Raw genomic sequence first — 144179 nt, 5'->3', positions numbered from 1 at the left:
GAAAACCTTGGGTTTCAGACGATATATTGCAGCTGATGGATGAACGTAGAAAATATAAGAATGCTAGTGATGAAGAAAGTAAAAGGAACTATCGGCAATTAAGAAATGCTATAAACAGGAAGTGGAAACTGGTGAAAGAAGAGTGGATTAAAGAAAAGTGTTCAGAAGTGGAAAGAGAAATGAACATTGGTAAAATAGACGGAGCATACAGGAAAGTTAAGGAAAATTTTGGGGTACATAAATTAAAATGTAATAATGTGTTAAACAAAGATGGTACACCAATATATAATACGAAAGGTAAAGTCGATAGATGGGTGGAATATATTGAAGAGTTATACGGAGGAAATGAATTAGAAAATGGTGTTAAAGAGGAAGAAGAGGAAGTTGAGAAGGATGAAATGGAAGAAACAATACTGAGATCTGAATTTAAGAGAGCATTAAAAGATTTAAATGGCAGAAAGACTCCTGGAATAGACGGAATACCTGTAGAATTACTGCGCAGTGCAGGTGAGGAAGCGATTGATAGATTATACAAACTGGTGTGTAATATTTATGAAAATGGGGAATTTCCATCAGACTTCAAAAAAAGTGTTATAGTTATGATACCAAAGAAAGCAGGGGCAGATAAATGTGAAGAATACAGAACAATTAGTTTAACTAGTCATGCATCAAAAATCTTAACTAGAATTTTATACAGAAGAATTGAGAGGAGAGTGAAAGAAGTGTTAGGAGAAGACCAATTTGGTTTCAGGAAAAGTATAGGGACAAGGGAAGCAATTTTAGGCCTCAGATTAATAGTAGAAGGAAGATTAAAGAAAAACAAACCAACATACTTGGCGTTTATAGACCTAGAAAAGGCTTTCGATAACGTAGACTGGAATAAAATGTTCAACATTTTAAAAAAATTAGGGTTCAAATACAGAGATAGAAGAACAATTGCTAACATGTACAGGAACCAAACAGCAACAATAACAATTGAAGAACATAAGAAAGAAGCCCTAATAAGAAAGGGAGTCCGACAAGGATGTACCCTATCGCCGTTTACTTTTTAATCTTTACATGGAACTAGCAGTTAATGATTTTAAAGAACAATTTAGATTCGGAGTAACAGTACAAGGTGAAAAGATAAAGATGCTACGATTTGCTGATGATATAGTAATTCTAGCCGAGAGTAAAAAGGATTTAGAAGAAACAATGAACGGCATAGATGAAGTCCTACGCAAAAACTATCGCATGAAAATAAACAAGAACAAAACAAAAGTAATGAAATGTAGTAGAAATAACAAAGATGGACCACTGAATGTGAAAATAGGAGGAGAAAAGATTATGGAGGTAGAAGAATTTTGTTATTTGGGAAGTAGAATTACTAAAGATGGACGAAGCAGGAGCGATATAAAATGCCGAATAGCACAAGCTAAACGAGCCTTCAGTAAGAAATATAAGTTGTTTACATCAAAAATTAATTTAAATGTCAGGAAAAGATTTTTGAAAGTGTATTTTTGGAGTGTCGCTTTATATGGAAGTGAAACTTGGACAATCGGAGTATCTGAGAAGAAAAGATTAGAAGCTTTTGAAATGTGGTGCTATAGGAGAATGTTAAAAATTAGATGGGTGGATAAAGTGACAAATGAAGAGGTATTGCGGCAAATAGATGAAGAAAGTAGCATTTGGAAAAATATAGTTAAAAGAAGAGACAGACTTATAGGCCACATACTAAGGCATCCTGGATTAGTCGCTTTAATATTGGAAGGACAGGTAGAAGGGAAAAATTGTGTAGGCAGGCCACGTTTGGAGTATGTAAAACAAATTGTTGGGGATGTAGGATGTAGAGGGTATACTGAAATGAAACGACTAGCGCTAGATAGGGAATCTTGGAGAGCTGCATCAAACCAGTCAAATGACTGAAGACAAAAAAAAAAAAAACATTCTTTTAGGTGATGTTAAAATTAATACCTTGATGTATTTATTTCATATGATTATGATTCGTAAGCCTTGTTTTGGCAACTTTAATTAAATAGAAGTTTTAAATATGAAATTATTAACTTTAGTCTCTGATTTTTGACTTACCAAAATACATGACAATATTTTGGCGACCAAAATTGATTAACTATCTAAATTTCTAGAATCTGTGGACCTTTTTTTTGAATTTTAATGATGGATTTTTTTTATCTTGGTTAATATAATCTTCTATTAGTGGGGTTCCTTTTTAAGCCTTATTGTTTTCATTTGTTGTGTACCTAATTTCAAGAATTTGTTTTGGTATCAATCTCTGTCCAAGCTTTTAAAAAGCAAAGAAAATTTTGTTACTTTCAGAAAGTAGATTTTTATTTGCTTTCCATAGTTGCCCATAGTATAGTATTTCATTGCAGTTGTTTTTTGGTGTGATAAAAAAAACCTGATTCTAAAATATTATCATTTATACTGCTATTTGCGTGTTTAAGATTATCCATTTTTCTTTAAGTTAACATTTTCACTTTGCAAGTGCTTAATCCCATCTTTGATTCCACAAGCATGCAGTGGTTGTGTTTTTTAGTTTTTGATAATGATTCTTATGAATTTTTTAGCACTGAATCCAAAAATAACTATCTTTTTTTCTGTCATGTCAGGATTTTATGCAAATTGCAAATTTCAAAATTTGTAAAAAGTTGAAAAATTGCAAAAGTTTGATACAATAAAATAGATAAAAACTTTTCTTTAATAATAAATTAATATAATATATTCTTGTTTTTGGCTTATACTATGCATTCTTATAGTTAAAGGTCAGTTGAGTAGTCTGAAGAGGAGGGTGAGGATCATTGACCCCTTAATTTCTAATGAAAATTTCCACAAAATAAGCCTAATTTCTATTATAGTGCATTCTGAAATTAGTTTATTTTTATTTATTTATTTCATTTTTGTGAGGTGCGTCATGTCTTTGGAACACTCCCCCTCTTCACCAACCCTTAATGATGAAGTATGTAAAATACTTACAATTTTATTCCATGTGTCGACGTTTATTTGGACAGCTTATACTCAGCTTTGTACTTTTTTGCTATGTTCTCTATAGGTTCCATCTCATTGTAACATACAGCAATAGTCTTTCAACATCGTTGTAGTCCATTCTCATTGATACCTACTTTCCATTTCTTTCATGTCCTGATGAAATCTCTCACCCAGATTTTCAGGAAATGTGAATTTAGGAAGTGAACCTTCAAACTCATAGAATAGCTTAAAGTTTTGTACTTCTGCAGCATGTTCCCAACATTTGATTTGAAGTTTGGATCCTTCTTATTGCCCAGAAACTTGGTTACTATATCTTTAAAGGCTTTCCAGGTTTATTTTTCTGCAACTTCCATTTGTTTCTCAAAATTACTATTTTTGAGAAGTTTTCTAATGTCAGGACCAATAAAGATACTCTCATTTAGTTTGGCAATTGATAAGACTAGAAATTTGTCGCAGATGTATTTAAAACATTTACCTTTTTTGGTAAGGCTTTGACAAATTGCTTCATCAGGCCTAACTTTATATGCAGAGGTGGATGCAGAACTTTATTCAGATCTATGAAAACGTTTTGGTTCCAGGTTCTAATGAAGCTCTTTGTGGCCAATCTTTCCTTATCCAGCGATTTTCTCTGTCTCTAATTCACACAAAAATCAAGGAAACTTTGTGTATCCTCCTTGATGCCCTAGAGGCATCAATATTATTTTGAGATCACTGCATGAAATCCTCTTATGATTGTCATATTTTATCGAAAATGCATTCCAAATTATCATAACCCTCTTTTAAATGGACAGAATGTCCAATGGGTATTGATTGACAGGTACGTCCCATTGTGCAGGACAACTTTGAGGCTTCTTGTGGCTGAATCTATGAACACTCTCCAATTGATACTTTCATACAGAATGTTAAATTGAGTCAAAAGTCCATATATGTCAGTACAGAAGACTAATTCTCTTCTTCTGAAAAATATGGAAGAAAATCCTTTTCTTTGTACCTGAATTAGAAAAATGAGGCGCCAGCTGCTAGCAAGTTCTTCTCTTTAAGCCTTTAACCAAGCAGTTCTGAATTTTCTTTGATCAGATGTAAGTCTCATACCAAATCGTTTAGTTCAGACTGTGAATAAAGCTCTGGTGCACAGCTATCAACGAGTTTGTACTACTTGATGTTATCTTTATTTAAATCTCTTGTGGGACCATCTATTTCAGGTAAATTTTCTGATGGAATTGACACTTATACGTCTAGACCATGAGGAACCAGGTGTAAAACAAATGACATGTTTGGTTAGACGTTTCTTTTATTTATTCTTCTAATTGAAACCATGAACACCAGTTGGAACAAAAGTAACAATCATTGGTGTGATTTCGTGGTTCTTGCCACACCATTGGAACTCCAAATCTGAACAATTCTTGTTCTGTGTTTGACCACTGTTTAAATCCTTCCAACACATGTGTAGCAAACATAGTGGAGTGCCCAAGTTTTGTCTTGATCTCCTATTTTCACTCTGAAATATGTGAGGTACACTTGTCAAATGAAACTTGTTATATATCTTTTTTGCTTTTCCATCATTAACTCACCACAAATGTAACAAAAAGAATCTACAGAATTTTTGCGATCTCTTGAAGCCATTTTAAAAATAGAAAGTTTGCTTTATGGCCTGAAAATATATTTTCCACTGACAAAAATGCATTAAGTCTTTTCACAATCAGTTGGCCAAGCTCTCCCACTGTCTATTCATCTTCAACCCTCCCCCGCCCCCCTCTTCAGACCACTCACCCAATAATATTTATTCGCAACTCCTTTCACAGTACAGTGATGAGACTCTTAGTTGCAGTAAAACATTTGAATAGTGCAAAATTTTTAAAGAAAGCTGTACATCAGTAAATGATGATCCTAGTTGAGGTTGTTCAGAGCCACCAAAGTTATGACCTCAGTTTTTTGGGATAAAAATGGCATCATTCACATCGATTTTCTTACTCCGTGGAGTCCAATGTTAACAGTGAATACTACTGCAAAGTTCTCCAAGATGTGCACAATACTCTCAAGAAAAAACGGCCTGGTGCAATCGCTAGAAGTATTCTGCTTTGCAAGACAATGCTTAACTGTATAGAGCCCACCGCATGACATTCATGCTACAAGATCGTGGCTGGGCCCTCACTCCGTACAGAATGGACCTTGCTCACTGTGATTTTCACCTGTTCAGGCCCTTGAAATTGTTCCTGGGAGGCCAACATTTCAACAGCAACGTTGAGTTTAAAGCAATCAGCGCTATCTTGGTTTCTAAGTAACAACAAATCTTTCTACATTGCGAGTATCCAGGCACTAGTAAAACAGTGGGATAAATGTTGCAGGGGATTACATCAAGAAATAAAAGTATTTTTTACTATCATAAGTCCATTCTACATTTACTAAAAATTAATAGTCCCAGATTGACCTGAACACCCCTCATACGTTCATAATATCTCATCCTGAATTAATCCTGTATTCATAATCTCATCCTGTATTAATTCTAGCTTAGTTGTTATAACTTTTATCTTATAGAAATAATCTACAAAAGTCTCTTAGCATTATGTAATTACATAATTGTTAATGTTGATATGTTTGAAATTTAGCCATTTAAAGTATTCTTTAATTTCTTAATTTTTACCCTCTCAGTGTAGGTTTTATTTTCATTTTTTTTTTTGTACAGTTTAACCAGAAATTGTATTTCTAACATTAAACAAATATTTTTTTTAGTTAAATCTATATATATATATTTTTTCAGTTTATACTTTCTATGCAGTATGCAATACAAAAGAGAAGTATTTAACAGAGCAGTTGCATACAAAGATTATGCATGTTTGATTAGTGTTTATATGAAACAAATTCTATGCGACAAAATTAACAAAAATTATTGCATAGAACTTATTTCAAATCTTATAAAAAGCATTTAAGCAAAAATATTAAAAACACTATGTTGAAAATTGTAGAGGAAAGTGCTTAACCAAAAAACAGAGCTGAAAATAAACAAAGAAACAATGATAAAACCATACTGAAACGTCAAAGCATCCATTTCTAGTAAAAATTTATTTGTTGTTAAGTAGAAAAACCCTTCATTACATTATAGCATATAGCCTGGTTCATTTTAGTCAATACTATTGAGTGAGACAGCATATGAGGACATTTAATAAAATAATACATGCAGAATATAACAAAACATATTTTGGTTGTGATTTATGGATTCAGTACAATAAACATTAAAGAATTAACATTAAATAGTTGATGTACTAATTAATTAAAATAAAATATAATGATAATGAATTAAGATACTTTAATAATAGTTTTAAATACCTTCTTTTACAACTTCAACGAATTTATTTCACAATTACTATTCTCTGTCAATTTTCTCATATCCTACAGTCAGCAAAAACTAGTACATAAATAAAATGTAGGTAATAGTAAACAATAAATTGTTGTTAAAATTATATGAATTTTTATGAAGTCTATCTTTGAATTTTAATCCTAGAAATTTATCTGTGGTATTTTTGCTGATAAAAAGGAAAGGGGTATCAGAGCAATTCTTATCCAAGACAGAAAAAACATACATGCAAGCAATTGTGCTGCTGTGCTTGGGAATACTTACGCTTCAGTATATAAAAAATTATAGTTGTTCTGACTACAATGATTGTAAGAGTGCTTTTCTTTCTTTTTTTTTACATTTTTTTTCACATTCTTCAGTAGAGTCATGTCTTGTTTTGATGCTAAGTGTTTTAGGTTTTTTGTACATAACAGAAAATATATAACATTAACAGATCAAAATTACACCACACTTTTAAAAAATTAAAAATATTACACTTTTAAAAATTATATGCGCTGACCTGTATAGATGGTACAAAAAGATGGTGAATGAAGTTAGGCAAGCAAAAAAAAGTCTGCCAGCATGCTCGAGATGTTAGTTTCACCGAGAGTGATAGAAGAATTATAGAGAACCAATAAAAAAGAAATCTGTTCTGAAATATTTTACTAAGGTAAGCATTCAGTTTTGTGGATATTATAATAGACAAATAAATTAGTGATATAGTGTAGTCATGGTATAGAATGGAAACTGATTGCCTAAATGTCAGTGGAAAGTAATGACAATATGAATAAAATCATAATTGACATTTATTTCCAATAAGGTAAATGGCATCATATAAATGTGATGTGTGGTGCTTTGTGAATGTGTTTTTTTTGTGAAATATATTTTTAAAATATTTTTTGTGTAATTTTATAAACATAAATTCTCCTTTCTTAAAAATTGAAAATATGTGTAAAAGATGGAATAATTCTAGGCTAAAGTTATGCTTATTTTTAGTTTTAAAATGTAAGCAATTAGTCATTGACAAGCATGTATTATGATTTACTGATATGTTTATTTTATATAGCTACTAACTAATTTTCACATGCACACCAATATTTAAACTACCTGTAAAGTAATAAATATGATTAACAGATTGGCACTGTTGTGGTACTCTGGTGTTCAGAAGGATCAGTTTTCCTCCTAAACAGTTTAATACACTTACATACTGCCTATGATTGTTGTAGGATCTTGTGGCACACTGCTGTGCTGAATGACTAAAGCTACTCCATTATGGCCTGGTTTTGCTGTAATCAGTTTAGAATGATATGTGTTGAATATATTCGACTAGTGGAAATATCAGTAAACCATACCTGCACTCATTTGGACTTTTGTACCATTCAGAAAGTGCTTCTTTACTACAACGTACAATAACAAGACAAATAGCTCGGACTACTTTTATTTACTTCTAATCTAATTATAAAAAGCAAAAATAATAAAAAAATTGATAATAAGCGATTACCTTAAGTCTGTTTTAGATGGTAAAAAAAGAATTGTAAATTTTAAAATAATGGAAAATTTAAAGATAAACTATTAAATATTGAAAAACTTGTAAACAAATAAAAATTGTTAGATGTTATAAGCATTTGTCTTTTATCCTGACCCCGAAGAGGAAGATTCCACCATGTGACGATTCTAGTCGTCATGCCACCTCCTTCGTACCTAGCCATGGTGGACTTTACCAGAGGTCATTTTCTGAACCCACAGACTATATAAAATCTCAGTTTACAGCTTGGCCTCCATCAAGATGCCAGCGATATAAATGCCACGAATGACATTTCCATCGATGCAAAAATGCATCCACTTTGTTACTTTTATTCCATATTTGCTGATGCTATCAACTTCTCCTTTTTCTGTTTTTTAATAAAATTTACAGGGAGCCCATTTCTATTTGACTGAAGAGTTTCACAATAAAATGATTTTTTTCCCCAATAATTCTTTAACAAGTGGTAAACTAGTACAGATACTATCTCCATACAGCATTCTTCCTTCATCCATCAAACCTTCCATTATTAAATTAATTACAATTTTGTGAGCATGTCCGATATTTTTACTTGAATTTGCTGATTTACCAGAATAAATAATATAATAATTGTATAATCTCGTGGTAAATATATAGCATTTTATTTTGTATTTATGTGACTTGAGTGGAATAAGAGGCGTGGCTATTAAATAACGAGACTAATGCTGCTACAGAAGAACTGCACATGCAGCAAATTCATACAATCAACAGCTGTGTAGCATAAAGCCTTCTCTTTCGATTGTTGCCACTCCAGTTTCTGTAAACGTATTAGTCTTGGTGCAAGTGGTAGCCTCTCAGCCTTTCATCCAGAGGTCCCACGTTTGAATTCCGGTCAGACATGGCATTTTCATATGCTATAAATTATTCTTCTTATCCTCTGAAGCAATACCTAAAGGTGGTCCTGGAGGTTAAAAAAAAAGAAGACAGTCTGGTCATAGTCTTCCTTTGGATAACATCTGTATTTTTTGTTTTACTGAAAAAATGATTTTATTAGAGCAAAGAATTGTCGTTTAATTTCATATGAAATTTGGAAAAACCGCTATTGAAACTTCTCTTTTATAAAAAAAAGTATATGGCAATGAATGTTTATCATGTGTACAGGTTTTTGAGTGGTTTAAGTGTTTCCAAGATGGCCAAGAAGGCGTTAAAGATAATGTTGCATGGGTGGTCACTCTTCCGCATCAAAAATGGAAAAAAAAATATTGAAAAAATTGTTAATCTGATCGATCTGACTGTCGGTTAACTATGCTTGTCTTTATTCAAGGTCCTTGCTCAGCTTCATGAAAAAATTAGAAAAATGACCAGAATTGTGGAAGAGCAAGTCACGGGTTCTTCATCAGAACAATGCACAAACTCACACTGCATTGTCTGTCAAGACATTTCTAGCCAAGTATAACATCCCAGTGTTAGACCATTCGCCTGACCTGGCACCATGTGACTTATCTGTTCCTTAAGTTCAGACATTTATCTGTTCCTTAAGTTCAAATTTGCATTAAAAGGAACAAGAGTTCAGATCGTTGAAGCTGTGAAAGAAAAAGCAGCATGTGCATCATGAAAGAGCTCACAGAAGAAGACTTCCAGCACAGTTTCTAACAATGGAAAATCTGCATGGAGCATTTTAAGGATAGAAGAGGAGTGTATATTGAAGAGAGTAATAACTAAATATGTATAAATTTAAAATAAAATATCTTGCAGCATTAGTCTCATTATTTAATTAATAGCCACACCTCATATATTGATGGAAAATAAGCCACCCCTTCCAAGGGATCATGCTTTTGTCAACCGATAGCTCTATACCAGGTTGTATTGCTGTTTTGTCCCCCCTTTACTGTCATCCAGTATGGACTACTGGTGAGCTGAAGTGATGATAATATTGGGTGGTGTGGTACTCTCAAATTCCGGTAACTAGCAGCAGTACACAGATGAGCCACAGCATTGATAATATCAGTCAGAGCGGTAAAACTGTGTGCCAAAAACTGTCAGTCATTTTTGTTTTTATGATGATATTCCATAAAATAATGTTAATATGATTATTAGAATTGCACTTGAATGTCTATTATAAAAAAAAGGAAACCGTTCGATGGAAGAATTTTCAAAATGATAGATGTTCTATAATCATTAGGCGATATCGACACCATTTTACTGAACAGTGGCAATATGTTAACTGAAAAAACAGTTATTAATAATTTTATACCTTTCTAGTAGTAATTACATACAAGTATATAAAACCAGTCATAATGTCACCACCAGCAAGATGCAATTTAAAACAAACAGTTTAAAGAATTATTTAAAAAAGGTGATATTAACATCATAATCAATATTCTTTCTTAATTTTAAGATTTTATTAAAACAATTGTTAAATGCATTCTTATTTTTATACATAGAATACATTTTTTTGATAGAATAAACTAAGAAAATGAGTTACAAATTTTTGTAAACAATTTAATGAGATGATTCTTGTTTTACCTGTGATCAAAACATAACACCAGTCTCTTGGAAAATGATGCAGATGTATTTAAAAAATCTTCAACATTATTTTCAAGATTCTACTTTCATTATATACAAATATTTCTACTTGAAACAGAATTACACTTTCTTTCAAACCTCTTTATTTTTGGGTAATATATTTATTGTGTTGAGCAGAATATAACTTCTCATCATATCAAAATAATTTGCCACTTTAATTCATTTCAATGCCTGTTTTACATTTTTTCTTGAACAGAGAGCATTCTATAATAATTGATTCATCTTCATTTAATTGTGATTTTCTTTTCAACAATTTTAAAACTTGATGTAAAGATCTATTTACCATCATTACAGCCACTTTATCCTCTTGTTTGGTTGATTTTTTTAAGTGTGTTCTTGGCGCTTGCCATAAATTCTATTCATTTTTTATCTTCAGATCAACTTTCATTTAGCAGTGTTTTTATTTGATCAACCTTCGTTTCTGTTTGACTGGCTAGATACATTTCACTTTGTTGATCAGTTCATCTTTACGTTGTTATTATTTACTTATGATTATTTTGCAGCTACATTCAACAATGAATGTAGCTGCTTGTCTATTGGTCACGTTAGGCATAATGTAAGTCCCATTTCTAACTCGTTGTTAGTAGCATGTCTTCAAACAACCGGTCCTGAAATCTTTTGGCCAAAGGTAATTTTCACACGGTCAACAATTTCCCTAGTGTTGTCACTGTTTCCACCATTATTGTTATTCCATTATCACTGTTTCCTTTTGCAATTTTGAACATGTTAAAGTGGAAAACTGATAATGCCTTTCTATATGGTTTATACTCTTATAATACAAAAAATAAAAAATAAATGTTTATTTTTTAATGATTTACTTGCTTATAAAATATTCAGTGTTTAATGTATTAAACTCACAGGTGTTTCAATTGTAGATATATGACTAGTATACTAATTGAACACATGACTGAGAATACCAAATAGTCTGTGAAACTTGATTAAAGTATAACAAATTGATGTGAAATCAGTATGATCAGATATCTTTGATATCTAATATTTTTACACTTTATTTCCATAGCATCTTGTATGTCTATCAAACCGTGGTTGTTCAAATGTATGATTTTAGTCTCTTAATAAAAGCTGAGTGAGCTACTCACTCAAACCTCAAGCATTATTTTCTGCAGCTTTAAAAATTAAATTCCGTCTGTCATGATCAAATATAAGTCCATTATCATCAGCAAAGGAGATTATTTTACTAAACCATTCATTTATATAAACTTCAGGAAAAGTACGAGTGATTGAATTTAAAAGAAATACTGTAAGAGAACATTAACAAAAATGATATTGGAAAGTATTGGACAGATTTGTAGGTTATGTTTTGCTTTCTGTGTGATAAATCCTAAGAACTATATAGTTATAATTTATCATATTTATTTTTGTATATCAAACAAAATACTGTGTTTGTGTTTCAGGTTGTTTCCACATCTTAAAAGTCATTTTCTAACCTGATAAAGTTGTACCTTCTACCACAACCTTTTCAGAGAGTACTGAGAAAAAATGAGAATTGGTCAAGTCTGAAGTTGAAGAAAATCTTGATTCATCAGAAAAATTCATACACGTGAAACTGCACACAGAAGGCTTTGCAGAAAAAATCTTCATTCTTCAGAAAATTTTAAATCTGGTGTTTAATGCAAATGACACTTTGCCAAGCAGTGAGGTTGAGAAACAAACTGTAAAAACCCTGATAAAAAAATTTCATTCAGGAAATCACTGGGTCATAACAATATAGTACAGAATCTACCCTTGTTATTAAAACTATTGTAAACATACTATTTTTAGAAGTGCACAGATGCTTGAAATAAAATTGGATTCGATATCAGCCATTGCATAACCTATCTACAATTACTCCCAAGAAACTACTACTGTGGAGGGTCTAAGACACATTTCATCTGTCTCTGTTAAAACTATTCCAGCCACTGGCAGATGAATGCTATAATCATACTGACAGCCAGTTTGCTACAACATCTACACATTACCTGGAAAGTCTTGTCTCAAACCTTAGACCGCACAAGTACTTATTCTTTGTCAAGATGACAAAGAACAGGTTCCTATATGCCTCACAGTGGCAAACAAACGTCCTTCCTTAAGTATGTTAAATATCACATATATGCCGTAGCATATTGAATACCATGTTTCATTAACTGAAACATTGCAAATATGAATTTGTGATGTTCTCTTTATGATGGTATTGAAATAGATATGATGACTTCTGGAATTCCACCTGTTGTGATTGTAAACTGTAGATGGAGAGCCGAATGAAAGTCTATGATATTATAATGATATCTTTTTTAATGCAGAGCTTCAAAAATATGATTTGGTTGGTTTATCCATCACTTCAAATGCTCCAGGACAAAGTTTGTTTAACAAAATGCATAAGAATGGCACAATTAAGCCAAGAGCTAGCTGGATTTATTCTGCTTCTTGAACACTTTGGCCACCTGGATGACCAAGGGTGCACCATAAATGATGATTGGAGAAATCTAACTGAGCTTGCTGGGTATATATATATATATATATACATATAGAGAGAGAGAGAGAGAGAAATATGGAATACCATAACAGTTGACAGGCATCCTGTTCCTGTTCATACCATTACTGTTAAACTTGATGAATCAAATTTCCAGGTGATGCAGAAATAATGTGTATTTGGATCAAGCTCTGAAGAATCAATATTTATAACAAGTTGTCAAATTCAAAGATGCAAATGTTCTGTACACCACTAAGAAGTGGTGTATTTTGAATCCTCACAGTATGCTCTCCCCCCAGCAACTAGTGAAAACGAAGTATGTTACCTTGTAGGTGATGAGGGTGAATTTCTTAATAGCCTGCTCCTTCTCCAGGTAGTAAATATAAACTTTGTTGCTAAAGGATTTTACAAATTTCATTTGATTATTTTTGTCTTAAATTGAAGCCAAAGATCTCAAAATAGATTGCAGAAATATAATTTTTACCACACTTTTTTCTAGTCGTGTTATCATCAAATGAAATGCATTCATGGAGACAATGCTAAAAAAACATAGAACCAAAAAGTTTGTATACCTGTTTGACATGTCAATTAACTGATGTGTATTCTTCAAACTGTGTGTAGATGATGTAGTTGAAGAGGTTCAAGATGAGTTGAGAGAAGCCAGTCATAATTCAAGCCAACCCAGTACAAATGAAAATTTTGAAGTGTGGCTTAAAGGGACTTTGTTGACAGATTAAATGTCAGTAATAGATTCTTCCTCAATATTGTGTCTGTATTTATGTTTACTTACTTTTGTATTATATAATTTACTTTCAAAGAATTAATAAAACTTTTAAAAGTGTTATTATAACTGTTGACTATTTTTATTTATTGTTCCATATATTTACTATTGATTATTTGATGTTCTCTGCAATTTTACTCAGAAATACACAATGGATTTAATTGTTGAAAAAATTGTTTGGTTTATAGAACAGCAACAAGAAATTCTCCAAATTGTACATAAGCAAATAGGGAGGGAAGACTTGGAAATTGCTTTTATTATTTAAAAGGGAGAAAAGTAGGGTTTAAAATCTGAAAAAATGTTCTTACATAATACTTGGATGGGTCCTTTGTAGAATATTAAAATTTGATTCTGTTCAAGTATATTAATAAAATTAATCTAAACTAAAAAAAAATGTTCAGCATAAGAATTAATGGTCTTTTCATCTTTAGAACTGCATTTTTTCATATGGAAAACAAAAATATAAACTAACAAAAGTGTAAAAAAGATAGAAATTAATGAAACCATTAGAACAATTCAAAAATAAATTTTAAGCCTTTGATGCATGGAGAGGAAAATAAAGACATTGGCAAATGATATAAACTGGTTACTTGACAGCAAAGTTATCACAATAAATATGCTAATTTGTCTCAATTATGTATGTATATAATCGGTTATATATTACTAAAAATACATATATACTGTTTTGGAAAATTATTTTTTTTAAATAAAAAGATCCATGGTTAAATAACAATTACTGAAATGACAGTTTAGTCAGAATTTCAAATTGATAGCTGTAAGTATTATTAATTGTATCTAGGAAAAAAAGACTTGTCATTTAATAGCTAATGTTTACGAATAAGAATTATTAAATGAATAGCATAATAATTAATCACTTGGTATAATTTTCACTACCAACATTATGTTACAAATGTTAAAATTTTTTTGTTTGATTAATTTTAAACATTGCAATTAAAACATTACTACAATTTAAACATTAACAATAATGCTAATGAGAGTTGATTATGTGATTTATTTAATTCTGAAAATCTTCTTTAATTTCCTCTGATAACTGAATGTTTTATTAAGGTATTCAAAATAACTATAAAAAAGCTAGTATCCCACATGAGAATAATTACAAAGGTTTTTAAAATCATATAAATATTTCCCAATAAAAGTGTGTTTAAAATTTTATGTATAAGTTACTCAGCAAAATCACACTGAAAGTCATAAAAGCACTGTTTATACTACTCATATTATTAAATTTAAAATAATAGGATTTCATAATAAAGACATTTCAAGCAGTAATAACTTATTTCATGCAAGTTTTATGGTAAATACTGACAATTAAGTTCTTTGATCATACATTGATTTATAAATTATACAGGGCGTTTCATAATGCTCTTAGGGGTTGCTAAAATTCAGTACAAAAAAAGTATTTCACTTACCTTAATGAAAGTTGTACGAGGTGATGCAGGGACTCAAACAGTTTTTGTTAAAATCTATAAATGTTCAATATGTGCTCCTCTTGTGACACGGCACACATCAACACGAAAGTCTAGCTCTTGCTAAACTTGTTCTAACATGTCATTTTCGATAGAGTTGATTGCATTGATTATGCTATCCTTTAGCTCAGCGATATTGTGTGGCATTGGTGGGATAAACACCTTATCTTTCACGTAACCCCAGAGAAAGAAATCACATGGTGTGAGGTCTGGTGATCTTGGTGGCCACAGCATAATGTGTTGGTTTCTTTCAGACACACGTCCTATCCAGCGCCGAGGTAATGTTGTGTTAAGGTACTGTCGAACCTCGTTATGAAAATGGGCAGGACAACCATCTTGCTGGAAAATGAAGTCGTTGAGTAGCTAAGGCGTAAGCCATAATTGTAACATATACAGGTATATCATACCAGTTACTGTCGTTTCCATAAAAAAGAACTGCCTCATGAGAGATCGCACAAAAACATTTACTTTTGGAGAATCCCGAATGTATTCCACGTAAGCGTGTGGGTTTTCAGTTCCCCAAACTCGCACGTTATGACGGTTTACTTTGCCACTAATATGGAAAGTAGCTTTATTGCTGAAAATTATCATGTTTACAAAACCTTCATCTAACAACATCTTTTCCTGTTACTGTAAACAAAAATCGAGCCTACGTGTTTTATCTCCATGAGAAACACGCTGGATTAATTGAGGATGGTACGGTTTGCATAATAAACATTTACGGAGAACTCTCCACACTGTTGTTATCGGAATTCCTAATTCTCTGCCTGCAGCCGCAGTCGATTTTGACGGTCTGCGAATGAAACTTGCACGCATACGTTCGACATTAACTTCTGAGGTTGATGGACGACCAGTTGATTTTCACTTGCACAAGCAACCAGTTTCACTGAATTGCTATTAAATTTCCACCGAAATGCACGTTACACAGAAATTACTGACTTTGACAAGTGAAATTCTAACACACAAAACGACTTCTCGCTTCCCGTGGCAGCCATTTTCTCTAATGTCGATGCCTAGCGAGCAAATGGTTTACTAAGTGCCTAGTATATGTGGAAAAAAACTATTTGAAGTACTCTTTCGTGCAGTACCTGTTTTAATCTTATGAGTGAAATAGTTTTTTGTTAATGAATTTTGAAACTTTGAAGAACATTATGAAACGCTCTGTATTTACAAAATCTGTTATGGAGAATACATTCATACCCTTACCATAGTAGCATTTTAAGTTAGTAAAGAAATAATTTGCTGAAAACATTTTTGATTCTTATATTTAATTTATTGTTAAGATACAATGAACATTCAATAATTAATGTAGAGCAAAAACAATTTATTCAGTGACAGTAAAATTTAACTACGTTTCAACATAGTCTCCAGCAACATTTAGACACTTGTCCCACCATTCTGTGAGCTTTCTGATTTCTGCAGTGTAGAAGTCTTCACCTTGCTGTTTGAACCATTCGTGTACCACTTTTTTGTTCACCTCATTGTTGTTGAACTTCTTGCTGCATAAAAAATCTGAGCAGGCTGAACAAATGAAAATTGGACACGGGCGAGGTTTGGGCTGTAAGAATGATGTGGCAACACCTCCTAACCCAATTTCTCAAGCATTTCTCCCATTCTCTGAGCGCTGTGGGTGCGCGTGTTTTTATGCAAGAGAATCAAACCTTTTGAGAGAGCATCCTGATGTTTTCACCTTATCGCAGGTCTCACTTTCTGTTGGAGCATGTTAGAATAATACTAACGTTTCCTTTCAAGATTGCTGTTGGGATTCGAGCTCGAAATGGTGTATCCAAATTTCATCACAGGTTATTATATGATCTAGAAAGTCATTTACCTTCTGCTTCAAACTGTTCTTTTAAATCAGTGCAAATGTGAATCCGGGTATCTTTATGGTCAACTGTCTTTGAACCCATCTCGAATGCATTTTGCAATAATTCAGCAAGTCACGATTGATTGAATATGCGGTTCCAACAATAATATTACACAAACTATCAATTTGGGAAATTTTAATTCACCTGTCTTTGCAAATAAGATTATTTATGTGTTTTGCAGCATGGTAATGGAAACTTCAACTGGACTTCCAGAGCAATGAAATCAGTCACCCTTCTTTTGCCTGAATTAAACTGTTCTACTCACTTGTACACGTTACTACAGTTTAAACACTTTTCACCGTACTGTTTCAACATTCTTGAGTAAATTTCCACTGGTTTCACACCTTCTGATAGCAAAAATCTTACCACAGAATGTTGCTCTTCTGGGATACACATTTCAAGCAGAGCTGACACTCTGAAATCAACAAAAGAGGTTATGTTTAAATGAATTATGATCGAATAGCTAATTAAAGGTCAAGTGTATGAGGATTATTTTTAAAAACTACAATTTTTAAATGCTCCCAAAGGAAAAGGTCTGCTGGTGTAAAATCTGGGGATGTTGGAGGCTACAATCCTTTTGATATCAAACAATGGCCAAAAAATTCCCGTAACATATCCACCATTTCATTACATTACCCATATGAAACATTCCATTATCCTGCTGGAACCAACATTCTCATTCATGTAAATCTAACATGGCAATAAACTGTTCAATTAAGTTGTGATAAACCACAGATTTGTTAAAAAATAAAGGTCCTATTACATGATGCCAGAAGATTGCAGACCAAACACCAATTTTACGTATGTATAAAGATTGTTAATGAAATGCGTGAGGATTTTCAGCGCTTCATATTTGGCGGTTTTTTCTGTTAATGTAGCCATCCAAGAGAACAATGCCTTGTTGCTGAAATAAACACGATCCAAAATTTCAATACCATTGTCATCAACAAGAGAACGAAACCAATGACAATACTGTAAATGTTTTCTTTGGTCTACTTCTTTGAGTTCTTGAACGAAACCAATGCGATAAGCATGCAATTATAATCTTTTAGTAGCCTTGAAAGCTGTAGATAGTGAAAGCCGAGCCTGTGAAGATAAACTTTCTGGGTGGCGAGTCAAACGATCTTTCACATCCTCCAGAACTTCTACTGTTAACAGTGATGGTCAATCTGTGCTTTTCCTATCATGTACATTCCCAGTCTCACAAAATTTATTAATCAAACACAATATTGTTGACTTATAACAAACTGAAGAATTGGGAAATTTTATTCAAAACATCTTTCACTCATTTGTAAGATTTATACTTATAATAAGTCATAATAATAAACACATGTTCGTCATTGGAAAGTGATATAGTTAACACAAAGACGAATATACTGATATAGTACTAGTGCATAAGAAAAACATTTCAACTGTTACAAGCTGCTAACCTTGAGTACAGTATTGCCAACTGAAATGTAGGGAGAAATAAAATTAACCTATGTGTGACTTCTACCTTCTTAATCTTAAGGTTGCGTCCTTTTTGAAACACCCATTTTTATTTTAATCACATTTTAAATTTAAAAAGCTTTTATTTTGTGTGAGTCACAAAACATAAAGAAAATTATTTATCTACAGTTTTCATGCTTCGCAATTTTTATCAGCTAAAATCTGATAAGAATTGCTACAAAAAATATAGGTTGTAGTGGTCAACTGACTCTTCTGTGAACTGAACACATTGAATACACTCATGCCAATCTTACCAAAATGCTAGTCTTTTTTTGTTGATGAGTAATACCTTTTTTCTGTTTACCGCTAGATCCAGTGGTATATAATCTCGACACTGATTGGTAGCTGTTTTACTTTAGATAATTAATATGCATCAGCCATAAGAAAGGGTGTAACTTATGAAGTTGAGCGGTAAATTTACATACTCCTCTCTGTCAAGAAGCTATACAATATGTCCACTGCCTCATTCAGTAAGGGATTATTATAGCGTATATGAGCTGAAATACTTTGTTAATTTCTAGATATGAGATGTTTGCTCAATATGCTGTTTCATCAAACTGTACCTCTTAAGTAAGTTGTCTCGTCGTCCACTCATTTGTCTACTACCTCATTGTTGGCCCAAAAACCATAATTTGCAATAAAAAAACAAGCAACATGGCTTGATTGTATTCAAAGCGTTTTATACAGTAATAATATAGTTTTACAGCACTGTTTGTTATTTCTGAGTTAAATAATTTAATCTTGTAGTAATAAATTGATGTTTTATTTATAGTTGAAAAATCAGAACACCTTTTTAAGCTTTTAATGATAGGAAAGAGATCAGTTTGTTATAGTATGAGTTGAGATAAGTTTTACGAAAAATCTTTAAAAATGTATATTGTTTTCAATTTATTTTGTAAACAAAACTTTTACTTTTACATTTTGAAATGTAAATTTAATTTGTATTTTTAATATCTGTCTATCTTTAATTAATCCATTTGTTATAGGTATTGTACAGTGATACATGTTTCACAGCGCAAGCTTTGGTTAGACTTTTTGTTGATCTAAATGAGAAAGTCCTTGAAGATAATATTGCACGTCCTGAAGATAAACCAAGGTTTTCTGATGTTTTAGCCACTTTTAATCTTCTTGCTGATAAGCTGTCTTATTGTCGTCAACTTCTTGATGTATGTGTATTTTTTATAATTAACTAATCATAATTTTTTTTTTCAGAGATTAATCAGATTAATATTTTTTATACAAAGCTACCTGTTATTGCTGTTGATACTTTTTTTTTTCATATTGTAGTGAAAGTCCTATACAATAAGTATGTCTTACAGTGCCATAATAAGCTAACAAAAATAAACAGATAACAATTTTCTAAATTAATAAATGCAGCTGGTAATTTAATATAATACAATTAGGTTATAACTTGCAGAGTTTAGAACCAATACATTTTTAATCATTATGTCTTCCAGTAATTCTAGACTGCTGTAATTAGCAAGGTAACATTTATTGAATTTTTAAAATTATTGATAACTTATTTATTTGTATTTCCATATTGCATACCCTTGTTTTCTTTACAGGAAGTGCTGTATCACAAAATTGTAGTTTATAACCATATGCAGGAAGTAATATTGTAAATATGAGGTCTTAAAAGTGGTTATTTTTTGAGTGCAAGAGTAGTGAGTGTATTAATATGAAATTTTGTTAGCGTAGGTAAAATGTTTACCAAAATGTATCATTATAAGAGTTTTGATCTTAAAAACTGTTGTTTTTAGTAAAATTGTATAAAGATAATTTAAAAGTGTTTACCATTATTATTATTATTATTATAAAATTAGAATAAATGGTTTATGTCTGTTAATGCAGGACTATGTTCAAATATGTCTCCTTTAAGATTATTAGTACTTTTAGAACACTTTTAAATGAACTGCACAGAGTAAGAAAAATTTTTAATTGGAAAAGAAAAAAATTTCAACTTTAAATTATTCTGTTTTGTAACTTGAAAATTTGTTTGCATCAACTATGTTTTCTTCAACTGCTTTCTTCATGTTAATCATAGGAAGTGCAGTAGTTTGGACCCTTAGCAAATGTGATAATGATCCACTTAACAAAAGAAATGAGATTCTAAAGTTAGGTGGCTGTGTATGATAACAGTTTTCTCACAGTCATATATATATATATATATATATATATATATATATTCTTTTTCTTAGGGAGAAGTAAGTTTTTAAACTATGATGAGATTTTCCACTGTGGTTCAATAGTTCCTCAAATTACTTCAAATGCACAAATTCTGCATCTTTACGTAACCAATAAATTATTAAATAATATCCTTCAGCTTGCACACAATCACACTAATATTTATGTATAAAATAAAAAAATAAAATATATATATTTGTGTGAAATAAGTTTCTGCATAGAAGCAGTTTCGTTTATTATTTTCCAATTAATGTTACAAATAGGAATTAGTAAATTACTAATTAAAATTAATAATTTTTTTAATTTTGTTGTTTTATCATGGTTTCTTCAATCTTAAGATTGTGTACGGAAAAAAAATATTGAATTCATTTAGAAACAATAAATCAGATACATGAAAATGATAATTACATCAAGTATTTCTTCATTTTCTAATCCATAATCAAATTCATTAAAAATAAATAAGTTTACTGAACTCTGTACCTGTAAATAATGCTTACAGACATGATTTACAAAATCATATAAAATTTAGATGTTTTCCTATTGTTAATTGTTAAACGTTGTATTCAGTTGCTTGCATTCCCCCGCTGGCATATTCAAAATAAATTTGCCAGATTTCTTTGCAAATTTGTCCACTTGGACAAACTAAAGACCATGGTAGGTATTAATTTTGCTATCTCCTCATAATCCATTTAAATTATTTACAAAGAATTCGTATTTACCCTGCCAGTGATTGAATTTGGCATGGCCTGTTAACATATTTAAACAAATTGTTCATTACTAGTGATATTATTAGTTTAAAGTAACTGCTTTTTAAATCAAAAATACATATTTTAGTCCATTTTTTCCTTCACCACTGGTATTTATTGTAGGTACAGTTGGTTTAAATAAAAAATCTTTTATCATTCTTAAAATGATAGTACAATCAAAGTCACATCTCACATTCCAGCAGTCAGGATCTTTTCCCTTGGCAATGACAGTTTTTCTGGGTGATTTTTTATTTCTTTTCTCTTATTTCCTTATTGTACTCTGAAATTTTCTAGTAAGATACAGTAGTCACTGTTTTGTTTATCTACAGAAAAAGTTAAATTCTTATCCTTAGCTTTTTAATCATTGAACTGTAAATCTTCTAATTCCTTCCCTTTTTACATTTTGTATTAATTTACCCAGTTTACTTCCAATGCCAGTTGTATGTCTTAATGCAAATATTATTTTTTAAAGAAAATACCAGTAATAATATTAAGAAGGAATACAAAAAACACCGTAAAGTAATTTATTTGGACCAAATCATACACTTTAAAACCATTCACTAAAGACAACTCCTGCTGCACACTTTTAAATAACACACTTAAGTACATATCATAAAACTAAAATTTAATTATATTCTTATCTATCTTTATGATTTAAAACTGCTACTAAACATGATTTACTTGTTCATTCAAGTCAACAATATTATCAATTACATTAAATTTTGAATGTCAGTATAAAACTTGCCACTTATGTTGTTTAAATTAAAAGTGACAGTAACAGATGCCACAATAATTTGTTTTATTAAATTATTATAGTTATGTAGCATTTTATACTCACATGGAATGTACAGTTTCTCAGCCTAGTTATGCTATTGCATAAGTGTAGCTCAATCAAGCAAGTAAGGTCAGGACTACTGTGAAAGTAGCCTTGACCTTACAAATTTTGTATTTGGGAATCCAAACAACTGAATACAATCATCCAAAACATTCTTCATACAGTCAACTGAAAGCATTCATCCATGTGGATGAAGAACACTCATCCATATGGATTCATTAATGTGGATGAGGTTCCTCATTCACATTATACCATAAAACAAAAGATAAAGATAACAGAAAGTAAAAGTTAAAGTATTAAAAGTTAGTTATTTCTTCAAATTAATAAGTTTTGGATTCTAGATCTTTGGATTTGGAATACTTTTCACATTTTTATTTTTGTTTTGATAGATAAGACCAGTTTATAAGCGTCAGCAAGAGAGTTTTGATCGTATTTTGAAGTGTATTACACATTTAATATACCTTCTTGCTGTAACAATGCGTACTCCCGAAGAAAAACAGCTTGTGCATTCAAGCGTTAAATCACTAATTCAACAAAATCCTCGTTCTGCATGTACTGGAGATACTCTTCTACATTTATGCGTATCTCGACTTAATACTATAAAAAGTAGTTACTTTGCTGATGACAATCAGGTATGTATTCAAATTTTTTTCATTGTTATTACTTAAATTTGGTGTAATGATCTGTATTTTGAGTAATGGGCTGTCTACATGAGCATTTTTGTTTGAATTCTCAAACTTTAAAAAATACTTTTGGACGGCAAAGCCTTTTTTTAATATTTTATTCATCTAATTTTTTTATATTTTCTTTTCATTGTGCATTGCATGCAGCAGGTTGGCCAAACGCAATTTACTAATGGTAATGTTAACACTTTCTTTTGTAATGCTAAGTCAGTCGTTGGCTTTGCAGTTTATGTTTTCTATCCTACAATTTAAATTCACCAATGACTACAAAATTACTGTATATTTATACAAAAAAAAATTTGCTAGCTTTGCTAAACCTCAAGTATTTATCTTAACCTTTCAACTAATATGTTTTGAGAATGAAAAATGAGCTGATGTTTGTGTTTTCTAGTAATTTCATCCACATATTGTTAAGTTTTATATTTCTAAGTTTGAATACAAACAAATTTTGTGAATTTTATTTTTGTTTTATGAAAATATTAAAATTAATTCATGAAAAGTACGTTTCTTTTTCTTTTTTTTAAATTAACCCTCAGTATTTTTAAACTCTACTGTTTTATATTACAACTTCTTCTGTAGTGAACTGTGTTATTTTACGTATATGTGGGAGCATTGAATTGCAGTAGAATGCAGTAATAATTACTCAGCAAGATAATGACAAAAACCTTACCATTCACCCTGCCATTGATGATTCCTTTATATGAAGCTCAAAAAAAATATATCATTAACTTTAAACAATCAGTAGTGCATACCTTAGAGACTGATTTTATAAATGTTTCAGTATATTTAGTATTCAGTACATGAGAATGCTGAAAATGTTCACTTAAAAACACATCAGTTTTAATCTTCAATATCTAAAACATATCAATATTTTTTCCATGTTGGCCATTAAATACTTGGACAGAGCATTTCTTTTCATCCTACAAGTTCTTTTATGATAAATTAGGTTTAAGTAAGATTTATTAAATTGTAGACAGGTACTTCACAATAGATAGGCTACCTACTAACACAGAACATGTAGCATGAGCATAGGCACCTTGCCACCAAATTAATATTAAGTTAAATAAAAGTCTTTTATAATGAAAGATGAAAATGTTGACAAAACTTTTTTTATGAAATTTTTTTTTTCTTAACAGCTTCATGCCCATCAGACCCTTGCCATAAGTAATGTACATTAATTAATTAGGTGGTAAAAAAGTTAATGATCAATTAGATAATCCAAGTAGGAGCATGAGAGGAAAAGGCTCTGTAGATTTAAGCTTCATCACAACAACTCTGCATATTTGAAAGTTAGATAGTAGAATACATAAATTTAGTTTTAATAGGACTGCTCATTATCTGAATCACGTAAGTTGTCATCCAAGCAGATACTTTTCAACTCAAAAAGTCATGTTAATGATTTTTTAATAGTAAAAAGGTATACTCTTTATTTAGTTTATGATAAAGAAGACACAATACATACAGAATTATAATATGAAACACTAAAGTAATTGCAAAAACAGTTCAGAAATCTTGATTTAGTTGTTCACTAGCTCCACCTGAAGTCATTTTATTCTGTACCGCTGATTGGTGTTTATTTCCGGACATAACAACCATACACTAAGTACACTTTGATTTGTGCTGATCAATCTTCGTCTATGGAGCTTGCTTCTTATAGAGGGGATCAAGCATATTAACAACCAATAAAAAATGATTGACAGTTGATCTGTTGATTAGTGATTTTCAAACTGATGCTACTGTATGTGCTTCTCTTACTGTAGTTCCCTTGAACAAGATAGCTATCAACCAGAAATTTAGTTTTATGCAGTGTTTCATTCAAAACAGTGCAAGACCTTTAGGCAGCATTATTGGTATTTTCAGATCACCATGATGTGAAAGAAAAATTACTGCCAACCACCCAAAGAATAAAAGAATAATTTTAAGTTGAACCTAAATATGTAATTAAATTTCTTATTAAGATGTTCTGTAGTTTTTTTAAAATTATGTATAGCAAACAATGTTTTTTTTCATAAGATAATGCTCAAATAGCTGGCTTCAATAAAAATACTAGTTAATGATAATGCTATTTGACCTGGCTTCAGATCAACTGAACTCAAATTAAATTCCTGGCAGGGCCATAAAATCTTTCCCCTATTATTTCACCCTAGTTATCTTGTTAAAAGTTTATGTAAATTGTTGTCTGAGGTTGTAACAACAAAAATTAAAATGAAATTTTATATGAGACATAAATAAATATGAGGCAAAAAGAAACCACAAGGTTTAATTTTTCCTGATATTCTGTACATAGCTCAGATTTTTTTTAACTATTCCAGTTGTAAAATAGTTTTCTCTTCAGAGTTTGCTAGAAAGGGGCAACATTACAAATTTCCCCGCTTGAAAGGAAGATCAATTAAACGAGATAGAAAGTAAGAAAAATAAGAACAACGTGCATCCTGCTTAAATACATGTGCGTTGAGTTCAGAGCCTTTTATGATTCTGACCTTGATTAAAATCATTACATGTAAACTAACACTTGTTACTTTTATATTCACAAATTACATTTTTATTTACTAAATTTTTTGATTAGTTTTAATTATTATCCTGTAATCACTGAGGTTTGAAAAATATTTTGATGATTTTCAGCTTATATTTCCTAATATGGCAGTTATTCAGCTTCTTCTTAATTGTGGTGCTCCCGTTAATGCTCGTAATGAATCTCGTTCTACACCTTTACATGTTGCTGCTAATCCATACAACTTCTATGGACCTGTAAGTTGAAAACATTTATATTTTATTGTTATGAGAATGGTCGGAATGAGTGACAACTAATTTATAAATGTATTTTTATTTATTTTTTACAAACTTAATTTGGTATGAATTTAGCAGTAAATAAAAAAGGTTTGCCAATAAGATTGTTCTGCTAAAGCTGTATGTTAAAATCTATTGAAGACTTCAATCATTTGGCTATGAAGTGCAAATATTTACGTAGATTTCATAAGAAAGCTACCTATTGTAATGGGTACCATGATTCGACTTCCAGAAAATTTTTGACATAGCTTCGCGTTTCACATCCCCCAGACCCAAAACCACCGTCAGTTCAAAAGTTTATATATATATATATATAAATGTATATATTTCACTTTTTGTGGACACAATAACTGCCATAATTTTGGCCCGATCACTTTCAAATTGATATATAAAATGTTATGACCAAAAATCTCAGTCTAGTTCGTTAATGGGGAAAATCAGACCATCGGGGTGGAAATGGGGGGGGCTTTTTGAAAAAAACAAAATATTGCTATAACTTTCATATTAAGCAGAATATCGAATTTGTTTAAAGGTCGTACTACCAACCATTGGCCCAGGGAGTGAAAAAATGGGATTTCAAAGAAAAAAAATTCATACCTCCCTTAATAGGCACAGTATCAAATCGGTTGAAAGTGTTCCTCTAAACATTACCTAAAACTTTTATCTTAAACAATTTTTGGTATGACCAACCTTTATGGCAAGGGATAACCAAAATGTTGCTGGAATTGTAAGAAGATGGGGCTTGTCGTTTGCTAAACATGTGAAACTTTTTTTCACATGCAACCAGTGTCGTTTTGAGTAAATTTGAAGTTTTTCTTGACTTTAATGTAATTCTTTTTTATCTCCTACTTAGCACTGATGAAATTTACCTCTGCCATCTGGTGTGATGAAGAGGATTTTTTTTTTTAATAATGTTTTAAAGATAGACTACATTTTGGGTATTATTATTTTGCCTATTCTCTTAATTTATTTCGTTAATTAAAATGATAAATAAAATAACCAGCTTAACAATAAATAAATTAAAAGTTTGTATTCCAATTGCTAGAAGTTTATTGTTACTGAAAGGCATTAATGTTGTTTGAAGATTGGAAATCCTACATAACCAAGAATATAAAAGTAACCTTTGACAAATTTAAGCTGTTGTACTTCATATCAGAAAATAATTCTTGACACGGATTTACAATACATATATATCATTCCTTTACTTCAATTACACTAGTCAACAAAATTAAATTTTTTATTAGTTAAATGAGAGTGAATGGGTGATTCTTATAACATTTTTTATGCTGATTTCATACATGTTAGATTGTTTTCTATCAGGCTCAGTTTTTTGTAATTGAAATTTCTTTTGAAACAAAAAATGTATGGTGAACATAATATGGCAACAAATTACATGCATTTTGTACTCACCTAAAATCTATTTCTTTTAGATTTTCTGCTGTAATTTGCTGTTTGTAGATGATCCCTCTTTAGATTCCAAGAGTAGTCAGCAATGAACCCATTGTTGGGTTCCATTTTCCCTGGTATCATGTTTCCATTGTAGATATCTCCTGGTGAAAGCGTTCTTCATGCTCATCTCTGATACCATCGAGATTGTTAGGGAAAAAATACAAATGTGAATGTAAGAAATGGATTTTGAGTGACATGGTACACCTAAGTTCTTTGTAGTTTTGAAGGAGTTCACTCACAAGTCCTCTGTAGTTATTGGCCGTATGGTTTCCAAGGAAGTGGTTCACCACATTTTGAAATTATTTCCATGCAGCAACCTCAAGTCATTCAAACATTCTTTAAACACTGGATCACTCATTAGTTTTCTTATTAGTTATAAGAAGGTATAACAAATATACGGTCCTTTATTTTAGCATTGCTTATTTTAAGGAATTTGTTTTTATTAGAACCTGAAACCCTGCACCATTATGATCCATTGCTTTAACAAAATTTTTGAATAAACTTAGCTTAATATTTAGTGGCAGAAGATAAATTTTTTCTGGTTTTACTAACACCTGACTAACAACATTCTTCTCTCCTACACTCACTACTTCTTTGGGCACTATTCTTTTATATAATGGTTTTTCCTATTCCTGCTGATCTACTTGCACAAAAAAGCAACAGAACTTAGTGTATCTAAGTTGCAGTCCAAGTAAAAGCGCTATTACTTTCAGATGTCCGCAAATATGCCATAAATATTTCTCATACTGAATCCGGCTCAATACAAGATCCATATTTTCATAAGACTCCTTCATGTGAAAAATGTATGCTAATGGTATTGATGGGTATTTATTTCCAAAGTGAAGTAGAACAACTTTCAAACTAAGCTTTGACAAGTCGATAAAAAGTCACCATTCATCAGGATGGTGCATATGTCCCAAAGCTTCCAGTAAAGAGTCCACATTATTACAGTATACTAAGTTTTCGTACTGAGAGAAGAAATGTTCAATTTCTGACTGTCTGTCATGGAAAGCACTTATTTTAGTGTTTGGCCATAAAAGATGCCATCCTTTCAGTCTTCATACCTGTATTTCTGCTTGATTCTTTGATAAATTTAGATCACAAACCAGATCATTTAATTCTGACTGAATAATTAAATGGAGTTTACTACATCTATTTTCTAAAAATTTTGTATCTCTTTCTTCATCACTTAAGTCAGCATGAGATTTAACATTTTCATCTTCATCTAAGTTCCATGTACTGGAATTGGAATCTCTTTGCCATGTAGCTGTTTTGCATGGCAGAGGGAATATCAGGGTATTTAACAGTATGTCTAGTTTTAACTGTTATCACAGATATCTTTATTACGCAAAAATAACAGCCCGTGGTGTGATCCTTCGGTTCTCTCCAAACTATTGTAATTGCAAATGACATATGACAAGATCCATTTAGCCAACCAGTCAACAATGTTACAGAAGAAGCACAGCAAATATGAGGAGCCCAAGATTTGTCCTGATCAGCTAATTTACATCCAGGGTGTAGTTCATATGCTTTTTTTATTAGTGGAGTTATATTTCTTATCTGAGACTTCATTACCTCACCACAGATGTAGCAGAAATTGTTTGGATGATTAATGCAACTGCGAGGCATTGTTAATATATTACAATAACTAATGTTGTTTAAAAAGAAACACTTCATAAACACACTGATTTAATAAACATACATTCACTTTACTGAACAACATATAATCGCAAATACGATAGCCAGCCAGAAAACTGAATGTTATACACATAAATGAGAATAAAATTATTTCTCTAGTCTGCACGACAGTTTATTAGTAAATATAATGACAGAAATAACTAATGAGTGAGTGATACGTTTATAGTAAGATGAAAATAGGGTCATTCCATGTCAAGTGGCCTAAGGGTCCCCACTTGAACCTCTCCAATTTTGATGTAATTTTTGCAGGATGTTCATATGGGTCTTACATGAAGCCTTGCCAAATTACAGCTGTATAAGTAGTATGGTTGGGCCGCTAGCCATATTTTTGTGAATGTTACTTTTTGATATTGTGACTTTCAAATTTGTTTTCATTGCTCATGAACTAAGGGACCTGTCATGCTGAAATTAGTGATCCTGTTCAACTTTTGGGTTTAATAGCTTAGTTGCAGAACAAAATCAATTTATGGAAGATTTATCACAATGTGCTATCAAAGTGGCTCATAAATCTTGTCATACCAAATTTGGACTAAATATGATCATCTGTATCTACTGAAAGAATAACTTTCTGAAGCTGATTCTTTAGATATTTTCAGCATGTCATAAAGCTATGCAAGTGGCATCTTGATTGCTCAAATAATATCTGAATTATCTAAATTCAAGTCTACTCAAAAATTTTATTAGTCAATTTTGGCTCATTTTCAAAAAGCTATATCTCAAAAGGAATCACTCAAATTTGATTTTTCTTGGCACCATTGAAAAGAGCTTACTTTGTTTGATCAGGAAAAGTTGTTTTTAATTTTGAGACACTGCATTTAGGAGCAAATAAACTTATGTTTTCATCATCTTAAAAACATACACATTTGCACAATTTTGTGTTGCTCTATAGTGCCTTTGCCACTACCATTCTTAAAGACTAGTATCCCCATCACCAACGGCCATGCTCGATAGTCAGGCTAGTCCAGCTACGAGTGGGTCTCTTTACCATAGGTTCCCAAGTCTGAATGTGGGTATCTAACAGGTTACCAAGCCTCTTTATGGTTCCAAGCCATAATGTTTAATTTCCCATTGATTCAGGTGCTGGAATGTATTGATGATAGCAATTACAGTTGCTTCTGGCAACCTATATTATCGACCCTTCTTGGCACTGATAGAGCTGGAATGACAGAAATAATGTTTTGGTCCAGAATCAAAAAAATGTCCTACCTGGCTGGTCAGTAGAATGAACGTGCAGGTCCATTGGGATGCATGAAACTGACAAGACATCATTTCTTCATTTGAAACTTCAGAGAAATTACCAATCAACCATTTTCCATCATAAATACAGGCAATGTTGCAAGCCTGGAATATTGCAGCCTGGTTGTAAGGCTGCAATATTTACATAAGAAACAGCTGTTCTTTGACTATGGTCAACATTTACCACAAAGCAATTTATATCATTGGATACTCTTCTAATGCAAACTTGCCTTTCATTAGTGGCACAAAGTAATGATTCTCTCTTGTTCCTGATACTGTGCAGCCATTTTTGTAGTTTTCTTCTTGCTCAGTTTTTAGTGCTTCAATTTCTTCTTTTTTTCAGTTAAATTCTTCATTTTGAAAAACATTACTACTCTTTCTTTTACAGCATCTGGAAACTTCTTGCCACATTCGTTTTTTGGCAGTGCCAGTACATTTTCTATTTTTTAGTTTCTATCTGCTTTTACCATCCTTTCTAAAACACCAATAGCAGTTAGACTTGTATTGAGTGATTTTGCTGGATATGCTAATTCTGGTTCATCTTCTGACTGGGATAAGTTGACTGAGGCTGTACTGCTTTCGTTACTGCAAATTGTTTTCAATATATTGGACAAAGCTAATGACAAGGTTTGACATTGCTCTTTATCACAGCTTTCAATTGATCTGCTGTTTTCATATTAACAACCCATAAGCCCTTTTCGCAGAATGGTTTTTTACACCAAAAGGATTACAACAGGATTTCTGTAGAAATTCATACTTATCTAAAAGTACTGCTTTGTGATGAAAGCATATTTGGGCATTTTCAGCAAGACAAACTTCACTTCTTTGGTTAAGTAATTCTCGTTGTTCTACTGAAAATTCTTTGATTTGTTTGAAGCCTTGAGGTGTATATGTTTTCAGGTGACATGCAGAACTATCTGCAAAATTAATGCTACGTGGCACTGAAACATTACCTTCGATATCCGTGAAACTACAATTCAATTTTAACTTCCAACTACCTTTGCTTTCAATATATGATATGTAAAAGTGCTGAATATTTCCACCTGAAACAATGGTCTCTTGAAAATGAGCCAAAATGGACTAATAAAATTTTTTAGTAGACTTGAACTTAGATAATTCAGATATTATTTGAGCAATCAAGATGCCAATTGCATAGCTTTATGACATGCTGAAAATATCTAAAGAATCAGCTTCAGAAAGTTATTCTTTCAGTAGATACAGCTGATAAAAATTTTGTCCAAATCTGGTATGACAAGATTTACGAGCTACTTTGATAGCACATTGTGATAAATCTTCCATAAATTGAGCTTTTGTTTTGTAACTAAGCTATTAAACCCCAAAAATTGAACAGGATCACTAATTTCAGCATGATAGGTCCCTTAGATCATGAGCACTGAAAGCAAACTTGACAATTTATTCATTTAAGTCAAGATGTCAAAAAAGTTGCATTCACAAAAATATGGCTAGCAGCACAACCACACTACTTATAGAGCTGTAATTTGGCAAAGCTTCATGTAAGACCCATATGTACATCCTGTAAAAAATTCATTAAAATTGGAGAGGGTCGAGTGGGGACCTTATCCAAAGTTAGGCCACTTGACATGGAATGACCCAATGGGAAGAATTAGTCACATTCTTTTTCATTTTAATTAGTGTGTAAATAATAAGCATGATGACTAATGTCTAAAAAATTTATGTGACAACAATTAAGGGACTGTAATAACTAAACAAAAACTATTTAGTTTATAAATACAAGGGTCGTTCAATAAGTCCTTAGAAAAAGATAGAAAAACAAATTATTGTGTGTAGATTTTTATTTCAACATAATCTCCTTTTAACTCTATACACTTTTCCAAGCGTTTCTCCAACTTTTTTAAGCCGTCCAAAAAGTAGGATTTCAGAAGGTCCTCAAAATAGCATCTGTTTGGGTGATGACCTCCTCATTCGACGTGAATCGTTGCCTGCCGAGCCATTTTTTCAAGTTTGGAAGTGAAAAAAAATCACTGGGGCCAAATATGGTGGATGTTGTAATAATTTGAACTTTAATTCCATAATTTTGGCCATCAAAATTTTGCAGGTGTGCACCCGTGCATTGTCTTGATGGAAGATAATCCTTTTCTTTTTCAAATTATGTTTTTTCTTAATTTTTTTTGCTGAACCAGTGTAATAATAACGCATAATACTCTCCAGTTATTGTTTGTCCTTTTTCCATGTAATCAGTGTAGATGATACCGCGTGCATTCCAAAAAACCGTGGTCATCACCTTGCAGACCAATTTAACAGTCTTCACCTTCTTCGAAGCCTGTTCACCTTCAAAAACCCACTGTTTTGATTGTTTCTTTGTCTCTGGAGTGTAGTAGTGTATCAATGTTTCGTCCAAAGTTATGTATCGATGCAGAAACTCATCAGGATTGCGACAGAAAAGCGTCAAAACAGCCTCAGAATCGACTACACGATTGCGTTTATTCGCCACTGAGAGCAAACACGGCACCCATCTTGGCGAAATTTTTTTCACATCCAATTTTTCGTGCAAAATTGAAAACACTGTACTTTGCAATATGTTGTGGCCTCAACTATTTCGTTCACTTTGATTTGTCAATCACTCAAAACCATATCGTGAATTTTGTCAATCATTTTGGGGATGGTCACTTTCACTGGACGTCTTGAACTATGTTCATTTTTTGTGGATGTACGGCCACATTTAAACTCATTTGCCCAATTGTAAACAGTTGCAAACACAGGAGCAGATGTGCCATGTACTTCATCCAACTCATCTTTGATCTCTTTCAGTGTTAAGCCTTTTAAATATAAGTGTGTAATTGCCATTCGAAACTTACTTTTTTCCATTTTTCTAAATAAACAATAGCTTGTTACTTCAATTGACTATGACAATAAAACCACTTGATGGATACAGCTGAAACTGGAATCTAGCGACAAATGATGCTTAGTAAAAGCAAACCATTTTCGATACTATGAGCACTATCGCTTGGATTTTCTAAGGACTTATTGAACAACCCTTAATAAAATACGTTGTGCTTATGAAGTTCATGACTGATAATATCTAAAAATAAGAATGGTAGTTACAAAACAACTAAGCGTGATAGAAGAATTCTGATTTCATATTTGAAATCAGCAAGAAAAAAAGTAGAGTAAGAATCAGTTACTCACTCTCATTTCACAAAAATCATTGTTGATCAATGTTGTAGTACTACTATAATCAAGGTGTGATAAAAAATAGTGAGAATTTTAATTTTTATCAAAAAGTATTTACTTATTCTTATATATTGATTTTTACTCCCTTCTAATAGTCCTCCAGAGATCCAAAAGATTTATGCCAGTATTTGTTTTGTGAAAAGCATTTTTTGGTATATCCTTAAGTTTTTTTTAATTTCATCTGTCATTGTCAATCATCTTTTTAATATTCTTTTAGTCAATAAAAAAAAGCCATAGGTCCAAAAATTGTTAGCCCAGATTTGTGGCCATTTTCTTTGATTGCCTCATGTAAACTTCATAAAATTGCTAAATAATATGTTGACCGTATAACCGTGTGGTAAGAATTCATAATAGATAATGCCATTGTTAAAAAAAAAAAAAAAAAAACAATAAGGAGAATTAAGACTTATACCTTATATAGAGTATTCGTGGGTCTTTCTGCCCCATGAAAGATTTGATTTCATGATGACCTTTTCCAAAAGTGGGTGTTAGTCCTACAACTCAGGGAACTAGATGTTTGTGATCAAGGCTTTCTCCTTGTACTTTTTTCAATTAACTAACCTGAAATAAAAGTTAACAGCTGTTAGTTATGGTCCAATTGTCTGCTACCACATCTAGTGAGCATCCTGTTCCACCACCCAGGATGACACAAGTGGGATACTAGGAATTCTACATGGGATATATAAATAATTATATCAGTAACAATAATATTAAATGAATAGAACTTCAATTGAAAGGCATTCTTCACATAAAAGGCATAGAACTTCAGTATGTAAAAAGGTAAAGAGACCTTAGGACTCTTAAAAAAAAATTACATCAATTTTTAGACATTCTCAAATGTTTAAACTAAAGTTAAAAAAAAAGTGCATCTTAAATTTGAAAAGCACAATTTATTTTAACAATTATCTATTTTTCCAGTAGTTCCACTGTCCAATATAATTAGAACATTTTTAATAATTTACTATGAAGTATCTTTGATTATAAGACAAGTAACTTTTTTTACTGCGTCTCATGGTAAAGTTTGATTTGATAAGTAAAATAGTAAAATGGAGTGTGAGAAGAGAAAATCCTCAGATGAAAAATTCTATTTCTTACTTCTGATGTACAGTTTCTGACTGATAATGTATTATTTATTTAATTTTGTCTTCAGTGAAGATGTAAGAAGAATGTGCTTAATAAAATTTTTATAATCTTCCGTTCACCTACTAAAAGAAAAAATAAATTCTCTGTTGAACTCATATTGTCTGTTTTAATAAAAAGGGTGAGACATGATGAACGCCTTGTGAAGGGAAGAGCCATTGTCAAAGTAAAAGAATTGTTGATATACAGATTATTCTAATGATAAACCAAAAACCTGTGTGCATAAAAAATATAAATAAATAAAACTGATTAGTTTTCTTTTTCTTCCGTAAATCTGTTTAGTAAAAATATTAAGTCATCCTCAATTTTCCAAAGTTCTGAAAAACAATCTTTATTTCTTTTCCTCTTTTAATTTTTCTTAGTATTCTAATTCCAAACCTTCATCCTCCTCCTTTTTTCTTTCATTTAACTAACATGAATCTTTACTGTAGACACTACTACACATTGTGTGTATTTTTTTCTTTTTCTTATTGTCCTTTGGTTCCTCTACTCTTAATAAGTCCTCATTCACTATCTTGTGTATTCAATTAATTTTTTTCACCAACCAAATCTCAAGGTTTTTAAGCAATCCTCTCTACTTCTCTAATTGTTCATGATATCTGATTTATGTTCATATGTTTGTACATAATACTCAAAATGAGAAACTTTGCTGTCTTATTTTTAATACCATCAAGATGCATTTAAAATGAATGACATCTTTCTTCCTAGTTTTTTAGTTTAATTTCAATTAAATAGTAAATTATAAATTAATTTACAATTATATAGTAAATTGTATCCAAGCAGAACACCGATTTAATATAACTTCTTAAAATTTATAGTCTAAAAAAAATTCTTAATTCATCTTTGTGAAAAAAATACTAGGTAACATTTTTACTTGCCAGTTCTTGTCATTATAATTTAAATTAACCTGATTTTTTACTAAGACAACCTCCTGGAAAAATATGTATTCTTCTAAAACTTTTCTGCTTAGATATTTCTGACTTCCATAATGGAGTAATAATATATCCCTCCCTTTCATTCAGAACATCCTGGGGTTGACACCCATACTGACTTTGTTTTCTTGCACATGTTATAAAATTCATTTATCATTAAAAAAAATGACTTATGTATAGGCCTGACTTACCAGTATATTTTTTAAGTAAATTTTGTTTTGAATTTTCTGTCTATACATGCAATGTAAATAGATGGCACTTGCGGATATCAGTAATTTCAATCAATAGTTCAGTGATTTTACTACGAAAATGTGTTGAAGTTATGTGTATATATATATATATATATTATACGCCAAAGACAAAAGTATAAAAACAGTTTACCACTAAGAGTACAGAATTCAATAATGCTTCTTACCTTACGCTTATTGTTTTTTCGTAATATTGCTTTCAAGGGTTTCCCTCATCATCAGTTAAACTTTCTTTTAAAAAATCACACATTAAAAATTATAAAATTAAATAAATTTAAAAAAATGTTTGTTATGTGGTAACAACATTTTATATGTTTGTTTATATGTTTATGTGACTACACATATTTTTATATGTTTATAATTTTAATGTGTGAATTTTTAAAAGAAAAAGTTTAACTGATGATAAGGAAAATCCTCAAAAGACTATTATGAGAAACAATAAGCAAAAAGTAAGAAGCATTATCGAATTCTGTACGCTTGATAGTAAACTGTTTTTATATTTTTGTTTTTGGCATAAATAGTACAGAGGGGAATATGAACAAATACAATAACAAAAGAATACAATAACACACACACATTATTTATAAAAGATTAGTCTAATATATGTTTTTCTTTATGCTCACATGAAGTAGCAGGAATAATTTGGGTAGTAACTGTTATCTCTAACATGGTTAATTAAATTTCATCTACAAAGCATTGCTTCAACTTAAAAAATTGTACCAGAGCAATATTCTCTGCTTATCCTAACTGGCTCTTGGTTTTTATATTATCTAACACTGATTCAGATGTTATAATTTTTGGTTAAAGGTTTATAAAAATACTTTATTACCATATAAATATTAAAAGTACTTTACTAGATAATTCTAATTTTGTTCATTTCAGCTTGTTCGGCTGCTGCTAGATCATGGGGCTCATCTTGATCAGCCAAATCGTGCTGGAGACTGCCCTACTCAGCTTATTGCTATGAATCCAGTGAGTACTATTCCGCTTGTTAACTATATATCTTTACGTTGTCTTGCTGCCACTGCCATAGTAAAAAATCAGATTCCATACATCGGTGAAATACCTGCTACTTTACAAGTATTTGTTGGCTTCCACGAGGAATAAAATGTTACTAAAAATGTTCTGATTATTTTGAAAATGTATATTGTAGAATTGAGTTTTGATGAGCTTCAATTAAATTGTTAATTCGATGAACATCAACAGAAAAAAATAAAAATGATTATTTTAAACATTAATTATTGAGATTGTTTTATAGTTATATATATTGTAAATATACTGATATTGTAAATGTAATGTAATAGAGCTGGGATGACTTCTCTAGTTTAAAAAATGTTTAATGATCCTATGTAATTTAATCTATTGGATTTTAAATTAAGTATGCCTATTTTATTTATCATTTATTATTTTTTGTTTATCATTTATGTAATATTTATTTTTTTCTTTCAGAACTTTGTTTTAAAATTAATCAATTCAACAGATTTTATTCAGAAATTAGAATCTCATGTTTTATAATTTATCTCAAAAAGTATGTTAAATAGCACTGTATATACAATAACACTATGAAATTTGAGTTTAAATTATTTTATGTTCTTCCTGTTACAGTTTCATGCAATTGAAGGGTCTTCTCTTAAAAAACATAATAGTAGTAGGTATTATCAACAAATACTGTTAATTCAGAGTGGTGAAACTGTACAATTTACAGGATAAATAAAAATTTCAAACAGAATTTTACTTTATGGTAGATTGTGTAATACTGGTAATTCTGAAGATTGCTTGAAAAAATAAAACAAGAAAGTAAGATTTAACATTCGAATTTAGCTGTTTCTCTGCTTCAGAATATATCGTTAGCCTGTCAAAAAACCACCATCATCACCTTTCTGGTGAAACCAGTTCAACAGGAAAGGTGAAATCATGTGTACATTATATATTTGTTTGTGTGTATGCAGAGGGAGTGAGAAAGAGTGAACAATTTTTAATTTAATTCCAGTGAAAATACATCATATAAGTTGAGTAATAAATGTTTTTCCCTTGCAACTTCAGTGAATTTCAATCCAGAACTGTCCCACAAGCAATTCCAAGGATAAATATGCAAAACTACTTAGAACCCCGTATGAAAAAACCAAACAACATGAAATTGTATTACTTAGTGAAGGCAGAATTTTCTGGACAGTAATTGAACCTTTTTTTAAATAAATAAAATTACTCCAGCATTCATCTGTATCAGTTATTAATGAATAATTTTACTATATGTGATGTCTACTGCTAGTATACATCTTATTTTGATAATCTATTGAAAAATATTATTTTAAGCATTATTAGTAATTTAAGCATTATTAATTTTAACATCCAAGCTAGCAGATGTCTAATCATTATAGAGATGCATTTCCTGATGTTCAATGTATAATGCTAATAGTGTATTAGATCATTTCATATATAAATTTTGGTGTATATATACTAAAATTTCCCTCTTTATAATTCGTCTAGTAGACGATGTTACTTCAATTATCATATTTTATCATTATAATTCTATTTTAAGAATTCCCCTTGTTAAATTTCTTATTATGAGGTTATTTTGAACTCCAAAGGATGCCTAACAGAGAAACTGTGAAAGCTGATAAGTCATTTTTATTAAAAAAAAACAAAAAACAAAAAGAATTGTTTTTTTTGTAATAATTAAAATTTTTTCTTTTGTTTACACTATTCTCCCTTTTTCAAGATTATAGTTAATAAGATTTATGCATTGTGAAAATTACTAAGAATAATTCCTGTACAGAAAACAATTAAAAAAATATAAAATTTTCAGCATAATATTGCTTCAAAAAATGTTCTTTTGATAATGTTTCAATTTATAATATATCCTGTTCATACTAAATATCTAATATTAACGATCAACAAAAATCATACAAAAGATTACAAAAATTTTCAGAAAAAATCCTACTATATTGCTTTCATTGCTAAAAACAAAATACATAAAATCTTTATGGAAAAACTAATGTTGACAATGTAATCCATGAGCACATAAATAGACTGTAGTGGCTTCATTAAATACTGCTTAGGCTCCATGTACAATATTTTACTGGATGATTCTGTCATAAAATAAATTTAAAATGTATTGGTATACTACAGCTTCACATATCATGTATAAATCGTTCTGAAAATGCTACAATCTGACTCCTTGTATATATATTCTGAACCGTTCAGATTTGCGGACAGTGGTCTTTTGATTAGCACATGTCAATAATAAAAGTAGTGTTATTTGTACGCTATCATGGTGAAATTGAATTTCAATTCTGTAGTTGCTTTGTCATTGTTACTTGAACACCAATATTGGCAACAGCATCAGACAAATAAGAAAAACTAGTAGATACATTCAATTATAACAAACAGGAGGTTTCCAATGAAAAGCTGAAATAGCGCATCCAAATAAAGTTTTTGACCACCACAGAATGTAGAGATTCTTTAATTTTATAAAAATTCAATATTGTAAATTATAGAACACTTACCAGAAATACAATACAGTTAAATTAAATACAACAAAGAATTGAAAGAAAGGAAAAAATGAAAACAAAATACAACATGATAACTAGCCATCAGTCATGAATAACGTACATGGAACTGGGTGATTCAAAAATTTATCAAATTGCAAATGGAACAACTATGTCCAAGTATGTTATGACCTTGAAGATATAGTCTTAATACAGTATATTATCTAATGGGAAGCTCATTTAAACTTATGCTGTGCATTTTTCCCCACCAATTTAACATTGCTTCATTTAGTAAAATATTGTTCATCTAGTAGTCATTGCTTCATCTAGTAAAATATTCAGAAATAAAGAACATATATGACCACTGTATACACAGAATCAAGCTTTGTTGATCATCTCACACAGGATGCATACTGATATTTTGCTAAATTTCCTAAATACATGCTCTATCCTGTTTCTAAATTTACAAATACTAGACTGGACGAAAGCAAAACACTAAATGAACTTAGAGCATAAAAGCTACAATCTCAACACATTTTACTCTATGGAATTTTTATGTCTATTGATTATGACAAAAATATCTAAATGAACAAATTTAATATATAATTTGACCTTATTGGAAACTGTTATTTTAAAACAACCATGACTCTCTTATAAATGTAAATGCATAAATCCTACATAGATGTAAAAGCAGACCTTTGCAAAGAATTGCATTTGAGAGGAACTGATTAAGAAATCAATGTATATAAACTGCCCAGCCACTTCAAGAGTGGCACCAGTTCATTATTAATTAAAGAGCTATAGAGTTATCACAGAAAAGATCAGGAAGCAAAATTTTCATGTTGTTAAATGTTTAATTAGAAGAATATTTTATTATTTCCATCCTTTTTTTTATAAATGTTCAGCTCCTTATCAAATACCCATATAAATTTGTTATTAATTATGAGTGTCTGTATAAGAAATCATATGTAATGCTCGCTTTATTTTTATTTATAAAGCACTTTAATTTTTGATATTAACCTTTCTGCAGTTGTGCAATTCAAGTTTTTTTTTAATTAAAAGTTTTTAAGATTTAATTTTTTATTATTCATTGACTTCTTCCCTATTTAGCAGTGGGCCATTCTCCTGCAACTAATGCATTTATAAACATTGTTTTACAAACACTCAGTCTATAGAATTACAGAAAAAGATATATAACTTTCCTGAGAGGGAGGAGGGACTAGCATCAGTTATTTATTTGACTGAAACATGATTAAAAAATTGTTAAATGTAAACATTTCTTTCACTCAGTCATGTCCAAAATTGTAACAGTGTTCTCTTGGATCTTCATCAGATTCATTATAGCTGTATTACTTGACCTCTGCCACATAAGACATGAGCAAAGAGACTTAATTTCTTGTTTCTCTTTATTATCAAACAATTTTTCATTTTATTTATTTCTCCTACCACAGCAGTCTTCTCCTTCCATTGTTTTAAATATATTATTCTCCTAATTCAGTACTGTCTTTACTTCCTAGCTTTTTTAGTATTTACATGTCCAGAATTACTTGTGAGTGATGTTCTTGACCAATTTTCTCAGATTGATTCACATTCTTCTGATTATTTGTACTATTATTCAGAGCATCATTTTTATAAGTGATGAAACACATCATTTGATGGAAAATATGAAAATCAGTTGTTTGTTGTATAAATTAAATTTCCACTTGCCAATAATTTAAAAGTGTACATCCTAGTACTTTCAGAGCTGTTACTCCATCTTCAGGAATTTTCTAAAAGATGTTAATTTAAATTCAAATCAATAATCATTTTTAAATTAAACTCTTGCATTATAATAGTCGATCATCAAGAATAAAATTAATTTGTGCATCAATAAGACAGTAACGTCATGTTTTTAAGATGTTTGCGACTATTATTTTTGTCCATTTGTTATTATTTTGTCCATTTGTTTGTCAGTTGATCATCTGAAATACTTTTTCATAAGTATTATGTCACTGCTTGAGTCGTAAAAAATTTCTAATAACCTATTAATTGTTACTATTTATTCTGCCAAATGAATTCTCTTCAAAATCAATATATTTCTGTTTCCATAGTTAATTTTGGATTATGCACGATTTCTTATCATGTATGAATTCAGGTTCCTCTGTATCACTATTTTGATTAAAACATAATAGTTTGACTAGGTGAATGTTATCAAAGCAAAATTGTTCCACCACGTTTAATTCATTTAGTTGACAGATATTTGGACACTTAGTTTGATCAAAAAATTAATATTCTTTTTAAAAAAATTTCTTAAATTAATCTAAAAATAGGGGATTCAATTCTTTGGTAAAATATGCTAGTAAGTCATCAGAGTAAGAAATTTTATTTATCTGGTAGATTTATTTTCCTAATTTATTTACAGTGCTTATTATCCTTTCACCAGTAGTAAGCTGTCATTCCTCATCAGTAAATCCAGTCAACTATATGTATTTCTTATACTAGTTTAGCAAGGAACTTTTGACTGACTTCCATGATTTCTTTTGACTGACTTCAGTTTATGATGATATTATGTCATTCAGAGCCTTATGAGTTTATTAATAACTCTTAGTTATTTTAAGCATAAAAGTGATTTTCCTCAAATAGATGTATCAGTCTTGCACATATCTTGCAAAAATTTCTTCACATCTTCAATTACATAGTCAGAGAAATTGTCAATAATATAATCATTCCTTGGCATTTAAACAGTTCATATGGTCACAAGATTAAGCACTAGCATAATCTCCAACTATTCTCATGTACAAACTTATATAATCAAAACTGGTGGGAAGTCTTCATCTTTTAGAAAATTTACATTTGAAGATTTTCATTCCATCAGATAATAAATACAGTTCATAACCGTTTCTTACAACATACTGTTGAAATTTAAAATTTTGGTTATTAATAGTGAGCAGGTAAGTTTGAACGAAATTGTTAACACCTATCATCATAAACTTCCATTAGTGTATTTATTGAAATGCATCCTAGCAGTAGAATATATATTTAATATAATTATTTTCTTCTTGACTGCTGTTGCAATTATCACTATTTCATCAGAATTAAGGGAAGAGAATGGGGGGTAATGATAGTACTGTTTCAAAATGAATATCATGGTTTTAAAGTTATGTAATATATCTTAAGTTTTACTTACATTGATAAATTATACGTAAAATAAAAGAGCAACTCAAACAGTTTTTCCTATAAATGTTCAATGTGAGCACCATTCATCACATGGCACAGCTCCAGCCCAAAGGTGAGTTCATCCCATACTTTTATCAGTAAGTCTGGAGTAATTAATGCGGCAGCTGCGTGTCTCAAGTCTGGTAACAGTGGCACATACACTTGATTCTTTATAAGCCCCCAAAGAAAAAAATTGCACTGAGTCAGATCAGAGAAATGTGGCAGCCACAGCAAACAAGCCCTGTCATCTGGTCCCTGGCAACTAATCCAGCGGTCAGGGAGAATTTCATTCAACCAGTCATGTACAGCATTATGCTAGTGAGGAGGTTCACCATCTTATTGCGAAATGAAGTTCTGTGGATCAAACTGCAGTTGAGGAAGGAGCCATAGTTATAGCATAGCTTAGAATTTACTAGGTCTACACAAAAAAAACTTACACATTCAACATTGTCTTGGGACATACTTGACCATCTTGTCTGTCTTCCCTTTACAAATACTTTAGAGGTTTCAAATTGTTTATATAATTTACAAATATTATTATCACTTGGGGAATCACAATGGAACCTCAAATGGAATGCACGTTGAATGGTAATTACAGCACTTTCAAGCAGAAAGTACAGGAAACTATTCATGAGCTTGCGCACACAGCTAAAACTGTTTGAGTTCCTCTTTCATTTTATATATAATTAATCTAATGTACATGAAACTTGAGAAATATTTTATAACTTTAAAACCCCTATATTCATTTTGAAATGCAAGGTATTTGTTGTCCATAGAGTGAAATTTTTAGTATCTGCTTAAATAATAAGTTCTTGTGTGTGGTGATCAGATTTCATCTACAAAAAAAAAATTGTAACCATTATTTTGCTTTGAAACATCTTAATAAAACATTTCTAAGCTTGTCATAATTTTTAAATAATATCTATTATAACTGAAATATCTAATCTAATCTAATCTAAATATTAGAAATATCTAATCTCTTCGGCTCTTAAAAAAAGTCAGAACAAGTTTTCAATTATTGTTTGATGCTCGTAAATATAAATTATGTCAACCAATATTTAATAGATGAAAACTATGCATTAACACTTAAGAGATGCTGCTACCTTATCTAAAAAAAAATTAAATTAAATATACTTATTTCAGAAAAATAACAATATCCACCTCTGTCAAACCAAATAAATGTCATATAAAAATAGTTTTTTATACAAGATAGCACAACATTTGAAAAATGGTCATACCCTCCTGTTTTCAATTTTAATAAGTTACAAACAATTAAAAGATATTCCCACAAACATATTGAAAATAGATTGTTTTATAAAACCAACAAGGTAAGTTTTAATAATACAGATGGAAAAAGAATTTTCTGCATCAGTTTATTTTGTATAAATAATGTGCCCAGTTAAATTTTATCGTGTAATTTATTTATTTTTTTTATACTGTTTTCTTTATAAGTATTAATATGGACTTGTCTGTGTTTTGTTCTTACACTAATCATTTGAGTAATTTTTGTGACATTGCTTTCATCAAAGTTTTACAACAGTTTCCCCTTATCAGCTCCGCCAAATGGTAGGAGGGTTCCTTTCTTTATCTGTGGAGTATCCCATCTACCCATTCCCTACATAATCTATATCATATCTCTAAAACACAAAACATATCTCTAAAACAGCAATTTTGATGTGGTTATTTATTTTTTTAATGAATGCTTCAAACCCACAAAGAGTAAATTAAACAAATTTAATATCACCTTGTTATAATAAAGCAGTAAGGTTTGGGCCAGGAGCAAAGAGTATGTGTATTCACTGCTGTCAGATATTGAAATTTATTTACTCCACATTTCTAATTTAAATTATCCATTTATAATGATCCAAAAACTAAAATAAAATTCAGATTTTTATACTGATTTGGCTAGAGGCTTAAAATATTACATCAAAATTAAATACTGAAATATATTTATTTCTTTGAAGGACTTAACAAAGAAATATTTCTTTGAAAGTCTGTTTGTTATCTAGAGACTAAATATTAATGCATATAATAGTCATAGACAATTGCATGTAGCTTTGTTGTAGGTGCATTCCTTTCAAGGAATTTTAAAGTAAAAATAGAACCATCAGGTAGTTCCACTTTAAAGTTATGTAAAAACTCGTTTGAAGGAACCAGTATCAATTTTTTTAATAATATATTTTCAGTCATGAAATATGTGAATTTATTCACATGAATGCACTTTTCTTTTTTTTGTCTTCAGTCATTTGACTGGTTTGATGCAGCTCTCCAAGATTCCCTATCTGGTGCGAGTCGTTTCATTTCGGTTTACCCCCTACATCCTACATCCCTAATAATTTCTTTTACATATTCCAAACGTTGCCTGCCTGCACAATTTTTTCCTTCTACCTGACCCTCTAATATTAAAGCGACTATTCCAGGATGCCTTAATCCTGTAAGTCTTTCTCTTCTTTTAACTATAGTTTTCCAAATGCGTGTTTCTTTATCGATTTTCCGCAACACCTCTTCATTTGTCACTTTATCCACCCATTGGATTTTTAACAATGAATGCACTAGTAATATTTTATTTATCACAATGAAATATTTATTGCAACATGTAAGTTATGAAGGTATTAATTTATTTATAATAGAAGTAAATAATCTCTTTATTTCTCACCTGCATTTTAGTAATATTGATTATCTTTGTTATATTGTGGCAGGATAAGTGCTACTAATGTAAAGTATGGTTGAATATAAAATTTATTTTAAATGAGTTAGTTGACCATGGTAGAATGGTAGCATCTGTACCACTTGGAGGATTCGAGGCTTAAGTCCATAAGCCTTGGCATTTTTTCCACTGCAAAATTTATCTGTTAATCATCATCAGTTATTGTAACTATGTGTAATATGTATAATGTTTTTTGAAGAATTAAAGTAAATTATGTAATTAATTCAACTGTGATAATCCTCTAGAAGGATATATTGGATGTATATAATTATCCTATTGTTGAGGATCTTGCTGGATGATAATTCATATTTATGAAATCTCTCCACCATCTTTTGTTCTTCCCCACTTACATTCACAACTATTCTAATATGGATATTATTTTTAACACTGCCTGTCCAAATTTTTCATTAATCAAATTTATGTCATTTTTTTACTTCCTTTATGTTCAAAATTTGTTTATTTACGTTCACTTTGGTTCCCTTCCCCCCTCGACTCTCTTTACAAGTCCATACCCCCTTTTTCTTTCTGTATCTCATTTTTGGTTGATTTAGCATTTTTCATATTTTGTTTTTATTTTACTCTTATTGTTTTTTTATGTTTTCTTTTAAGGATATTTTCTTTCCTATTGGACTTTGACCCTTTCACATATGAATCTGTCTGTTACTTTCTTATTTTTCATAGATGTTTTAGCCTCTAGTAAAATTTATTTCTGCTAATTTCTGCCTCTAGGTATGTTAAAACTGGAATTTGGTGTTTCTGCTGTCTTATTTCCTAGCTCATTTTCTTTAATTGTGCTGATATAATACATATTAAATTTAGTTAAAAGATTATGTTATTTAAAAAAATGTATTATGAAATGTAATCTCTCTTTTTATTAGTTTATAATTTTGTGTTTGTATGCATGCTGTCATTAATAGTTACTAAACTAGTACTTTTATTGAAAGTTATGAAACAGTCCTTACAATAGATATGCGAGTTGTATTATTAATATAAACATAACAGAATGATACTTATTTGTTGATCATCCTATCTCTATTCAAACATTAAAAATATATTGTTACATATATTATAATATTGTTATTGCTTGCATTATTAGCCTACTTATAAAAGGTATACTATACTGGTTAATTATTAGTTCAGTAAAGTAATATCAAATAAATACAATGTAGTTAAGCAAATAAAATTTTCATAATGTTTTGTTTTTATTATGTAGTGTAATATAAAAATTGTGATACCTCCTTTTTTACTCATACATGTAAGAGTTTATTTTAATTTTAGAATATTTTATTATTGATCAATGTTTTTGTTGAATTATACTTTATAGGATATAATTTTCTATAGCCTTAATGACGTTTAGTTTTTGTTATAACAGTTTGAATTAAAAAAAATATTTATTTTATTTGAAATCAATGAATGAATTGAGAATGTAAATTTTTTATGTGATATTTAACTGATGTACAATGATTAGAATGCATGAATCAAATAATTGATAATGTAGAATAATAAATACTATGGATATTCAGCACAGAACAGACAGAATTATAGAACAGCACCAAACCAGAAAAGTGATTACAGGTAAAAGAAAGGCAAGAAAACAGTGAATAGTTTTTAATCTTTGTATAAAATGAGTTTACAACTTGAATTTGTTTATTATTTTAAGCAATTTTTTGTCATATAGTTATATTTCTAAATCGGTTAAAACTTGTTAAAAAAAATTTTAATGTATTTATAATGCATTTTTTTATAAGTAATAATTTTAATCCAGTATTTAATTTTAACAAAACTGTAAATTTTACAATGCACCAAGCTTTAATATATAAAATTAAATGATTGCACTACATTTGATGCACTTTGCTTTGATTATATGAAATTTAATTTTTTGTAATAAACAAACCTTAACTGACACTTTTCTACTTATTTTGAAATATCTTCATTCACTGTTGTGATTATTTTTTGAATCACTAGTGTTACTTCTTTTTTATTGCGATTCCAGCTGAAGTTATTGCTGATGGGCTTTTCCAGAGAGATTAATCAAGACTTAATTAATCAAGAGATTAATTATGAGCAAATTCAGTTCATTTTAATTTTAAGTTGCATGGCTAGCTTAGTGTTAGCTTTGAGCTGTCTGATTATTTAGTTATGAATTAAATAAAATCTAGTTGGAAATATTTTTATATTTATATTATAATGTTTCAGTATTTAAAGATGTGGACCTTTCTAAGAGTAAGTAGTGTATATTTTTTAATGAGATAATTTTTAATGATGGCTACACATAAATAATTATTTTTTAACTTATAATGAAAGAGAGTTAATTGTTATAAACAGAAAATAAATCACAAAATGAGATTCTGATCATATCATAACATTATACAGATCAAAGCAACACAATCCAGTATTAACAAATGGTATCACAGATATATTAAATAGCTGAATGTGAATACAATAAAGAAAGAAATTTTCTTGGCTTTAATCATGACAAAAGGAAAATAATAAAAGCATAGTTTCGAAGTACACAGACAACCAATGATAGGCACACTTTCATAATTACTCAAACCATCCAGTAAACTCAGCTTTTTTAACCATAATTCACAATGTTCTAAGCACAAATGTTTAATCTGAAGACATACAAGAACTAAGTGTAATGAAAGCCACACAGATTACATAGAATTCAAACCTGCTTATCAAATTGCTCATAAAATACATATGCAGATCAAGTTAAGAATTGCAACCTCTTTATAATTTTGAAACTGTTTCAGAAGGAAATTAGAAATGTTCAGGAGAGTTTATGGATCAATTGCTTTACCTTTGGTAAAAATGAAAATTTTCCCATTTTGTGGGAGTGAGTGGGGGTGAAACCCAAAATTTATAAACACCATCACCAATCATGTGGGAACTTAATACTTACTTTTCTTTTTTTTGTTATATTCAATCAATTTTACAAATATATGCTTTCAACTTCCCAACAGGTTTAAATTAGGAATTTTATTTTATTTTTGATTAATTAAGTCAGTTCAAATTTAAATCTAGTTAGTATTAAAAAACTGTTTCATATAATCTTCAGTGGTATCTTGTCACGGACCACAATACATAAATTAAATTATTCAGCATTATATAGTATTCATTATGCTATATTATAAAATCATTTTTTGTAAAATGTTAATGAAATTGTTTATTCTATAATTACTACAGAAATTAGCCTTGTATAATATCATACAAGTAAGCATACAAAAGAAAGGAAAGTAAGTAAAATTCTTATAATTTGAATTTGAAGTTATGTTTTTCTAGTAGATCATAATGTGATCTGTAAGTTATGTTATCATAAATCTGACCTTTCAATATTATTATTGAACGGTATTTAGATCTAAATTTATATTTTCATGTATTCTCCATTTGTTATGTTGCTAGATCCTTAAAGAACCAGCAACAGAGTTAATTATTTCATTAAATTTGTATTAAAATCATATGATTTATCTTACTGAACACTCTTAAAAAATTACATTGTAATTAATAAATGTGTAAAAATCATAAAACAAACTCAAATTTAGCCTTATCTCTGAGGAGAGATTTCATTAAATGAGTAGACTATTTAAAGTTTGTGGAGTCTATTTGTGCACCTTGAAGAGAGTGAAATTTATTTCTGTTTTTGGTGTTTTTACTTTTAAAAGCAGATGTATGTTTGGTTGCTGACATCTCTGTCTTAACATAACAAAAAATATTAATTCATTAGTCATGAATTTTTTTTCTTAATGTTTAAAAGACACAGCTTTAGAATACTCTAAAATCTTAATGAAATCATTGCATTGACCTGATCAAACCATACTCAACACAATCAGTTAATATAAGCCAAGAAAATTTTACCTCTACCAAAAATTTGGTCAAAACATCATACTACTTGGCACTACCATTGTATGAGTAATTGCTATCATGTAATGTGCTCTCTTAAAAAGAGATTAACAGCATTGCAAGTTACAAGAATTTGCAGGATAAAGGTAGATTTAGAAAAAAGATTTCCTTAGCTCATAATTCACTTTCAAAGAGTAAATGCAATGATCTCAAGTATAATCACACAATCCCATCTAAGTAATATATTCAAAATGACTAGTAATATTTGTCTAAGAAAAGGGTATTCACAGGTTGGCGCACATCTATATTACAACTTTAAGTTATCTTAAAATGTGTATCTGTTTTTCTCCAATAAAATTTCAGTGTAAATCAACCTGCTAAAGAATAACTGTTTAAGTTTACTGCTGTTATTTGTAACCATGATTACAGCCATCAGATTTTAAGTTTAAGAAAAAGTAATTTAATTTCTATGTACAAGTAAAATAAAATGTAAAAAGATAAAGTTTATTTTCTCGAAAGTTTTTGAAACTTGAAACCTGTTCACAAACAAGGTTAGAAATGCTGTTATTATTGAGTGAGGACCAAATAGGATGTTGTGTATCATCAACATACATTCTATGTAGTGTTATCTAGAAATTTTGCTGAAAGTGATTTTGAAACCAAGTATTATATTTTGCCTAAATGTAGTGTGGAAGTTTTTTAATAAATCAAATTACATGAAGAGCACAATTAATTAAGAAACACATTCACTATTTGGGTCTTATTTTTTAATAATTGTTTTTAAATTTAAGAATAAAAGAATTTATTTTATAAAAAAAAGGATTTTTATAAAATCTAAAACTGTCATTTCAGTTATTAAATCGTCATTTGTAGATACTAGTTAGTATTAAACGAAAAACCCAAACTTAAATGAATAAAAAAATGGCAGTGGTAAAGTAATTATTAAATAGTCAAAGACTGTTTATTACTTTTATATAAAGTATAATTTCATAATTTATGAAATAACAATAATGATAAAAATTATCTATAAATATACCAAATAAAATAGAATGATGTAACCCAGAATATAATTCAATGTACAAGTTTTAATTATATATTAAATTAATATTTTGTCTTCACAATCCACAATTTGGTGTCATCATGATGGATATAAGCATTTTCGTATTTTTATGAATGATTCTTTGTATTTATTTTTTTCTTCTAGAAGATTTATGAAATAAAAAAGATAATAAGCTTGTTTAATAATGAATAATTTTTTTTTGTCTTCAGTCATTTGACTGGTTTGATGCAGCTCTCAGAGATTCCCTATCTAGTGCTAGTAGTTTCATTTTGGTATACCCCCTACATCCTATATCCTTAACAATTTGTTTTACATATTCCAAACGTGGCCTGCCTACACAATTTTTTCCTTCTACCTGTCCTTCCAATATTACAGGATGCCTTAGTATGTGGTCTATAAGTCTTTCTCTTCTTTTAACTATATTTTTCCAAATGCTTCTTTCTTCATCTATTTTCGGCAAAACATCTCTTCATTTGTCACTTTATCGACCATCTGATTTTTAACATTCTCCTATAGTACCACATTTCAAAAGCTTCTAATTGTTTCTTCTCAGATACTCTGATTGTCCAAGTTTCACTTCCATATAAAGCGACACTCCAAAACTTTCAAAAATCTTTTCCTGACATTTAAATTAATTTTTGATGTAAACAAATTATATTTCTGATTGAAGGCTCGTTTTGATTGTGCTATTTGGCATTTTATATGGCTCCTGCTTCGTCCATCTTTAGTAATTCTACTTCCCAAATAACAAAATTCTTCTACCTCCATAATCTTTTCTCCTCCTATTTTCAAATTCAATAGTCCATCTTCATTACTTCTACTACATTTCATTACTTTCGTTTTGTTCTTGTTTATTTTCATGCGGTAGTTCTTGCGTAGGACTTCATCTATGCCATTCATTGTTTCTTCTAAATCCTTTTTGCTCTCAGCTAGAATTACTATATAATCAGCAAATAAATAATTATTTTTATTATTATTACCTCAGGTACGCTTAGGTGATTTTAAGAATGAAATGATGGGTAAAAAATACTAAACCGTTGCCAAGGATTAAACCCAATATAAGCTAATCACCATACTGATCACCCAGTTAATAATTCCTGTTCATTTTTACAGTTAACTTCTTTTTATAAAAACTACCACGGTTGAAGTAACCATCTATACTTTTCTGATTCTGCATTAACTAAGAGATTGCCAGATTTGAAAAATCTTATGTAGAAAATAAATTTGATCCTCATACTACATTTGATCTATAGCATGTATGTAGAAATGAATTTAAAAAATGTTCCTTATTTCCATTTACGAAAGAATTTACTTTTGAAGGTTGATATTTAACAAAATTTAAATGTATGAATTCTTTTAAATACAGTCAGTCCTCAACTTACGTTTCGGACTTAACTAAAATTTTGTTAAATTTTAGTATAAAATGTTTTTTTTTTCTTGTCTTCAGTCATTTGACTGGTTTGATGCAGCTCTCCAAGATTCCCTATCTAGTGCTAGTCGTTTCATTTCAGTATACCCTCTACATCCTACATCCCCAACAATTTGTTTTACATACTCCAAACATGGCCTGCCTACACAATTTTTCCCTTCTACCTGTCCTTCCAATATTAAAGCGACTATTCCAGGATGCCTTAGTATGTGGCCTATAAGTCTGTCCCTTCTTTTAACTATATTTTTCCAAATGCTTCTTTCTTCATCTATTTGCCGCAATACCTCTTCATTTGTCACTTTATCCACCCATCTGATTTTTAACATTCTCCTATAGCACCACATTTCAAAAGCTTCTAATCTTTTCTTCTCAGATACTCCGATTGTCCAAGTTTCACTTCCATATAAAGCGACACTCCAAACATACACTTTCAAAAATCTTTTCCTGACATTTAAATTAATTTTTGATGTAAACAAATTATATTTCTTACTGAAGGCTCGTTTAGCCTGTGCTATTCGGCATTTTATATCGCTCCTGCTTCGTCCATCTTTAGTAATTTTACTTCCCAAATAACAAAATTCTTCTACCTCCATAATCTTTTCTCCTCCTATTTTCACATTCAGCGGTCCATCTTTGTTATTTCTACTACATTTCATTACTTTTGTTTTGTTCTTGTTTATTTTCATGCGATAGTTCTTGCGTAGGACCTCATCCACGCCGTTCATTGTTTCTTCTAAATCCTTTTTACTCTCGGCTAGAATTACTATATCATCAGCAAATCGTAGCATCTTTATCTTTTCACCTTGTACTGTTACTCCGAATCTAAATTGTTCTTTAACATCATTAACTGCTAGTTCCATGTAAAGATTAAAAAGTAACGGAGATAGGGAACATCCTTGTCGGACTCCCTTTCTTATTAGGGCTTCTTTCTTAAGTTCTTCAATTGTTATTGTTGCTGTTTGGTTCCTGTACATGTTAGCAATTGTTCTTCTATCTCTGTATTTGAACCCTAATTTTTTTAAAATGCTGAACATTTTATTCCAGTCTACGTTATCGAAAGCCTTTTCTAGGTCTATAAACGCCAAGTATGTTGGTTTTTCTTTAATCTTCCTTCTACTATTAATCTGAGGCCTAAAATTGCTTCCCTTGTCCCTATACTTTTCCTGAAACCAAATTGGTCTTCCCCTAACACTTCTTCCACTCTCCTCTCAATTCTTCTGTATAAAATTCTAGTTAAGATTTTTGATGCATGACTAAAACTAATTGTTCTATATTCTTCACATTTATCTGCCCCTGCTTTCTTTGGTATCATAACTATAACACTTTTTTTGAAGTCTGACGGAAATTCCCCTTTTTCATAAATATTACACACCAGTTTGTATAATCTATCAATCGCTTCCTCACCTGCACTGCGCAGTAATTCTACAGGTATTCCGTCTGTTCCAGGAGCCTGTTGTATTTTGATACAAAATACAAAATGTTGTATTTTGTTAAAATACAATAAAATAAAAATAAAAATTAAATTTTAGTTGTTTAGTTTACACAAGGCAAGGCATGGTTCACTACTACACTGGGGCACGTGCAAGTGCACAACTAAGTTACCCCCACCACCACACTGGTGGTGGTTGTGTGCTTGCACGTGCCCCAACTCCACTTTGTTCTTTAGTCTAAAAATAAATTTCTTTCTTGGTAGTCATGCTATGTATCATGTTTATGTCAAACAATAAATGTGATTTGCAAATTAATAATAAAAAAAGACTTACCTTACTATGGAGACCAAAAGTTGAAATTATAAAACAATTTGAGAAAGGTGATAAGGTGGCAAACATTGTTGTATTTTTTTAAAATTAGTGATATTCTACAATTAGTCTTTAGAACAATTATAATCGATAGAGTTGAATAATAAATCACGTGATAAAACTCAGTACCTGTGCAGTATATAATAATTACAAAGAAAAGAGGAACGTTAATAGCAAAAAGCTTAGTACATGTATTGAAGATGTGCAGCAACAAAAAGTTCCAATAAGTCTTATGCTCTTACAGGAGAAAGCCTTAAGTCTTTTTCAGGATCTTAAGCGTTAAAATGGTGATAGTGCTGATAATTATACATTTACTACAGGCCTTGGATGGTTTGAAAAGTTTAGGCTATTCTAAACTACATAACATCAAAACAATGGGAGAAGCTGCCAGTGCAGTCATGAGGAAGCTAAAAAAATTATCAAGTCTTAACAGAAATAATAAAGAGTGAGTTTTACCTACCACAACAAGTTTTTTGCGTGTGTAATCTTTGCTGGTGGAAAAGATAACACTTTTACTTGGTGGAAATGCTTCTGGAGATTGCAAAATCAAACCACTTCTTAACAGTGAAACCCCAAGAGCCCTAAAGAATGTTCCTAAATTATCATTACCTGTTATCTGAAAATCTAACCGAAGAGCATGGATGACTCAAGAAATTTTTGAGGACTATTTTTTTCAAGAGGGGAAAAAATATAGCTTTGAAAATAATAAAGAGTTTGCTGTCAGTTGACAATGCACCAGGACATCTGCCTTGTGGTAATGAAAATTTAAAAATAATGTTTCTTCCTCCAAATACCACCCCTATTATTCAACCAATGGCTCAAGGCATAATACATACATTTAAAAAGTATTACCTACAAAATACATGCATACAGAGCTGTTGATGGACAGAATGGAAAATCGTTAACCCAATTTTGGAAAGAGTACAATATTTATAAAGCTGTTCAAAATATTGGTGATGCTTGGAGTGAAGTTACAATATCTACCATGAGTAATATATGGAATAAGCTCATCCTTTGGTTGAGGAGAGTAGTTTACACCAACTGAAGAAGTTGACATAATTATTCATGGTCTTGTTGAAATGACCAAAGAACTAAATTTAAATCTAGAGGAAGAAGATTTCATTAGTTTTAACAGTCATTCAGAGGACAAGTGAAAAGAAGATTTTTTTTTTTTATTAGAAGAGGAATTAATTGAACCACCCAAGCAATTTAAAACTGCAAAGATGGGTGAATATTTAAATATGATCTGGGATGGATTAAATGGTCTTAGAGCTCAAGACCCTGATCGTGAACGATCTGTAAAGTTACAAAAGCAGTGATATGCAATAATATTTTCTTGAGTGTTTTTATATATAGATCTATTTTACTTCACCTATGCTTTGAAACATATTTTTTGCCAAAAATGCTAAATTTTGTGCTTTCCTCACTTGCACAATCTTTTGTCTTAATTTGAGGACTTGCTGTACTTTTATATTGTTTCTGACCTGGAAATATACAATAAGAATTAAGAGGCTGTTTATTGCTATTTAGGGAAAGATTTTTGTTTGTGAATGTGCAGATAAGTCATTTCACATATCTTATGACATCATTAGATTTTAAATAGATTATTGTTAGCAAATTAAGATTTATGATAATATAAACAATTTTTTTTCTATCAACTGCTTTCCTGTGTGTATTGCATTGTTTTAGTATATGCTTGCATGAATGTAATCATTTTCACATGATAGTAGTAGAATATATACATGGATAGAAAATTATTTCTTCGATATAAACATTGTGCAAGTGAATTAATAAATAACTTTTTAATTTGAGCATAATTTACAATCTCTTTAAAAGTTAATGTACAGTTATCTTTTATGTTAACATATTAATATTATTTTAGTATAGTAAAAATATATTACTATATACTGTGGTACTACATCTTGCATCTCAGAACTTGCAATAAATTATATTCTTAAAAGTATTTAATTTGTTTTCGTTAGTTGGGTGTATCGATCCATGACGATATCATTACCTCATCTTAGTAAAAGTATAGTGAAACCACTCTTTAGAAGTTTGTTCTACAGAGGGTTAATTTTAAGAATCATACTTTATTACATTGTATTTGATTTCTGTAGGTACACTTTAATCTGGATACTAAAATTCAAGTGGTTTTGTATTTCCTTTCACCAGACAATAAATTGCTAACACAACATGCTGCTTTGTGGTAAATTAGTTAAAAGTTTACGTAAACGCAATAAAATGTGTTTATTTTACTTGAAATAATGTGAATGAGTTAATCATGTATTACTTACCTTTACTGCATAAAAAAAAATAGAAAAAGACTATACAGAAAGTCTCCACAACAAAAGATTTGCAATACTGCCCTCTCAGATGTTTTTACATATTGGAAATTATGAAAGATTTTGTAGTATTTTTTTCACTTTGCCTTTTGAAAAACACTTGTTGCACAGAATTTTCATTTGATCATCAAATTCTATTATAAAATAGTTCCTCTAACTATCCTCTTATTTTGTGACATTACTAAATTTATTTATTTATTAATGAAAATAGACTGGATTGGTTGCCAGGATCTTCAGAAATAAAAAATTTATTTTTAACCAAATAAAATAAATTTCAAACAAGTTTAAATTAAAAAACCCTTTTCAATAAAATAACAAAAATTACTTCAATAAATCAAATATTCCCATCATACTATACGAGGGTAGGATGAAATTGTGGATACTGCTCTTTGGTGGTGGGTTTCAATTAACCACACATCTCAGGAATGGTCGACCTGAGACTGTACAAGACTACATTTATGTTCATACATATCATCCTCTGAAATAATACCTTACAGTGAGTTCCAGAGCATAAACATAAAAAAAAAAGAATGAAAGGTTCCAGGCCTGGATTAGAAAACACTTTTCTAGATCAATTTTGATTTATTTTTTTAACATAGTCACCATTAACATCTATACACTTGGCCCAATGATCCACAAGAGCACTTATGCCAGCTCAATATGTCAATTTATCCAACTCCTTAAAATAACCATCTACAGTGGCAATATAAATTCATTATTAGCTGAAAATCTATTCTCTGAAAGCCATATTTCTAGGTTAGGAAACAAGTATTAGTCACTGGAAGCCAGATCAGGTGAGCATTTTAAATTCATAGATTTTTGCCATTGCAATGATTGAAATGTGAGCTGGAGCATTGTCTTGATGGTAAACCTTTTTTTGCCAAATGCAGTCGTTTTTTCTTAATTTCCTTTCTGAGATGTTGCAATAAGGTCACATAATATTCACAATTTATTGTTTCACATTGCATCCCAAAACACAGTTGCCATTACATTTTTGCAAGTCATTGTCACGTTTTTGGAGCAGGTTGACCTTTCTCAACACATTTTTCTCAGAAGTGTAATAATGAACCCAAGTCTCATCAACTGTCACAAATCGATGTAAAAATTCCTTTGGATTATGCTGTAAAAGTCAGAGAATCACTAGAAATGTCTTTTCAGCATTGTTTTAGTCAGACATGAGCAAACATGGTATCCATCTAACGCACAGCTTGTTCATACCCAAATGTTCAGTTTTTGCATTTTCCAAAAAAACCGGCCATAATTCTCCACTTTGACACTGTAAATGCTATACTAAGTGAGGCAGGAACTTTAAACTCTTGGTTAACTATTGAAGAATGAATCGTGCAATGCCATCAGGAAATTAAGCATATTTACATAATCTCTGTGCAAGGCCTAGAACTTTTCACCACACCTGTCTATGTAGACCTCATTGACATTGCTTTAAATAATAAGTGTAAGTTATTACTTGTAAATTATTATTGTTTTCTTCTCTGTAGTAAAGAGTTTCAAAAGATATTTTAATCCATATCTCATGGTAAAATATATGTACACCACTGATAACTAGAAATAATGATATTTTCATATTTTTTAACCTTGCGGCTGGTAAATAATGTTATTCACAGTTTTCAAATCCTCATTTGCCAAAGGAACCTCTCAGGGTATTTTTCTGAAAAAAATAATCTGCTGGAATGTAAACCTGTGGCAAAATGTGACAAAAGTAGTATAAGCCTGTTAAAATGATTCATTTCCCCTCATCCTTTTTGTTTTTCAACCCTCAAATTCATATGATTTATTTAAATGAACCATAAAACCACCCTTTTCTTTTTTTGACATGTGGCATCAACATTAATTGTAATCAAAAATTTCACCTGGTTTAATTCCTTTTTTTTTCTGTTTAGCCTTCGGAATAATCTAAGGTATTACACTTCTGAGGATGATATGTATCAATGTAAATGAAGTGTAGTCTTGTACAGTCTCAGGTCGACCATTCCTGAGTCTGGTTTAATCTTGGGTGCATGCTTCTGCACGTATAGTCATACAATCCATTGTTGAAAAGTTGTTGTGCACTATCCAGTTGTTGAACACTATGCCGGGTTAAATTTTACAGGCATACTTTAATTCAACACTATTTCATATATTAGGACTACCAAAGAGATATAGAAAATCCACATGAAGAGTACAGGGCTTCTCAAAGCCTAATTTGTCTACCATTTACCCTGGACTAGCAGGATTTTCAGTCATGAACTAGACAGTTAGTTCCAAGGGTGGTTGCTTGACCAATTCAAAAAAAAAATCAATTCAAATTCAAAATATCTCCGGACTTAAAACTATTTTTTTTAAATCTTTTATTTAAGCAGTTTACCTGTGGTGGCCATTTTTGTTATGGTGTGCACACCTATATATTCTAATATATACATATTAATATTGTTAATAAATTAACAATAGTTTCTTAAGTAACTGTGGGGAAAATAAGATACAAGTATTGATTCTCTTTAAAAAAAAAAAAATCTGGCTAAGTATTGTGTGTTGGTTATTAATAATAAAAATTAGAAGAGTTACAGCTAAAATACATTTATATATATATATATATATATATATATATATATATATATACATACATTTTGTAGAGGTGGGGAATAAATTATAAAAAACTTTTCTAAAAAAAATGATTATGGCTGTCATCCCCTTATACATTAGCTCTTGTTCTTTAGCCCTGTGCTATGGGAATTGGGTTATCTTATATAGTCTGTGACATCATTCTGGCATTTTGCAGTGCCCTTTCTAACTGCTTCTTGTTTAGAACACAGCAAGGAACAATCTCTGTGCCTGCAGAACTATGCATGGGCCAAACCTCGTACCTGGGGGTTGCCGAATTAATGGCTGAGGTTGCCTATGGAGTAAAGTCAAGCTTTCTATTTTCAAACAATCATGGTTTTGTCTAAGGTTGTTGGGAATGAAAATAATTTATATATAAAATTTTGGATAACTAACTGAATTTCATCAAGTTGCCAAATGGGAGAGCTTTTAACAAAGACTCGAACATTTGAAAAATCAGTGCAGTAATTAGAATTTGCCTACCATCTCAACACAGAAATTCACCAGAATTGACTACATTACAATTTTGAAAAGATCTTCAGAAAGTGTAATTCTAAATTAAGTCATTTTTAATGTAATATTTATACTGGACAGGCAATGGTTATCTTAAGTTACAACTGTTATCAAGGTGCATATCACTGTACAAATGACGTTTTTACCATGGGAGCATTGGGTATCAAAAATGCATAGCCTAATGTTCATAAAGTTATTTACTAAGCAAGGCTCTAAAAAATACACACACAGTTCAAGAAGCATTAATGTTACCTGCTTTGGTATAGATCTAGTTGGTTGTAACTGTTGTTAAGTGGCTCCAGTTTTAGCAAAGCTGTGTCTAGGGATGTATTTCTAGATTGATTAACAGTAGAGGATATTTATAAAACAAAATACATTTTTTTATGGTTGCAGAAATCTTTTATTTAGTTTAATATTTTGGATTGTACAGTATATATCTTACCATGATGTAGACACACAATAATCAAGCAATTCAAATTAAATAAGTACAGTAAAAAAAAATGTAATCTGTGCTATTTTTTGTTTTAGTTTTGCCTACAGCAAATTTGTTTAATTGAAGATGAAAAAAAGAATGGGATGTTTATTCCACATTTCTGAGCTGAACTGAGGAATTTCAGAAACTGATCAGCAATTGTAATTAGAAAATTTGTCATGTCAATGCAGGATATGGTTTCCACATTTTCAACACTGGTCATAAAGAAGTATGAAGTTATTAGAACTGGTCTCGCATAAACTTTTATCATGATGTTTCATTTAATTTAAACTTTTTTGTCTCTAATTTCTTGCATTGTAGCATAACTGCACTGACCAGATTCAACTTCCTTCAAATACCTGTAAAAAGTCATTATGTGCAATAATAAGTGATGTTTCATGATTTAACAGTTTTAACATTTATTTATACTTTTGTTATGAATTATTTGGACTCTTAGACTGGCATACATAATTAAGAAAATATCCATATTCCTAACTTATTTTAATAATTAAAAAATTAGACAATTTCTAAACTTGCATGTATGCTTTTGCTACTTTCTGTTAATCATTTTGAGAAAAATGTTGCTCTGTTATAGCAGGTATCTGAAAAAGAACTCTCCAATAAATAGTAAATTAAATTTACTATATTTAGAATATGTGTTTTATTATACCAAAGTACAAAGTCTTTATCTCTTAATGTAACTCAATATGAGGATAGTTTACAGCCCTGCAGGTACCAGATGAATAATCTACCGCTTTCTACATTCTGGCAAGCATGTCTGCAGGAATCTCTCATTCAGTCTCTTCTTTCAACTCCAAAAGAACAGTATTGTGTCAAATCAGAACTTTGCAGTAGCTAAATGATTGGATCTTGTCTATCTAGTCTTCTGGGAATTTGCTGAGCGCAGTCTACACAATCCTCTACATGATGTGGAGGGGCTCCATCCTGTTCATGTTTTCAATTTGTGGAAACCCAAGTTCTCTAACAAGTCTGAGGGAATAATGTCCATTTTTTTTTTTTAACGCTCAGAACAATTTTCAATTTATTTTAATAATTTTACACAGCAGTTATATTTTTGAATCTAATTGGAAACCCATCATACTCAAGAGAGATTGTTTAAAATTTTGGCTTCTGTATTTGAAAACTGGGACATTTTAAATATTTTTATTTCCATTAAAAATTACCTTAATTCAGATTCATCTTCTGTGTCCAAAAGCTGTTTGTCAATATTACAAACTACAAAAAAATAGTAGTGTTTACAAATTGCAAATACAAGGATATATTATTTAATCAAATATAAACGGGGATTTTATTTATAAACAAAATTTATTTATTGAAAAATAAAGGCAAGTATAGTTTATTTTTCTACATAGTTTGCAGCTTTAAAAATACATTTTTCCCAGCGAGAAAGAAGGTTTTTATCGTAGAAGGAAGCTGGTTGCGTCAGGAGCCAATTGCGCTCAAATTCCTCCACGCCTTCATCATCTTCTAATCGTTGCCCTGCTAGAGCTTCTTTAAGCGGCCCAAACAAATGAAAATCGCAGGGCGATAAGTCCAGTCTGTAGAGAGGATGATCAAGTTGAGTCCAGTGCATTTCTTCTAGTTTTGAGACCATTAGAGCTGCAGTATGGGGCTTTGCGTTGTCATACAGGAAGATGGCCTCTCGTATCGGTTGTTCTCGTCTTTTGCAGCCCTCGCCTCGTTCAACAGCTCGCAGTAGTAAGCAGCATTGATTGTGCGTCGCTCATGCAAAAATTCAATAAGCAAAATGCCTCACCAGTTGAAAGAACCTTGCCAGCTGACAGTCGAGTCTTGGCTTTCACTGGCGCTGCCTCCCCTTTCCTCCGCCATCCATATTGACTTCTTTCGATTGGAGAGTGTAGTGGTAGACCCACATTTCGTCGCAGGTGATGATCCGACTCAAAAAAGCATCACATTCTTTCGTAAACCTCTGACAGATCTCGAAACGTCTCAACTTCTGATCTGCAGTCAAAAGGCGAGGGACCCATCTGGCACCACTTTATGGAACTGAGGTCGTTTGTGATGATCGCGTGACAGCTCTCATTACTTATTCCGCCCTGTTCTGTAATTTCGGATGCTCTCACCCGTCGATCGTCTTCAAGAATGTCTCGAACCACGTGAATATTTTCGTTTGTAATGCTGGTCCGAGAACGGCTATCGTGTTCCTGATTTTCCACTCGTTCTTTTCCTTCCTTGAACTCTTTATGCCAGGCAAACTCATGAATCCTTGACAGTGTTTGGTCCCCGAACTGTGCAGTCAATCTCCGGAAAATTTCTGTCGCTTGAACTCCTTCACGAGCTAGAAATTTTATAATTATGGGTTGTCAAGTAGAAGGGTGCACCTGTTGCTCTGACATCGTGAGCATCATTGACGAATTTGTTGGGAGTGTGGAATGGCCGGATCTCCCCACTCCTAATGACCCCACCCAAGCATACTAGAAGCGTGGGCCCAGTTCTACCAACAGTAGATCCTCAGGAACATAAGATCCGTTTATATAAGATTTACCCTTGTACACAGGGATGAAACTATGCGTTTAACCATTTAAGAGAAAATTAATTACATCATGTATTTGAAAGTTTATGACAGTTTTGCTTAATATTTATTCGTTCCTGTCAACTAGTTTCTCTGTTGATGGAGGTTTTTCGTACCCAAAAAGATTTGAAGCATATTTAAGTAATACCATTTCTCAACAAAGGCATTTATCATTAATCAGTTTCACTGAAGGAATTTCTTAACCAAGTGAAACCCAGTATCCCACTGTACGATGATATCGTTGATCATTCTGTCACTGAAAATAAATTGATCTGTGACTGATAAAATATAAATGAACAAAGCAGAATATTTTTTTCTCTTTAATAAACAAAAACGATAATGCATGAATATACAACAGTGTGTGTGTGTATCATACCTCTTAAATTACTCAAACAATATTCCTATCAGCAGCATAAAAGTTTAATTTGTCATATTTTCTCTTCAAATCGTTAACGAGTACCGCGGCGTGGGAAATATCTTCCCACCCACGTATTGGCAAAATTCCTCAATTGAATAACCTGTATTCTCTCTATCAGTCTCGTTGACGACCCGCATCAAATACCATCCTGCATCTATACTTACAAAATGCAGTCCTAAAAGGATGGCGAGATGCGGGCCTTGGTACGCTATTCAGTGTTTTCCCGACATAGACGTTTAAGAGCGTTAAATCGACTACGTTCGGTTAATAGTCATCTGCATCCATTGATTAGGCATCTGCAATGCCCTCTATAAAACTTGGTTTTGAATTTTTTTGAGTCAATCAAATATTCTCTACTTTTCTGTAACAACTTCTTACATCTACAGAGCTAGTTTCTTAATATATCCACATATATTAAGATATATTATTGAGGTGGAACCGATCTTATCACTTCCACCGAAAGCTAATGATTGCTTTCATAAAAAAAGAACCATTCTAATTAACAATTCCCGAACACTTTAAATTTCTCAACGAATAATCTAGGTGGCATTTGTATCCATCGTGTTTAAATTGAATAATACAGTTCAAATGTAATCTTGAATCTGTGTTTACACAGTTGTCGGGATGCTTCTGCTAAATCGTCAAAACGGGTACTGTTCAAAGGCATTTTCGTATCACCAGCAAGTAAACAGGGCCAACTATTTAAATTAAAACTATAGAGTATTTTGAAAATGAAGATTGCAGTACAACTTACACAGGTAATATTTTCAAAAACCCAGCAGGCGAAGCCCAGTAAACTTTTTGTTCTTTGAAAAGGTTTCTATTAGACAGCCAACTATAGATTTGCTATTATAGGTTGTTTAAATGGATGTTCCAAATAATTATAAAATTCACTTAGAATGTATTATAAAAACAATACATAAACGTAAAGCTATTACAAACTGTAATAAACGCATTAACCCGGAAAAAAATTGACCCGGTGAACGATAATGATAATGATTAAGCCGCAATTTTCTATAACATAAGTGATTAATTATTAATAAATTTAAACTTGGTTCTCCAAAATATTGACACATGTTATTAAAAACTACACAAATGGTAAAGTAAAACTATTGATATGGAAAATTAAAAATTAGTTTGGCCTAAATATTACTTTGGTGTTGAAATTTAATTTATTAAACATCACTGCTAGAAGAGACTTTTACAATTGATAATTGCAACTAAAAAGTTGTTAAGCAAAACCATTTTTTTATGTTTAACCAAATATTCTTCTTTATCCCTTTAAGATAACTTTTTTTCATGTAAAATAAATTTGAAGCTATCATTGATAACTTGCTACTGTTTATTACTATTATTATTATTATTACTATCTATTTCAGGATAGATTAAGAAGAGAATCTTTCTTCTCTTTAATTTATGCTCTTCTTAATATAATATGTTTTTTCTTAATCTATTTTTCTTAATCTAATTTCAGCTGCAGTTTTATCTAAGCTATCTGCATGCATTATTTTCCATCATATAAATTTTGCCTATTTTTTTCTTATGTAAAACAACTAATAACCAAAGTAACTAATTTATCATACTAATTAACAAATATGTGTTAATTGTAATAAAAATTAATACTCACTCATTAATCTTTTCCAGTTGTTTTAATTCTATGCTAATACGATCAGTTTGTTCTTTACGTAAAGAATTCAAGAATTTCAGCATGTCAGCACGTCGTGCTCCCTCTGAAATCAACAAAAAATGTTCTATGTAATTTCTAAAAAACATTACTAACCAATGATTTTCCAAATCAACAAAAAATTATATTTAAGAGTATCCAAGCAGCAAAATGTATTCATTTTAATTAAAATATTGATTTTTTTTATTACTTATCAGCGTAGCTTTTTAATTTGTTGTAAAGATTTATCACTTTTATCAGAACCATTTTTTATTGAAACGATTAAAAAGATTTTATGATTAAAGTTTAAAAATATACCTTTTTTCGAAAAGCATGTGTATTTTTTGATAAAAAGAATACACACAACACCGGAAGTAAAAAAAATTTTAATGGGAAAGTAAATTATTACATTTTACTACATTTACACACTTTACTACATTTCATCATACAGTAGGTAAATTAGGATCTTTTTATTATCAAAAAAGATTTAAAACAAATCTGTAAAATTAACATTGCAAATGTGTGTGTGTGTGTGTGTGTGTGTGTGTGTGTGTGTGTGTGTGTGTGTGTGTGTGTGTGTGTGTGTATGTATGTGTGTGTGTGTGTGTATATATGTGTGTGTGTATATGTGTGTGTCTGTGTGTGTGTGTGTGTATATGTGTGTGTGTGTGTGTGTGTGTGTGTGTGTGTATGTGTATGTGTGTATGTGTATGTGTATGTGTATGTGTATGTGTATGTGTATGTGTATGTGTATATGTGTGTATGTGTGTATGTGTATGTGTGTATGTGTATGTGTATGTGTGTGTGTGTGTGTGTGTGTGTGTGTGTGTGTATGTGTGTATGTGTGTATGTGTGTGTGTGTATGTGTGTATATGTGTGTGTGTGTGTGTGTGTGTATGTATGTGTGTGTGTGTGTGTGTGTGTGTGTGTGTGTGTGTGTGCGCGCGCATGCATGCTCACACATTTGACTCATTTTAAGGTGGCAGAAAGATTTTTTATATATTTTTAAAAATGTTAAAATCTGCAATGAATTTCAGTTGAATTTAAACTGACAATACACACCGCTTTAAAATATTTTACACACACACACACATTTGTGTATATTATGAACAACAAATTAATAGGCAATATATTTTTACCCTTAGGTATCACTGTAATATAAAATAGAATTTAAAAAATTATTTTCATGTGCTAAACGAAAACTATAATTACCTATTTTAGTTCCACTGTGAGATGCTTTCACTTGACTATCATAAGATTGCTTGCCGGTTACTGAAGCACCAGAACAAGTTTTCTGGGCAAACAATGTCTGTAGTTCTGGATCCTGTTAAGCAATTTTTTTAAACAATCAGCATTAGTATGGTACATTAAGACTATTTTACATCAGCATGGGCCTGAACTAACAATGACCACAAAAATAGAAATAATTTACTGTCTATCTGTATTCTTGTAAATTAGGAAAAAGTCCACAAGCAGACTTCAATATGGCAGCATCATTTTATTAGCATCCATGAATGCTTAAAAAAAGTCCACGTCTATCAAACTAATATAACTATTTTTACACAACACAATCTCTGGCCTTAAGTTTATTATACACAGAAAGAGCTTAATGCTTTCTTGAAATTTTTAATGTTATCTCATGTAAGAGATCTTTCTCCAGTTTATTTCAAAATAATTTTTTTTTAGAAAAATGCTACTAATTTGTAAATGGCATAATTTTTTTTAAATAATAAAAACAGATTTCTCTGGACATTTGTTTGACATGTTCAAACAATTTATATTCAAATAATTTCAATTGTATCTTTCAGATTTGTTTAAACTGAACAGATTTTATATTTTTATTTTTTAATATTTATTTCAACCTCTATTACTTTTATCTGTTAATATGCAGTTAACTGGTAATGAACCTACCAGGATAGGTAGGTTGTTCACCTATCTCATTACGCTATGATAAAATCTTAAGTAATACATCTACCCAATCAAGAGACATGTGTAATATTATAATTAATCCCTGATCTGAATAAATATTTATTCATATTCTGGCACATCTAGGTTTAATATTGTTAGTGCAGAGGTAGAATTGTCCAAGTTATACCACTAAGCAACCCACTTGGATTGGTCTAGTGGTGAACGCATTTTTGCAAATCAGCTGATTTCAAAGTCGAGAGTTCAAATGTTCAAATCCTAGTTAAGGTAGTTACTTTTATGTGGATTTGAATACTAGATCTTTGATACCGGTGTTCTTTGGTGGTTGAGTTCCAATATACCACACATCTCAGAAATGGTTGATCTGAGACTATGCAAGACTACACTTCACTTACAATCATACATATTATCCTCATTCATCCTCTGAAGTAATACCTGACTGATTCCCAGAGGCTGAACAGGAAAAAAAGTTATACCAAGAAGGATAGATGGTGAGAAAGGATGATGTACTCATAGAGAGTCACAGAATAGGACAAATAATCCCACTGAGAAGTTAGCTCAAAGAGTTTGCAGACAGGAGATGTCATCGGGAAACTAAGAGCAGTTCATGATTGATCAATATACTGAATACAACTGTATGTTGACCAGCATAAATACAATTTGTGGCAAAAACTACTATCTTCCAAAAATTAAAGACTCACCTAAGAATGAGTACAGGATTGCTATACCTGTATGGTATGTACGTCCACAGCTTATTATGTTCGGCCAGATCCTTGGAGATAACTAAAAAAATTATTATCAGATTCTCAGAGTTTAGTTTAATTGATGGAAGGAAAGATACAAAAGCAGGCACACAAGCACAACTATCTTTTCTGCAATTGTTTGTACTAGTAACCAAAAATTGTCATTTTCTTTGTTCTTCAAATTTTTTCTGTTGCATGCATGAAATAACTTAGTATGAACAGGATTTTTTTTTTAGTTATGTTCTTTGAGGTAAGATTATTGGTAGAACAGAAGCCTGTCTTTAGTTAAGCCTACATGTATCTTCTGGTAGGGAGAGAGTTTAGTTGAACAGTTTATAATCAGTTGGAAACTTCCTCATCACACAACTTAAGGAATGGAATAATTGTTAGAAACTAGGTGGCTATTTATTACTGAAACAAAAACAATTTTTGTAGAAGTCAATATTTAATCCATGATTTCTATAAAAAAAAATAATGCTTTGTTTTATAATAAAAATTTTTTTTAAATTTCAAATGTCAGAAATAAAAAAAGCCGTTCTGATAAAAATCAGATAATACATATAGTGTAACAAAATAAAGTGTACCCAGTTATTAATTATTGAATTCTACAGAACAAAATTGATTTTTTATTGAACAGAAAATCCTTGAAGAAAGAATGACAATTTCCCCTTTGTTTTGTAGACAATTTTTTTGTTTTTTAAAGAAATATGTATAACTCAAGATTGGAAGGAGGAATCATTCTAATATTTGGTTTCAACTTTTCTAATAAAATTTTGCATGGTAACATGTTGAACAAATTTTAAATAATGGCCACAACAATTTTGTTATCATTTATATCTCTGTAATCGTTAATCTTATCAAAAATGTTTATTAATTAAAATGTTAAGGTTTTGATTATAACAAATGACAATACATATTTATCATTCTGAAAACCTGTTTACAAACAGTGTTATATGCAGAAAACTTATGACCATTTTCAGCCCAGATTTCATCTCTACCACTAATAAAAAACTATTAAACTGAAATAATTAAAAATGAGTTATTAATGGTAATATTAAAATTATTTAATACGTAATATTTATGTAATTATTTGTTTGATAATAAATTAAACTAAATTTGGCAATAATCATAGCAAAGTTGTATTCTATTATAGTTAAATTGAACAAGGTATTGTATATTACTGTTTTAAGTTATTTTTTTCTGTTAATTTATTTTCTTTATTATTCTATTTTTTTTTTTTTTTGTTTTTGAGGATCGAATATTGCTTACATTTGTTTTGATACCATTTTTCTTTACTTGTGTTTTACTTTTTTAAGATGGAAGTTTATTCTCTTACTGAAATGGCAGAAATGCATCTTGTACAGGCTGGCAGACTGCAGTTGAGCTGAAGTGCACTGTCTGTATATAAATGTTTGTCTATTTGCAATTTGCCAAATGATTTTGGTTTTGTATTTCTGTATGAAGGGTTAAGAGAAACCATAGACTTAATCTCCCAAAACTCATGATCAGCAAATACTGTTAACCATGAGATCACTGGACTTGAAAGAACTGTCCTGGAATATGTTGAGGAAAATTCAGAGTTCAGTAAAAGAAGGGATCAGACTATTAAGTGAATAAGTTGGTTATGACTGAGAATTGTGCAAAGCCAACAGTTGTATCTGTATAATGTACAAAGAGTGCACGCAGTTAAGAGAAAAAGTGGATCTTACCAAAACTACCATTTTGTTGAGTAATTTTACAAAAATTGACAAATAATCCTCAATTTCTCACCACAATAATGTTCATTATTTCAGTTGGAATCATTAATTTTCACAAGGAGAACAAGAACATCCTTATGCAATATACCATTAAGGTTTTTTCAATAAATGTTTGGGTTTGTGATGAAGTTTCAGACTGGTTCATGTTTCCTGTCAGCACAATGGAACAATGAGAAGTATTGTTATTTCCTTACAGAATCATTTGGATGAAGTTCCTCTGATAACTAGGAATGACGTGTGACTCATATATGATAGTGCCTCATCACAATTTAATGTCAATGTCCATCAGTACTTCAATATCTACTTCCCTGAGAGGTGAATTGATTATACAGAACCAGTAGCTTGTCCCACAGATCATCTGACCTAAAACAGATTTATACCTTTGTGGTACCTAAAGAGTATGCTTAACAATACACCGGTGCTCATTGTTGATCTTCAGCAAAGTTTCCAGAATATCAAAAAGCTACACCATTGTATATTTTTTAAAAAATTAGTTAATTATATTAAATTGTCCAGTTTTCAAAAATTAACTGTCACTTTGTACACAATGAAAGGTGTTTGGGTTAATAAAATGTATATGACTAATAATTACAGAGATATAAATTATTAAAAATTATGTGGTAACCATTTTGAAATTTATGAAATGTTTTACCATAATTTTTTATTTATTAGAAAAATTTAGTGTAAATATGTGTAGCAGATATAATTCCTTGATCCCTATCTAGAGTACAAATTTTTTTTGACAAAATAGTACACAGAAGGAAAATTAGAGGGAAATTGTTATTCTTTCATTGAGAATTTTCTGTTCTAGAAAAAATCATTTTTTGTTCAGTTTGATAGTCTGAAAATGAATAACCAGGTACACTTTTTTATTACACTGTATATACTCATATCTTTTCTGTACATATTTTTACTTATATGGATTTTCTTCTACCTAATCTAGTCATTAATAAGGTACTGTTCAGTATCTTCAGAGATTAGGAACTGATAAGCTGGGCTAGATTATTTACGTATATGTAGCAAGACTCATTGTTGAAACCCAACTAGATGAGTTTAAATGAATCCATACTTCAAAACAAGGACAAAAATTCTCCAATAGTTTTTTTTTTAATGAATCAAAAGTTATTTCTGGAACATAGAGATTTCTGTCAAAGACAAATATATACCCTCTGTTAACAAAACTTTAAATATTGCAGCATTCAAACTTTTTTTTTTATTGTTCTACCATTAAAACATAATGGTGTCAAACTGGTGTTGATGCTCTTTTCCCGCAATACCTGTTACCCAACAGGACTCTTAACAAAAAAAAAAGAATATTGTTTTCAATTGTTCTTTTTTAATATCTGTTACAAGTTCAAAAAAAAATGTTTAATATGATGCAGGATAAGAAGTTCAGTTCTCCTTAACCATCAACAGCTACTAGCTCCTAATAGTAATTCATAACTGCAAGCTTGGTATATTCAATATTTTCTCTTTTTCAGTTTTGTGAAGGCCAGTGAAATCTTTAATGAAACTTCAAGCAATGTTTCACACTCGTGTACTTAACTTTCTTAATTCAAACTGTACTACCTTCATTAGTAACCCACATCATTTTCTGAGGACGAATAAAAACCTTAATGATGTCTAATAGGTCAAGAATCCCTTGCCACTTAAAGCCTTCTGTTAAGATTTAAATTATTTCCTGCCTTTAAATTATGAAAAAAAATAATATAAATACAAATATTGCAATATTTCAATTTTTACTTGTTTAACTGTAAGGGGATTCCACAGGGTTACATATTTATTTTTGGCCCCTCAAATGAATCTCAAAACTTTCATGAATTTGTGTTGAATTGTTTTCTCATCATATTTTATTATTCACTTTTATATTATAAAGTAATAGTATTTATTACATTCTACCATGAAAGATTATTTTATTACTTTTTAATAATAATAACTATGCCTTTAAATTATGAACAATATTTTGATGTTTTACCCATTTTTTTCAAAACTTTATTTTTGGAATGAATAAACTCAAGTTGAGTCATTCAAGTGTGGGCCCTCCTTGCCTTCTCACCTGCACCCTTAAAACTATTAAAGATGTGATGATTGTCATAATTAGCATTAAATCAGTAATTGAAAATTATATAAAATTAAACTTTTATGGCTATATTCCAACAGTATGGTTATAGTATTTAAAAAATATATGAAGCAAAGCAAGCCCCATTAGAATTTTTTACTATTTTCTATTAATTAATTTCTTCATCATCATGTAACAGTAACATTTTCTGGAAACAATGTCTACCACCACTTACATAACCACCCCCCTCTTACTTGCACTACTATATGAAAACACATCAGTTGGTTTGGAGTAATCTCAATTTACGAAACTGATCTGAAAATTTCCTTTTCTGGAAACATTACTTTTTCCTAAGTGTCAGAAGGTAGAGGTGGACATCAATCCATCTTCCCCAAGATTACCTTCTTGAAGTTCTTTCATGGTAGAATGTAATAAATACTATTATTTTGTGATATACAAGTGAATAATAAAATATGATGAGAAAACAATTTATCACAAATTCATGAAAGTTTTGAGATTCATTTTAGGAGCCAAAAATAAATCACTAGTTTGGTAGGGACCAAATTATGTAACCTTCTGGAATCCCCTTACAGTTAAACAAGGAAAATTGAAACATTGGAATATTTGAACTGTTCTTGTTCAATATTTGAACAGAGTATTTGACACTCTTTTGAAAAGGGGTCTGAATGGTGTCAAATACTTGGTTTTCCTTGCTCCTCAGACCCACTCTTACCTCTCAATCCCCTCTATACAGAAACAATTTTTAAATTCACAATACTTCCAAAAATCTTCTAATTCTAGAGGACCAAAGAAACTAAGTGAATTTCTGAGCTAGGGTGCTACAATACCTCCAGATGCTTTAAACTCACTTGACCTCAAATTAAAAATGAAAGTATTGTTGATATTTGAACTATCCTTTTTAAAAATGTGTCCTACTTCCAGGAATAAGAATATAACTTAAGTCTGGAAGTATGTGGTTCTTGGCCTCTGCCACATTATTTCTTTAGCCTCAGAATATATTAAAAGGAAATATAATATTCCACTGTTCTTTTACAAAACTCTTTACACATATAGACAAGCAAGAAATATAATAATGTTCAACAGGTTTAGAGTTTTTTGCCTTCATATTCTGTAGGCCCCTTCTCAATCTTTGATCACCTCAATAACAAAGATTAAAATATACTAGATTCATTTTCTACTAGATACACGAGATATGTTATGTAATCAATGTCAATACCATGTAGCAGAAGGATAGAAACTTTTTTATCTTGGCCATATCTATCTCTTTGCATTTGGCCAAGATGAAGTGCTAGATTGGCGTAGAGATATGCCCAACTAGCACTTAATTTTCTTAGTCCCTTCATTATTAAAAAACAAATTCTTATATATCCAAACTTTAATTTTTTAACAAACATTATAGTGTTATAAAATTTAACTTTTTTTTTGAGAATTCATACTTATAAAATTTCAGAAAACAATTATATACCATTAATTATAATTAATTACGGATTCACTTAATTAAATATTTATTTAGCCACTTAATTTTGACTAAGATGCTCCTCCTAAAAGTTAATAAATACGCTACTTTATATGCATTTATAAAGAATGGAAAAAAGAAAACCATTTAGACCATCAAAAATTCTGTTACATCTAATGATTAATTTCTTTGTGTAATTTAAAGGAACAGATTCATCTTTGACTGTCAAATTCTTGAGAGTACTATGAAATTGCTCATCTAATAACTATAAAGAAATAAAATTAAATACATCGATAATTTCAGTAGAAAACCTTGCTTAAAATATAGGCCTCTGCACTCTTTGTCAGAGACAATATTGCAATCTTCTTACTTTTTTTTGTCCCCTTCAGTCAGAGCTATATTTTCTCCCTAAGGCAGCAGTTCATAAATTTCCTTTTTTCTAGCAAATTTCTATTTGCAAGAAAGTGGTAGTATAATTCTCAGATCAATTAATAAAAATTACAGTTTTATGGTTACAATAGATTATTAAAAAAAAAAAATTGTAATGAGTTAATTATTATAATCTTAATTTAATTTTAATCTTAAATAAGTACACCATTTTTATTTATACATGTGATTTTTAAATAATTCACACAATCATGGATAGCTTTTTCTTTTTTCCTGTTTAGCCTCTGAGAATTAATCTGTTCAGGTATTACTTTAGAGTAATACCTGAACATCAACCATTCCTGATATGTGTGGTTAATTGAAACCCAACCACCAAAGAACACCAGTATCTGTGATCTAGTATTCAAATCCGTCTAAAAGTAACTGCCTTTACTAGGACTTGAATGCTGAAACTCTTGACTTCCAAATCAGCAGACTTGGGAACGTGTTCACCACTATACCAACCCAATGGGTTCAATCATGGATAGCTGAATTACACTATTTGCACTCTTCATTCAAAGTGTTGAATGAACTCATTCTACCCAATTTGGTTTAGGATATTCTAATATAATATATTTATAATTTTACCAATCACAGTAACATAATATTTTTAAATAATAAACGTGATAGAAAAAAATTAGTAAAAATTTACCTTTGGTGGTTTCTTAGGAGCTTTTGTCATAATATCCTTCAGTGTTGGTGAACTCTGCATGTCTCTTGCCGAATCAGGCATTACAGAACTTTTTCGAGACATTCGTCTTTGCATAGATTCAGAAGGTCTATCAATCATACCATCAGTAACAACAATTGATCCAGGTTTAGGTGGTTCATCTTCTTCATCCTCATCATCATCACCACCACCACCACCACCACCCTCTTCTAAAATTCAAAATATTTTCATTCAATGATTACAATTTGAGCAGATAAATGGAAATTGATGAATTATCTCAGTAAATTAGAAATAATTATAAAATTTACTGTTTTCCACGAGGTAAAATTTGATCGATATTCAAGACTTATCACTACAAACTTTGTTGATAAAAAAAACATACTACATTTTAAAGAACAAACAAAACAAACAAAAAGTGTATTTTAAATTAATTGTTGCTTTAGTAGAAAACTGAAATAGTTTCATGTCATCATTTTAAAAATGTTTTTCAAAGCATCTACATACAAATGTCTAAGGTAGGTATTGAATTTATAATTCTGAAAATTAAATTTGGAGTTTCATGACTTCTGAAGCAAAGAAGAATTATGATAACTATTAATCAGTAGATATGAAGTATCCACTGAAGATGAAGAAAAACTGATCTTGGTTCTGCAATCAATAGAATGTGGAATCAAGATAAAAAAAATAAAAAAAAACAATTTGTCATTAAGAATTACTGAAAAATCTAGTCGCAATTAGAAAAAAATAATAGATGAATTAAAATGAGAGATTTGCATGAGAGAATTCCAAACGGCTTCTGGAAGATAAATCAAAGTTACTGCAACAAAAAGATTGAAAAAATTAAGAATGTAAAAATAAAGACATCAAAAGTACCTCTGTATATAGTAAGGAATAGTAGTGGTGAGAAAGGAGGATATTCATTCTAGATAAGTAAAAACAAGATGTTTTGAAAGAACTTTTTATTTGAAAAGTGTAATTTTTAGTTTTTTGTAGCAATATTATTTTACATATTGCTATTTTTTTTAATGACATGTGCATAAGAATATAATTCAGTTTCATAATAAAATTAGTTTCATAAACTATACTTGATAAAACAGAATAACATTCCTGTTTGATCAGTTTATAACTTTTCTTAATTCATTAATAACATGGCCTAACATCATTTAGTTATGGATTTACAAAGAAATGATTATGCATATATTTTAGTTTTTGATTAGAAAACACCTTTTCATTTCAAATTAAAGAAGAAACAGCTAATACATTAAAAGATGCTAAAAGCTAATAAGAGATAATTTAATTTTAGTTGATATTAATTTACATCATATTTTTATCTCAAACTGTAATGAAGTGTTATCTTTTTTAGTTATTTCATTATCATTTTATATTATTAGCATAGTGTAATGTAATTATATTGTAGTTACTTTGTGTCATCTTATAACAGGGTGACATTACGAGATTAGAACTCCACAAAAAGCCTCGGAGATTTTTACAGGTCTTTGTGAACAAATATCAAAAAGTAATGATATTTCTGTTTCTGAAAATGATGGTACTGTTTTAATTTAGCATAGAAACAATTGATGCCATAAATAATCATATATTTATAAATATTTAAAATTAAAACTGACAAAAAATTCAAATTTGGAATGAATAGCTCTAAGTGTTTATCCTTACAGTTACAAATTAGACCTTCCTTGCAAAATGAAGCAATGTATTTCTTATTCATAATTTTGTAACAAAGGGGGTACTACCCATAGTAATTTCCTATATAGTGTACGAGGTAAGTCAAGAGTTGCTTTCTCTGATAATAAATAATGATGTTTGTTATACAGCTGGTCCACAGGGACTCCCAGGTTAAGTGTTATCCTGATATGTAACTATATATTTGAATCAATGAAGAAGGTAATGAGAAATTCACTTCACTCCTCATTTTCCATAGTAAGCTTGGCATAAGATGCTTGTAGTTCTTGAAAACTAATGGCATTTTCTGGAATGACTTATAACTAACTGCATTAGGTTGCTTACACGACCTTTATTGAACATTTACGGCAGTTAAATATTCATAATTATATTCATTGTTTTATTCTGGATTCTGAAATTTATCAATTAATGATCAGTTAAGCATACATAAATCATCAGGTGATGAAAGAATTAATGAAAAGATTTTACAGATTATTAGTCATTGTATATAAAACCTCTTTCTTTTTTACATTTGTTAGACTTTTCAAACCATTTATTTTTTTGATTCTCTGAAATTAGCTTTTAATCTATTAGAGGAAAAAACTTCTGATGGTCATTATTGCCCTATCTCATTTTAGATAAAATTAAAGAATAAAATAAAATTTTATTAGTGTTTATATGATTGAAAATTGTGTCAAAGCAAGACTGATATCTTTTCTAAAATGTTAGTTTTTTCTGAAAGTTATTATTGCTTTTGGGATAGGAGCACTGAAGATGTAGAATTAAAATTCACATTTTTTTTCTCCTGAAAGTTGAATGTATTCATAGAACAAAATTTTTTAATACTGTGGACTATAAAATTTTATTTTATCAGCTATGTAAAGGGATATTTAAAGGTATTCCTTACTTCTTAGTTCAAGTGTTGTTTAAGGATCAGATAACAGAAATTGTGATTAGGGTCTAAATTTAGCACATTCTGTTTCCATTACAAGTAGAATTACACAAGGATTAATACTGAAGACAAGCTTATCTTTTATAATAGTTTAAGTAGATTAGAGGCTTCTTTATAGAATTTTCTGATATGCGCCTCTTATGATAAAAGGGCAATTATCCAATTTCATGGATAGCTAGAAAATTATTAAGATAATAATAAAATTCTATTTTTATGATATTTAAGACATACATACATAATACAAGTTATAGATTGTGTGTGTGTGCACATGTCTATTCTTATTCTTTTTTTTTCCTTATGTATTTATTATAACACATTGACTGGTGCATGTAACATTTATGAGACAAAGTTGACTTCATGTGGGTTGTGAGAAGCAAAAATAGGTAGCATATCAGCATTTAAAAATTCAAGTTTTGCAATATATTATATTATTCAAAAGTTTAGATCTCAGAATAACAGTTTCTTTAGACTGTTTTCATCAATGCTCTCTCAATTCCTTAAATTGGCCATTTTATGAAGTAAAAAAAAGCATGTAGTTTCTTGTTAATTTCATAAATTTTCGTTTATTATGACAGCAAATTTACAGATTAAAATAATATTTTTTCATAAATTAGAACTTCTATTGCATATTTCATTGTTATTAATTTTGTTATTAAGTGTAGTTAATTATTATCAACCAAATCCACTTTTCCATCAGACAAAATGGTGTTTATGTTTACACATTGTGTAAACATAAACACACATTGGTGTTTTAAATTCATTATTTGAATAACAGTCACATGGTCTACAAAAAAGAAATCATTTCTGTTATCCATTTTACACTGAAATTTTCCTCTCCATGCACATTAAAATTATTTTAAAATTGTTATGAAATAAGTAAGGAAAAAGACACTTAAAAAATTTATATTTAAATTTTAAACATCTGGTAACCTGAATAGAAGTGCTTTGTTTTTTTGTTAATTTATTGTTATATTTTTTTTTAATTTACGTAATTTAGATCTGTTAAAAAATACTTTGTAGTATATGTTTATCATTTATGAAACTAAATCTGTTTCTATACTTAAAATTTTATTTTTATTATTTCCCAAAAGATTTATTCTGCTATTTTCTTAAGAGCCATATTTTAAAGAAAATTATTATTAAATTTTATTTTACGTGTAGAATTTCAATGTTGTGCAAAGTATTTCTAGAGATTCCTATCTTACAACCAAATTCTTGTAATAAAAATAATGAAAGTTAGTATAATTGTGAAATCTCTTGTATTTTTTAGTTATAACTGATCATAGATTTCTACTCCAATACAAAAGCGTGAATATTATATTTATTTGAAAGCAATTTAAAAAATAAATAAAATTATTGTAGTTAATTTTATCCCAAGAACTAAAAAAAAAAAAAAAATTGTTTTCAGAAGTACTAACATTTATGTTTTTTTTAAATGAATGTGTGAAAATATAACTTTTCGGTGCATTCATAACTTTACAAAGGATTTTCTCAAAAAACTACTGTTTATTGATATTAGGACAACTTTTATTTTTCTTCATTCTTTTTTTTTAGTTCTTTATGAAAAATTACATCTAATATTATGAGCATTAATTTAAGTACTGACTTAATTCATAATATTTGTGCTAATTAATGTGCAAATCTCAAATTAAAAGAGATCAGTTTCTTTTTGTTTGAAGAAATTTGTTAGTGAAGAAATTAATTTGAAGCATAGCATTTAGTAGTTTCTTATGGTAAAAATTAGTTAACATTATTACTTAATATCAAAGTGAGATTACTAAAATTTCCTTATTACCTTCTTCACCACCTTCACCTTCATCGTCAGTTCTTGGTTCTCCCTCTTCTTCATCCCCTCCTCCTTCTTCAGCTTCTCCTGATTTACGTTTGGGCTGTTGTTCATCTTCTTCCTCTTCCTCTTCGTCTTCACCAAGAAATTTAGGAACAGAAGCATAGAGCTCAAGCAGTCTATCTTCTAGACCGCAAATAGCTGCATTGACATACTCAGGATACTCACCAGTATCATCTCTAATGTTTCTTAGAAACTCTAGAGACCACTGCAACTGTGATATACCTGCGCATACAGATATAATAATAATACAAATAACACCTTTTTGAGGTTTGTAGTTTTATTACCTAATAAAATATATCCTTTTCAAGAGTTTGCTTACAAAAGAATATTAAAAAAATGGAAGAATAAAAAATACAATTAAAAAAAAATTAGATGAAATTTTAATTTAATGCAATACATTATTTTTTTACAAAAATACAAATTTTTTGAAAAAATACAATTTTCTTTTACAGTAGAAACATTATTTAAAAACTATTGGAATTTGGCTTCAATAGTTCAGAGTGAGATACCTCATTTCATAGTAAATTGATGATATAATTTATTCATGGGTCTGAACTTCAATTACAATTGATTATAGTTATGTTTAAACTGAAATATTGCTTTCTTTAAAAAAGTGGCAGAATGAAATTTGTTTTGATGTTTATAAAGGAAAAGTAATGAGAATTCCTTTTGTGAACTAAATCCTAAGTATCAAAGAAATATAAGAGGAATAAGAATTATAAAACTCAAATATAATTAAGAAAATATTTACTTTTATTACATTTCAAGTTCTTTGAAGAAACGAAGTTTCATCTCCATGCTAGTGTGGCCAACAAAGTTATATAATACCTTTCCTATTATGTTAAGAAGTAAAAAGATTTTTTTTTTAAGTATTCCAACATTATAATAAGCAGCATAGACTTAAAATCTCTCAGATTTAACAAATTATGCAGTATATTTTTCATGTGACAAAACATTAAACAGCAAAATTTCATAAAACTATTTAGTCAAAGTGAACCATAGTAAATTTATGTTCTCTGAAACATGCCAAAACAATTTTAACTGGTCCTGGAATTAAAAAATGTATTAGTACTTAGTAGTTATTTTACTAATGTCTGCGAAGTTATGTCTCAGCCACTAGGAATTAATTAGTACATTGTAATACATAGCAAAGTATTACTTGCAAAGTTTCTAGATTGCATACAACTTACAGAAATACATCCCTGCAAATACAACACACAAGTTGTTTTATATATTCACAAAAAAAAGACCATACATTCACTGATCCTTTATATATCCTAAGGTGACACACTGCATATCCAAATTTTTAACAAACTTTATTTAAAGAGTGATTTTTTCTTTTAGCATTCGTACTTTTTCACACATATTCATTAAAATTATGTTAAAAGTTTTTCTTTTATCTTGTTCTGAGTGGTAAATTAGAATACTGATAAGATAGAATACTTATTCTACTACCTTTTTTGTACTAATATGGTTATTAAATTTAGCTATTATAACACTGGTAGATAAAAAAAAAATCTTTTTTTAATGTTTCTCTAAGTGTAATACAATTTTTTGAACTGCTTTTTTGCGTACATTACAGGATCTGTTAATACAATTTTTCTATCACCTTTAGTTTTAAATAAATAATGCTTAAAAAAAATTAAAGGAAAAAATAGTTAAAATCTGTAAAATTTGTAATTTTGCTGGTCATACCTGTGTTAAGAATGATTTCGCTGATGCTTTTCTTTTATAAATAGCCTCAGGCACATCCAAAATTAATGCCAAACTGTAATTGATAGCATGTTAGTATTCAATTTCCCTTTATAGCACCTTTCCATCACCGAAATGTCTTGATGGAAACATTCACAATATTCATCACTTATGTCTCTGAGGTAGTCTGGGAAAAAATCCAGATGCGAGTGGAGGAAATGTATTTTCAAAGACATATTACATCCCATAACTGTGTATGAAGTAAGAAGTTGATTAACAATATAGTGGTAATAGTCAGATTTTTGTTTGCAGAGAAAATTTTTGCAAAGTCTAAATGAAATCCAAGCTGCACTTTCTACATAACAATGAGTTAAATATATTATCTTTGACAAACTCTCTTATTTGAGGACCAGCAAATATTCCTTCTTTAATTATTCCTTCAGTTACATTCGGAAATTTCTGCCTGATGTACAAAAATTCAGGACTATCCTTCTTCATTGCTTTTACAAAATTTTTCATTAATCCTAGCTTGATATGGAGAGGGGGTAAAAATATTTTTTTGGGTTCAACTAAGGGCTCAAGAATAATTTTTACCATTTGGAGTTATCTCGTTTCTTCCACTCTTTGGTAAAATAATGTTTATCCCTAGCTTGGCTGTCCCATTCGCAAAGAAAACACATGTACTTAGTATATCCTAACTGCATACCTAACAAAATAACTATAACGTTCAAATCACCACATATGTTCCAGCTATGTTTTCTATAATTTATTTTCTTCAAGAATGTCTTTCATAACATCATATGTCTCTTTCAAATTAATATCTTAAGCGATTGGTATTGAAGGATACTTGTTACCATTGTGCCGTAGAACCGCTTTTAAACTACACTTGGATGAATCTATGAAAAGGTGTGCAACATAAGCTCATCAATATTTGTGCAATAAACCAAATTATTTTTCTCAATGACGTATTGAGAAAGTTTTTTTTGTTTGCTTTGAAAGCCCAAAATTTTTGTATTTTTTTAAAAGTAAATTCCAACCTTGCAGTCTTGATTCTAACAGTTCAGCTTGATTTTTTTATAAATTTAAATCCCTAACAAAGTCATTTAATTCACGTTGTGATATAAGATGTGGCTTATTGGAAGATAATTCAAAATGTTGTCTTCTTCATTACTGCCTGATTCTTCATCAGCTTTTTTGTATGGTTTTGAAACATACATTCACAGGTGGCTCAGGAACTGAAATAATTTCACTGTGAGGTACAAGCCTGATTGCAGATTGCAATGAAGGATGTTACTGATTACAGTATGTTTAGATTTTTTAGAAATTCCAGACACTTTTTAAACAAAAGTAACAACAATCCATTAATGATCCTTTGGTTCACACAAAATCACCTTTGGGTACACCAAATGACAAAGCCCTTCTGTGTACCTTTTAGCCATCCTCTTAAATATACAGAACAATTAGTGCCTACTATATGAGAAGCCCATGTCTTATCCTGATCAGCAATTTCACACTGAAAGTACAAATGATGCTTTTTAAATTAAAGGTGTAATGTTTTTTTCTATTTGAATTTAAGGTAAACTAACCACACACATAACAAAAGGCATCCACATCATTAACATAATTTTGAGGCATTATGACACTGCACTGTTAAACTTAAGACTGAACAATAGTAATTCATTCCTAAATCCAGTGCTTAATACAAACAACACAGCTGTGTTTTCAGCTACATGTTTTGACTTGCACAGACATGATAATCTTGTCCATGAAGTCTTGCTCTTCAGTATTAAATATGTCATATATGTGACTATGGTATGACTTAATTCTTTGTCTAGTATTGCTTATAGCTAGCTTACAAATTATGTTAACAAAGTTAAACGATAAAAAATGAGCTAAAAAAAAAAAATACAATATAGGAGCTTAAAATGCTAACTATTCATTGAAAAATGAAAAAATCCTTTAAAATTAAATGTTTTTCAAAAATGTTGGTGATAGAAATATTCTGAGTTCATATTCATTTTCAGCATCAAAAAAGAGATTAAAATCATGTATTGCATGTTAGGAAACAAACTTATGTTTATCAGTGTAATTAATGATTTTAAGTAGACATGTAATCTCAATGTTATTAATTCATTACCAATTGGCTCATCACTAGGAGGATTCTTGAATAAATGCCAAATGACTGCAATGAGGTGGTCGGCTAAAACCCAGAATGGAGGTCCTCTAGCTACATTCTTCGAATCTGTTCGTCTGAATGTATAAAACTGTGGTCTGAATTTAGAGGAATCTTCTTCTAAAACAAGAGTAACATGCTTCTTTTCTTTTGGTGGTTTTTCTCTATAAAGAAAAAGAAATCAAACAATGAAAATGTAAGTTTAATCAGTAACTAATGTTGTCAACAGAACAGAATAAGTATTTCTTAAGCGTATAAAATTGTACTCAAAATAAAATTATCTTATAACAATCATTTCAAACTAATTGCTATACTTATTACTGTAAAATAATATATATTCTGCAATGAAGGTCATGTTTTGTTAAAGGTCTTTATCAAATCTTGCCAGTCACCCTTTGGGACTGATATTCTTCCTACAGTGTTAGCTCTTATGACAGTGACAAATTACAAATATTATAACAATATATAAATTCATAAAAATTACAAAAGAAGACTTTTTTAGCTAAACATATCTCCATTCTTAAGAGGATAAAATTTTTATCTCATTTCTGAGAAAATTTACTGTAACTGTCCTGAACCAAACAGCTCAAATTTGGTCTTTACTTGATAGCATGAAAATGGGTGCTTTTATTTAGCACATTCCAAACTCATCCAAAAAGCAATTAATATTTTTAAATTTTATTGTAAATTCAATATAAAATCATGTTTTTTTTTCAAAGCTGCAATAATAATGGACCAAACAAGAGAAATTTGATCGATTATCATACATTATCTACGTTTGAAAAATATTATTTATCAGGAATTATATTTTTAAGAATTTTTATTATTATTAATGCTTCAGAAAAAAATGTACATGTGTATATACACTCCTGTATATATTATTAATGGAAAGCCCTAACTCACTTGTCTAGTGTTCAACTTTCTAAATACTTAGGTAATTGATATTTGGCAGAGTTTTTCCTTAGGGATTCTGTAAAAAATATAAGCAAAAAGTATTTTGATTAACAACCCCCAATAATTTAAATGGGATACAGAGACTGAAATATACTTTATATTTGTCCAGGATTTTGCTTTTTATTACCTTTGAAAAGGAATTTTTTTCTCAATCACTTTTCTACAGGCAAAAGTTATTCAAGCATTTTCAATTTTCACTAAAATAAAATTTGTCAGGAATATTCACTATAATAATATTTTCTCCAAATTTAGGAATTCTCCTTAAGAGGATTAAATGGAATTAAGTTTTCTTTAGGAATTTCTATTTCTTTTCCTTCAGAAACTACTTTGTGATAATTATTGCTGTTAACTGAACATAGTTTTAATAAAATTCCTAACATTAACTTAGTGGATGCAAAGATAGGTAAGTAAAAAAAGGAAAAAATAAGTACAAAAAAAAAAGGACTTGCTCTTACTATTAAGGTTTCTGGTTAAACAGTTAATATCATGGTTAATGATACAATCAAGATACTGCAAAGTCAAATTGAGGAACTGAAGAAGAACGCACTCTACAAGAAAATGGGTCAATTCCAAATAAAAAAAAAAAAAAATAGGCTGTTTAAAGAGAACAATTAATGAAGAAGCTGAAGAAGCCATATAAAATAACAGCGCACAAAAATGTTTAATAAGTAACAGTAAAAATTAGACATTCCATCAAGTTAACAAAATGTTTTCCCCATGACAACTACATGTTCATGTTCAAGATTGTAATAATAGAAATAATATAATATAATTGAAGATTCAATCCCACATGTACTCTGCAGGTCGAAATGAACTACCAGGTTCTGTTAAAAAAAATTGCTGTGGTTTTGCCCGTAGTCAGTGATGACAATTTTTTAAAACTATAAACTTTTGTATTATTAAAATGTTCAGTTATAAATAATTTGGTTTGTCATTTCAATAGTTTACTTTTAAATTAAAAAAAGTTAAACCCAGTTTTAACATTCTCTTCAAACAAGCATTTTACAAACCTATTATAAAGATGGTCAATTTTTCTCTCTGTAAAAAGTAAATAAATACGATGTACTCACAATAACTACTAACCATTCTTCTTAGTGCCATAAGTAGGATTTTAGAAAGCTAGTTTATAATAATCTGTTTTCTTATTAAACAAGACCTATCAGTACAGATTTTTTATTACAAAATTAGTGCTTCTGTTAATTAAAGGTTTACAATGCTTAGATCTGGGAGTGGAGCTTTAGGCTTCTGGTTAGATCTTTCTCGAGATCAAAGGCATTTGATCATGACAGACATGATATTCTTTGCCAAAGAATTATCCAGGGTTTCTTTCTTTAATTTTTAATAACGACTTAAATGCAAATCCCATTCATTCCTATAACAATAAGATTTACTGATAATGTAAACATTTTACTTCATGTAGTTGCCTGCATGCTATAAAGCTTTTAATTAATTTTTAAAAATTCATCTGTAAGCATTAATTTAGCTTAAATTCTACAAATCAAATATTCCAACAGCATAATCTGTTCAGTTGTTTTCTAACTAATTACACAATTTTTTTTTTTTTTATTAATTCGACTCACATTTATGGTATATCTCAACTTATTTAATTATTATTAATATAAAAACATAAAATGAATAATTGTATTTGGTATTAAAATAGTATATTAAAAATGTATAGCTGTTATTCGTAAGTAATTTTATATTGCTTTTATCTTGTTCTGCTTGTATTTTGTTCATTTACGTTACTGCGTGTAGTAAAATTGTAGCATTATATATATATATATATATATATACTCTTAGTTCACTTTCAGGAGAAAAGAAATGATCATTGACTATTACATATTTTCTTACCATTTTTCAGTTTTTTCATGCCTTTCATAAATTTACTTTGAAAAAACAGAAGTCAGAATCAACCACTGTACTGTGCATACTAGTTAAATAATTCTTAGTTAGTGTGCTGCGCACTAGTTAAAATAAATAATCCTTATGAAAAAATATCTAAAATGAACATTTTGAAATTTTAGGGGTATTAAACCTATACTATGTGGAATAAGAAATATGGTATAACCCCTTTAATTGGACCTCATTCAACTGGATGTTCGGATTACCCGGACCGATATTGAAAAAAAAAATGTACTATTGTACAGTAGTATGTAGTAAATTAACATTTTTAAAATAAATTAAAGAAACATAGTAGTAGACCTACTGTATAATATGTCCATTTTATTGGCAGTTAATGTTTTTGCCTGTTTAGGCTGTGGGAATCAGTCAGGTATTACTTCAAGAGGATGAATGAGATGATATGTATGATTTAGTGAAGTGTAATCATGTATAGTCTCAGGTTGACATTTCTGAGATGTGTGGTTAATTGAAACCCAACCACCATAGAACACCGGTATTCATTATCTAGTATTCAAATTCGTATAAAAGTAATTGCCTTTACTAGAATTTGAATGTTGGAACTCTCGACTTCAAAATCAGCTGATTTGCGAAGGTGCGTTCACCACTAGACCAACCCGATGAGTTGGCAGTTAGTCTCTATCACAGTTTTTACATCTTGTATTTATTAAAAGTACATACGTATTCGGTTTTAGGTAACTCATGTACTGTGCTTACTGTATTTACTTTTTCTGAGAACAGAGTTGTGCAATATTTTTGTACAGTAATTATAATGACTTGTGCACCGAAAATGTTTGTTTACAAACATCCTGCCGTTGCTTTATTGCTCATTCTAATAGGGTGATAATGTTGATGTGTAGAGCGGATGTGTAGGCCTATACACTCTGTCATGCTCTATTTTAGTAAGCTTTTATTCAGAATAGCAGTACAGTACCAGTATTCATTAAACATTGTAATCGTAAGGTGCAGTTTGCTACAGTAGTGATCGTGATTGAAATTTTGTGTTCAGTGTAATTTAGTGGAATGGCCAACTAAAAGAAAGAAGGTAATCATTTCTATGGAAGAAAAATTGAATGTGCTATTTTGTATAGAAAAGGGGAACCTGTAATAAAAGATTTGTGATAATTAGGTGTAGGAAAACAAACTGTTTCAGATTGGAAAAAAACAGAAAAGAGATTGAAGATTTCTGTTCGAAAATGGTGGCAAAATATTATTTAGGCAACAGAACGGCAAAAAATAGTCAGCTAGACAAAGCTTTATTTATGTGGTTTACCCAAGAGAGGAAGAATCAGGTTCCTATATCAGATGCTATTTCAAATCCAAGGCTTTAATTTTAAATGACAAATTAGGTGGTGATCAGTTATTCACAGCAAGTTCAGGTTGGTTAGATAGGTGGAAGGCTCACCACAGAATACGACAGTTCAGTGTAATAGGGGACAGTTTATCGGGAATCATGCTGCAATGACATTTTCAAAATTTATAAAAGAACACAATTTATCACAATATCAGATTTTCAACGATGTTGAGACAGGATTATTTTTTAAAATGCTACCTGAAAAAACTCTCCCCTCAAAACTGGACTCTGCTGCTAAGGGGCATAAAGTTTATAAGCAAAGGATGACAATTCTTTTATGTAGTAATGCGTCAGACAAGTTGTAGCTCCCACTTCTTGTGATAGGAATATCGGCTAAACCTTGAGTACTGAAGAATATTAGTAATTTGAATGCAATTCCATGTGTATACAGGTCACAAAAATCAGCATAGATGTCTTATGAAATATTTTAAGAATGGCTTTCTTCATTCTTTATCCCTGAAGTGAGAAGATTACATTCATACTGTAGTGATTTCATTAAGCTGTAGTGTACGTATATTATACATTTCTGGATTATCCAGACTTTTTTTGCTCATCCGGACAACTTCTGGTCCCATCTAGTCCGGTTATATGGGGATTATATTGTAATACCTATTTTACTTAAAATTGAACTTATACTCATAGATGTTTAGTTGAGACTATGCAAGTACCAATCGAAGTAGCACTTTATTTGATACAGGTATTTGCAACTTCTATTCATAGAATAAACATTTATCTATAATACTGCAGCATTTATAGACTTCAATTAATTGTACTCTTAAGTAATTTAAAAATAGCTTAATCATATAGGAATTTTCTTTATTAGAATTTTATTATAATTTCTTAATTCTATATAAATATTATTCATATAATGTATATGTAAAATTCATGTTTCATTTTTAGATTTAGATAAAGATTTTTTAGATGTAAAAAATAATTTACACTGTCTTCCAAATTTTATTCTAGAAATCACGCACCTTTCTGTTTTAGTTAATGGTTCTAAATATAACAATGGTTAAATAATGTCATACAACATTTTCATAATTTGGAACAAATATCCAGCCAATTGAGAGAGTTTCTTTGAAAAATCAGTATTTCTGAGAATCTAAAAAAGTTTTAATAACCTAATACTTGTAAAGGGCACTCTTAAAAAAATCATGTATTTATTATTAAAATACATTTCCATTTTTTCTTATTATATTGTATTCATTACAAAATTTGAGATACTTAAAGATAGTTATGAAATACTGCTTTCTACTAAAAAATTGAAATATTGAGAACTGATGATTTTCAAAAACAAGATAACAAAATTCAGCAATTTAAAAAAATCTATTTGTAGGAATTGTACAGTTGTCCTTATTTAGACACAAAATACTACTACATGAAAAATGAGTCTGGAAAATAAGATGTGTTCTCTTGGTTTAAGCCTACTAACTTAAATTTATACAAACTCTTCCTCAAAGTTCTATAAGTAGTGTAATATAAGATCATTCAGGTAAGCTAAGAAAATAATTTTCAAATGCATACATTTTCTGATTTATACTCTTAAATATAAAAATATTTTTAACATTTAATAAGTCAACTTCTTTCCAAACACAGCAATGCAGTAGTATATAGCAGTGGTTGAATTAAATTCTATTTCAGATTGGCTGCATGCACATTCACACAGATTACAAGGAACAAATATACTTGTACATAAAAGACATACTTTAAAAATTACCTCATAGAAACTAGGTACACAAAACATTAACCATAACATGTACATTTTTACATGTAAAAACAAAAATGTCAGCAGATATATACATGTCAAGGCAAAATTTATGCACTTGAGAACATTAAACTAATCATGTTAATTAACTACACACTTAAGGGGTTTTCTGATCTTTTTAAGACAAGCACCATATTAATACATTGCTTGCTACCAGATACTTCACTGAAGTAACTGATACAACTGAGAAATCTTTAAAGAAAAGTTTCCATTAATTTGAAAGAGTTTAGTATTTAGTAATCTTAATGTTATCTTTTGTCATGCTGTTTTATGAAGAAATAAATTAACAATAAAAAATAATGATATTAAGAAATTACATTAATTATAACTAAATATTAGTAATCCACTTTCCATTCCAACAAACAAAAACTTCCCATCACATAAGCTTCTGAACACATCTAATAACAAAACCTGCACTGGTAGGTTTTTGAATGAATTTCTGTCTGTCTGATGATCAATCTCTTAGTTCACATATGAACTGTATATTACAATAGAGACCTTTACAGTGATCTCTGTTTAAACTTATGGTAAGTTTCTTTGGATAAATTGAACAAGGTGTATCCCTCTTTTAGGGACTTGAGAATAACCAGATGTACAAGTGCTAAATACATAAAATTGCAGTCATGTCAGCATGTCAGTCTGCATGTTTATAATTTTTTTTAAATGTATCTTAGCATGTTATACAAATCTGAAACAAAGTGCTCATTAATTTCAATTTGTGCTCATTATTGTGTTGGCCCTTTATCTCAATTTGTGTCCATTTATCAAGGAACTGGCATAAACAACCTGAATATTTAGGAGGATAAGTTTCCTAAATTCTAAATTTTAGTTCTTTTTCAAGTTAAAGAATTTATAGGAGGCCTATCACTCTACAAAAAGTAGATTTTTAGTACTTACTCAGGATTCCCTTAAAAATAGAAGATATTTCAATTAAAGCTTGCGCAACTTTTGCAATTTTTTTTTTTACTTTTAACAGGCTCTAACTCTTCACAGAAACATTGTGATTTCCTCACTGAAAATACATTTTCACTTAAGACTTCAAGGGATAATAATAAAAGCAAAGAAATTTTAATGAAAATATTTTTTAAATACTTAAAAGAGGATTGTGTTCTTATATGCATAAAATTTATTATGATCTACTTGTTGAGGATGTGTTCTATTAGATTATTCATTAAAAAGGAATAAGTCAGAAACATTTACTTTTTTTGAATTTTGATTAACTTCCCTTTCATGTATGTTAATAAATAAGAATCAGTATCTGGAAGGTTATGATCTGCTTAGTCTGTAATGAAGTTAAAACTTTTATTCACAAGTATTATTATATTTTATTGAAATTGAGTTTAATCGATATTAATGTAGTAGGCAATCTACCATTGTAGTTACTTTTTAGATGGCACCACTGAAACACTATGTTAAAATAAGAAAATAAATCAAATTGTAAATATGATCTAACCAAACTTAACATATGCTCGCTTTGCTTGCTAACTTGACTAGCAAGTGAAGTGAGCGTAGATTTAAGGTTTGGTAAGATTATACTTATAATTTTATTTATTTTCTTATTTCAATATGGCATTTCAGTGGTACTATCTAAGAACTAATTAACTGCAGCAGTAGATCATCTGCTAAATTTTCAGTTTAATCTGTAATAAAACGAATTACGACTTACCAGCATAATTTAAATAATACTTCTTTACATTGCAATAAGCCAATATGTAATATACATTAAAAAAAAAACAAATATAAAAAATATAAAATTGATATAACCTAAGTAAACAATAAATAGTCAAATTTATAACAAATTTTAATTTTTAATCTAGCTCCCTTTATTCATATTAGCAAGATTATCTAATTACTGCAAAGAATACAATCGCTCAAGATAATAGTATTCACCATGCAATGTGGCCTTTGTATTTTTTTTTCAGTTTTGCGCTTCATTTAATGAAAAAGAGTTTTTGCAATTTTTTCATTTCTATTAAAAACTGTATTCATGATGTCTAGAGTAGTACTATTAATTTTGAATATCATTTTATAATGGGAAGAAATGTTCAACTAAAAATCTTTTAATTTTTTATCATTCTAAAATCATTTTGGAATACATTATCATTAAGATGTTAATAGCTACAAAACATTGTAAAGAGTATAGATCGTAAAATATATATAAATGCATATATAAAAAATCTTTTTTTTTACACTGGAAAAAAAGAGCTAAAGATCAGGTGACCTGAAAATTTTTTAAAGATCAGATGGTCAACATTTTCAATATACACTGCATTTTCAACAAGGAACGGGATAATTAAAACTTAAAATAAAGTTATTTATTTTAGAGACCTCTGGTTTCTGAGTCATGAGTAGTACTTTTTTTAAACCACTACTCTACTGATCAAAAATACATAATTTCATAAGAGAATTCATGAAATGAATCTATAAAACTTTTTTATGTTAGTTTATAATTTTAAAAAATTGGCCAAAGTAAGTCAAAATAATTTCTCAGTCAATAATTTATAAATTATTTGTATCTTTGAATACGATTTCAGATGATACCGGAACTGAAGCTAGTTTTCTAAAAAAATCTAAATTTAATAAGAATATTGGGATAACAGTTTAATACATACTCTTCTGGCTCTTTCTCTGGCTCTGGTTCAGCCTCTGGCTCTGGCTCTGCTTCTTCAACATTTTCCTCATCTTCGGCCATGATAAAGCATTAATATTTTGACCAGACTAAAAATTTATATGAACATGTTTTTGAATAAAGCTTGATTTCTGAAGTAAATTACACACAAAAATTTTGATACCATGATGAAAGATTTCGAACCATCGACAATTGTCAGAGCAGCCAAATCAACAGAAACAATCACAAAATATCGTACACAAATAATTTATTGTGGTAGAATAATTTTTTGGAATATTTACGGTAAATTTGGAGAAATATAAAAAAAAAATTGTTTCATTTTTGTAAGTTCAATTAATTAACTCAGATCAACATTTTTTTTACACAAGCAAATTTTTTTCTAAGGTTTTTTTCATTATTTTGAGTTTACTAATAATTTCCTTTTATCCAAAAACCAATATGATAATTAATATCAAAATGAAGAGCTTTACTAACATATTTGATACACCTGATGTAACTATATTATTATTAAACTGAATTTCATCGTCCGAGTAACGCCCACAACTCGTGATATCACGTGATTTGTCAGCTGCTTGTACTTGTCTTAGACGGTCTTCGTTACAGTAATTGCAGAAATGTCGATTTCTAATGGAATTGTTCCTCAAGAAGCTATTAAAGAGCATATTTTGGCAGTTCAAAGGGATTTTGTATCACAGCCGAGATTAAGTAAGCATTCTTTACCAGGGATTTTTTCCCCGTTAATTTACTTTGTCAGAAGAGTGTGTCAGTGAATCTGTTGAAATTGGTCGTATAAATGATTTATTTCAATCTAAAGTTTGTTGTAGAAGTGTATTCTGTTTCCCATGATCAATCTAAATTTGTACATTTATTAATTTCAGTAATTCTAGTCCTGTATTAAATTTTGTTCATGTTAAGGGGGTCATCAAATTACGCTTGGCAAGTCGATTAGTAGAATAGTAAACTTGATAAAAATATTAATTATAATTTAAATAGCGTGTTACATTGTTATGCTGTAATTTTAAACTAGTTAGATAAGTATATTACAAGTTTGTGTAGCTATAGTCAATGATTATAAGTTCTAACTTTGACATCTGACATCTCTTGCCACTCCCTTTTTAAGTTCTGCCCTTTTTAAATGGGTATTTTTTATATTTCTAAAGCAGATGAGAAGTAATAGAACTAAACTAATTTGTTTTAATTTCCTATTGACCTATTGACATAGTTTTTTTTTTATTAAATTAAGTATATATGCATCAAGTTATGTCTAGATATTTGTTTTTATTACTTCCCGTTTCTCTTCAGGGACCAGTTTTTTTCGATTAGGAAATGCCCTGGCATAAGCCAGAAATTATGGTTCAGTCCCTGGAGTATGGATTAGTGTGTTGCGAGTGACAACTACAGTGCGTGAATGTGAACATCATTTGTGGTATGCTTATGCCAAAGAAAAATGTTGCTAGTAATCAATGTTAATATGAGAAAGCTAGTCAGTATAGGCTAAAATAGAATATTATATTTTACATATTGTGCAGAAGTCGTATTGTAATAATTATGATTGGGTCAATCTATTTGAAGTGACCCAAGGGTGGTTGCTTGACCAATTAAAAAACAATTGAAACTTACCCACTTGTTTCCTACATGTCTCATGACCTTAAAAATATTTTTTTTTTAATTCTTTATGTAAGCAGTTTATTTGTGGTAACTGTTTTTGTTACATATTTGTGTTACTATTTTTGTGATTGTAAGGGTTACGGAGAAAAATCTAAAAAACTATTAGTCCTGAAAGGATGAAACAAAATGCAATTTTTTCATGTTTTCTCAAGGTAAAATGTTGGTTCAGTGGTTTATTTACCTATTTCTCTTTTTATGAGAAAATTGCCAATAAGGTTGAACATGAAAAACAGTGAAATTTCACTTTGTAATTTTTTTCAAGAGGCAGGGATGGCATACACAGTTGGAATTATTTTTTTATATGTAGATATATGTTAGTAGTTTTACCATAAACGATTACTAATTGTGATATACTTACCATGAATTTTTGAAAACTAATTTTTTTTTTTAAATTAAATTTTAGCTTCAAATTATTCTGATGGGGCAGGTACATTGCCCCACATCACAATATTGAACAATGTGTGATGGGTCCTCACACGATGCCTAGAGAATTATCGGAAGAGATATCATAGCTGTTGGTTAAGCACACTAAATAAACCTTTATTGCTGCAAAAACAGGCTATTTCATTCAAGAATAATTAAAATTTTGCTACAATTAATTTTTTCTTAGATAGTCTTTACAAAATTAAACCAATATAAAAATAAAAATTAATTCTTGGAAAAAAAACGTAGCCTACTCATTGAAATCTCAGTTTGGGTAAGTTTTACAAGAATTTTTGAATCATAATTCTATTAGGTTACTGGTATTGTGCAAGTTATTACATTATGACCTATCATTAATAATTTAAAAAACTATTTTAAAAATATTGAAAACTTCAACAAGATAGGGGCCAAATATAAAAAATGTAAAATGCAAGGAACACAAGAAACCCCCTTGGAGCATTTATTTATTGACTTAAAATGCTATTGCTTTTAAGAGGTTTTTCATGATTTTTGAGAGGTTATAACTTTTTTGTTAGTACAATATACAAGAAACTTTTTATCACCCCCATCAGAGTTATTTGAAGCTAAAATTTGAATTTAAAAAAGAAAAATTAGTTTTCAAAAATTCATAAAAATTTTGGGGGTTAGTATTTTACCATTAATATTATTTATGGTAAAACTACTAACATATACCTACATATAAAAAAATAAAACTATGTGTGCTATTCCTACCTCTTGAAAAAAAATTACAATAGTAAAATATACAGTGAATAATAGTGAAATTTAACAGTTTTTCATGTTAAATTTTGTTGGTAATTTTCTCATAGAAAGAAGAAAGATAAGTAAATAAACCAGTTACTGATCTTTTACGTTGAGAAAATATGAATAAATTGCTTCTTGTTTCATCCTTCCAGGACCAATAGTTTTTTATTTATGATTTTTTCCGTAAACCCTTACAATCACAAGAATAGTTGTGCACACTGTAACAAAAATGGCCACCACAGGTAAACTCCTTAAATAAAGAATTAAAAAAAAATAGTTTTAAGGTCCAGAAATGTGTAAGAAACAAGTGTGTAAGTTTTAGTATTTTTTGAACTGGTCAAGCAACCAGCTTATGGTTTTTTTGGACACTTTAAATGGATTAACCCAATTATTAAGTTTAGTATGTTGCATCGTCATGCTGTCATGATGAAGTTTGTCAATCTAGGATTTGTTTTAATTAGAACCTCATTATTTCAGTAATATAAAATATTTTATATTATTGAAATTATTTCAGTAATATAAAATATTTTATATTATTGAAATTATTTCAGTAATATAAAATATTTTATATTATTGAAATAATTAAAATATTATAATAAATATTAATATTGAAAAATAATTTGCATTAAAAACAGATGTTGTAATTAACAAGTCATTTTTGTAAATGTAAATGGAAACTAATACCCAGTTTGTGTTTTCTGTTGACCAAGTGAATACATTGATTTGTGCTGTATGAGTTAATTAATTATTCTCTTTTGCAATTATATTCACCATGGCAGGTAACGTGAATCATATTTATACTAACTTAGAAATGAGACTTATGTGTTTAATGTACGGTTTCGCATGTTGTAACACCCTTGAGGTAAGATGATTGAATCAGGAATGCTTTCCCAATTGAGTGTTACCTTCTATTCTAACACATTGTTTTTATCCATTCATAGACGGCTCAGAGATACAGGAAGCTTTTAAAATCTGAAAAATATGATGTCAGTCGCCACATTCAATATTGTACATCTGAATTCGAGGATTGTGTGTTAGATGAAATCTAACCATCCTGAAAAAAATATGTTTTCAGAGAGAGCTGGCCGTGGAGTTCAGCATTAATAATGTAACATTTTGGAAAGTTTTGCAACATCCACAATGCACTCATGTGATCAATTGAAAACCCCTATGCCATTTCAGAGAACCATCACCAATATTAGTTTTGTGTAAACATATGGGGTGGTACTCTGGTATAGCTTGTCCAAGCCAAATTGACGCAGATCTGATAAACAGTATAGCTGTACATGTTGCTGCCTAACGAGCACGGGTTTATAATACTATTCAATTAAAGACAGTATGTGTATGGTACAACTATTGTTTATTACAATCAATGAACAAATTCATGTCTTGTATTTGTTAGTTAGTTATTTAATCCTGAGTTTATATATTATTAAATTAATAATTCATTTCATTATTAGATACTGAAATAGATATATTATGCAGACTAATCAGTTGTTACTGATCAGTGTGTTTTGCCCTAAATGTATTTATTTATAATTTTATCACTGTATAAAATATCCAAGCCAAACACACACAAGATTGATGTCTACTGTTATGCTACATTCTTTCTTCTGGGATATGTGAATAACCATACACTGACCTAGACTATGAGTCATACATAAGAAAAATTTCTTTATTCAGGTTTGTGTAAATAATAACTGAACCACGTGTCATTCTAAACATTCAAATGAAACATTAAATCTCTATTTATACAAACCGTTACGATTCATTCAGAGATTAACTTGTTTTTGTAAATGATTCCGTTCTAATTTATACTGTATTTGCAGTTAAAACTTGGCCAATTAATTGTTTTTATCCAAAGAGTAAGGTTATTGTCAGATTATAGCTTTCTTTGAGTTTCAATTCTTGAAAGTAGGTGAAGTATTAAGTGAAATTTTAAAAGTAATTTTTTCATGTTAAATTTGTAAATCTTTATTGGCTGTATTCTTATGGTAGTGAATTGATTTTATTTTGCATATTATGTCTAATTTATTTGGAAAAGGCATTCATTGCCAAGGGAAAAACATTTGACACAACATTTTTAATTACATGGCAGGAGTAGCTGCAGTTGTAATGTTTGTTAAGTGACACCAAAAAAGATGTAGAACGTGTTGCTTGTGCCACAGGAGTCTCAGAAAGAACAGTTTAATGAATTACTGGAGAATAGCTTTAGAAAAAAATTCAGTTCTTGCAAAGGAATAAAACCCAAAAAGGAACTGACAAACCACAGTTTTGATCGGAATGCCTTATGACATAAAGTGTTAAAATTTTACTTAAATGCAATTCTTATTAGAAAACATGATATACACATGGTGTGTGTATTTGAATAAAGTTGAAGAATATCGAGTTGAAGGAAGACCAATCATCTGTCGTTGAGACTTTTCGTTTAAGTTCTCATTGCCAATAAAAATGTTGGCAACTTTCAGATGTGTCTTGAGTGTTTTGCTATGCCAATTTCAAAAACAGAAAGAATAATAATTATCTGCCGGTGGTGAAATGGGATTTGTTCCTAACTGCTTGACAGTATGGAAAGCCAAATCTTCCTCTGGTATTATTATTCTGAGATGAAATGCAACATGTTTTTAAAGTGGATAAGAGAAAAATTAATGCCTAACTTGCCAGTAAACAGTGTCATTATTTTAGATAATGCTTCGCAATGCTATCACAATTCTGAAGAAAGCCAGGCATGAATTCATTGTCAACAAAAAAATCAATGATTGACTGGCTGCGTTCTAACAGCTTACCATTCCATGAAAATTTGATGAAAGTCCAGTCGCATGATATAATTTAAAAAAGTAAAGGTCATCTGAAAACATATAAGATAGATGAGATACTGGAGGAAGGCAGGTTCCCTGTTTTACGCCTACCCACATTTCATCGTGATTTGAATCCCATCAAGTTGATATGGGTACAAGTAAAGAACCAGGTTGCAGCCGAAAATGCACAATTTATGACAGCTGCAACAGTGGAAATTTGTCATAAAAAGTTTGTAGAATTCAGTCGAGGACAAAATGGTTAGAACATGTTAAAAAACGATGATGAGCATCACAAGCTGCAAGGATCGACCTCTAGAACAACAAATTGAATGTGAGTTCATCAGAATTGTCAGAAGGCGAAAACATAAACATGCAGTTGGGAGTGAAGTACTATATATTTGGCAAGTTTGTAATTTTTTACTTTAGTTATTTGTATTATGCTAGTGCTAGTTACAGAATTCATAATGAAATACATTATAAAGTAATATGTAAAAGTTTTACTGAAAAAAGGATTACCGAGCAAGTAAAAGCAGTTATAAAAACACAGAAAAAAACAAATACCTACATCTCAAGGTAATAATTATATTTAATTTTGTTTTACTTTAAATATTTAAAAATAATTTAGTTAAATATTTGTGTATTGTTTTTTATTTGGTTATGATTTATTTATTTTTTAATATAAATATAAAAAATAATTTAAAAATTTATAATGTGAATTTGTTTATTGATTGGAATAAACATTAGTACAAAAAAATCCAAAAAAAAAATTATATTGTAAATTAGTACAAAAAAATTAGTTAAGTTAAAAAGTTAAAAAATTACTATAAAATAAAAAAAAGTTTATACTGGTTATGTACCATAAAATTTATTATACCGTATGTACGCTGTCTTCCACATGTAACATATAACCCCGCCCCAGCTAGGCAACCATCGCGTAATTCAGATCTGTACCAATTCGGCTTGGACAAGCTATACCACTTATTTGTCTGTTTTTTACATGAAACATTAAATGGTGAAATATATTTACATCTCTTTATTGCTGATTCTCCAGTTTTGCTCAAGATTTGCCATTAAACGCACGCAAAAAAAATTGGTTCATGCTGGTTAGTGCTCCTGATCACAGTCCTCTTGATTTTTTCTTATGAGGCCATTTAAAAACACTTGTACATGATCACCTGGCAGTCAATGAAAAAACACCTGGATGCATGTATTTTGAATGAATGCTGCCATTTTGAAAGCTACTACTGTAGTTTCTTTTATTATCTGGTACGATAATGTACTGTTGTTAAATAAATCTTAATTAAAAAAAAAAAAAAAAACAGTTTTAATAAACCTATAATATTTTTATTACTTAAATAATATTCATTTATTGTAGTATTTTCAATATTAGTAAATTATTATAATTTTTTACATGATAACATTAATTGAATTATTACAGTTGAGATCATATCGAGTTATTTAATTTTATTTGGTAGTAAATGAAAACTGGTTTTTCACTTCAAGAATTTCTGCCAAAATTTTGTTATTTATGAATGGATTTAACTAAATTAGGTGTCATATTCTTTGTTGTAAAACACTTAACATTTTTTGCAATAATATAACATTTAAATAAATCAGTGGTTGCAAAGATGTTAATTAAAATATTTACTTGGCTGCCATTTTGAAATAAATTGAGAGTCAAGTTTTTCATTTTTAACAGAAGTAAACCTGTGGGTACCGTAGCACTATACAAATTTCAGCTCGATACAATTAACTATTCCTGAGAAATAAATTTTTATGGTAAAAATACAAAATAGCAGATATCCAGTAAACTAAGTATTTCTGGTTACATCTGAGTATAAAGTTTTTTCTTTATTTTGCTATGGGGGGACCAACCCTTGTATTCTTGAAACTGTTCTTATAAACACCCTGCAGATACATACGGTATGATTTCAAATTGCACAGCAATTTCTTGGGAGATGATTCTATAGCCAAAAATAAGAAAAAAATTCATATAAACATATGTAGGTCAGAAAGTAGTTTGTTAGAGAGTTTTTTTGGCTTGCAAAACATTTAGCCCTGCTTTCTGCTCCCTCTGAAATTCTTGGGGTATTATAAGAGGAGTAAATTTAGTGCTTTCTTGTGGTTGTTGATCTAAGAAATTGAATAAAAGTGTTACCGGACCTCTATCTCATTTAGGTGTTAAGAAAAATGGGTGTCACGAAAATGTTTTGTCAGAAAATACACTTTTTTAGGTTTGGAGTAAAATAACTTTGTGAATTTACCAATAAAGAAATAAAAATTTCTTGTTAACCTTGTAGAGAATTTAATTCCGAAAAAATTGATGTAAATAATGTCTATTAAAATTAAATACAAATTTGAGAAGTTCAACTTTAATAAATAACAAAATACGCAGACTGTATGGGAAAAGTGATTTGATTTTAAACAGAATAATTTACATACAAATGCAAAAAATTATAAAAATAAATTTGAGACATCCTTCGAAAACATTAAACATTTTTATTTTTTTATACATTGGCAATAACAGCAGATCAACAATTAACCTTTTCGGGACTAACATACTGTAAATCCTAGTTCATGCTCAGACTAGGTTATTTTATTTAAGTTATTCGTCTTTACGTAGTCATTCTTGGTATGATTTATCACTTTACAGTCACTAGGAATGAATATTATTTTAATTCATTTAAAATTTAAAGCATTTTTTTAAACAAATTTTAAAACACAATTTTTATTTTAAACATAAATAAATATTATACTTTTATTTAAGTTTTTATTTTATTTTTAGTTTTTCTTTGAACTTAAGTAAGGAATTGTCAGTTACTGTATTTTGAAAATGATAAAACCCATTTGAGAGATTTTTTCTCAGTTTTGCTAATAATTCTTTAATTTTGAAAAGATGAAAACTGGGTGGTTAATATTATTGGCAAAATGAAGCATAAGAATGTTCACATATATGTCTAGCCATTGTTTTGGAAAATATTGGGGAATGTAACAGCCTGTCTGTTGACTAGTACTCTTTTATAGAATTTTTCTTATTTCTTGGCATAAGCTTGGTCAAACTCAAAAATGTATACCCTCAAAAATGTATAACCCCTCCAGTCTCTTGGAATGCATTTAATGAGAGAATTTTGAACCTTATATACCAACAAGGCAGATCTCCATTGTGTAAGAATGGAGTAATGGTTTTAGAATTTGTGATTTTTAACTTTCTGATCTGATTGATTTACATGGACTGTGTAGGTTCATGATGCGAACACAATCAATTTATTCTTCAGGCATGGGAAGTTTTCAAGAACATTTTTTTTTGCTCTGACATCAGAACTGCTGTGTAATTGCTGTATCACATATACAGTCCCACCAGCAATTTATAATATAATTAAACATTCTGTTGGCTACCAATATGTTCAGATCTGGTAAAGAATTTATCAGTAAAACATAACTGTGTTCAGAGATTCAGTAATGCACAGATGAGTGGTATATAACCCAATATGGAATGCCTGGAGGTTTCATAGATTTCACTGTATATGAATTAAGAAAACCGAAATCTAAAGTGTACATAAATTAATGAGATTATTTTCTATTAAAAAAAAAAATCTATAACATTTATATAATTTTTGCATAAAAAAGATGTAAAATTTATTTTGTATTGTTTATTTAATATTATTGCCACAGAAATTTGCATGCGAAAGAAAAGTGTAAATTGATTTTTATGTACATTATGATTTCTGTTATTGTAATGCAATTTCAGTTATTGTAAATAACAGATTTGCTTACTAATTCCCTATCAGTCATTTAATAAATAAATTTGCAGATAAGAAAAATTAAGAAATATAATTTAGATAATTACTATCAAACATTTTAAGTTTGTTTATAAACAATCTAAACTATTTAAACCTCCAGCTCAAATTGCCCACCACAGCTTGATGCTTCATATAAGGTTGGGTAAGATTTACCTCAAGAAAAATGAAGTTAGCATGTATCAAACCAGTTAACAATATTTCACCTCTCTCATTAAAATCATTAATATGGAACTGTCTTCATATGAATAATGATCTTGTAATAAATTTTTTTAATGTTATTGTAATAAAAAAAAAAAACTTCCACCAAAAGATTTTAATAAATTTAAAATTATAAAAAGCTAATCCAGTAATTGGTCCGATAAGGGACCAATAGATATTGGTTCCTTATTATTATTCAACTATGAAGTATTTACACATTTGTTATATAATAGGTTTCCCAAATATTGTAATTACTACCTTTTATTAAACATAAATTTGTTAATCTAATCTTATAACCAGCTTCTATCAGTGATGGGCTGCAGTTGATTTCTCTGATATTCTATTTCATATTAACCTAAATTTTTCTGGGATTTTTGCTGGGGGAAGGTTTGCAAGAGTATTCATCTCTTTCAGCAGATCTTTGGCTCCTTGGAAACTGTGATACAAAACTTTAAATTGTCTAACACCTATAGCTTAGCTTGATCATCAAAAGCAGATTCTCTGCAACCCATTCAGTCATTTTAAATGGCAGTGGTAATATGACAAGCATTACTCACATGATCTGTTTCCACAGTTGCTTAGCAGTTACTGGCTGCAATGAAAGCAGAACAATAAATCGTACACAACCAACGTACAAGTCAAAGTCGCATTCCGTGATGATGCCCTCCCTCCTGTGTTACAACTGGTTACTGGTATAAAAAATAAGTCGAGATAGGTTTGAAAACACCTCATATCTGTAAAACTTCACATTATTAGTAAAATTAATATTAATTAATGTTATAACTTATAATCCTAATCTATACATTAAACTACAGTTTTTGATTGAGATCTGGAGTTTTCAACACCTAAGCAAAGGAATAAATAACATATTTGTTCATTTTAATATGGTTTTTTACCAGATTATACTATATAATGACAATTAGAAACATTTAAAAGCTAAATGTTTCTTCCCAAATGTTTATTTTCCACCCTAAAAGCCAATGGCTACACAAGATCATCTGTTACTTTAATCCATTTATTGATTTTTAGATTATCTTTTAACAGCTAGTATTTATTTTTATAATACTATAATGTTATTTATTAACAGGAGAGGGACAAAGATTGGACCTCTAAAAAATGTTCTGATTCTAGGAAGTGATCCTAGGAAATGTTCTGATAATTTGAATACTCAATAAGAAGTTAGGAAATAAAATCATCTAAACTGTTTAAAAAAAACTCCAGACTGTTAGAAAAAGGTGTTTACTTAATAAAGTTTGGTGGTATACCCTATTAAAACTTTTAATCTCTTACGAAGTCAATTTAATTAACATCAACTTGCTGTACTTTTTGCATAATTTTCAAAACCATCAGTTGCATATTTACGAAAATAGATAAGCGTAAAATTCATATTTTTCTAAACATTTAAAAAAATCAAACTTAGTATAAATTAAAAAAAAAACAGGCAGTAGTATACTTATTTTAAATACATATGTATACTAGGCAGATGAAGGTTGTAAGTAAATAAGTCATTTTAATTTTTAATGTCATGTAACTGTAATATTCTTTTTTAAACCAATATATGTTACTTTAGTGATAGTTTTTTTACTATGTTTACTATTTTTCTTCTTTTTTTGTGACGGCTATAAGGTACACTTACTTCTTATTACCTAACATGTACGTTGCAATCTATTCACCTAGTGAACAATAAGCAAATCCCCATGGCCCAATGAAATGAGAAGGTGATATGCAAATGTAGTCTGGTATAAATTCAGTCGCCAATTCCTTAGATGTGTGGTTAATTGAACTCCCAACCAACCCAACCCCACCACTGATATCAATTGTCTAGTATTCACATTCATATAAAAGCAACTAACCTTTACTAGGATTTGAACCTCAGAACCTTTGACTGCAAAAATCAGCTGTTAAACACCTGATTTACAATGATGAGTTAACCACTAGACCAGTCCAGTGGGCTGCTTACAAAACATTTTGAAATAGTACTACTTTTAAAAATGGTCATTTAAGGTATTATTTTATGACTAAAGCATGAAATGAGGGACTTTTATAGCAGTGCCATTGTAATTTTACATGAGTTATTTGTTTAAACATAATTATTAACTAAAAAAAATTAAGTCTGTAAAATGCTTTTATTATAAAACTATTATGTAATCACTGAAATTTTCTTGTAGAAAGCTATCAAAAAGTTCATATTCGTTTTTTTTTTGTATTTATTCCGAAGAGTTGTTTGTATAATATGGTTCTCTTATAAATATGGATTTTTTCCCAGAATTTGTGGTTATAACTTTATTATGATTTACAGTTTTATTATGTCTTAATGAAGTATGATCTAAATTAAAGTTAACTTAAAATTTGGATATTGTAAGCAATTTTTACATCTGATACTTTGCATTTCACTGAATTAGGAAAATAGAGCTTTAAAATTAGGTTTTGACTTATTTTGGTCAATGTTTGTTTTGTAATGGAAAAAATAAATGAAATAAAATAACCTTTAAAAAAGGTTTTTTATATTATATGATAAAATACTTATTTTTGTAAAAGAAAATAAAATTTACCCCTATCCTCCTCTCTTGATAGCATAGAATAACTGGCATCCTTGATTGTGTAATGGACTCATTGGTTTTGAAAAAGATTAAATGAAAACAAATTATGCAATTTTACATTACCAAAACAGTTTTGTTCTTTATTTTGTTACTTTTACCAAACTGCGGTCTACCAATCTTCCCAAATATGATTAATATGAGCATACTGGGAACTAGATAGAATTGTAAATTAGAAACCTTTCCGAGAATCAATCTTGTTTTTTCTTTGTTTGATTAATATTGCTTCTACACTTAATCATTAAAAGTTAACCATGAACATTGTTTTTTTGTAGCTTACAAAACGGTATCTGGTGTAAATGGGCCTCTTGTTATTTTGGATGAAGTAAAATTTCCAAAGTATGCTGAAATTGTCCAGTTAAAACTGGCAGATGGCACACTTCGTTCTGGACAAGTGTTGGAAGTAAGCGGAACAAAGGCTGTTGTCCAGGTATTATTTATTTACGTTTTAATATGTAGCATTATTTTTATCTACTCTTGAAATAATTAATTTTTATTAAACTTGAGAGTAGGTATGTTAACCACTCTTAAGAAATGAAATGTGTTATGTTCATATTTTCTAGTTTTGTGCTGCCATAGTAATGGGAATGCCATTAATTGAACCTAAACAACAAAAATAACTGTTCTGTTTGCTCTTGCTAGTTGTGCAAATGATAGAAATTCTCTGAAGATTAGAGTACATACTGTGTATCATATCCATTACTTGGCTTTTATTAGGTTAGATTAGTCTCTCCCCTAATTTTAGATTGTATTATCCATGAATTCATCATTATGTTTCAAAGTATCCATTTTTCAGTGAAATTTTGATCTTAGTCACGTGTCTATTGTTTGAAATATTGACTAATAACGTATTTAAAAAAAATCCTAGTTCATTCTTTTCATTAAAATAAAAACGAGAAGTGAAAGAATAATAATCTATTAAACCTAAATTTATTAAATTTAAATTATTCTCTTAATAAATTGAAAATATTTAATGATAATGGATCTTAGTTTCATCACTAAAACATTGGAATATTTTATTTTAATTCTTTGCATAGAAGATTGGTTACTTGGGTTAACAGCACCTAAATATCTGGTGGATAGAAATTATTCTGAAAATAGTTTAACAATTATTAAATGACGAGTATGAAATTAACATTGTACATGTGCATGCGTGCACATGGACATATTTACACACACATATGTGTGTAGTTTATAAAAAAAATAACTTTGTAGCCTCAAACTACACAAGGCATTAAATTTTATGCTATAAAAGCTTAACCCTTAAATGTATTTTGATGCATATGTGCATTGTATATTTCTTTCAGGTGGTCATTTTTTTACTTTTCCTGATGATAAAACAAATTTGCACCATAATATTGTACTGTTATTTCTTTTTGTAGCCAATAGATGTCACCACAATCAAAAACCAAAGAGATTACATTTTCTTCTTGATTCAGCCATAATCTGGGTAAAACATTTTACTTTGGATAGTCATATTTTATGCATTTTTATAAAAACAACTGTAGAAAAAATTCTGGTTGTTAAAATATATTTTACAAATCATGTAAGCAACTTTCAGCATACTACTTATAAAATTATAGTATTGTGTAACAGAAAAATGGTACATTGCATATCTACATCATTATCTAGTAATGGTAACACTGTTGTTTTTGTTTTGTATAAGCAAGATTAGATTTTGTCTCATGGTTGTTTTGATGTATGTAATTCTCTGATGTCAGTGATTGAATTTACCATTTTATTTGAACTAAAAAGAGTTTATTTTATGAAAAAAATGAAGTCATATTTTATTAGTTTTTTTTTGAAAGAGTAAACATTTAAGTGATGATGGTATTTTGGATGAGTTAATTAATACAAATTTTGAAATACTGGTAGACAGTGATGTGGGTCTGTTGACGATGTGGTTTGTAAATTAACTTCTGTTGCAGTAAGTAAACTTAGAGAGTATTTAGACACTATTAATAGTCAGAGTGAGGTAACACCTAGTTTTAGTAATGTGAATTTACCAGAAGTTTTCTAAGAAAATGCAAATAATGAGGTTAGGTTTGAGTAGAATTACCGCTGATAATTAAGAGCAGAACTTATTTGTAAATAATGTAAACCAACACGTTTGCAATATAAATAGTATAAATAACGTACATTGATGAAAGGCCACTTAATAACAAGTCCACTAATATCTAGGCTAAACCTATCTGGGAAAAACAAAGCGTTTTGGTCACTGACTTAGATTGATTTTTATGGTAGTACAGACTTATCCAGTTTTAAGACACACCGTATCAATTCTTTTTATAGTTTTTTGATTATCAACTACTAAATTTGATTGCAGAAGAGACATATAAACTGAATTAACTATTTATACTTTCTGTCACAAGCTGAATAAATTCTTCAGTATATTAATTAGATATCATTTGTTAGACTGGAAAATAATAGATAATACTGGAATACTAATATAGGTAACCAGTTAATAGAAATAATGGATGTAAACAAGAAGAAGTGCAAAGGTTTTTTCACTTTAATGACAACACAAAAATTGTGTACCAATAGGTCTACGATAGTCATGTCAGATTTTTCTATTTTATGATTATAATTTTCTGTTTTATGTATTATGATTGACTTATTAAGACCACCTGTTATTGAATTTTTAAATAACGGTTTTAGCAGTGTACCTGTGGAACCTAATCTTGCCATTTATGAATGAATATGTGCAACGAAAGTTAAGCACTACACGAAGCAGTACTACGCTATGAAACCCCATAACTGGAGTTTTAAAATATTTGTACTGAGCAGTACCTCTGGGTTTGCATGTAATTTTAAAATTTATTCTGGTCATGAAAATAGCCATATGCTACTTGATGAGCCCAATTTAGGTATCTGTGCCAATTCTATAGTAAGATTAGCCTGAAGCATTCCAACAACACTACTAAGTGTATTTTGATTACTGGTATACTACACTTCTAGTTTGTATAGAAAAATGGTTGATTCATTGGTACTGTTTGAAAGAAAGATTTCCAGTATTGAAGTTTCGTTCAGAAAAAGAAATAAAAAATTACCTGGAGGTACATCTCTTAAAAATGTAACAGAAGTAGACAGTGTAGATTTATCAGTTATTTGAGTTCATATTAAAGTGGTATCCATAGCATCAACCTTTGTAGGGAAGCAGCCAGTTGGTAAGTGTAACATTATGACAAAAATAAAAAAACTTATGTAGAAATTCCTCACCCACAATTGATTGAGCAATATGTTAAATTTATGGGAGGAGTAGATTTATTAGACAACAGTCTGGCTTGCAATAGAATTGGTATGAAGTTGAAGAAATTGTTTTTCTGTATTTTCTATCATATTGTGAACTTGACTTTTGCAAATGCATGGATTATTTTTAAAAGACTAACCAGACAGCAAGATTATACAATCAAAATTTAGAGTGGAAGTTGCAGCAAGACTATGCAAAATAGTAAAACGAAATTGTTCTAAACATGATCATCCCAAGTATTTCTACTCTTGGTATAAAAATTAAAGTGAAACGAACTAAGGGACCAGCAGCAGTCCATTGCACTTGCTGAGGGTGTTAGGCAAGATAAGGCTGAGCACTGGCCAAATTGGTGTGATACTCCACTGTTCACTAAGTATCCAAATTTTTCTGGCTACTCTTCCACCTGGCTGCTAATTCCAAGTCTTCCACCTGGGGTTCACCACTCATTGACCCCAGGGGCGCTGGTCTTTCACAGTTCTTTGAAGCCTGGAACCTCTACTTACTTAATGAGGCAGAACAACCGCCGACTTTCTCTTCCGAACTGGAGAAAAATTACATCAACGTCACCTTGGTGACGGGCGATCTGCTTACGTGTACAAGTAGTTGGACCGTCTGGCCCAAGGCCGGTGTGAGAAATCATAGGCTTATAACCTATGAGATCGCTTATGGTGATGGTCCAAGAGCTCCAGATTCGGGACGCTATAACCTAAGGGGCCTGGATCTGGACAGGCTGCAACGTGAGTGTGCGGCTGCCATACAGGGGTTGGAGTGGCACATGAAGCACAGGGAGGAGGTGGAATTGATGGCCGAGCAATTCAGCCGAACCATCAACACTGGCTGCGATAGGGTCCTATGGTGACCTCGGCCAATGGACGGACTCTTAGTTAGTGGCCAGTCCACTGATTGAAGAGTGCCTGGAGCCTCATGATCGCTGCTCTGGTGAGCGATCTATTAAACCCTGGCAGAAACCTGGGAAAAAGTGGTGGTCCTCTGACCTTAGGTGCTGCGCGCAAGAGTTAGATCTGCTAGGAGAAGATACCAGCGTTGCCCCCTAACGGGGATCTTCAAGGGAGTTGCAGCGCAACCCCTGGCAGCTTGCGAAATCATGTTACTGGCCAAAGCCATTGCACGTGCTGTCCAGCGTCTGATGCTGGTTTGGTGGTCGTAACCACACTTTAACATCTGTGGCGACTTACCAGGTGTTGCTGGAAACTATGTTTCCAGATGCTTCAGAGGGTGAAGCAGAAGTCAGCATGAGGACAGGTGAGACACCATTCCCTGGCGTACTGAGTGTGGAACCCGTAGATGTAGACCGAGTGGTTTGTTGAATGGCACTGAGAAAGGCACTGGGGATTGACCAGCTTGATCCGGACATATTCTATTATCTGCTGCCTGTTATAAGAGAGCCGCTTGGTAGACTGTTCTCGTTGTGCCTAAGCTGAGATTGCTTTCTGACTTGTTGCAAGGTGGCTTTGGTGAGGATGCTCTTAAAATCAGGAAAGGATCTGAGTGAGGTCAGCAGTTATGTTGCCATAAGGCTGCTCAGCCACAGGCTGAGTAACCATCAGCCTGTTGCCGGTAATCGGCAAGTTGCTTGAAAGGCTGTGGGAAAGAATCGATATGAACTCTCCTAAATCAAGGCCAGTATGGCTTTATGAAAGGGGTTGGCACCATAGATTGCATGTTAAATGCTCTTGCCGAGGTGCAAAGCGCCGACTGTAAATATGTTTCTGCAATTTTTATTGATATAGAGGCAGCATTTCCTTCCTTGTGTTGGAGTTATGTCCTCTATGAGTTGGAACGCCGCAATGTTTCCGTAGTCCTGCAGGCCGTAGTACATGACTACTTGTCTGATCGCACGACTGTTTTATGATACACACCTAGTTGTGGAAAAGTCTGTCATCAGGGGAAGCCTGCAGGGCCTCGTTCTTGGTCCCTTGCTGTGGAGCCTGATATTTGATGGATATTTGGGACTGACGTTCCCGTCAGGGGTCGTGGCTCAGGCTTGCGGTGATGACTGTCTCCTGTTAGTTCGTGGTAACTCACAACCTCAGCTAGAAGATTGAGCGCAGGCGGCTTTTTCAACCGCAGAGGGCTGATTGGACATTCAAAATTAAAGATTTCTGTGCCCAAGATGAAGTTTATGCTTCTCAAATTATCATACAGTTGTAACCCCCATATTAAGTATAAAGGCTGTGTAATCAGCCGAGTTCGAGTTCATAAGTACCTTGGTGTTTTGTCTGATGAGAAGTTGCTGTTTAGCAACCATATTAGGCAAGTAGCAGCAGATGCTGTCTCCGTGATGCGCAACTTAGGAGGATTGCTCGAAAGGATTTCAGGCTGTCAGGAAATCAGGTCACCCTGGAACGTAGAGGTCAAAGGGAAAATTGTCCACTCACAAGCGGCAAGTCAATGTGGCAAGAGCTGCATTGTTGGACAGTGTGGGAGTTCCTTAATGCGGTTGCTTTGTTCAATCGACATCATTAGTTTACCTAAGGGAAAAGACTCCTACTGCGCTGCTGTAGGAAGCTAAACGAGAAATATGGCTGGCTACCAGACAGATTAAGGCTCCAAGTACTTTAATGGTGGACAGGTACTTACTGGCATTCAGCAGCCTAGATGTGGCAGTGAATTGCTGTCTTTGACAAGATAAATTTAATTATTGACAGTCATATATGTTTTTTATTAGTTGACGAGGTGCGCCTACCCATTTTAGTGATATATGACTAGTAGGCAGTGCGACATGCAAGCGAGTGGTGCATGATACCACGCTTATTCTGCACACACTTTTAGGTTAGCTCTAGGAGCTCGTTAGGACACTGGTTGCTAAACTGTTTCAAGACTCAGTAGTCATTTGTGGCACAGACATTCGGTCTTATGCTTTAGGGCGACCAAATGGGGTGGTGGCGGGAGAAATGTCAAGCAAACCAAAACCAAACTCTATGTTAAATGTGGGAAGTGTAACCTAAGTCTTTGTTTTAATAAGGACAGAAATTGTTTAACATTTTTATTGTCATTAATGCATGAAGTTCATCACATCATCATTATCATGCTTTATCATTACTTGAATTTATTTTTGTGGGCATTTTGCTACTTGCCATCTGTAAAAATAGTAGTGTATTTATATATATACATATTTATTTATTTTTTAAATATTTGTTGTTTGTTATTGTAATGTTGATTTCTTATATAACAGCTTAATGTGTCATGTATTAGAAACAGAGATGTGGCTATCTGCTTGTTGATGCATATTTGAGTCAAACCATAAAATCTTCCTCCAAAACATTTACAGCAAAAAAATAATGAAATTTTTTTTTAATATAGGGGTGTAATAGTAATTAATAGAATTATTTATATAGATAAATAAATCATGTATTTTAGGGTTAATAAAAAAAAAATGATTGAAACATTTTCAACTTTGTAAATAAAAGACTGATAGAAAAAATATTTAAACTAAATAAAATATAATGTGTTTATATATCTACCTTTTTCCTTTTCTTATAAAAATAATCTTTGAAAAATAATTCAAAATTAAGCCATTTATAAATTTTTATTGCAGTTTCAAAGAAAAAATGTTAGTAAAAAAAATGAAGAAATTCATTTTAATTGTTTGTTATATACATTAACACAGTATTAAATCTACTATGCTATAACAACATATCATATTCCCACATCGAGTAGAATCACTGTTCATTGATCAATTATTAGGTCATCTGTCCACTGGAACAGACTACGAGCAACTACTAGATCACATCAGTACATTTGTAGTAGTGTCTGATCCTAATGCAAAAAGTGCAATGGAACCATGTCCATTGTAAGCAACCTTAATCGGCCAACTGTGTGCGCAACAGGCAACAAGTGACAGATGCCCTAAGATTGGGATTTGGCTCTCATAGTCACACTACAGGTTCATTCAACCTGTTTTTAATTGTCTCCTTGTTGCCATAAACAGATTTTACTTCTTGATTAATTTTATACTAATCTAATAATGATTTTATTTTTTAATATTTATTGTAAAACTTATAAATTAGTTCTGCTACTCTGCCTGCAGAGAGATATGCCAATTTACTGTATTTATAAGTTCCAGCAGCACATAATGAGATTAAAATCCTTTTTTTCGCTTGATGTATTCTTTTTTCCAAACTATATAATGAAAGGTAGCTTTAGGTCAGACATTTGTAATACACTACTCCTTCGGATATTCCAGATGCAGACTTACCACCTGGTAAAATGATACAGTTTAATTATCACTGGACCTTTAAAACTGTTTTATCAAACTTATGGAAGTAGGAAGTCACATTCACCAAGGAGAATGTAAAAATGCATTTTTACACACAAAATAAAAAAGTATTGTTTTATATTAATTTAAATGAATTACTGAGTAGTAAATTATTAAAGAAAAAAACTTTCTTCAAATGGTTACTGCTTGAGCTCAAGTTTTCTTTCAGTATCCAAACTGTAGGTGTGCACCAGTTGAATTATTTACTTAACTTTGACGAAAAAGATGTTTAGTTATAGAGTAGCATTCCATGTGGTAGAGCAGTATTGACTTTACCTTTTACCTAGAAGGCTCTGAGTTCAGATCTGATGAGGCCTGGTATTTTTTCATATGCCACAAAATTCATTGCTCATTTTCATCAGTAGAAAAGAAAAGCAATTGTATTTGAGTCTGTGTCTAGTCAGGAGTGACTGCAAACATTGTTCATGGAATCTGTCACCATTATGTATGTAAGTTTTCTTATGTTTTCCAAGTTATCTTCCCGATATGTTCTTCTGCCTTGTCTCAAAAAATATTCCATTGATAATTAGATTACAGCTTAAAGTAATTTGTGAACCCTTAGACTTGAGGTGTACCTGAAAACATAATAGTTTATGTTGTTTAAAAAATAATCTGGTGTTTAAGTTACATAATATTTTACTCCTGTAAACTTGTGTAAAATATAAATAGTGTTTGTAAATATGATGACAGTTAATCATATTGTATAATCAGTATGAATAATTATACTAGTCCAGTACAATAAATCAAATTGAAAAATAAAAATATAAATTTTTCAAGAAAAAAGCATGATCTTTGTATGAACAAAAAATGTTTGAAAGTTAATAATTTAAGTTTGTATTTCTGTATAAAAAAAATTGTAAGCAATGAGTTCAGTGTTTTTGAACTACAGTAGTGTAATCCTTCCTTAAGGATGTTACTAGCGTACTGGGTTACTGTTATAGGAAACTGATTTAATAACTTAAGTTCTACAGAAAATTGATTTGAAATGTATCATTTTGTTGTTGGTAATTGTAGTTGCATCTAAGGACTGTTTTATAATATATTACATTTGTAATTAAAAAGTCTTGTTTTATGGCAGTTTTTTTGAGTGCATTGCTTCACTATATTTTCCCTTTAGAGTTGCTTATTTCCTATTGTGCTTGAGGTTAGGTGTTCCAGTAAAACTTTTTAGTTTTTCTCTAAAGAATGGATCAGTTAAGTTGTTCAAGTGCTTGATTTAAATGTCTACAACTTCTCTCATTGAAGTACTACGATTGCTTAGGTATATTTTCATAAAAGATTTTTAAGAGTATCTTAAAAAACAATAATTTTTTAAGTGATTTAACTGTTACTGTTAATAAGCATCAAATGAAACATTTTACAAATAGGTTTGTGGAAATCCATTAAGCAATACTTTAATGTAAACAATTTTATTTGTGGGATTTATAAGAAGTTTCCGTGTGAAGTAGATTATGTAATGAATCTAAATGTTTTTATTTAAGGCAAAGGTTTAAATATATGTGTGTTTAAAAGTTATACATATTAGTTGGTATTTGCTATTTCACAGGTATTTGAAGGAACATCCGGTATAGATGCCAAAAACACACTTTGTGAATTCACTGGAGATATTCTCCGTACACCTGTATCAGAAGATATGTTAGGGCGTGTTTTCAATGGAAGTGGTAAACCTATTGATAAGGGCCCACCTATTCTTGCTGAGGACTATCTTGATATTGATGGTAATATATTTTGCAGTACTTTCTGGATATTGGTTTTTTTTCCAAAAACTAAAATTGATTATAATGTTGAGACATTTCTTATTAAATGACGAAGCTAGTTACTGGATTGAGGATTTCAGTTTCTTATAAATTTTATATAAAAAAGTGTGTGTAAGTAATATTTTTCCAAAATTCAAATAAACTATCCATTTTATTCTATTGATTATCCATATCAATATTACAAAATGAGCCACCTAACATACTCTTTATTCTCAATAACTTAAAGAAATATTTGTAATTAAATTATTTATATGGCAATAATAATCAGTGTAAGAAAGGGAAAACTTTCACTTTATCACTTGTGCATCAGAACATAATATCTTTAGATATGTCAGTTATGTGATTTGAAGTCTTAGGATCAAATTTTAAAATAATTTTAGTTAAAATAACAGTTTGAAATTTCAATTAATATTTTCTTGTTATAAATTGCCTTGTTTATGAATTATTAAGTGGTTCATAATTTCATTTAAATTTCGTTTGTAAATATAATACTTTTGTGTTTGCTAAAGTATTTTCATGTTTTGGCATATGAAATAATTTTGAACTTCCTTTTTGTAAAATCTTTTATTAGTTCAGAATAACTTTGTTAGAATGATCAATTAATTTTACCAATTTATATGGTCAGTCATCACTTGAATTCTGTATATTCCTTCTAAATTATGTTTATTTATCATTCCATTTATTTTTTAAATAGTTATTATTTTAAGTTTATATACTGTACCATACTATTGGTTATCATTTATTAGTTTATATGTTAGTTTTATTTCTTACTTCTTTTTTTGCATTTTGTCTTTATTATTTGTATTATATGGAAGATATCTCTTCAATTCTGAGTTCCCTCTCATGAGTTGTTCTCCATCCATACAACATGCATGCATACCTTACTACAGTCAACTCCTGATTATCCATGATAATCAGGAGGAAATTTATGGATAATCCAAAATCTTAGAAAAAAATAGAATCTAATAAAGCAAGATGTGCTAAAATTAAAACAGTAATATTTACATATTATACTGAACTGCAATACAGTATTTACATACACTATTGTATTGAAGAATAACAGTAAATAATAAAATAAAATGCAGTACAGTACATTACACACCATGCTAAACTACACTACACTATTATGTGTCTGGTAAAAGTAATATCCAGAAGTTTATTTAAAATTCATATTACCATGTAACAAATTTTCATTATCACTATTACTGTATGTAAATAGATTGTACATACATTAATGTATGTAATACGTAATGCATTAACACTAATTAAACTTCAGTAGCTAATAAGAAAAAAAATACATAACAAAAAAAAATAGTTATAAATTGTGTGAATTTTACTCTTTCAGATATATATATATATTTAAATAAGATGCGTTTGATTGTTGTTTTGGTGACTGAAAACACTTTCTTTTAATTGAACTTCATAGTTTGCTTAGAATAATAATATCGCACAATGAACTATTGTCTACCTACCTACCTATCTATCTATCTATCTATCAATCATATCTACAATGAACTACAGTACAGAATTATAATATTTGAAACAAGCACAATTCAAGTAGCAAGTGAATGAAGGAGTAAAACCTATCACAGAATGATGAAAAAACTTAAAATTTCTAACTTCTTTACAGGTTTTTAAAACTTCTATTTTTTTCCGAAGACATCACAGTTAAACTGCTCGCGGCTAATCAAGAGTTTACTAGTTAAAAAGCAGTGAATTAATTTTGGAAGTCAAATTGAATTATCAATACTCTTTAACTTAAAAATTGTTGTTTATAAATGTTCCCAATAAGTGGTTTTATCCTGTAATCATTCATTAAAAATTTTAATCATCAGATTAGTTGAATTTTATTTTTTATATGCCAATATATATATATATATATCTTGGTGATGTAGTTGTCCCTTTCTAATATTTTTTATCTACAGAAAATGGATTTTAATGTTGAATTGTAATATGCCTCTTATTATCCATTGGTCTGTAGGGTATAGATTAATAGAAGTCCTACCAAAATTCCAACTTAAATCTTGCTATCTGTTCATTTGTTTAACTGACTAATACAATGTGTATGCGTTGACAAGTACTATAAACAGTAGTAATAAAAAAAAAACAGTAAAGTAAAAATAGGACTTCCTGGACGGTTGTGTAAATTAAAATAATACTATAGTTTCATAGAAACATGTATACAGACATATATTTTATAGAATAGATTAATGAGTATGAGTTTAATAATAATGTTTATTTACATTTATGATTTAATCTGTAATTATATCATAAAATAATTGTGACAATATTATTTTTGAAGTTGTCAGTTTCTATTGTAAGGCAAAAGATGAGGATATGAATGATGATTACTTAATTTACATTTAGAATACCAGTTGCATTACAATTTTAATCCAGTATTTACTGATTTAAGTGGAACATATCTTTGTTTATTGTGCTGGCATAATAAGAAAGTTACAGTTTTTGAATTATATTCTAATTATATTATAATTATATTATATTCTAATTATATTCTGTTCTAATTATATTTAAAACAGAACAGTTCCTTTTATCATATTGTGGTGTTGAGGAAAAAGGAAGTGGAACAGACTACTACAAATGCAGTTATGTGCAAGTAATAAATCTGAAAAATATTAAGTGCAGTCCTATAAAAAATGAGATTTGCCTCAGAAGTGAGCCAAGTTGTTAACTCTTATTTCATCATTGTTATCATCAAAATCTCTTACCTTGGAAAAGTAATATTTTGGTCCATTTAAGTATCACAAGAAAATTGTAAATAATTAAGTAATGTTACCTACCTGTTATCAACATAAATAATGTTGATAAGTTATTAAAAGTAACAAATCTGTGAAAAAACATGAAAAAAAGTGCTACTCCCAACAGATCAAGCATATTAAGTATCTCTGTGGGCTCATACACAAGCACCAAAGTCAAACTGACCAACTCATTCCATTGTGCTGTTCCATCTTAATTCAAATATCAGCTTATATAAACTTATTTTAATCTCACCGCCTATATTTAAAGAAGTTAAAGTATAACATGACATATTTTTATAGTTAACATTTTTTAAATGTTCCTCCTTGCAATATTGTCTAGTATAGGATATAAATCATGTATTTTAATTTTAATGTCAATCTGAGACATGTGTGCACGCATGTGATTGCTTGATGTATTTCTTCAGGATTGGACATATACAAAATAGTATTTTTTTTTTTTACACAACCAAATAAGTTTTTAAAGTAAATTTTATAGTTTTCAGAATGCAATTTTTATTAGGTATGTGTAGGCAGGCTTCATCTCAGAAAATAAGTTTATCTTAATTGTTTTTCTGCAATTTCTATTGAAATGTATTACTACCCTTCTAATTAAAATACATGTTATTGTGCTTTTCTCACTGGGTAACAATGCACACACATGGCTTGTCTTCCAAGGTCAGTCCCGGTGAATTCTCAACCAGTCTAAAGGATTGGAATGCAATAATTAATTCTGTGCATAAATAAAACAAAATAAATATAACTACCAATAATTACCCACTCGATAAAAAAAAAGTCAGCAGCAAGGGACTTTGTCCAGGTTCTGCAATTAGTAGGGAGATATATAAATCTCCTGCTGTTCTTCCATTCTGTTCTGTTTTGTATTGTGCTTTTTTGATCATTACAATTTCACAGAAATTATATATATAAAAACATATATGCAATAACTTATGCTGGGATTGAACTGTACTTTAAAAACTCCAGTTAGTGGTAAAGGCTGCTTGCTCATAGCTGAAAACATTTTGATGTGACATTAGATGAGATCTATTAATATATTATTGATAACTTCCAGATAATTCAACCAATTAATTTATATTGTTATTAAAAAAATTGCTTATAAATTTTTGTATCAACTATTATATATTTTATAATTGAAATAAACATTTTTATGTCTCATGTTGTGTAGGTGACCAATAATAGTTGTAATTAAAAATAATTTTTTAATTAATGTGAATATGTTGTATGTTTCTAATAGGACAACCAATTAACCCATGGTCTCGTATTTATCCTGAGGAAATGATTCAGACTGGTATATCTGCCATTGATGTAATGAATTCTATTGCTCGTGGGCAAAAGATTCCAATTTTCTCGGCTGCTGGTTTACCGCACAATGAAGTAAGTAGTGCTTGTGACTAGTTTTGTGGTGTAGATTTTGAACAGATCAAAATTATTATTTTGATTAATCCTATTAATAGCAGTGATATCACCTAAATTTTGCATGTTTATTAATCATGCAGAATATTCTTTCTTTAAAAACAGAATAAAAAAAAAGTCACTGTTTATATTATATTTTTACATTTAGTCCATTAGGATTAAAAATTTTATTTGGGTCTATATAACAAAATAATAACATTTTGTTAAAAAAAAAAAAAACAGTACATTAACTTGAGAAAAAATTTAGCCTGATTTTTGTGGTTATTTTCTCATTTTCACATTTAATATTGTCAAATATTATTAAAAAAAAACCACTAAGTTATTCACAAAACTATATATGAAACACTACAAAAAAAAAACAAATCAAAGGACAAGCATGCCAAAGAAAGTAACATAATCACAAAAGCTGAAATTTTTTTTACTATTTTTCAAAGATATGTGAAGGGATTTTTTTTTAAACAAAACTATTGTATGGGTGTTTTAAAAGAGAAATTAGAATGTAGTATCATGTAAAAGAAGTACTGACAGTAAATAGAAATATTAATAATAAAATAAATGATTGAATCAAGTCTTGGAAATTTTTTTTAACTACTGTAGTCATTGATTGTGATACACAGCTACAATGGTTTTTGATACCACAACTGTAATGTTTCCCACTGGGCTAAATAATATAAATCGGAGAATTTTGTTTTTTAAACTTATTGATTAAACAGCTTCATTGGTGTATCTGCATCATGTCATAACTTTTGTACTTATTTTTTCCAAGGGTGTTCTTAATTACATTGGGTAACAAAAAAGGATTTTTTTTGTCTCTGGAAGAAAAATATGTGATTCTGATAGTATTTTTTCTTCTGAATTCAAATATGATATCGGTTCCCCCCCCCCCCATCATGCAAGGTTTCTGAGAGACAGACATTTATAGTTTCAAACATTTTAATATGTTCTGCATTCCTAATTACACAATATTCAAACATTTGGCTTGCCTAGAAAGTGAGAAATGATGATTTTCTGCTATATTTTGTTTGTAGAGGATCCCTCTTGATGGTCCAACAATAATCGGCCAGCATATTACGATTCCATTTGCCTTGATACCTCGTTTCCGTAGCTGAAATCTTCTGATGGAAGTGTTCCCTGTGCTCATTTCTCACTGCACCAAGATTTTCTGGGAAGAAATCTATGTGCGAGTGCAGAAAGTGTACTTTTAAGGACATATTACAACCCAAATTTTTATAAGATGTTATGAGATCGTTGGCAATATCATGTTAATTTTCCACCTTTCGATTTCCCAAAAAACTCTGAGTAACATTTTTGAATGCTTGCCAAGCTGCTTTCTCAAGTGGATTCAATAGCTCTTCAAACTTTTCATCATGCATTAGTGATCGTTTAATGGACCCACAAATATTCCTTTAATTTTTGCATCAATAATTTTAGGAAACTTTTTTAAGTACAGGAAACCAGTTATTGTCCATGGCCTTGGTGAAATTCTTCATTTATCCTAGTTTGATATATAACTGAGGTAGATGCACATTTTTAGGATTACACAATGAGTCCATGTTTCACTTATTTCTGTTCAGGAATGAGTGATTTGCGTTTAGGCCATTCTTTTGTAATGAAATTGTTTTTTCTGTCCCTACTATCCCATTCACACAAAAACCAACAGTACTTCGTATAACCAAGCTGCAGACCAAGATTAAGTGCACAAATATTCCTTTCATACACTACATATTGAAGCTTTTCCAATATAAATTTAAAGTTTTCATATGTTTCTTTCATATTAGCAGAGTGAGGCACAGGTACTGATGGGAATTTACTACCATTATGCAGAAGCACAGCTTTTAAACTAACTTCAGAGGAATCGGTGAACAAGCGCCATTTTGTTGGGTTATAAAGAAAAATAGTCTTTAAATTCAGAATGACGATTACGATAAGTACATATCTTTGCATTCTTTTGAAAAAGATTCCATCCTTGTAGCTGGGAAGCAAGCATTTCAGACTGTTTTTTTGGATAACTTTAAATTTTGTATGAGATTAAGATTTTCTTGAGTCTGTAAATGAGGCTCAGATGAACTGCTTTGTTCAAAAGTTTTATCACCAGAATCTGTTTCTTTTTATTTCTTACTTCCATCAGACTCTGAGCTCTCTTCATCTAATCTCACATATTCTGGAGGCTTTGGTATAGGCAGTTCTTTGCAGTATGGAACTGGTCTCATTGCAGATTGTAAGTTAGTTTAGTTACAGCGGTACACCTCTGTATGTTTTTATTTTGACGTCATCACTTTAATGTTTGTTAAGCAGAAATAACAGTCAGAAGAATGATCTTTGAGTTCCTTCCAAATCATAGGGATAGCAAATGGCATGTGGCGTGTGCCATTTTTCTATGCAATGAGAAGCCTAGAGCACAATAAACAACAGATGTGTGGGGCCCAGGCCCTTGTTTGGTCCCTGAATTTACACACCCAAAATAAAGTTCATAACACTTTTATTAATGGAGTAAGATTTCGCCTTTGAGACTTGAGCATCACTTCCCATACATAACAAAAATTGTTTGAATGATTTAAAGAACTCTAGGCATTTTGTTACTAACGACTACTTAAAAGAAATAAATTTATAAATATATAATACACAATAATTCTGACACACAAAGCACTCACAATGACATGTTTACTGGTTCACTGTGTCTCATAACTGGCACCATTCTGATGAATATGTGCTACACTAGATCATGTTTGTTTGTATCTATACGTGTCAGAACCTGCACAACAGGAGCAAAACTACCATTTGAGTTAGCTCATTTGGTTCCATCATATTTGCAGTGTTCTAGGAGCATTTACCTGACAGTGGACAAATGGATGAAAAGATTTTTAAATGGATTTTAAAATATTTAAAAAATTAAAATAACAAAAAAACTGTGGGTGATGGAGAAATTCTGAATATGTATTTGAAAACAGGATAAAAAACTGCATTAACTATATCTATTGGTACTTGTGAGACAAAAATCATGTTGACCAGTGTTATTTTTTAGATATACAGTTTTTTATAAACATGTTTTAAATAGATTAGTATTTAAATAAATATTTTTGTTGATATTAATATATATAATTTTTTTAATATATTCCATTTAGTTAAGTGATGTGTAGATTTCTTTGTATTCCTTGAATGAGTAATTTTCCCCCCTTGCAATGCTTATTGGTAGACATAGAAATATATATTTATTACTATGAATTTCTGTTTAAAAAAGATTATTTGAAGTTGTAGATATTTCACATTAACGAAAACAATCTTTTTTAAACAGAAATTTATAGTTAATACGTATATATAACATCTTAACTATAAATAAACTAACTCAAATAAGAAAATATAAATTAATAATTGTTTATTTTTACATATCTTTGTATTCAAATTTGCTTATTATTCAGTTATATAAAATGAGTTGATTTCTTATTTACAGACTTTATTTTTTTCTTCTAAAAGTAATTATACTGTAATTCTGTACATAGAAATGCTATTTAAATAGAGATCCACCCACATATTTTTTATAAACTCAGTTTATTATATTTAACCTCACATTCCTCAAGATTTTATGTAAGTTAAATCAAAATATTCAGTGAAATGTTTTCTTCATATGTGTATATGACATTTTTGAAATAAATAACAGGAAAATTGTTTCATAATAAGAGATCTCAAGTATTGGATAGTTTTTCTTGGATCTTAAATCATGACTTTTTAAGTTGCATTTTCAGTTTGAGAAATAATCAGAGATCGTAGGATTCATGAATGGAGAGTTAGATTCTTGGCAAACTTGAAGAATCACTTGCTTAATTAGAGAGAATTGAATTGGATATGAAAATGAGCAGGAATGTTGTGATATATTTTACAATTCTACTACATTCTTTTGGGCTTTTTCACCAAACAGCATCACAAAGTGGGCTAGTTATAGAGAAAATACTGTTGGAAGTAACAAGGCAGAATGAAGTTCCCTCCCATTTTATTATAACGTGGATGGTTAGTCTACAAATGAATTTCTCAAAGATTTGCAAAAGTCATTACAAATTAATGATGCTAGATTTTAATGACCAAAATTAACATCATTGATACACAATAAACATGTGTAATTTACATCTGACTTTGGATTGTGTATCTGTTAAAATGATAGGTAATATACTGCAAATGCCATAGTTAAGACATTGCAGCAACTGTCTGTGTGTTGGAACTATTGTTATTCAGTTATTTTACTAATTAAAATTAGCATTATGGCTACTTCAAAAATAAACAAATGAGATTAGTTCTCTTGAAAGTAATAATATTTTAATTTTATTAAAGATAAAAAGATATAAATGAGACAGACCCTAATAGTTTTGTGGCCCAAAACGGATCATATGAACAGGTTTGAAAAATATATTGTTGTATTGAACACATATTAGGTCAGCAAAAAATCTCATTTAACTTAATGATCCTAAAAAAAGAGATTAAATTAGGTAGGTAAACGTAATAAAGAATAATTTATGTCTAGTAATAATTTATAAGTATTACAAAACTGCCTTTGTTTTGTTTCCTAAATGGTAATCCATAATATGTCTTCATTTGTTGTAGATTGCAGCCCAGATTTGTCGACAAGCCGGTTTAGTTAAAGTACCTGGTAAGTCTGTCCTTGATGATCATGAAGACAACTTTGCCATTGTATTCGCTGCTATGGGTGTTAACATGGAAACTGCCAGATTCTTCAAACAAGATTTTGAGGTAAAAAATATTTATTACTCATACATGTGTATATGCTAATTTTATATGGTTGTCTAACATTTCCATTTGAAGATGCTTGATCCTTGATTTTTTTGACAGTATTCCAGTATTTAAATGTATGGATTTTTATTTCTGAATAAAATTTATTTGTGAGTTAAACAAAATAGCTGAAACTTAAAGTTTTCTTTTACATAAAAATTTACAGGAAATCCGATTAGTCAAGAAAAAAGTTGTTGTCTTGTATATGTCAAGTTCATGTCTGTTACTTTTGAATCTGTTCCATTAACAGTCACTTTTCTGACTGTGTCATGATAATATGTCGTTCCCCATAACTCCTGTCAAAATTTGTTGTTCAGTCTATTTTTAATAATGTGTAATTTTATGTTTGAATTTAGTTTATTATATATGTACAGTAAAAAATATTAAAAACATTATGTATGTTTTCCGGATCCAGAAGCAGTGTTGATTTTTAAAATGTATAACTTAGCCAATGATAGTTATTCACATATGTTATGACCCCCATAGGAAAAGCCTTGTGATGATCCCAGTTGCCACACCAACCCCTCTGTTCCTAGCACTGACGAGTTTTATTGGAGATCATCTTTTTAGATCCTCTAAATCCAATAACACATCACAGTCATCAGTTTGGTCTCTGTCAGGTCAATATTTGGCAATGCAAATATCTTAGCAGACATTTCCATCAGTGTATTTTTTACACAACATAATATCACCTTTGTATGGCTTTCTTCAACCACAACTGCCCACCATAACCTACAACCCTCAACTATCAAATTAACCAATTCGTGGAAGCACAATCCCTGCACCTTCCTCTTTAACACTGAAGGTTTCACACAAAAACTCTGCCCATATCTAACTTCAGTTAGACCATGCACTCAGATCATTACTTGATTGACTCATTTAAACACTAAAAATACTATTCTCTTACCAACAAAACAATGGTTGATCACTACAATAATAATTTTTTCCTACAATCCAGTTTGCTTGAAGTCCTCTTGATTTACTTAAAAATCAAGGAACAAATTCACAAATTTAATAAGCTTCTAATTAAAACATATCCTAACTGTCTCTGTTGTGGTCCGCATTTGGGAGTGAGGTCAATGCCTATCACCATTAGTAGTTAATAAATTTAAATTTCTATTGCAAGAAGATTTATTTTTTATTCAATATAGAAATAGAGGGATTTGAGTGAAAAATATCATAACTGATTCAAAATATTTAAATGAAGTTGAAAAAAATAACCATGATATCGCACGGAAAAGAATTACGTTGCTGATAAATCATCAGCAACATTATGTTACTTAAAAATAATCATTGTTTGGTGTAGGGTGTGTTTGTAAATGGAAACTGTGTACTTCTTATATCAATGTTGTTTTGTCCTCTCACTCAATCTCCCTGGGTACAGAGCAGGTTATAGAATCCTTCAGACTTCCTAAGTGTAATAACACCAGTAATGTAATAAATATACATTAGCTTAGAGAACACTAGATATGTATTGATTATTTTGGCCAAATGATGTGTATTCCGGGTATTTTTTTCCACAAAATTTGTTTGTAATGGGGATTTTGCTATTTAAAAATTTATTCAAGTTAAATCTGTTGAATAGATTAAAGTAAAGTTTTGTTTGTAAAGTTGACTTGTTACATTACAGGCTGCTTGTTAAAACCAGGATCACCTAATCAGAAATAATTTATGGTTAAGTAATAATTTTAAATTCATTCTGTTCATTCATGGAAATAGGATGAAAATATGTAGTTGATTTTGTTTTGAGATGTATATTTTCTTCTTTTTTTACACTTTTTTTAATTTTATATAGAAGTGAAAATCAGAAATTTGTTAATCAGAATTAATTTTTTTTTACTTTTCTTAAATAAAGATTTTTGAAAAGTAAGCATTTATTTTTTATTGTGATATATTTTTTTCACAGGAAAATGGTTCAATGGAGAATGTATGTCTGTTTTTGAATCTGGCCAATGATCCAACTATTGAAAGAATTATTACCCCTCGTTTGGCGTTGACTGCTGCCGAGTTTCTTGCTTATCAGTGTGAGAAACACGTATTGGTCATTCTTACTGATATGAGTTCATATGCTGAAGCTTTACGAGAGGTAAGATAAAATTGAATAATTTTATTATCTTATTTTCATAGCCTTGTTTTTAGTTATTCTGGTTGATTCGTATAAAGAAACTTAAAACTTCACAAAAGATTTAAACAATCCTTTAACCAAGTCAGAGTTGGTCAGTTAATGGAATTAACCAGAAGAAGTTTATGATTTTCTTCAAGTGTAATAAACCATAATTATCAACAAATTTTAGTTAATTTGATTAACCAATTTAATTTTATTAAATAGTACTTCAACTTGTGTAAATGAGTGCACATATAAAATAAATAGAATTATAAATTGACTTGTTTAAATAGAATATAAATTTAATTTTAAAGAATAATAATAATAATGTAATAAATCCTACATAGTCAATGGAAAAGTATTTAATTTGCAAATCACATATTACTGAACAGCATTATTCACTCTTTCAAATCCATTATCATAAATACCAATATAAAATCTTTTAAAGCCTTTACAAATTATAATTGTTAAGAAAGTTGACTTTCAATTTTATATCTTTCTAAACATTTGATAGAAGAAATTAAATTTTTACCTTTAAAATTTATTCTTTCTTTATGTTTTTATATGTAAAAATTCACTTGATGGAAAATTTTAGCAATTACAGCAAATTATACCATTAAAAATATTTTTGTTTTCCTGGTAGTGGAATTTCATGTTTCATAACTTCATTAATGGGCTGCATAAATTCATTAATAAATGATTAGGGGGTTTAAATATCTGTGAGTCTAGAGTATTAATCTCATTCAATTGTTCTGGGTAAAATGTTAAAGAAGATTATAGTTGCTTCACAATTGTACACAACAAATGGCTGTACAAAAAATTACAAGGCTTGTACTTTGTTATATGCTTACATGAAATGCACTCATTTTTGATAAGTGATCACTTTTGCTTTATGCTCCATTGTTTATTGATATTGTGAAATGTGTGCAAGAAGAGTTGTTAAATTGCATTGCTGGTCACAAAAAAAAATTTCATTTAACACTTTTTTTTTAACTGCCTTCATATTTTGAAACCAACAGTAAATGTTTAACTTTCCTGGTGATGAAATACTTTTTGGTGATAATCATCACCAAGCATTTTGTTATTAATTTTTTAACGTCATTCTAGTTCAGAAAAATGTTACTCATTAAATTTTGACTTGTTGGTTGTTTACATAGAATTATTTTGCAACTGATTTATTTTACAATTTAATAGCATTAATATCTTGTACAGAAGTTGCTTTATCAAATTATTTCCTCTTGCGCGCGCGCGCACACACACAAACACACCACATCTCACCACCATTATACAAGGCATATTCATAAAGTAAGGGCTGTCAGCTTGTATTTAAATATTAGTGGATCTGAACACAGTTTCACGCATGCAGGACCATCTATTGGCTATTTATGAAGCCACTGCAGTTGTTTTGATTCTGCAGTTGTTTCCAACCAGGGGCTGCAAATCACAATGTCCGTGACAATCATTTTTCCTGCCAGCTGTGAAGTGCAAAAGTATCTTCAGCTACTGAATTCATCAGCAGTTGTACCTAGTGTATGGACATACATTAATGAGTAAAGGAAAGGTTAGACAATGGTATTGAGACTTTAAAAATGGCTGTACAAAATGTCCATGACAAAGAGCGGCGTGGCAGGCCCAGTATTCAGATCGATGAAATCGTTGTACAAGTGAATCAAAAACTGTGATGTGATCGGTGATTGACGATCAGTGTTCTGGCTAATGAATTTCCGTGTGTTGGACATACCTGTATCTACATGATTGTCACAAAAAAGCTCAGATATCACAAATTGTGTGCAAGGTGGGTACTGAAAATGCTCACAGACCAACACAAAGAGCAAAGAATGTGCAGTGTACAGTGTTTTTGGACCACTATCAACAAGATGGAGATGATTTGTTTTCCTACATTATTACAGGCGACAAGATGTGGATTTCCTACACCAACCCAGAATCAAAACAACAGTCAATGCAGTGGCGCCATTCAAGTTCTCCAAAACCAAAAAAGTTTAAACAGTTTTCGTACTTGAGTCGAAAAATGTAGGCTACTGTTTTTTGGGATGGAAAGGGTGTCAATTTGGTTGATTTCATGGAACAGAGATCAGCAATTACAGCTGACATGTGCTGTAAAAGGCTTACCAAACTAAGACTTGCGATCCAAAATAGATGATGCAGGAAGCTTTCATGTGATGTAATCCTCCTTCACGACAGTGCTCCTCCTCACACCCCTGCCTTAACCAAGAAGAAGATTCAAGGTTTTCGTCGGAACATTTTGACCACTGTCCATATAGTCCCGATCTTGCATCAAGTGATTACGTCCTCTTCCTGCATTTGAAAAAGTGGCTTGGTGGACAACAGTTTGAAAATAGCAAGGAATTCAAGACTGCTGTTGTCAACTGGTATACTTCCCAGGTGGCGAATTTCTGTGAAGTGGGGTTGAAGAAACTGGTACAGTGTTACAAAAAGTGCTTTGGACTGATTGGCAATTATGTGGAAAAGTAGGTAAGTTGTAAACATAAGTATAAGTAGATATGTTGTAAACTAAAACTGTAAGTAAAAATCTTTTCTCATGAGTTAATTTTTTTTAATGACCGAATGGCCCTTACTTTATGAATATGACTCGTATATGCATATTGAATTACAAATTTATACTAAAATTAAAATTTCCTGTAGTTTTATTGTAGTATTATAAAATACTATAAATATATATTTAAATTCTTTTAAATAAACCACCTAGTTCAGAATATTGAGATTTTATTAAAGGTATTGTTACTGTTACAGGAAATAGATATTAACAAAACTTCTTTGAATTTAATAACCAATATTATATACAAAAAATACCTTACATATGGGATTTCCACTATCAGCTATTATGTCAAATATATTTACAGGATTTTGAGAATAAATTAGTACATGCCATCTCTCATACACATAAAGTTTTAATATGGACACGATATGTTGATATTCTCATTATGTACTTAATTACAATATGTACTTAATTACAACAACTAATTACACAATTAATATCTTATTGCAACAATTACATAAAGAAAATAATTAATAAGATATTAATTGTGTAATTAGTTGTTGTAATTAAGTATAGTTTTGTTTCTTGAATATAGTTTTAGTTACTAAATCTAATACATAACAAATATTAAAGAAATAATTTGTTCATTAGTTTTTAAATATATAGTTTAATTTTGTTAAATTAAATTTTATAATTGTACTACTATTATAACTATTAGAAAAACTAATAATATCTTTAGTTGTTATATAAAATTGGTTATTGCATTAACCACTTAATAATGTAATAATAATTCTTTAGTATATCTGTCGGCAGATGTAGGTCTGACGGATGATCATGTAAGTTTTAAATTGTAAATAAATAAATAAATAAATGTATTACCTGGTAATAAACATTGAGCATCTAATAATATTAAACAGATTAAATTCGTATAATGAAAATTTAAAATTCACATTTAAAACAGATAATAACAGAATGTTAAATTAGTTAGATGTCAGTATGAAAATAAACAAGGATAATCAAATTGAAACATCAATATATAGAAACCTACATCTAATATAATTATTCATAAATTAAATCACCCTTAGTCTCATAAAATTAACACTTATGCAAATATGATATGTAGAGCAATAAAATACACACATAACAACAAAGAAATGTTAAATAATAAAGTAAACATCATAAAACTAAAACATATAGCGATTGAAAATGGATATGATACTACTATATTAATACCTAATAACCACAAAAAAAAAATAGTAATAAAATAAACAATTGTGTGGAAGTTATTAAATTAAATGTGACTCATTACAACCCCATTCAACTGGACTTCCAGATTATCTGGACCGATATCAGGAAAGGCATTTTTAATTTTTTTAAATAAAATATGTACTGTAATACAGTAGTACATGGTAAATTATTTTTTTTTAAATATATTAAATAAAGAAATACAGTAGTACTGTGTAAAATGTTTCCATTTTATTGGCAGTTACTTTTTGTATCACAGTTTTTACATACTTTAGTACTTATTAAAAGTATTATGTACGTATTCAGATTTAGGTAACTCATGTACTGCTTACTGTAAACATTTACTTTTTCTGAGAATAGAGTTGTCGTGCAATATTTTTGTACAGTAGTTATAATGAGGGTAACATTATGTTAATGACTGGATGTATAGGCCTATACACTCTGTTATGCTTTATTTTAGTAAACTTACATTCAGAAAAGCAGTACAGGTCCAGTATTCATTTAACGTTGTAACTTGCTGCAATAGTGATTGTGATTGAAATTTTGTGTTGTGCGTGGTATAATTTAGTGGAATGGCAACTAAAAACCAACAAAGAGGGTAGTCATTTCCACAGAAGAAAAACTTAATGCACTACTTCATATAGATAAAGGGAATCTATAAAAAAAAGGTGTAGGAAACCAAACTGTTTTGGAATGGAAAAAATATAGAAAAGAGATTGAAGATATCTGTTTCAAAATGGTGTCTAAATGTAGTTAGGCAACAGGGTGACTATCAGAACAGCAAAAAAATAGTCAGCTAGACGAAGCTTTAATTTATGTGGTTTACCCAAGAAAGGGAGCATGGGGTTCCTATATCAGGTGCCACTTTACAATCTAAGGTTGTAATTCTAAATGACAAATTAGGTGGTGATTATCATTCATAGCAAGTTCAGGTTGGTTAGATAGGTGGAAGGCTCCTCACGGAATACAGATCAGTGTATCAGGGAAGAGTTTATCAGGGGATCATGCTGCTAGTGAAAATTATAAAATGACATTTTCAAAATTTATCATCATCTCAGATTTTCAATACTGATGAGACAGGATTATTTTTTAAAATGCTACCTAAAAAAACTCGCTTCGGAATTGGACTCTGCTGCTGAAGGGCATAAAGTTTGTAAGCAAAGGGTATGATTCTTTTATGCAGTAATGCATCAGGTAAGTTGAAGCTCCCACTTCTTGTGACAGAAATATTGGCTAAACCTCGAGTACTGAAGAATATTAGTAATTTGAATGCACTTCCATGTGTATACTGTTCACAAAAATCAACATGGAGGTCTTGTGAAATATTTAAAGAATGGTTTTCTTCATTCTTTGTCCCTGAAGTGAGAAGATTTCTAAAAGAAGAAGAGCTTTTACAAAAAGCTGTGTTATTTATTGATAGTGCTTCTTGTCATCCAGATGCAGATGTGGAGAGAAGGTGACATCTTTGTAAGATTTTTACCTGTACAAACGACAGCACTTAACCAACCTTTAGACCAAGGTGTAATAGAGAAGCCTTCAAACAACATTACAGAAAAAATTTCTTATAAAACTTTTTGAAAAAAATAGTGAGGAAGCTGGAGTAAATGTTTCAGATTAACTTAAATTAATATTCAAGCAGTAATTTTTGAGTGTGCTTCAGCATAGAACAAAATTAGTGCTTCTACTTTCAAAAAGTGTTAGAACAAAATCTGGCAAGAAATGAAATCTGAATCTAACAGAGACGACTGCTGAAATAAACAACAGTTCCTTAAAACAACTTATTCATCGTGTCGAAGTTGAAGATGTAGCTAAATGGATGGACTACGAAAATGATGTAGATCACCAGTGTCTATAGTGATGATGATATCGTGTTCTACAAATCCACATCCCGACATCGAAAACACAGGAGACAGTTCAGATGACGAATTTCTCAAGGAAGAAATACAATTAATCTCATAGAAAAGCTATATGCTTGGAAAGCTGATGTCCTTTTTTTGAAAATTAAAATTGAAAGTCTGTCCATCAACTGCTTACCCTAAAGCGTTTACAAGATCAAGCAGCAAAAAACTATGAAGGATTTTTTTAAAAGTAAATAAACGAATGTAACTTATCACTTTGAATTTGTATTTTAATTACTATATAAGTTATTTGTTAATATGTACTAAGTTGATTTTAAGTTTTTAACATCTTACATTAATACTGTAGTGATTTCATTAAGCTGTAGTGCACGTATATTATACATTTCCAGAATATCCTGACTTTCGTTCATCCGGACAATGTCCGGTCCCATCTAGTCCAATTATACAGGGTTATACTGTAGTATTTTTATAGAAAAATCCTTTAAAATTAGATTTATTGAACATTATAAAAATTTAAAAAAAATAAAATAAATCAGGTTTATCTAATATGACAGATAATGTAATAAATAATAAGCATTCATTTCTGATTTTAATACAAATTTAGAAATATTAGAAATTTATAAAGATGATATAAAATTAAATATATTAGAAAAATATTATACATTTATAAATATAAACAAAATTTCAATTTGATAATCATCGTACAATGTTTGAGGGAGACGGTCTTATAAAGACTACAATAGATAACAGTACTCATGTAAATTAATATACAATTTTCATTATTTTAGTATTTTTATTTTAAAATTTTTATTATGCAGTAACGGAATTATTTCAGTCATGACTGAGGATGCGATATCCCGAAAAAGTACATTTATGAAAAATTATGATAAGATTTGTCTTATCTCAATATTCTGTACCAGGTTGTTTATTTAGTGGAATTTAAATATAATATTTAACAGTACAGAGGAATAATATGAATCTAAAAAAAATTAATCTCAGTAAAATAATATTTATGGGTACATTAGAAGTACAGTATTTTTCTTACAATCTTGATCATTTGGATTGTGAAAAGTTGAGATTTTCAAAACAATAAGAATTCATTTTATCAGGATCCTCAAACATTTAAATATCTTATCTCCAATGTTTATTTACATCAGAAGTGACAAGTGAAAATAAGTAGATTTATAATGAGCAACGTTTATTTTTACACATTTCTCATAAAAATTAAGACTGGTCTGTGTATTTTTATTGTGTGAAAATGATCATTTTTGACTAAAATTTCTTGTAACGTGAAGTCAATCTGTGAACATTTTCTTTAAAAAAAAAGAATGAGGAAAGTTTTTTTTTTACAGGTATCAGCTGCAAGAGAAGAGGTACCTGGTCGTCGAGGTTTCCCTGGTTATATGTACACAGATTTGGCTACCATTTATGAGCGAGCAGGTCGTGTAGAAGGCCGCAACGGTTCCATTACTCAAATTCCCATTTTGACTATGCCTAACGATGGTAAATAATTTTTCTAAAGGAATATTTTTCACAAAATACTACATTTTCATAAAAAATATTGTGGTGAATGTGCATTAAGATTATATATATATATATATATATATGTAATAATATCAGGTTTCATTTACTTGTGCTAGAAAAGGAGTGTGCCATCTGTCATCTTGATTATATCTTATTATATTTGTATTATTGATTAAAAATGGTTTCATTCATCACTTAGCATAGTAATTTAAATAAAGACTATACTTGTAAATAAATTGCTCCTTTAAATTTTGATTAACAGAATCTGAATAAATCTTTGAGTTATAAAGGAAAATTTAGTTTCAGGATCATTTTTACTTGGTTAAAATAATTAATGATTATGATTGTTGACTAATATTCAGTACATATTTACTTACTTACTGCTTTAATTTCATTGACTTAGAACTGCTGACTTGAAACATAATTTATAGCTTCAAGATTTCATTCTTATTTTAATGCACCTCCTAATGAAAATAATCTGTGCTTGGTCATTTTGTAGCAATAAAAATTGCATGAAAAGTTAATGTAATGTTAAAAAGTAACATAAGTTAAGTAATGGCATATAACCGCTATTTCATTTTGGCTTTTTTCGAAAAGCATAGTGCATTTTTTTTATTTGCAGAAAGGAAAATGAGAACTAAAATGGTAAAATAATAAAATACACTCCTGCAAGGGAGAGTTTTTTGGTGCTCAGCACTTTATAGCGACTGTAATGGGCTGATCTGATGTAAACATACGAGGTCTGTAAATAAAGTAATTAGACTGGTTCAGGAAAACCTTTTCTTTACAATCCAATTATATATGGATTCTCTATCATCTTCAAAATAATTCCTTTGGGAAGCCATGCAACGCTTCAAACGGTTTTCCCAATGTTCATAGTAGTGTTAGAACTCAAAAACTGGAATATCTTTCAGATGGTCAATTACTTTTTTTTATGTTTTCTACTGTTCCAAAATGGTGTCCTTTGATGTGTTTTTTAAAGTTAGGAACAGGAAAAAGTCATGGGGACTGAAATCAAGTAAATAAGGTGGTTGAGGAACTACAGGAATGTTTTTCTTTGTCAAAAACTCATCAATTGAGAGTGCAGTGTGACAAGGTGCATTGTCATGATGCAGCATCCAGTTGTCTTTGATGGGTGGTCTCATGCAAGCAACTTTTTCCGCAGTCTTTCAAGACTTTCTCAGTAAACATATTGATTTACTGTTTGTCCTATAAGCAAAAACTCCTTATGGACAATGCCATTACTATTGAAGAAACAAATTAGCATGGTTTTAATTTTTTATTTGCTTATTTTTGCTTTTGTGGGACCTGATGAGTTTGAACTTTGTCATTCCTTGCTCTGGTGTTTTGTTTCTGGGTCATACTCAAATATCCGAGATTTATCATGAGTTGGATTTATCATATAGTTGGACATTTTTTGGAAAATCAGGATTAGTTTCAGTTCGCCCTAGCAGATCAGAGCACACTTCTACCCTGTTGTTTTTCTGCTCAACAGTGAGGTTTTTTGGGACCAATTTTTCATAAACTTTTTTCATGTCCAATTCATTTGTCAAAATTTGATGGACTTTGGTATGGTTCAAATTCAATTATTTTGCAATCATTCTGACATTTAATCACCGGTCATACCATATTAAGTCTCTGATTTGCTGAACATTGTCGTCACTTTTTGATGCTAATTGTCTTCCAGAACATGGATTGCCCGCAACTAATTCCTGGCCATCTGAAAATCTTAAAACCACCTAAACACTTGGGCTTGTGACAGAGCATCATCTCCGTATGTCCTTTTCAATTTTGAAAAAAGTTTCAGTAGGATTCTCGCTGAGTTTAACATAAAGCCTGATTGCACAACGTTGCTCATAATCTCATTTTTATAACATACAACAAAAACTCCTTTCACGAAAAGTTTGTTTATATCTCACATGGCAACAATAGACTAAAAATATTAATACATAATAAAAATCAGCTGTTCATATAACCTAGTAACTTTACAGTGTTATCACTTTGGCTGTCAAAAAAACTAGTCCCATTACTTTATTTACAGACCTCGTATGTTGTAGTTAAGGTATTTGTGTACACAAAAGTGTTTGTTGTTTTCAGGGATATCTATTATAATGCTGTAATGCTTATTACTTGTCGTGTAAGCACATGTGCATGTAATGTTGGTGAGATATTTTTGCAACAAGAAAAATATGTATAAAAAATGTTTGATATGATCTTATTTTAAGATCACTGAACTCGTCAGTCTATGTTACAATTATGATTTTTTTAACTCGCAAAATTGTATGAAGCCTGAATGGCACAGTAAATCAAAACTGTTGCAAATACAAAACTATGATAATGTATGTAGAAATACATTTTTCTTGTAAATGAATTTTCTTGTCTGCGAATTCATATTTTAAGATTTTTATCAAATTAATTATGTTTACATCATAGTTTGACAGATAAATAGTAACTTGCTTATATTAGAATAACTGTAAATTTAAAAAAAAAGAATAGGCATCATTTTGAAAAATGTGGAATTTTATCAGTTAAACAAGCCTCTAATAATAAAACATTAGGGTCATTCTAGGTATAACAAAGTTTCAACTGGGAATAAAATCAGGGTGGTGGTTTGTTGCTTCTGCACCTATTTTTATTCCATCTGTTGCATAATTGTAAAACTGTTGTCAAGGGACTCTGTTTTTAAATATATCAGCAGTAACCAGTTTAAGGAAATTTATAATTCCTGTTTTTTTTTAATACATTGCACTCAATATTAATAATGATCTTGCATAGAATTTTGGGGGAAGACAATTAATCTGATCTCACTTGTGCTATTTTATTCATCAATAAAATAATATTATAAAATAAATTCAAAAAATTAAAATGATTAAGCTGTCATGACTGTGCTAGTTATCAGTATATTGAATTGAAATGTACATTGTAATCTGGTGGAATAAAATGAGATTAACGGGAACCATGTTGTAAGAATATTTTATTTATTTAAATAATTATCTGTTTATATTCAGGGTGTGTTTAAACAAGTTATCATCTTTAAAAACGTTTGCTAATTAATTACATTTTTAAACTTGCCCTGTATATAGATATAAAGAGATAAAAATTTAAATAAATAAGATATTATACTTACAACATGGTTCCTGCTAATTTCATTTTATTCCACCTGATTACAGATTAGAGCCGCATTATTGGACTGTGTGGGAGTTCCTTGATGCGGTTGTTTTGTTCAACCGACATCAGTAGTTTACCTAAGGGAAAAGACTCCTACCGTGCTGCTATATGAAGCTAACTGAGGGATATGGCTGGCTACCAGCCAGTTTAAGGCTCCAAGCGCTTTAATGGTGGACAGGTACTTGATGGCATTCAGCGGCCTAGGTGTGGCAGCGAATTGCTGTCTTTGACGAGATAAATTTAATTGTTGATAGTCATGAATGTTTTAGTAGTTGATGTGGTGCGCCTACCCATTTTAGTGATATATGACAAGTGGGCGGTGGGACACGCAAGTGAGTGATGTATCATACAACGCTTTTAGGTTAGCTCTAGGACCTAGTTAGGACATTGGTCGCTAAACTGTTTCGAGGCTCAGTAGCCATTTATTGCACAGACATTCAGTCTTATGCTTTAAGGCAACCAAATGGGGTGGTGGCGGGAGAAATGCCAAGCAAACCAAACCACCAGATTACACTGTACATTTCAATTCCATTTACTGATTACTAGCAAACAGTCATGACTGCCTTATCATTTTAATTTTTTGACTTTATTTTATGATATTTTATTGTTTTCCTGACGATAATTCTGCATTATTACAATATTGATTAAAAATTGATAGTCCATTGAGAAAATTTATTTTCTGTAATATCAGTTTTAAATGTGTTTTATTAGATAAAAAAAAATCAATAAAAGTAAAATATTCATGAAAATTAAAAGTTTGTAAATATAAAAGAATTTCATAAATGGTTGTTTTAAAAGAGTTTGCAAGAACTTCAGAGAAGTGGAAGTGGTTCAAATGTATACAATTTGGACCAGTTTATTTTCATATTCTGCCATTGAAAAGGCTAGGATAGATTGTAATAGTAGTAAGATTAAATTTGCTCTTTATGAAGCAAGGATTCATTAAATTTTTGTATTTTACAGTTAACATTTTCCACTAATAAGATTTTTTTTTCTTCAGTCCCATGAAAAATATTTTAACAGTTTCACTGTGTACCTTTTTACTCTTTTTTGAAGTAAAAACATTTTTATTGGGAGAATAATCATCTCTTTTGAAGTACTTCCTAAAGACTGCAAAAAAAATGAAAACGACTATTTTTTTGGCATTAGTTGTTTGTAATTATGTGCATCAACAAAGGAAATTTTGTATTACTGTTATTTATTTTGTTGCTCTTAATTTTTTTTTTTTTTTAATCTAGATATCACCCATCCTATTCCTGATTTAACTGGTTATATTACTGAAGGACAGATATATGTTGATAGACAATTGCATAATAGACAGATTTACCCACCTGTCAACGTACTACCATCTCTCAGTCGATTAATGAAATCTGCGATCGGTGAAGGCATGACGCGTAAAGATCACAGTGATGTTTCCAATCAGTTGGTATGTACAATTTTCATTTCAACACTTTTATTACTTTGAACTCTGAGGCCCTTCAATTTTTTTTAGTTTCTGTAGCTAGCTTGTCCTATTTCACTTAAACAGCATTATAATTCTGACTGTAATTCATTTATCACTTGTTTCATTCTTATTTTAATCTTTTAGATTTTAAAGTTTGTTGAAATGTTGATTTGTTTTTTGATTTGCTAACATAGATATTCTGCAACCAAAACATACTAAATTTCTGATTTTCAATAAAAATTTGAAAAAAGTTGTTTTGTCTTATTTTAATAAAGAAATTAATTTTTCTATTATAACATAATTGTATTCTATATTTTAGAAGAAAATATCTTAACAGCTGTCCATTTTCTCTTACAGTACGCTTGTTATGCTATTGGAAAAGATGTTCAAGCAATGAAAGCTGTTGTAGGAGAGGAAGCATTAACACCTGATGATTTGTTATACCTAGAATTTTTAGTGAAATTTGAAAAGAACTTCATTTCCCAAGGTAAGTGTGTGTTAACAAAAGGTTAGATACCAGTTTAATCAATAGACTATAAGTGTAGAAGCTTTTTCTTTTACTTACAATCAGCAATAATCTATAAATAATGCCTATTTAAGAGTTGGCTATCTTGGAATTTTGTATGTACGTAGCTGTGCATAAGTGTTTGTACTATTTTGCAGTATTATTTCAATTATGATTAGAAGAAGATTGGCCACCAAATAGAAAGATAGATAAGCCATTCCTTTAATGCAGTTTAGCCTTTTTTGTGATGATTACAAAAAAATTTGTTTCCAATTAATGCAAAATGTTATTCATATTGTGAGAATTATTTTCATTAATTTTTAATTTACCCTGTATTTTTATGCCAAGTTTTTTAACAATGAGTTATTATGAAACATAAACCAGGAAACCCTTAATCCAATGATATCATATTTAAATGCTTACACAGCTAACTTAGAAATCCTATTTAAAATATCCTGGAAGTAGGTTGGAGAACACAGTAATACATAAAAAAAGTTTATATAAAATCAACCAGTAAAGCTTTTTCACTGAAAATTTGCATGCATATTACTGAAGCAATAAACCAAGCACCAATTATGCCTTAGTATGTTTGTTGAGTGTGGTACACCTCAAAACATTCTTCTATATGAAGAATAATACCACTTTTTACTCTAATACATTTGGATACATGATTTTTGCATGTGCGATATCAAAATTACTAACGCAAAATAAGCTCCAATTTCATCTACACTAGTTTAAAACAATTTATCGTCATCTTTCAACTTTTTCCTAATGGGATTGTTCAGTTGCTTTGTAGCGTATGCATTAGTTTCATCACAAATTTTAACAAACAAAGGTTCCATATATTCTGAAAAAATTTGAAGTTCTTGAGGTGGATCTGACCCAAACTTATTCTATTCAATATATCTTCATACAAACGCCACTATGTTTGTTAAAAGAATATATAATGGGGTTATTTTGAGTTTTTGTCCAATTCCAATCACATTGTTTTTTCTGCATCACTGTACATACGCCCTTAGCTGGACCTGGTGCATCATCATCACTTTCCTCACTAATTTCATCACTAGATTCACTAGAACTATCTTTACAACAATCTTCAGACTTTGGTTCATCAGAAAAATCACTACATTCATTATCACTATTTGGAACACTTTCTAAACACTTTTCAACTCTTCCTCATCATCACCACAAAACCTTTTCTCCACTATGATGGCTACTGAGGTTATCAAAAAAATACAAAGAGATTATTTTACTTCAATATGAAGCAGTGAGTGAGGCTAGAAAGGGAAGGGGGATTTACGAAAATCACATGTCAGTACTTCACTTCAGAATACATTACAATGCCATCTGTGAGCTACAACCTGAAATATATGCATGTATATGGAGCACTGTAGCGTTACAACCTGAGGTCATCATTTGACTTTTATGACGACCTCTGGACGTCATATGATTTGAATGGGTTAAGTAGTTCCGAAAAAAAAAAAATCAACAATGTGTGTGTAACTTTATAACAAGATAATCCTGAAACTACCATCAGAGATATTGCTCGGAAAGCAAGTAGTGCAACAGTCTTTAGCAAAAGAATAATCTTTAATATAATAAACACAAAATTGATGGTTAACATGTTAGCCCTAAAAAGAATCGAAAGCAAGTGAAAATGATGGAGAAGCTGGATGATTTTATTAAAACTGCTATCAAAAAAAAGCTCATTTGTTTTATTTAAAAAATGAGCTTTCTAACTTGAACAAAATGTTAAACTGCCAAATTTTTTAACCAATTTGCCAATTTGAACTGCCAAATTTTTGTGGAAGTACATTACATCATGTTTTAAATCAATGCATTTTCGTTTCATGATTGAATGCGAAAGTATTATTTCGTGACATAGTAATATTTAATAGAAGTGAAGCAATTTTGTGAAGAGGGTAAAAATGTATTAACTAGATGAATCTTGGGTTAATGCGGGACATGTACAGGAAAAGGTATGGGTGGATAAAGAAGTATAGCCCAAAGGTGCTTTTATGAAAGGTTATTGAGGGGAGTGAAAACCCTGGCTGGAAAAGGTAAATGATCAGTAGTAATATATGTTGAAAGTGAAAATGGGTTTTTTAATTGGTGGTTTATGGATATTCCAGTTCTTCCCATGACTATCTCGATAAAATGAATTGTGACAATTTTATGCAGTGTTTTAAAAAGATTGTCTAAATTGTTGCTGAAGGATCCATCAAAGATAATGCGCCATACCATTGCCTGAGAAAATACCAAATGCTTCAACCCAAAAATTGGAATTTGTCAAATGATTAAAATTGCATATACCTTGAACACATGTTAAAAGTAGAACTTTTAAAAGTAGTAAAATAAATTTAACAAGATATATTCATTATCAAGTAGATGAAATTGCAAAATCAAAAACTTGTGTTGTGTTGTGTTTTCCTCCACATCATTGCAATTTTAACCTGATATAATTGATATGGACACTAGTCAAAGGCTACATTGGGAATAATAAAATAACATTAAATGGTATAAAAAATTTATTGGACGGTTTGTGTGTAAGTATTTTTGAAGATATAGTGATAAATTTGGGAAGCAATGACAATAGTTTAACTGACAGTAGCTTATTGGGTATTGAAGAAATATATTGAGGTAACAAATATTTTCTTTGTTTTACTTGATGAAATTTTAACATAGCAATAACATTCTTTTTTAAAATTTTTATTTTTAAGGTAAATATATAATTTTATCACACTTTTCTAATTTTTACTGCAAGTTACTTTTATTTAATCTTTATGTTAAAAGAAAAGAGATATGTGTTTTTTCTCGAATGGATTGCACTAAATTAAATTAGAATTAACATACTGTTATGTTTTGGTTTGCTGCACACTTTCATGAAACAAAATATAGGTCTATGTATTTATATAGAAGCTAAATTCTTTGATAACAAGCATGATAAGAATAACCTAAGTTTTTTAAGGATGGATTTCATTAGTTAGAAAAAACTTACTGTACAAAAAAATGCAAAATCCAAATCAGGAGTCAAGTCCTGTGAATATTGTATATGAGAGGTTTTCTCTAAAGTAAAGATTGTTTCATTGTAAAAAAATTTATTCTGAAAACTATAAATATGTTTTATTTCTCTTAAACTACTTCTCTATATAATCGCTACATGAATTAAGACATTTGCCATAGCAATACACCAGCTTCAATATACCCTCGTCGTATTCTTCTGCCGCCAGTCCATTTAGCCACTGATTATCAACATTTTTAAGTTCATTGTCACCCGTGAATTGCTTGCCACTCAAAAATTGTTTCAATTTCTCCAGACAAATTGTAATCAGAAGGAGCTAAGTCCAGACTATATTGTACGTGATCATTAATTTCCCATTCAAATGTTCTCAGTAAATCACATGTCAGACCCGCAACTAGTGGATGTACACTATTGTGCAGCAAGATGATGCCGTCAGTCAGCCACCCATGTCGCCGATTTTGAATGGCACACTGTAATTTATGTAGAGTTTCTCAGTAGGCTTCTGCATTTATAGCCGTTGCATGTGGCATGAAATCAATGAGCAGTATGTCAAACTGATCTCAGAAGATTTTCACCATCAATTTGTGTCCAAATGGCTGTGGCTTGACCTTTGTTGGTCTGGTTGGTGATTGAGGATGATGCCATTCACTTGACTGCCATTTTCTTTCTGGTGTGCAATACGAAATCCACGTTTCATCGCTGGTAACAATTGAATTAAGGAATTCATCCCCTTTTTTGTATAGCGCATCAAAAATTTCAAAGCAGATCCCATTCACATTTTTTGTGGCATTCATCATCAATGCATTTCAACATGTCCTCGGTGATTATCGAGGGCCTCCCCGAACGTTCTTCATCATGCACATTAATTCTGTTATTTCTAAACCTTTCATACCATTTTTGGACATTTCTTTCATTCATTACACTATCGCCATACACAGCAACCAACTGCCTATGAATTTCAGCCGACTTAAGGTTTTGATGGTTTAAAAAACTTATGTTTCCTCATATTTCATAGTTAGCAGCAAAATCAATTTTCCTATTCATTTTATAACGTAATAATATAACTCGCACATAATCAAAGATACTACAACGCAACAACTTGCAGACAACAATACAGTGTGTACATTATTAGCATGGCCATGAACGACACAGCAAGACAACCTTAAGGAGTAAGATTTCCCAGCAGTTTTTACTTTAGAGATCCCATTTAGTAACTATTTAGTTACTACGATTTAGATAAAGCCCAATTGATTTGATGACCGAACGATGGCCATTGCACCGCTGTGGAGCTGGACTGGTGTCTGAGATATCCGACTTGGTCAAGAAAAAGACCTCAGATCAATGGGATAAATAAATCAAAGAGACTGCTGGAAGCAGAGGGCTTGAGACAAAGAAGCATGTAGGAGATTAGAGTCAGAATTTGTCAGAGTGATTAACCAAAAGAGTAAACAAAATAGTCTAAATCCATGGTATGATGTGCTGCAAATAATAATATAAAAACATTAAAAACAAAATAAAATTTTGAAAGATTTATACATTGCAGTTATATATTTGATTCCTGATGGATTTTATGGTTTTTTTCTTGTTTTTCAATTTGAGAACTCAAGCGGACGTAAGCATTGGTTGGAAGTCTGTGTACTTGAATGATTTAAAATTTATCAAAATTCCTTTCTTAATTTTAACACTTACTAATTTCTTTTAGAGGCTAAGACGTTTTCTAAGATTATGTAGATATTCTCTAATTGGCAATATTGAATTTTACAGGAAGTTATGAGAACAGAACAGTTTTTGAGTCACTGGACATCGGTTGGCAGTTGCTCCGAATCTTCCCCAAGGAAATGTTAAAGAGAATCCCAGCCAGCATATTAGCAGAGTTCTACCCACGTGATTCCCGCCATACCCAGCCTAAGTAAACTATTTGGTATGTATTATGTAGCTAAAAAAAAACATATTTATGACTACAGTGAATATATGTTACTATTGATGTGTGTGTGAGAGTGAGAGAGAGAGCGAGCGAGAGAGAGTGAGAGAGAGAAAGTAATGGCTAGTAAGTTTCAGTAATGGCCAGTTAAGTTCTGATATTAAATGAAACCAAATTTACCCATCCTTTTCTATCCAGAATTTTAGTATGGTTTAATTTCTTTCACAGAGGAAATAAAAAGCAGGACAAAATGTTTTGTGAGCTGAATGGTTCAGTAATGAACCGTGTTTTCTGATCTATGTTCATATGAACTTTTTTCTCTTATTTTTAGCTATAGCATTATCTCCTGAGAGATTGCCATGTAATTCGGAATCACTCTGTGTGTATATATGTGTGTGCACGTGTAATAAACACTATTATAAAACTGATGTAATAAGCTTATGATATTAGCGTTACACAGATATTAATATGATTCATTCCTGTGTAACCGAATGTTCTTTAATCGTCAATATCGTGTTTAGTTTTGTTACTTTTATTTGAGTGCAACGTGTTGAAATGTTAGTAGTGATTTTTGTAATGTGCAATTTTCAGAAGCAATGATAAAACATAAAATTTTTCATGAAACTGGAGAAACCTTTCTAAAACATTTCAACTTTTGTAACCAGCTTACGGAGATAATGCTCTGGATAGTACACAATGTTTTGAATGGTTTTCACAATTTAAAAGTGCTTGTCAGTCAATTAAAGATGACCCACAGTCAGGAAAGCCTTTGACTTCAACTGATGACATCCATGTTCAGAAAATCAACAACGTCATGCATGCCATGACATTTTGACTGAAAATTGAACATGCACCGAGCTACAGCAAAGTTTGGTTCCTTGTCTGATGACCAAACAGCAGAAAGAACATCAAATGGAGTTCGTCAGCGAATTCTTTTAACAAGCCAATGACCATGAAACATTCATGCAGAGAATTATAACAGGAGATGAAAGCTGGATTTATGGTTATGACTTTGAGAAAAAAGTTTAATCAGCACAATGGATTGGCGAAGGATCTCCATGCCAAGAAAGCAAGTCAATCTTGATCCAATGTCAAAGTGAAACTCTTTGTTTTTTTAATTTTTATGGAATTGTGCATTTTGAATTCTTGCCTCAAGATGAAACAGTGAACTGTGCGAACTATCAAGGCATTTCACTTACAACAGTTACATGAAAAAATCCACAAAAATAGACCAGAGTTGTGGCAAGGCAACTCATGGTTCCTCATCACAATACATCTGCACACTCAGCTTTGTCAGTTTGCCAGTTTTGTGCCAAAAATCAGATGACTGTCCTCCCTCAGCTTCTATACTCACCAGACCTGGCTCCTTATGATTTTTTCTGAAATTAAAATCATTGCTGAAAGGATGCATTTTGAGACTATTGATGACATTAAAGCAAATTCATTGTGGACCTTAAAGGCTATTTCAAATGAAGCTATCCAGGACTGCTTAAAGCAAAGTGGAAACACTGCTGGGAAAAGTGTGTGAATGGGGGAGAGGAGTACTTTGAAAGGAACAAGGACCAATAATCTGTAAAATTAATGATAACGATTAAAAAAAATAAAGTTAGGTTATTTTCCGAATGGGCTTAGTGTAAGGTCTATTTTTTACTTAAAGCATAATTTTTATAGTTGAATTTTTTATTTTCAGGTAACTGCTGCTGAAACCCACATTCCATTGATTGATAAAAGTGTGTTAATCCATCCACCCCCTTCTTTATCATACTTAACATTGTGTATATAAATGTCATCATGCTTGAGCAATAAATATGATTGTAAATTTTTTGTCTGTGTTATACAATTTTCAGCATTTTAATTGTACTTAAATTTAACATCAAATGGATTGTTAACAAAAAGGTTTGTTGTTTTTTTATAATCAAATTTTTAGTTTTGGGAGAGTTACTTTTGCTATGCAGAAGAAGTTGTTATTTTAAACTGTATTACTTAAATGTATTTTATCTAAAGTATTGTTGAATAATTATTTTAAAGCAATTCATTTTTCTTACTCAATACATATTGCCATAAAAATATTAACTGGTATTTTATATATGTACATTGTTTATTAGGATAATGTATATATTATATATTGTAGTTAAATCGTTATGTAAGAATTAGAATAAATAAATAAAATTAGTAAGTTGTTAATAAATAAACTTTTTATCTTGTTATTGTATAAATTTTAATTGCCCATTACTTTTGTATTTGTCAATGAATGATTAAATGTTACCAGATTTACCTGAATGGAAATCCATTTATTTAATATTCTACACTTAAAATTGCACATTTCTTTTCAGTGAAATACAAACATTAAATTTAAAAAAAAAAAAAGTAGAATAAAAGTCTCGGTGACAAATTTTTTTGTGGTAAGATAAAGTTATTTTTTAGATATATTAATAACAAATGACAATATAATTTTTTTGTGTAGTTTTCTAAATGTAGCCTTACATTAATGTATTTGTTCAAAATTTATGAAATTTATATTAAAATATCAACAGTTATTTTAAATTAAGGTGTGCAGCAAAGACCATTTTATTTTTCATTAAGATAAAATATATAATGCTATTTATAATTCAGTTAATATAGAGAAGAGGCATTCCAAATTCATAGATTATATTAATACAATTTATTAAGATGTTAAATCTATATTATTTGGATAATATTGTTTTTTTTTCAATTCATCACTTCTATTTTTTTTATTTATGTTTAAAATTTAGGCAGCTTTCATTTAACTAACAACCTGTTTATTGTCCTGTTTATAAATAATGTACATTTCAGAGATTAATAAATAAATCTATTAGTGTTTGAAATTAAAAAAATCCGTATGTTTTGCTGAATTTCTTATGTATATCTATTATTATATTCCTCTATGGAGTATTTATGGTTTTTTATTTCATATTATTTGTAAAGTTATGATAAATTTTAATCAAAAAGAATAGTTTTTAATTATTTTGTTGTTAATTTATCATTGTAAAGATTTTTAGCCATCATGTATTTCTGTAAATTAAGGGGTGGTTAGTATATTGTAGTAAAAGTGTTATTAATATGTATGTACAGATATGATTGATATAATAAATAAATATATTTATCTTATTTTTGTATTATTCCATTTACTTCTTAATTGGTACTGTAATTTTAATAGATAGTAATTTTTGAATTGAAAATACCATATTTTTTTCATTCATGCTTTGTACGTAATATTTATAGTTCTTCTTGGAATACATCAGTATCAGCCCAGTCAGTAAATAGTAAGCATTTTAGTGAAGAACAGTTAACCTTCTCTGCGTGCAATGGAATAACTTGCGTGACTTTAATATGATTAGCAACTTTAATATAATATTTTTTTTAAAGTTTGCTAAACTTTAGTGGCAGTTTTAATTCTTGTTTTATAATTACACTGCAAATAGATAATAGATAGATAGGTAAGTGGTAGTTGGGTAGTTGTTTATTCAAGATTAGAAAAGGCAAAATCAAGTTTTTTTTTTATAAGAGTGCTAGGTTTGGAAAATGAATTCTGTGATCTACGAAACAATGAAAGAATTAAGGAAGTGAATCAAACAAATCTAGTAAAAATACTAATAATCCTTACTTTTGAAACATTGTAAGTTTAAATAAACATTAATAAACAATTTCTTATCATCATTAAAGTTATCTATATTTTTAAATACGCAGAAAAACGAATCCTAGGGAGTAACAGGTAGACAAAAAGCATGGCAAAGTATTGATGATAAAAAAAAGGAGTTTTTATTCAAATAAATACCATAAATAAATTTAAAAAGCCTCAAGGGAACAGCAATATATCAAGAAAAATATTTAACTGTACCAGCAGTTGTGCAAGTTTAAAATTATTATTTTTCTAGTTGTAATTAATGAAATAGTAATTCCCTTACTAAATTTTTGACTCCGTTATTATTGGAGTTCAATGTCATCAAACAGAAGATGATATAAAAACCTTAAATAAATTTACAATCTTTCAGCTTGAAAGCTACCATCAACAAACCCATGGAAAAGTGTTATTTTCTTCTGTGACAAATCTGTTAGTACATAATTTTTTTAAATTATTAAAATTAATGATAAAGCTTGATTTTACCAACAAAAGCAACTTTGTTGTTGTAATTGGAATATGCAGGAGTTTTTAAGCGAAGCATATATTTTTTAATTTAGTCCTGAACTATTTGTTATACTTCCGTGTAATTTATTACCTTGGGAGATTTCACCACTTCACCTTCATTCAGTTAACTGGCAAAAAGATACTGATAATAAAAGAGTTTTGTAAACTTCTTTATCAAATGGACTCAGATTTAGCAGTTTGCATTAATGAGTCCTAGAAAGATAATTCCTTTGGGCTTTTCTTAATGATACAGAGTGATTCAAAGAAATGGGAAATTTTGAAAGTTGTGTTGGTAGCCGTGGGCGATTGGTACCACTTGATAAGTGGCGCCAGCCTCTCTAACCTAACCTGCCATTTAGTTGTCATGGATCCTTGGAGAGGTGCACAACGTGCATTTGCTATCAAAGCGTTTTACAAAAACAATGACAGTGTGGAGGGAGCGCGTACAGAATTTCGCCGTCATTTTAATCTGGGATGGCACGACAGTGTTCCATCAGCACATGCAATT

The 144179-nt window shown here is 30.1% G+C and overlaps 3 protein-coding genes across 4 annotated transcripts in view; 2 read left to right on the top strand and 1 right to left on the bottom strand.

The window, feature by feature from the left end:
• The window catches only part of m-cup (ankyrin repeat protein mann-cup), a 66057-nt gene extending 17945 nt beyond the window's left edge, over window positions 1-48112 (top strand). Inside the window, exons 3-7 of one of the 2 annotated variants that reach the window (XM_075382331.1) lie at window positions 19475-19654; window positions 22643-22885; window positions 25559-25684; window positions 36522-36611; window positions 47226-48112. In XM_075382331.1, the coding sequence (XP_075238446.1) occupies window positions 19475-19654; window positions 22643-22885; window positions 25559-25684; window positions 36522-36611; window positions 47226-47282 (696 nt within the window). In that variant the 3' untranslated portion in view covers window positions 47283-48112. Of the gene's footprint in view, window positions 1-19474; window positions 19655-22642; window positions 22886-25558; window positions 25685-36521; window positions 47186-47225 lie in introns of those variants that run through there. The other variant, XM_075382330.1, reaches the window with a different exon arrangement.
• A 10898-nt stretch (window positions 48113-59010) lies between these two features.
• LOC142318386 (uncharacterized) lies at window positions 59011-89894 on the bottom strand. The gene is made up of 7 exons (XM_075354969.1): window positions 89703-89894; window positions 81083-81282; window positions 77200-77475; window positions 72758-72984; window positions 64930-65041; window positions 63682-63784; window positions 59011-59441 (listed from the first exon to the last, which is right to left on the bottom strand). Exons 1-7 carry the CDS (start codon window positions 89780-89782, stop codon window positions 59369-59371), a joined length of 1071 nt encoding a protein of 356 aa, XP_075211084.1. The 5' UTR covers window positions 89783-89894; the 3' UTR covers window positions 59011-59368.
• Window positions 89895-90265: 371 nt separating this feature from the next.
• On the top strand, window positions 90266-142653 carry Vha55 (V-type proton ATPase subunit Vha55). Its single transcript, XM_075382329.1, has 11 exons — window positions 90266-90424; window positions 102241-102395; window positions 111041-111212; window positions 115260-115399; window positions 120029-120175; window positions 122121-122300; window positions 129293-129443; window positions 133871-134058; window positions 134434-134563; window positions 139368-139524; window positions 141215-142653. The coding sequence occupies exons 1-10, from the start codon at window positions 90334-90336 to the stop codon at window positions 139514-139516; spliced, it is 1503 nt and encodes a 500-aa protein (XP_075238444.1). The 5' UTR covers window positions 90266-90333; the 3' UTR covers window positions 139517-139524; window positions 141215-142653.
• Window positions 142654-144179: the final 1526 nt, after the last annotated feature.

The sequence above is a fragment of the Lycorma delicatula genome, chromosome 1 (genome assembly GCF_047948215.1).
Source record: "Lycorma delicatula isolate Av1 chromosome 1, ASM4794821v1, whole genome shotgun sequence".
Classification (NCBI taxonomy): domain Eukaryota; kingdom Metazoa; phylum Arthropoda; class Insecta; order Hemiptera; family Fulgoridae; genus Lycorma; species Lycorma delicatula.
Note: the sequence above shows the minus strand (reverse complement) of the source record. Positions and strands in the feature narration are given on the sequence as shown.

Bases quoted from the DNA above. Each gene is read 5' to 3' on its own strand.
- LOC142318386 (XM_075354969.1), bottom strand. From the start codon at position 89,782: ATGGCCGAAGATGAGGAAAATGTTGAAGAAGCAGAGCCAGAGCCAGAG. The intron at 81,283-89,702 runs GTATGTATTAAA...TTTTCTTTATAG, and splicing joins CCAGAGAAAGAGCCAGAAGA to AGAAAAACCACCAAAAGAAA. The intron at 72,985-77,199 runs GTAATAAGGAAA...TTTGAATTTTAG, and splicing joins AGGTGAAGGTGGTGAAGAAG to AAGAGGGTGGTGGTGGTGGT.
- Vha55 (XM_075382329.1), top strand. From the start codon at position 90,334: ATGTCGATTTCTAATGGAATTGTTCCTCAAGAAGCTATTAAAGAGCAT. The intron at 115,400-120,028 runs GTAAGTAGTGCT...CATTTGTTGTAG, and splicing joins CTGGTTTACCGCACAATGAA to ATTGCAGCCCAGATTTGTCG. The intron at 134,564-139,367 runs GTAAGTGTGTGT...TGAATTTTACAG, and splicing joins AAAGAACTTCATTTCCCAAG to GAAGTTATGAGAACAGAACA.